Source organism: Peromyscus leucopus, chromosome 4, assembly GCF_004664715.2.
Source record: "Peromyscus leucopus breed LL Stock chromosome 4, UCI_PerLeu_2.1, whole genome shotgun sequence".
Lineage (NCBI taxonomy): Eukaryota > Metazoa > Chordata > Mammalia > Rodentia > Cricetidae > Peromyscus > Peromyscus leucopus.
Window position 1 is genome coordinate 77,856,316 of NC_051066.1, and position 144,179 is coordinate 78,000,494.

Consider the following 144,179-nt stretch of genomic DNA (forward strand, 5'->3'; position numbering starts at 1 on the left):
ACACACACACACACTATTGTAACTCTGGGCAGAATTGCTCCAACAGAAGTCTCCCAGTCCTTAGTAAAGGAGTGTTTGTTGAAGATCAGCTGGCAACATGTGGGATCCTGGGGAGGGGGAGTCAGAGCAACCTAAGTAGCCTGGAACACTGCAAAGAGTGAGCCTTGCACTTACACCTTGTGCTTATGTGAAAATCTGTGAAGAAACTTGCAAAACAATTGGAAGAAAGTGGAGATATATTTCTATCTATGAAACTCTGATATTTGCATTAAAGTGCATACTTTCAACCACAAAGATTTTATTATTATTATTATTATTATTATTATTATTATTATTAACACAGGATATAACTGTGTAGCCCTGGCTGGTCTGGAACTCACTATGTAGACCAGGTTGGTCTCAAACTTACAGAGATCTACCTACCTCTGCCTCCCAAGTGCTGAGATTAAAGGTGTACACACAATGCCCAGCTTAGTTTTTAAATGTACTTCTTTTTCTGTAACATGCCTTTGCTGAGCAAAACTAAAAAACAAAACAAAACAAAACAAAACACCTAAAATAAAATAAAAAATAAAAACCTTCTGGCCACTGCCCATTAACCTATCTCTTAAATAAAAATAGATGGTGCTTTTTTGATTGACCCTAAACTTTTACTTATTTTATTTTTATGTACGTTGGGTTTTTGCCTGCATGTATGTCGATGTGGGGGAATTGGATCTCCTGGAACTGAAGTTACAGAAAGGTGTGAGCTGCCATGTGAGTGCTGGGAATTGAACTCAGGTCCTCTGAAAAGTAGTCAGTGCTCTTAACCATTGGGCCATCTCTCCAAGCCCAACCCTAAACTTTAAAAAGTTAAAAAAAAAATTATGAGTGTTTTGCCTGTATGCATGCATGTATGTGTGTGTATTATTATTTTATGTTACACATGTGTACCTTAAATGCTAGAGGAGGAAATCAGGTCCCCTGGAACTGGAATTATAGATGGTTGGAGCCATCACGTGGGTGCAGGGAACCAAACCTGCACCTCTATAAGATAAGAAAGTGCTCTTACCCACTGAGCTCTCTCCAGCCCACTTAACAATTATTAAGTCATACCTACTCTCTTCCTTTCAATGGGGAGAATGTTAAAGAAACACATCATTCATGAATATATTGCCACAGGAGAAGCTACTGGGAAATTCAGTGTACTGTTTCTACTTTATCAAGAGAGAAGCATTGCCCTATTCATAAAAAATCTTGTTCACATGCTAGTCTAAACCCCAGAATTTTCTAACAGTTCTATGTTTTAGAAAGAAGACTCTGTTGTGAGGCTCTAGGGTCAGGCTATGGGCTCAAATCTTGTCATTGTAAGCTGTGCCTTGAACAAGTTCATTCCCTCTTGTGACATGCTGGTTATAATAGGTAATACTATGTTCCTTGCTGTGGTGGGGACTTATGAGTCAATTATATATATATATAAAATATATATATATATAATATATATAATTGTATATATAATACTATATATATAGTACTGCCATATATATTTATATTTATATTTATATTTATATTTATATTTCTCACAGCAATGCTGTGAGTTCAGCAAGTCAGCAACCAGTCCTAAACTAGTGTATTTTAAAGCTAGCCCAGAACACAGTGAAAAAAATATCTGCTTCTACTTAAGGAAAACTAAGCGACTAGGGAGCTAGGAAATTATATTGAACCAACTGCTTAGAAGACAAAGTCTTGTGATTCCCCCACATGGCACTTAAAATTAATATTTATCAGTTTTTCTACATTTAAGACTCTTACTAAACTATCCTACTCAACATTTTTTAAAGTTGTGATGATTCACTTGGGAAATGAGAAAAGCTGTATCCAAAAGCTGTGTTACTCCTCACCCCCAATACTGGGTTTCTGTTTTGCACAGCTCATAGGCTCATGCATCTGCAGCCTACAGTAATGATGACTTAGGCTATCTCTCCAAAAATGGCCTAAACTGCAATGTTTAAAAGGACTACAGTTTGCTCTCAGAAACAGGCACATCCATGCAATTTAAGATCTGTTCTCATTTTTCTGAAGTTGTAGCAAACCATAAGTACTTGTAATGCATCATGATATTTAGATTAGTATTCAATAAGACAAAAATTATCTTATTAATAATGATCTGGTGTCATGATGAAACATCCATGTACAGCATACTGAACTTAGGGATGAAGTACAGTTATTTTGCAAGATGTAACTACGTAACTTGAGCCAAGTGTATAGACTTGGGTTCCACATTGCAAAAGCTCATTCTGACCCAACCCCAACACAACATTTAGCACTAAAGATAGGGAAGGCCAAAATTAAAAGTTGAGAGTCTGTGGCTTAGTGGGCAAAGTCGATTAGCACCAAGCGTAAAGACCCAAGTTTCACCCCTGGAACCTATGTGGTGGAAAGAGGGCTGACTCCCCAAAGCTGTCTTTTCCACCTCCATACAAGTGCCATGGCTTGCATGTACCCCATCCCCCAATGAATAAATAAATGTAAAAACAAACAAACAAAACCAACCCAAACCCTCCAAACCTTAATTTTTGTTTGCTTAGACAAATTTGCTCTGAGATGAAGAACCTGAAAACAAATGTAAGCTGGGGTGTTACTAATAACCCCAGCACCCGGAGGAGGAGGCCCTGGGCTACTTAGTGAGTCAGTCTCAGAAAGAACAAAAGTTTATCACACTGACCCTTGAGAGCAAAACAACAGGAATAGAGATTCTTAAAAATATAATTGCCTACACAAGATACTCCAGACAATTTAGAGGCTGGAGAAGAGGCAGGAGTGTGGAGAAAGTAAAAACACATTTCAATTAAACAAAGAACGAGTGTTTATTCCTAAATGAAGCTACCTTTCTTTACACCCCTGATCTAGCCAGAATATTTTCATTGTAACTGGCAAGGCATAACACATTTTTCCTCTGGAATTTAAGCTATTGAACAGGTACTAAGACAAGGTCTTGGAAAACAAACTGGTATACTTGATTACTAAAATTAGAGAAACAAGAAAAAAAGGAGGCGGTGAGGGTTATTGTAACCAGTAATTTAAAAATCTGCCTCAACTGTCACTTCCTCTATAAAATCTTCTCAGTTGCACACATGCTCTGATTATAGAACTTGCTAAATTATCTCCAGGAGCATAAAGGCCATTTACTGTTTAAGCTGACTGCAGGTAAGGGCTGGTAGCCAGGCACACCGATATTCACAGGTGCTGAATGAAGAGTGTCTTCCAACATTTACATTTTACTTATAATTTGACAAATACTGTATTGAAATAAATGACATTGATTTGTTTTACCCCCAATAGTAGGTTGCCTTATTCTCTTCCTGTTGCTATAATAAAATACTCTGACCAAAACAATTTAAGTGTTATTTGGCCCAGGTTATAGTTCATTATGGCAGGAATGTCATATCAGAGGAAGCTTTGAAGAGCTGGTCAGATGATGTCTTAGTCAGTGTCCTATTGCTGTGAAAAGACACTGTCTTAGTTAGGGTGTCTATTGCTGTGAAGAGACACCATGACCACAGCAACTCTTATAAAGAAGACATTTAATTGGGGTGACTTGCTTACAGTTTCAGAGGTTCAGTCCATTATCATGATGGGGAGTATGGCAGTGTGCAGGCAGATGTGGTGCTGGAGCTGAGAGTGCTACATCTTCACCAGAAGCAACAGAAAGTCAACTGAGACACTAAGTGGTATCCTGAGCATAGGAAACCTCAAAGCCCACCCCCACGGTGACACACTTCCTCCAACCAGGTCATACCCATTCCAACAAAGCCATATCTCCTAATAGTGCTACGCCCTATGAGATTATGGAGCCACTTCCATTCAAGCTACCACAGATACTGCGATCAAGGCAGTTCTTATGAAAGAAAGTACTGAGCTGGGGGCTTGCTTACAGTTTAGTCCATTGTCATTAATGGCGGGGGCAGGTGGTATGGAGGTAGGCACTGGATCAGTAGCTGAGATTGTGAGATTTTGAAACCTTAAAGCCTACCCCCAGTTGCTGTGGGATGATCTGTATGTCCTGTGGGAGCCCTTCTTGGGTTCTTTGTGGCGTTACCCAGCAGGTCCGTATAGAGGATGATTAGGACCATGGGCCTGAGTGCAGGTGTTTGAGATGGTCTGCACTTGGCTGTGCTGGGGGATGGTCTGTATGTCAAGTTGTTCTGATTGATCAATAAATAAAACCTGATCGGCTGTGGCTAGGCAGGAAGGATAGGCGGGACTAACAGAGAGGAGAAATAAAAGGACAGGAAGGCAGAAGGACTGGCTGCAGCCGCCGCCATGACCAGCAGCATGTGAAGACGCCGATAAGCCACCAGCCACGTGGCGAGGTATAGATTTGTAGAAATGCGTTACTTTAAGATATAAGAATAGTTAACAAGAAGCCTGCCACGGCCATACAGTTTGTAAGCAATATAAGTCTCTGTGTTTACTTGGTTGGGTCTGAGCGGCTGTGGGACTGGCGGGTGACAGAGATTTGTCCTGACTGTGGGCAAGGCAGAAAAACTCAAGCTACACCCAGTGACACATTTCTTCCAACAAGGTCACATCTCCTAATCCTCCTAAACCTAGCAAAGAGTTCCATGCCCTGGTGACTAAGTATTCAAATATGGGGGTTATTCTTGTTCAAATCACCACAGGTGACATCCACAGTTAAGAGCACAGAACTAACGCATGCTAATGGCCAGCTTGCTCTTTGGCATTCTGTTTAGCATCCAACTCATAAAGGTTGTAGCCCACATTTAGAATAATCTTCCCACCTCAATGAACCAACCACAAAAATCCCTCATAGGCATGCCCACAGGCCAACCAAATCTGGACAACCCCTCATTGAGACTCCCTTCCCAGGTGATTCTAGATAGTCTATTTGACAAAATGAACCATCACATCTATAATGCGATAGATTTATAACCATCTTGCCATTATATCCCACTCCAAATTAATGACATTTCACTTTTCTCTCTTGTGCCAGTTACTATATCAATGTCACTCAGCCTCAAATGTACTCTTAAATTCTGCCTGCTTTATAATTCTGAAGTGTATTTTCTGGCATTTTTTTCTTACAATAAACATAAAGCTAAATTTTTTCAGTGGAAGACACCCTTCTGCTGAGGGATGACTGCAGAATCCAGCTGCTGTATGGCTCCTTAATAGAGAAAAGAATCCTGGCTCTGCAGGGCTGAAAATGGCAGCCCTAACTTGGCCTGGTGATCACCGACTGATGTTCTGCCAATACATATGCCATGCGCTCCAGGCTTCCTGCCCTCACTTGTGTCCTGGAGGCTTGCTCACTTACTTGGTGCCTATCCACATAGCTGGTCTGGGTAAGCTAATGAACTGTCACCAGCTATTAACCTTTGACTGACTGGAGGTCCATGGACAGTTTTCATATACAAGACAGGAGCAACTGGGATGGAAACCAAGGGAACTATTTTGGATTCTGAACATGGACCAGATTAAAAACTAAGGTGCTCTTTATTGAATTTATTTGAAAATTCTTTTTCTTTTTGGATAAACAGGATGGTACTATAGAGCCCAGGTTGGCCTTCAAGTCCTGATACTCTTGCTGCCCCTGCCCAAGGGCTGTGTGCCATCACACCTGGCTGAGTTCTTGTTTTACTCTCATCTTGTTGCTCAGGTTGGTCTCTAATGCCTGCATCCCCATCCTCAGCACCTGGGACTACACGCAAATGCTATTGCACTTGGCTCATCTATATCATATTTTTATCCCTAGAGGCATTAAGCCCTTAAAAAATTTGGGGCAGGGGCAGGATAACATTTTTTTTTTAAATTTATTCTCTCTTACATTATATACTAACCACTTCCCCTCTCCACTCCTCCTACCCCCTCCCCCGATCCACTCCTCCTCCATTTCCCTTCAAGAAAAAGTAGGCCTCCCATGGATATCAACCGAACATAGCATAACAAGATGCAATAAGATTAGGCACAAACTCTCATATCAAGGCTATACGAAGCAACCCAATAGGAGGAAAAGGGTCCCAAGAGCAGGCAAAAGAGTCAGAGACACCCCTACTCCCACTATTAGGAGTTCCACAAGAACACCAACCTATACAACCATAACGTATGTGCAGAGGACCTAGCTCAGACCATACAGACTTCCTGATTGTCACTGTGAACCCCTATGAGCTCTGTTTAGTTGATTCAGTGGGTTGTGTTCTCCTGGTGTCCTTGACCCCTCTGGCTCCTATAATCCTTCTTCTCCTTCTTCTGCATGGTTCTCTGAGCTCTGCCTCATGTTTGGGTGTAGGTATCTGAATCTGCTCCCATCAGTTGCTGGATACCTCTCTGATGACAATTGGACTAGGAATAATTTCATCGGCTTTCTCTCTCTCTCTCTCTCTCTCTCTCTCTCTCTCTCTCTCTCTCTCTCTCTCTCTCTCTCTCTCTGTTAGTTGTGTTTGGTTCTATCCTAGGTCTCTGGGCTATCCAGGCAATATCAGGCATGGGCTCCCTCTCATGGTGTGGGCCTCAAGTTGGACCAGTCATTGGTTGGTCACTCCCACAAGTTCTGTACCACCATTACCTCAATACACCTTGCAAACAGGCAGTTGTAGGTCAAAGGTTTTGTGACTAGGTTGATGTCCCTGTCCCACCACCGGAAGCCTTGCCTGCTTACAGAAGATGGTCAGTTCAGGCTCTGTATCTCTATTACTAGAAGTCTTTACTAGGGTCACCGTTGAGATTCCAGGGGATTTCCACTGCACTAGATTTTCACATTCCCTCTCAATTTGTCACCTCTCCTAGTACACCCTCCCTCCATCCCTTCCCACCGACTGATCCATCCTGTTCCCATCCCCACCTGGCCCCAGTCCACTCTCCAAATGGATTCTATTTCCCCATGCCAAGGAGATCCCTGCACCCCCACTAGAGCCCTCCTTGTTACTTAGCCTCTCTGGGTCTGTGGATTGTAGCGTGATTATCCTTTCCTTAACAGCTAGCATCCACTTATGAGTACATAGCATGTGTGTCTTTCTGGGTCCGAGTTACCTCACTTTCTAGTTTTTTGTTTGTTTTTAACAGCTGAGTAATACTTCATTGTGTAAATGTACCACATTTTCTCTATCCATTCCTTGGTCGGGGGACATCTAGGTTGTTTCCAGTTTCTGGCTACTATCTATAAAATGCTATGAACATAGTGGAGCAAGTGTGGTAGGATGGGGGCATCCTTTGGGTATATGCCCAAGAGTTGAAGCCCTTCAAATTTTAAGCTTTGGTTTTTCTAAGGGTTTCATTGGGAGATATATTTAAGTCGTGCTACTTAATGCGGTACTTCATAGGAGTATTTTTAATGAAAACAAAACAAATCCCTCAGTACTTCTTGTGCAATCTTACCAAGACACAGAAAGAACTAGAGAAAATATGAGCTAAGAGTGGTGATATAGGAAGACATGAAGTGACCGCTGAAGAGCTTCAGTAGAACCAGCTCAGCCAGGGCCAGAACTCAGGAGGCTGGGTAACACTTTAAGCTTTGTACCACACAGACACGGGCTCCATCTCAGGCCGAGCTCGTCTGAGATCAGTTCATGTAATCTCAAGTCTGTGTGCGTACGCTCAGACTATGAAGGAGGCCCGCTACAGAGCAGGATACACCTCCCACACAGAGCTGAAGAGATGACATCAGATCAGCAGCTGCCACACGAATGAGCTTTCCTGCCCCCCATAGATAAGAATTATTAAGGCGCAGAACAGCTTACTGCCAAAAGTCTAGTGATTTCAAGCCAGGCTGAACCTAGGCTTAAAATACTCTTGATGCAAGCATGCAAACTTGAATCCGTTCTTTGAAACGGATGGTCCCACAGAGCTGAAGCTATGGCGTTGGGAAGGGTGACGACCAAGCTGTATCCTATAGCTTCCTGGAAAAGAGCATTCTCTCTCAAGTGGACTGATGAGCCATGGAGACAAAGTGTAAGTATGAACCAGATGTTTATGGTGCACACCTTTAATCCCGAGGCCAGCCTGGTCTACAAAGCGAGTTCTAGGACAGCCAGAGCTATATCGTGAGACCTTGCAAAAAGGTAAAGTGTAACATACAAATTAGAATTTAACACCAAAAAAAAAAAAAAAAAAGAATTTAACACCTTATATTTATACACTTTATGCTTTATAAAGGCCATAACTAACACATCATTTGGCCACAACAGCCAAGACCTACTTGTCTATGACAGGAGCAAAGGAGGATATCATAAACAAATAAAAATTTAAAATATATTTACATGTGAAAAAATCTTGACTGATTGTGTAATAGTTTCTCTTAACAGAAGCCTACATTTCCCCTAAATTTATGTCCTCTATGGTATAGTTTAAATCAATGAGCTTTGACAACACTCACTTTCTTAGGAAGAAAAAGGTGGCTTGAACTCCTCTGAAAACCAGAGAAATGACTTTTAAAAAATGTGAAAATAAGCTATATGATCAAAGAAATAAACTAACACAAGAAGCTGGCTAACTTCCCAGGTTCATTGCACATGTCCTTTGCACATTTCAATAAGGGTGCCTAAGAGATGGTCCAGGATTAGGAGCACTGGCCATGCTGAGCCCCAGGAACCGTGTCTTAGAAGGGAATTCCACTCTGCTTGTGGCACCGTGATGGTACACCTACCTTGTGTTCATAATACACAGAGACCTGACACGGTGGACACGCTTTCTTTTCCCTCTTCTCTAAAAACCTGGAGGTAAAGCTGATCCAGATTCAGTCATGCTTCAGTTAGCACAAACCTTGCAGCTGTTTCCTGCAGACCAGCATCCTCTGTTGTAACCTACTTGGCAGCATGGCCAGACTCATCTCAGAGTCATTCTGCATCGTTCCTCCCTTCTGCAGAAATGTAGTGTTTCCCATTCATAGCACCGGTTAAAGTGGTATTATTTTTTTTAATCTGCATCACAGGTCATTCGCTTCTTCACTTTGCAAAGGGAGCCCAAGCCCATCATGATGCAACTTGTCATGAGAACAGAATTTGAAAGCTAAGATTGAAAGTCAGCTGATTTCTCCCCTACTCAAATGACAATATATTAACTCATAGCACCACCTACCTTTCAGAGGAAGAGGAGAAAACAAGGCTTATTTTCCAGATAAGCTCATATGGTTTGCTTAAACAATTAATAGTAAAGTTAGATTTATAGAGCAAAAATAAATTAACAAATACAAACATACAAAAACAAAACAAAAGGGAAAAAGGAAAAATTGAAGTTCTACTCGTTATTATGTAAACACTTGTAACAGTGTTCATACATTACCTGGAAACACTTCATTCAAGTCTGGCCAGGAGCATCCAGGTGATTTTAATGCAACACAAAATATCGGGCAAACTGTATTATCCTTACCTACTAAGTAGAAAGTACAGTTCGGGGGAAACAGCCCGTTTTGATTAGAGGAGGTAAATATTCATTGATATTTTCTTAACTAAACATCAGCTAAAATGGATGTTGTTTTTCCCTCAGAATTTTTTCCATGGTTAGGGTGTTTCCCTTGTTTAGGAAAAAAAAAAGTGACAAGGTACACACCTTCATTTTTTTGCCCCTCAGTATATCTGCCTGCTATCAACAGGAGTGTGGTATGGGAGGGGATTGCTGATGCACACACAGTTCAGACCATGTACACATTCCCTCATATCAAGGTCATCCTTTGATCTCATGCTGTGATAGACAGGATTCTTTCCATAAATGACAATTTCCTTACAGGAGCCCAATCGTTTCAGAGATATTAGAGAAATTATTTTTGATCAAAAGGGGCAAGCATCTGAGCCGATTATTGCCTAATTATTAAAGAGGTCAAACCATGGGAGGCAACTAGGTTGTGTTGCCCATGAACTAAAATGGCTTCTGTTGAAACAGTGCCTCTGTGCAAGCTAGGCGGGGGCCAATGTCCTTAGCATCTACAGGAAATGGAGGTGCTACTGAGAATGATATCCGTCCACAAAAGACAGAGTGCAAGTAAAGGGTTATCTATGGCTGGCTCATGCTCTAGTCCTCGGGTGTAAAAATTAGAGAGGGGGGCTAAGGAGAGGGCTCAGAGAGTAAAGCACTTGCCATGCAAACCTAACGACCTGGGTTTGGCTCCTCAGAACCCATGTGGAAGCCGGACACAATAACCCTCCCTGTTCTCACAGGGGGACGGGAGACCGAGACAAGAAGACTGCCAGGAGCCAGCATGTCACTGTACACAGCAGTGAACAAGAGATGATGCAGCAAACAAGGTGGAAAGCAAGAACCCACACCCCAGGTTGTTCTCCGCCTTCTACACACACACCAGGGAGCACATGTCCACACCCACACGGTATTTAAAGACTTTCAGCCAAACGGACCTTGAAAGTAATGCAACTCATAAAGGTTATTTTGAAAACGGTATTTGGTAATAATTTTAAGTTAATTTGGGAAAAGTTTTGAAGAGTACATTTTAAAATGGCTTCTTAAAACTGAATAGCTGAATTAAGTATTTTCTTAGCAAGTGATATACTGAGGCACTAATTATTTTTGAAGGTTCTTTTGTTAGGGCTATAGTTCATCATGTCACACTTAAAACAACTTGTACTGTAGTCTTTCTTCTGGTGGATTTATGTCAACTGACACTAAGGAGAGCCTTTCTGTGACTGGTGAATTAAATTACCATTCATTACCATCCAATTTAAATATTGTTATCTTGCCAGAGTTGCCAACAGAGAGAAGCTGTTCTAACATTAATGATAATGAGGGACAATTTGGTTCAACAGGCAGAATAAAAGAAGGCTATTTCCCCTCTGTTCTGCTTCCTAGGTCTTCTAGCCTCTTCTGAGATAGGGTCTCACTCTGTAGTTCAGGCTAGCCTTGAACTTATGGGAATCCTCCAGCTTTGGTCTCTCAAGATTATAGGTGTGAACCACCACGCTGAGCTTATCAGCTACTTTTCTATTTTGCATGTCATATTAAAGTAAACTATAATTTTTTTATTTCCTCACATTTGACTGTACAATACAAAGTTGATTACAATGCTTTAACAAACAACATTTTGTATTTAAAACAATACAAACTTACAATGTGCAGTAAGAGAGAACACAATTTATTTCCATTTATTCCAAGTCAGCAGGAAGAGCTTACTGCTAAAGTTTAGATTAACTGCAGCTTTTCAAGGAAAAAATTCTCCCAGTACTGTCTGTGAGATGGAGTCCCACTGTAGCCCAGCTAGCCCGGATTCAGCTATCCTCCTTCTTCAGTCTCCCAAATGCTCGAGGTGACAATGCAAACCCAGTCTCTCCCCTAACTTCTATGAGGTATGGTCTCTGAACAAACAACTCTCTTGTTCTTCTTCCTCTTTCTTCATTTTTATTTTATTCTTTAAAAGTTCACAGTGTCATAGAAGTGAAAAAGAAGACTGGAAATATATATAGCTAAGGCCTTATATACACAAAAATTTAATAATGTTGTCACAACCCCTAATAAAATGTAATCCTTATTTACTAATCCAGAATAAACTAACTGTACATATTAAATTGTTCCAGTATATCAAGAGCACTGCTTATAAAAAAAAAAAAGAGGTCCCAATATGCCTGGACATCTCTTTGAAGGTCATTTATAACTTCAACACGATTAAGGTAGAGTTCTATCTATTTTTTAAATTATACAATATCATACATTTACAATTATCCCCAAATTTCAATGAACCAAACATGGATGTGATTTACATCAGTTTAATACCTTCCTGTACAGCACCAGAAGTTAAAAATGGATCTGACTAAGTAAATGTTCTTTATTAGTCACAACTTATCATCACACATTTCTACAATAAATGTACAGGGAAAAGGAACACAGCTCAGGCCAAGGCTTTCGCCTTATATAAATAAGCAATAAGCATTTCATCTACTCCATACTCACAATCAATTGCATATCTGGTTAACAACTACTCAGTAAACGTCTGGTCTTTGAAGGCTACGCAAGTCGCATGGGATTCTCTAGGTTTGCTTTGAAACTTTCAAGAAACCTGGTAGCCAGTTCGTCATCAACCACTCGGCTGTCACTTGACATTGTGACAGTTATAAGCTGGTGCTGCCGCAGCTGGGGGTTCCCCTCTTCATCCTCTGCGAGCTTCAGCACTGGTCGGAATCTCCCAACTGCCAAAATACAGGCCTGGGGAGGGTTGATCACAGCGGCGAACTCATCGATGCCGAACATCCCCAAGTTGGAAATACTGGAGAGGGAGAGAAAAACCGCTGAAGGTAATATGGTCCCAAACACATATTTGTCCTTTATTAAATACCTGTAGTTTGCTACTCAGCCTTATACCATGCTACTTAAGGACAAAGAGTATGTCCACCAGCAGACACACAAATATCATAATTATTCTCAAACAGTCAGTACTCAACTGGAGGTCCTAATCAGAGACATACTGCAAGGAAAAGAAATGTGAAGTGTGACTAGTGACAGAAGGAATACAGCTGTTAGGATTTACAGCTGCACTGATGGTCCACACAGAAGAGCTAAAACTCAACACAGAAACAAGATTAGTAAGTGAATTTATGTTGCCAGGCAAAAGGCCAATATCATTCATTATATTATATGTAAGTTATTAATATTTAACTATGAAATTTGAAAATAGTATCATTTAGCATAATGCCACAATAATAAAGCATATTGGGTAGTAGATTTAATGAAGATCTATGACCTCTACAGAGAAAAGAATAAAACAAATGAAAGAAATCAAAGCATGCAGAAATACCCAATACTGATTGAATTGCCAAATTTAATGCAGAACCCCAGTCAAAATCTCAGCTAGGCATATGCTGCGTATCTGTCTGAAAAAAATGACAGAGGGACCCTAAAATCTGTTGGGCTATGAGGAGCCAGAAAAGATAATCATGAGTGTAAACAAAACTGGAAGGTTTCCTTTCCAAGCATATGACAGTAGTGTTTTAATGCTAACTGAGCAAAAGCCAGGCAAACAATGAGAACATGACATGGAAGCTGAACAGAACACTCAAGTCACCCTCCCAGTGCTACGGGGAGAAAGCTTTCAGTATGCAATCTTGAGTTGATCTCATGTGTTTACGGGAAAGAAAGATCCTTGACTCCTACTTTACCCCACGTGGAACTCTAATTCCTGACGGACTGTGATCTAGCTTCCTGTGAAAAGAGAATGGCAATGCCTCCCAACGACAACCTGAAGGAGCTTCAGTGGAAAGACCAAAGTTCCTGACAGGAGACAAATGGCACCAACCATGATGCAAAACATGGGCAAATTTAAAACATCACCAGAGAGCCAGGGGCAAGGAAGAAGGATCTGAAGCCACTTGACCTGTACATGCATCCTACGGAGACTGTGCATCTGCACGTGCTAAGTCCTACAAATTGGTTTTAAAAAGCAGATGTAAGACTTTAATGACTTCATCTGATGAATTACCAGGCAACCAATAACTGATGAATAAGAAAGTGTTCATTACTATTCATTGGCATGTTACTGACCCCAAAAGCACCACTAAAAACCCCCAAGAAATGGCAACATTTAAAGCCTAACATTAAAACGCTGTCAAGAACACAGAGCACTAGGACTCCATGCAATGATAAGAGAAGCCATTTTGAATAGCCATTTTGGAAAACTCTTTGACAGAATCTGTCAAAGCTTTTAATCCAGGAATTCTACTTTCAGGACCACACAACAAAACTATGCACCCTAAGACAACGGGAAGCATGTGCATGGTCTGGAAAGAACTTTCACACCTATGGGAACGAGAGCGACATGGCTGCACTGACCACCACACACTACAGCAGTGAACGAACGACTGCTTCTTCAAACAGCAGTCACGGTGGAACGCTCATCAACACAACAGCAAAGGGCTAGACGGAAAGATTACCATGCTCCTACGGAGTGCTATTTACGTGCTTTGTAGTTACATAACGATAAAGCAGCAAAATGAAGCCATGACCATTTTCACAATGACATTACCTTTCAAAGAGGGATGACAGCCATTATAGCACTTTTAGAATTTGTCAGACTGCACCCCCCACTTCACACCCCCACCCCCCCCCCCCCCCGGCAAAAAAAAAGAAAGAGATGACATTAGGAAGTATAAAAAGCAGCTTTTGAAGATGTGTTCTGTATCTTTTTTGGGGGTAGTATCATAGTTCTTCATATTACAAAATATACAGGCCACATTCAGTATATTTTATGTTAGTGACACTTAAAGGTAGAGCTGGTAATGAAAAACTATCATAGGTACATTATTTAGATGATAATAATAATAATAAATCACGAGAAAGGAAATGGCTGAGGTTTATAACTACCTTGCTTATAAAGTAACTAAAAAACAAAAGTTGAAGAACTTGAGCATCATTTTATGATGCTAACAGCTAATAAAAAGAATGTTTATTTCACAACTGACAGGTCCCTCTAGCTGTGCCTAACTATTCTGAGCAATACTTTCACATGCCTGCTATTTAAATTAAAGTATGATGTTGAGCCTATATTTTTAAAACGTCTTAACGAACACACAAAAATGGCTGACATGGACTGAATAAGTCTTATTCTATTTGCTTGATGCTACTGATAATTCAGTTTGAATCTTACCTAAAAGAGCCTCCTTGGTACTCCTCAGGCAACAATTTTCCATCTCTTGCTTTCTTCGACAGAACCTGAGAAAAGAAGAGAGCACAACAACAAAGTCACGCTCTAGGTGATCGTGTCCCTGGAAATATTTGTACAGGGTCTACTCTCAGGTTCATGGCAAGTGGTAGATGTTCACACAGACAATAGGAGAAGTCAAACCTCAACAATGCTCCTTGAAAAGCTTTCAAGCTCTCAAGTACCAACACTGGGCAATGGTCCCACGTCTTCTATACACAACACTTTATATGCTGCCTATAAAGCTTTTTTCTTGTACCACAAAAATATGAAAGTTGGCATTCTTGTCAATCTCCTAAGTTTTGGAGAAATTCTAATAATGTACATGTCTTGTCAATTAAAAGGATAAACCTGCCTTTGCCTTTTAATGAAGAAATAAGCATAGTACAGGACCTAGGGTTTGCTACTATATAATATATATACTATATATAAATACATATATAGTAATATTAACTACATTATAATATATATGTAATATAGTAACTCTCTATAAAATACATACAAATGATGTAGTAATGGTATTCTGCATATCTGAATTTGGTTGGAACTTGCCTTTAACCCCACACTGACATCTTAGGGGTGACTTGGGGTCAAGAAGTGAGTAAGTAGCACCGGTTTACTTAGCCAGAGGACCACAGATGGATTTATAGGGATACACAGGCCCTTGAAAGATTATCAGCAAGTTTTATTAAAAATACAAATTCATTGAACAACTAACTAGTGGATTCCAGCACTCTCCTAGAATTGGATCTATGGTGATGAACAAGGTAGTTAACATCAGAGAGCAGAGAACAGAGAACGGTCAACAAATAAACACATTACTTTGAAATAGTGAGGCAACGGGGTCATGGAACACAGGACAGGGAAATGTACAAGCCATGGATGCTACAGAAGGCCTGGGAGGTAGCACTGGACTGATACAAACAGTGAGAAGGAGCCAGCCAAGCGAGGGTCCAGGAGAAGCTGTACATTGCCAGCATGAGTCCTGGGCTAATCTGCCCAAGATCCAGGGACCCCTCAAAAAGATGGCTCCTGCCTGCCCAGGCAAAGAGCCACGGAGCTCTGACTGCACATTCCTGCATAGCCTTTACTGCTTCTTTGGTGGATGACTGGTAACTCAAGCCTCTCTGTTCTGAACTTTCTGTCTCAGCATCTCTATCCTGAGCTACATGATTGGTCTAACAGCCAGAACACTGTAGCTGCACAGCTACATTCCTTTTCTTTTCTAGCCGTCAAGTTACTGCCGTGTGTGTGTGTGTGTGTGTGTGTGTGTGTGTGTGTGTGTGTGTGTGTTAACTGCTGATTCTTCAGGGATTTCCATCTGTTTATCTCTTTAATATGGAATATGTTTTCTTTGTTTGTTAAGAAAATATTATTGATTTAGAGGAACAATGGCCTCTAACTGTTCAATGGCCAAACAACTTGGTGGAAAATGTAAAGCTTGCCTGTTGGTAGAACTCTACTCTAGAGTCCAGCTGACAGACAGGGTTGAGTGACAGATCCACCACTTAACTGCACAGGGGCTTACACAAATTATTTAAGAGTTTTCCTTATCAGTTTATCAACCTCATGAAATTATTATTTTGTGCCTGATAGGATGTCTTTAAAGAGAACTGGAGAGAATATGTAAGAAAAGCTTACAACAAAAGCTGACACACAGGACTAGCATTGTGGTACACAACTTCAGTCCTAACACTTGGGAAGAAGGCAGAGGTAGGTGGATCTCAGTGAGTTCAAGGCCAGCCTGGCCTATAAAACGAGTTCCAAGACAGACAGACCTAAGTAGAGAAAACTCTTTCAAAAAGGGGGGGGGGGAGAAGCTGACACACAGAATGCCAGCTGCTGTTATTACAGTCATTCTTGTCACTGTTAATTATACAAACACCTTTAGAATTCTGTAACAAGATTGCAAAGCATTCACTTAAGAGATAGTCATATTAGTCTACATAGACACAAAATGATTTTACTTCTAGAATTAAAATCATTCTAAGTTTTTTCTGTTCAAACACAAACGCATTATATTTTTGAACAAGACACAATATAAAATCTTCACATATAAAGAGCAACAAAATAGCAGCTGTAAAGTGACATTCTTCCAAAACTGGAACTTGGCTTGCCTGCCTTCCCTGGAGGGTAAGGAGTCAAAATTCCACATGAAAGCACAGGCGAGTAAGTGCATTTATTACCAGAAGAGCTGCAGCTGAGTCATCATGACTAATGAGATTAAGCACAACACCTAGTTTAGTGCCTGGCTCCCATCAGATCAAGAGAGGCATGCTGACCTGGGCTGGAGCAGCTGTGCCTTCTTCAGCCAGTGCTCGGCAAACCTGAAAGGTGCTGGGACTACTTCCTCATCTCTTAAGCTAAGGTTCTTTCAAATGCAAGGACCAGAGAATGCTAGCATAGCTATTTTAATAATGTGGTATTATAGTAGTAAAAATTGCCAAATTGCTCAGAACCAATGAAACCTGTAATAGTTAAAGTGTAATGCACATAAAGATGGGGGAATTCCAGCTCTACAGATCAGTGACTTTCACCTAGCATTTTAAAAATGTTATTTCAACGCTTACTCTCATTTCACCTTCACAACACTGAAGCACATGTTTCTCAATAGTGCTAAAAATCCTTGATAAAAAAGTTCATGAACAGGATTGCCCAGAGCCTGAGCTTCCCTTTGTGGCACTTCCAGTTACCCTGTGGTCAACTCACAGGCTGAAAATATTTAATGGAAAATTCTAGATATGAATAGTAATTTTGATATTACATGCTGTTCTGAGTAGCATGCTGAGAGAATGGAGCTAAACAACGCATGCACGGCCTCTCTGGTCCAGCGTCCTCATGCGTGTATATATACTGCCCGCCCAGATGACACTTGAGTAGCTCTCTCCACCAGGTCAAGTCTCCTGGCATCACCAGAGTGATCACTACAGTGTTCATGTTCACCTAATTCATATTGTACTTAAAAATGTTTCCAACGGGCAAGAGTAATGATGCTGGCAATTTTATTACATGATACCGTTATAACTGTTCTACTTTAGTGTTATTATTAACCCCATACTGTGCCCTATTCATAAATTAAGTTTGCACAGGACTGCATGTACAGGGAAAAGTACATGTGGACTGGTTTGGGGCATCTATGAGGGGGCCTTGGAATGTATCCCTTGTGGACAATAAGAAACAACTTATGTTATATCCCAGAAAATCAGTCTATTAACTTTGACTTTTGAACTGACCTAACTAGTACAACCTTTCAATTAAGAAATATAGTTATATTTTAATTCATATAGATATATGTTGCAAATCTTTTCAAAGAAGAATGAAGAACTAAAAATGTTAGACCCACTAAAATTCATCTTTATGTATAATTCTAAAACTCTAAGTAAGATAATTTTTTATAGCTTTATGTTTGAAAACAGACCAACTTGCAATGTTTACTTTGGGCAAATAGAATCGTGAGCTCCCCAAGGAAGTCTTATCCTCTGCCTTTTATCTATTACATAACCTATTCTACCAATCAGTATAAAATACATCCTTGCTATAGGAAAAATGAAAACAATCAATCAAACGAGTATCAAAGTTTCAATGTGAACACTTCAAGACCCATGATACTTCTGCTAAGAAACACCCTTGGAAATTACCGTGGCTGTCAGAGTTGACCTGAACGCTCTCTACTTTGGAATGTGATATGCTTTAGTGACAAAAAGTCCTTTATATTGAACTTTAAAAATTGCTTTTCAAGAGATTCAAGAAAAACTAAAGTATCTTTGCTTTGGTTTCAGTGGTCTTATTTACAACTTTAAAATCGACCTGAAATAACACTGTTGTGCTGGCTAGTCTATGTTAACTTGACACACAAAGTACAATAATCTGAAAGGAGGAAACCTTAACTGAGAAAATGTCTCCATAAAACCTGGCTCTAAGGCATTTTCTTAATTAGTGATTGATGGGAGGGCCCATTGTGGGCAGTGCCATCCCTGGGTTGGTGGTCCCGGGTTCTGTAAGAAAGCAGCCTGAGCAAGCCAGTAATTAGCACTCCCGCATGGCTTCTACATCAGCTCCTGCTTCCAGGATCCTTACTTCCTTCAGGGATGAACGGCGCGGTGGAAATGCAAGTCGAATAAACGCTTTCCTCCCCAACTTGCTTTTTGCTCATAGTGTTTTGTCACAGCAGTAGAAATCCCAACTAAGACAATCTTTAAGATTTAATTTTGGACTTTGAAAAGTTAAGGTTTTGTCCAGAACATGAATGAAGCTGACCTCTAATTCAGCTATATATCACTTTTCGAATTTTTAAATGTTAAATATCCTAAAATAGGTAACACCTTGACAAAAACTGAAAACCTAAATGTGTAAGAGAAACACTTGAGATCACCACTCCTCCCCACAAAAGCCACAGTACAATCTGATCACGTCAAGAATCCTGGAAGGAGGCTGAGACATGGCTCCACGGTTAGCAGTGTGCACTGCTCTTGCAGCAGACTAGGATTCATTGCCAAACACCCACAGTCACAACTGCCTACAACTCCAGCCCCAAGGGCATCTGGACACCTGGCCTGAGGACACCTGTACTCACACATGGACATATCCTCCCCTGACATAGAGACACATTTAACAAAAGGCTCTCAGCAGGTGCGAAGACGGAAGTACAGTCAACAGTCTGAGAGCACAGTTTTCTGGACACACACCTTTACAGAGTCCGCGATCTCCTGTACACCCTTAGCAGCTGCATCCTTTATGATTGGTGTAATTAAACCTTTATCGGTTGCCACAGCCACGGAAATGTCAACAGAGGGCAGCTGCTTTGGGCCTTCTCCATCCCAGCTGACATTAACCCCAGGCATTTGCTGCAAGTAGAAAGAACACATGCTATGAAGGAAGCAGTTTGGGATTAAAGTGGTCAGAGAAATATGACTTACATTATTGCACATGTGACTACAGCTGGACAGAAGAAAAGACATAAAACTCTGGTTTGGAAAAAACGGCTTGGATCACCATTGATTACTGTTCATGTTTGGGAAGAGCAAACACTTTTTGGCAGTATGACTGAGACAATTCTGATGATATACATGCTTTAAACTACATGACCAATATGACCTTGAGGGAGACAATGCAGCAGAAAACAGTAGTAATATTCAACTACTTTCCTTTGTCATGAAAACTTGTCTTTTTAGCACAAGTCTGTAATACATATTAAAAGTAGTGAGTCCTCTATTTAAAAGCAATTTCCTGAGCATCACAAACAGGAGATAGACATTACAGATGCACAGGTACAGATTTAACATAAAGAGAACTACTCTGAAAGATGAAAAGAATATATAAAATGACTAAATGCCTGGCAGGTGTGTATTGATATTACCAAGTATCACAGGATGAAAACGGTGCTGAATACAGAAATCAAAAGGCAGCTTCTCTTCTCAGGAATTCTCTGCTTTCTGCAGAGTATAAGGCCCATGAGTCCAGGGTGTCATCTACCAAGAGAAGAGCAGTCTGCCTCCACTCTGCCTGTCTCACTGAGATCGTGCCACTCTGCTAGGATGACTTTCTCACTCTATGTAGATGCTCATTTTCTTCCTTTAGTCTGTATGTCAATCATGCTGAGACCTTCTCTGTATTGTCCATTCACAACAATGCCACAATGTTAAAATAGTGAAAAACAACATCCTAATCCCTCAACAGATCAAACTACAAAAAACGAGGGGCCAGAGAGACGGCTTGGGTTGAGAGCTTATACTGCTCTTGTAGAAGATCAGAGATTCTAAATTGGATTCAAAACAATATTCATAATCTTAACCTTTTTTTTACAAATTATTAAAATGAATTCCACACTCAAGTTTTCTAACACAGACCTAAGAAAGGGAAGGCACACATAATAAAACAAAGTAAATGGGAACACAAGTCTGCAACAATACAAGCAAGGGCATTTAAGAACATCTCAGACAACATCAACACTGAAGAATCAGAGCAGTCAGAGGCTCCAGACTAACATGGTTGGGAAACTGCACAAGGTGGGCAACTTTCTGGGAAAAAACATGCTTCAAAAATGAAGAGAAGGCTGAAAATCAGGCAAGTAATAACTATGAAGGTAATTGAGAAAGCACCAAGGTCTCATTAAAACCAACTAGATTTTGGTGATTTTTACTGAATTCCATAAAACTAAAAATAAAAGCCCTCTAATGACCTGAAATGAGTATAGGTAAGGATAAGAAAAGGGCCAGAATTCACTTCATCAAGTCCTGACAGGGCTGGAGTGACAAGACAGTCCAGAGGCAGAGCACCTGCATGCATGGGCAAGGCCCTGGGTAATCAGACTTAAACCAGAGCAGAACTCTGTAAAGTAACAACTGCAGAAACAAACCATGAAGGCTTGTGTTTACGCTGTCACTCATGGTCACTGCTCAGACTTACTCTGCACTTCGTACAACAGGGGACAAATTAACATTTACTGAATAAATTGTCTTTATTCTGCCATAATTACTTTGGGAGTCCTTTTGATTCGCAGTGTCTTTACCTGTAAAGCAAACAAAATTAAACAACAGGATTTTTTAGCAATAAAATTACACACACTCTAAGCCAAGAGACATTTAGAAGCCACAGTTAGTTTGCTGTGGCCACTTACTTTAAGAGTAACAGCTGCTGCTCTGATGATAAAGTCATTCACTGAGACTTTAATGTCATCTGAAAGAAAAATTAGCATATTCAAACCGGTATTTGTAACACTGACTCTTATGATTTCAAACTTGTAGATTACGGACATGTCTGGCACACAGTGATGAAAATACACCAGATCTGTATTTGCTTTGAGAAACAGGTTTCCTTGCTTTAGCAAAATGTGGATTACACAAAGTCTTACACACAGTTTAAGTCACAGATACAAAAGCTCACTTCTAGGGGTGGAGGTACAGCTTACCAGAAAACTGTGCTTACTAGGCTCAGGACCTTGCATTCTATTTTCAATATTCTTCCCCATCAAAATGTTCACCTCTAAGCCTTGATTACCATTTTGTGAAGTTATTCAGAAATCATGCACGAGAACTTGAAGAACACGTTGCAACTACAATCAAGTAAAAGGCCCAACTAGCACGCCACTTAAGGGCAAACAATCTCTGTACTTGTGCAGAGGTTTTTCTCATTTTCAAATGTCTTTATTCTATGCACATTTTATAATATATTGATAATATTAGAAGATCAGTATATGTAAGCACATTAAATAGATGATTGTATTTATAAAGGGCGTTTAACATTTCCTTTTTAAACAAAGTGTATGACAAAAAGAATTTAAGACAAGCTCCTTTAAGCATTAAAACAGGGGCTTAAATGGAAGCTGCTTTTTAACTCAATGCCATAGGATACAGCAACTGCCAAAGATGAAGTGATGCTGGCACTGGTCCTAGCGCAAATGCTGAGGATCTCTGTGAATTTATGGTAAATCCATGTGGCCAAATTTCCTTGCAGTATACATAATAATTTAAGGACAAAGCTGGGTCCCCTCCTTCCCATGTCACTGATAATAAGCAAATGTTTGACTTTTCCCTTTGCTACTGCCAATGGGTATGATGGCACCTGAGAGGTAAAGCACACCCCTTTCTTTCAAGAATTTGTAGAAAGACTTCATGGTCAAGATGTAGTGAATATATGGCAAGAAACATGTATTCTGCTACTGTGCCATCATGGAATTCTATGTGAACAACAGCTCACTACAAAAGTATTTGGGAGATTTGAAATAGAGCTTAGACAAACTGCACCAGCCCTTACACCGTAAAACCATGCAGTAAGCATCCGCCGCACAGCAGTCTTCTAGTCACATATCCAGAAATATATAGACATTCTGTTTGGTTTGTTAAAAATCTCCTCTAGGAGTAGAAATCTAAGTGTATTGCCAGTATTTGGAGACATAAGGATAACCACAGGCTAAAGATTTGGTTTATAAAAATTCAAAAATATGGCAGTCATATTAGGAACTCATTCTGTTGACCTCACCTAGCCCCGTCAGCTGCTCACAGGCATACAGTGACAATCCAGATTCCTACAGCCAGAAGCTCCAGCCAATGACACCACCTAAGCCCACAGCCCTCACCTAGAATTCGGTCCTCATTGTACTGCAGCACATTATCACTTTCTTCACCTTCAGCACCTGCACGTACTGGTTTCCCTGGCTGCTCAGATTCTCCTGGTTTTCTCCTCTTGACTACTCATTTCCTCTTAGTCCCTCATCTCAATGTTCTTATGTCCCAGATAGGAACTTCTAGTTCCATGGTTCTGATGTCCTCATATGATGATACCCCCCCATTCCATTTCTAACTTTCATGTTCAGAAACATGACTTATGGACTGTATATCTAGCTTCACATAAGATGCTTCTATCTCCAAAGCTATAGGCTTCTCAGATCCATTGTGTGCAAAGGTCAACTATTTTCAGTTTCAGTTTCTTACTATGGGAAATTTCAAGTACTGCTGATAGTTACTAAACACACGGTTAAGAAACTGAACTTGGTAATGTTCACCTATAACCTAGTGTTGGAGAGCTAGGGATAGGATGATCATGAATCTCCATCGGCTGCAAAAAGAACTTACCTAAAAGTACCAAATAAACAAAGCAACAAAAACCCCAAACAAACCCTAATTTAAATTACCAATTAAAATTCCAGATGTACACAGTTTCACTCTTAAATTCTATCAACATTAAAAAGAGAATCCCATTCTACCAAACACTTCCATAAAGTAAAGGAGGAAGAAATATTTTCCAACTTTTCTACATGAGCTGAAGACAAACCTTGGGAACACAAACAAGCCCAAGGAAAGAAAAGCGGAAGGGCAGTATTTCTTATGGGCATGTGTGTAATTATATAACAAATATTAATATAATTATACATAGACAGACTATCTTGGACTTGTCCCAGCCTCCTGAGTGCTACTAACACCCAGCCGATGTAAAGACTCTTAACAAAACGTTAATAAGATCAAACAGTACATGAAGAAGCTTTGGGTGGGGGATATTGGGTTGATTCAACAACTGAAGTTCAACCAATGTAGTTCGGCATCTTAACCAAAAGGGAAAAGTTCTCTCAAAAGATGACCAAAAACTTTTTGACAAAAGTTCGGCATCCACTCATGCTTAAAATTCTCAGAATACAGAGAATGGGAATTTCCTCAACCTGAAAACGATCTATAAAAACTTACTGTAAATGTTGAAGACTGAATGCTTCTCCCCACCCCAAACACAGGAACATATAAAGAATAAATGCCTATATGACTGACCTTTGTCATGATACCAAAAACCTTAGCCAGTGGAATAAGGAAAAAAAAAGCAAATGGTCTGGGAAGGTTGAAATAAAATCTTCATGCTAACAATCCACACCTCTCTGAAACTTTATTTTGAAATGTGCTTAGAGATAGTTCAATTTAATATCAGAAAACACGTTTTGAAAATACAATTAAAAATTTCATAAAGAAGGGTAGCACCTATGTGAAGTCTAAAACTTACCACCTATGGCACTCTTAAATCGGCATTCTTAGATCAGTTAAGTGTTTTATTAAGATCTTTGTTTGTTCAGCTAGTATTATCAAAAGGTATTCAAAATTAAGACAAGCATTTAGCCTGAGCAAGCAAGTCATTCAACTGTTCTTACAAAAAGTAACTCAAGGGAGACAAAAATATTAAGCTTATTTTTACTTACGAAAACAACCACTGGCCAGTAAGTGGCACCGTATTAGTACTGGCAGGGCTCTGAGTGTGGCAGAGTGTAGGATGTGTGTGAACTGAACAACAGGATGGAAACATCACCAAGGAGATTGTGGAATGGAAGCATGGAAGAACAGAAATCCTTATTGTGCAGAGTAATAATCTGTGACTAATTCAATATTATGCACCCAATCTATTTCATGCAGGAGAAAACATTGCTCCCCCTCATCTCTGTGCTAAAATAAGCCAGTGAAATTGGGTTATGGAATGATTAAAAGATACACAAGGTGCATTTTATAAGGACTTGATTATCATCAGATTACCCTGCATTCTGCGTTAAGTCAACTCAACTTTACTAACCTTTGACCAGATCTCGTCTAACTTTTAAAACTGCGCCAAGGTCACAGTCAGCAGTAGCATAGGCATGAGGCACAGTACTTTTTGATTCAGTTAACCTCTTGGCAATAACTCTTCGAATATTGCTGGCAGGAATTTCAGTGAATGTGCCCTGCAATTAAAAAAAAAAAAGGCAATTTGTCCACCAAAACATAAGTAGAATGAAAGAAAAAAAATAAAACAACTACCTATCTGAAATCCTAGAAACCTAATAATTTATGATACAAAAGATGATACAAAATTTATGATACAAAATTTCCTTAATTTAAGGAAAGTACTATTAAATTTCTTTATATAAAGGGGGAATATAAGAAATCTAAGTATTTGGCTTGAGTTTATAAAACTAAAATAGCAACAAAACATAGCAAAATTTAAATTTCAGTTATGAATAAGACATCTTGTATTACCATGTTTAAGATAGCTAGAAATAAACCAATCCATCATCACCATGTATATATGTACCATGTGTATACACACAAATGAACAAATATGTTGAGTATGGGAGGAACACAATCACTATATACATATATACAATGCGTATATGTGCACATATGCACAGGTATGTTGAGTATGAGAGAATACAGAAAGAAGTATCTACCTATCCATCCAGACAGTCTGTAGACAATTTTTGTTACAAATACTGACTATAGGCAAGTCTTATAAAAATGGCATAATGCAGAAAAAGGCAACACACTATATAATGGATAATCAGTCATAGAACATGCATTTTTGTGATTTAAAAAATAATGAGTATCTTATTTCCTAGGAATTCAAAATATAAAATATAAATGAGATAATAAATCTTCCTGTAATTTCAATATAAATTTTCTTGTAAAGGCATGGGCGTCCAGTTATGTGTAATCCCTTCCTCATCTTTATTCTATTCTAAAATGGAATTATAGCCACCAAAAGATAATAAAAAACAATAATTTATTTTTCCTTTTACAAATGATATTTTAAGGACACTTTCTGCTAGCAACGTGTTCTGATCACATAGAACACATGGTCTCTATATTCTGTGAGCATCTTAAAGACTTACCTTCCTACCTTGAATAACCTACTATAGCCACTTTAAGGAAGATCTGACACCACCAAATTTTTGTACAGACAGTACAATGTTAATATGCATAAAAAATGTTGCCCATGAAACTCAGTCCTCTGTTCTTGCCAAGTATGATAATGAACAATCTTCTTTGTCAGTGGGAGCAGTGTGCATTTACGTCCCTGATTTTAAAGGGACAGAGAAGAAAAATGGGATAAACAGAAGAAAAACAATCTTGACACTTCTTGTCTCTGAGGAGGAATGTGGACTCTGTTGTACGGTAATTCTAAATAGTTCTTCATTCCCTCAACAAAAAACAAATATGCCCATAAACAGGAGCTGCAAATTAGTCTTATATCCAAGGAAAAATGCCATGGTTATAGCACACATGTACTGTACTGAGGGGTTACAATTCATGGTAAAATGGAACGGAATCACAGTTCTACTTGGGAGACAGTGCCATACAAACAATTCTGTTTGTGCCACGAAATCTACAAGAAAACCATTTGGGGTACTCTCTATGTTTACAACTTTAAGCTACTGTTTAAATGGATTGATAAAAAGTACTTATAAGCACACAGTACCCGTTTTTATTTTCTTTCTAATGTATCTAAACAATAGAATCTTTCTGAGAAGACCTCACCGCTGCATTAGGTTGCCCAGGGATGGATACTGGTGGGATCATTGGCCGAGGGTAAGATGGCCCCGCTGTGGCCTGAGGAGGCACAGATGCTGAGAGAGTGGACGGAGGAGCTGCGGCTGGTCTGGACTCGGTAATCTTGCCCATCTGTTTCAGCTCAACTAATTTGAGTGCATCTCTGGAAATGAGAGGAAATTGGATAACCATGAAACAAGAAGGAATATAGGCAGTCTGAGAAAACAGTGCTGAGGTGTGAAAGGAAGATAAACACTAAAAACAAATACTACAAAATCTAAGCAAGTCTTTCCCTAAACCAGGAGTTCTCAATCTGCAGGTTGCGACTCCTTTGAGGCTGCATATCAGATATTTACATTACGATTCATAACAGTAGCAAAATTACAGTTATGAAATAGCAACAAAATTATTTTATGGTTGGGGGGAGGTCACCACAACATGAGGACTGTATTAAAGGGTCAAAGTGTTAGGAAGGCTGAGAACCACTGGCCTAGATGGTCTTCTGATTCTTAGTAGGTATCCAATGGGTAGTCATACATTTCCAAAACCCAATTAATAATTTGAATTTATAATAATTAGAACTCATTGGACATATCTGAGATAATTATTTCCCCCAAAAACCCTCTTGCTTAACTTAGCATCTTATGGTAGCATAATACGTAGAATTCTGTGACAGGTCTATCTATTTGATCCTAGAGTGTACATAATCCCTCAGTATTGCGTAAAGGTAGTAATCTGTATTAAAAAGTAAACTTGTCTTTTATTGGAAAATAAGTGTCACTAGTTAGATGAGCAATGCAATAATTAAGACATATTTTACTTTATGTTCATGAGATAACTGTCACATGGCATCAGAAAGTGCCAAGTTCATAATGCCAATGGCTTTCATTAGAATACTTCCGAAATTATTATCACTTAGAATAAAAAAAATAAGCTACTTACAGACCTGTCTTTTGGACTACTTTGTAAAACAAAGGCACATTTGTTTACAAAGGGATAAAATTAAGACTATAATATATGTGAAGTCCTGAGTTCAGTTTGCTAGGTTATAGTTAGCAGTCAACTTGACACAGCCTAGTCATCTGAGAAGAAAGTCTTAATTAAAGGACTGCCCAGGTTGGACTGGCCCGTGGGCATGTCTGGGGGGGGGGCGACTGTCTTGATTGTTAATTGATAGAGGAGGGCCCAGCCGACTGTGGGGGCCCCAGTCCCTGTGCAGGCGTTTCTGTGCAGGTGTTCCTGGAATTTTTTAGATGAGAGCTCCAACTGACAAAGCAATTGAACTGCTACATCATGCTGGATTCCTAACCCTGAAAGAGTGGGGGAGGAGGAGAAAGGCGAGTCCTCCAAGTGTCACATGTGTCGCTTATGTTATGCCACTCACATCAGCCAGGTGGGCGAGGTACTACTCCTCATTTAGACACACGTGGACTCAAAACAGTTAAACTCAGTATCTAACTCAGTCTGTCTCAAACACCCACTCATTCCAGGTGCTAGGAGAAAATGTCGTTAGACAAGACTCTTCCCACCAAGCTTCTTTCTCCAGAGGAGTTATCCATCAGTCCCATGAACAAACCACAGCAATGGTAGGTAACGCAGCCTTAAGAAGGAATAAAGCAGAGTAATGAGTCAAGCAGTGAGTGAGAAGACGGGTTATTTTGAAACAGACAGCTGGGGGAGGCCTGGGCAGATCGGACCTTAGCAGGATGGTGTAGGTGGGCAGGTTAAAGGGCTGGGAGAAGGGTGTCTATGTGACTTCCAAGATGAGCTTTGGAAGAGACAGAGGACCAGAATAGAAATGTAGTGAGCAAGGCAAAGAGGTAGGCAGCTGAGTACAGCCAGGCTTGGGAGCACTTGGGTAGGCCCAGGTTCAGAGCGAGCTGAAAGCCTGTGTGTGTCGTCTACCTCTCTAAAGGCAGTGGACATGCTATGCAAATGAAATCAAGTGAAAGCAGAGCTGTCTCCTAAGAACAGACTAGCAAGGTATTAATCCACAATGAGTAGACTGCTGGGATTGAACAAGGAATTGGGATATGCCTAATCTAAAACTACTAGTAGGACCTTCGGACAAGGCCCTAACTCACCAGACACAGTCACAGAGGAAGAGCTGGTGACAGTACTGCTTCTTACAACCCGGTGACAGAGTGGCAGAGGGAGTGAAGGGACAAGTGTCCCCAGGAGTGATTTGTGGACCTTTAAGGCTTTTAGCCAGTTTCCTTCTACTTGGAAATCAATTTTTACCCATAATATTTATAACCCAATCTCAAATTGTGTCAAGGTCAATGACAGCTGACACAATTCATGGAGACTGATGTCATGAGGCCAAAGGCCAGCTGGATGAAAATGTAAGCACTGATATAAAATAGGTCCCACTGACCCAGAACGATGATTCCATGAAAGGAATTTCCTTTTCTAGAGCGCTTATAAGTTACAGTCCAACGTTATAGTCTGTATTATCCCCAAATAGCAGACACATTTTCTTACCCAGATTGTTAGCTTTGTCAGTTGTCAGATGAAAACAAACCCAAGGAGCTGGTAAAAATCTAACAGACTAGTACCCCACTCATCAATCTAAAAACGAGAGTGGCATGTTAACTTGACACAGCCCTATTTCCCGTGGGCATGACTGATTTATCAAGGAAGACATGTTTTGGTTTTACTCTGAAGTAATTAAGATTACTGGGTAAAACAGTACTTGGTGAGGAATAAAAGTGAAGAGGAGCCATTAATCATAAAAAAAAAAAAATAAGTAGAAAATAATTCTGACCAGAGATTTGTAATAAACTTTTATTATTGATTTTACAATTATATAGCTCATGAAGTGTAAATGTTAATTGTTGTTTAGTAACAGCCAACAATTTAGTTCCTATAATGCAGAGATGATTTTAATGATTTCTGCTCATTAAAACAATTAATCAGATTCAATTGGAAGCATTCACTGGGCATTAAGAATGCTAAAACTGAGCCGGGCGGTGGTGGCGCATGCCTTTAATCCCAGCACTCGGGAGGCAGAGCCAGGCGGATCTCTGTGAGTTCGAGGCCAGCCTGGACTACCAAGTGAGTCCCAGGAAAGGCGCAAAGCTACACAGAGAAACCGTCTTGAAAAATCAAAAACAAAAACAAAAACAAAAAAAAACAAAAAACAACAAAACAAAACAAAACAAGAATGCTAAAACAGGAGAAAACAGATGAATTACTTGGGAAATTAGCTCAAGTAGCTTTCCCACCCCTCAGAAGGTAGTTAACTCTGGTGCGTCATCAACTAATTTTAAAGACTGTTACTTAAAACCAGACAACAGCCAACATGCCAAGTTCTGATGCTGTGGTTGACATGAACAAAAACATTAAGTTCAATTCTGATCTAATAGACACACCAAAGATATTAAGGCAAAGACTAACACTGCTCCCAAGCCTGACTGTAGCCAGGCACTTGTCTCCAAAGAGTCCTTACAGGCAGGCTGGCTGATGACTCCGTGCTTCTGCACAACACATACCTGGAGAACTACTTCTGTTTTCACATGGAATTAAAAGCCAGCTCTGAGCCTGTGCTCTTCTCCAGATACAATGGCTCAGAGGTGCCCCTCACTGGCCAGAACCGCTGCCATACCACTTGCCCTGCATTCTCAGCTGAGGAGGAGCAGACAGGAGATGGCACTCATCATTTCCAGAGCGTGTTGTTAGACATACTGGGGGAAGCTCAGGCCAAAGCCTGGAGCTTTACAACTGTTTCAGAAGAGGGCATTTCTTCTGAAATGAGACACTGGGGCAATGTCTCTCTCTAAACTCCACCTTAATGTCAAATAGCACACAGAAGCAAAGACCCTCCATAGTGCGTGCCCTCAGGATCACTTTTTTTCATGAAATCTGTCAAGGTTCATCCTTAGAAGACTGAAGCTGAATTCCTTCTAGTAGAGAAGGCATAAAGGCTGGGGAAAGAACTGGGAAGTAGTAGGAGAAAGAAGGCAAAAGCATTGTAAGCACAGCTCTTAACACTGTTCCCTTAGAGCATCAAGAAGCTAACTGTACTAACAGAGTTTACACCAGTTCTTGAAATCCTTGTGTATGCATTAAGCATAGTGGCACTCATACCTGGTGGGCAGGAGAAAGGCTGTTCTTGTTCAAAGGCAGCCCGGTCTATGTAGTGAAACCCTGACTCAAGAAAATAAGAGCAGAAAGTCCCAGGTCTTTGTGCCACTGCTGCCCTACCATGAAGCTGCTTTCCCAAAGGGCACCTAGTCACCAAGTTTAGGAACCTTTCCTCAGACCTACATTCCTTGACTTGCGCACCATTTTCCAATATCCCATATTTAGTCTTCTAAAAGATGCTGCTGCTGCTGATCTGGATGACAAGCACCACTTTATGATCTACTCAAACTATCTCCTTCATCTTCATCACAGGCTCTTGATCCCTGGAAAGCTTATCAGTGCTGACAATAAGCTTAGACATCAGGTACTCTGCTAAGGCAAACCCTTCTTCAAAGCCCTTATTCAATCTTCTGGAGCCAGGATTTCCACTACCCAGACCAGGATCCCAGACGCACATTCTAGATGGCTCCTGCATGACTTCCAACCACGTTAAGGGCAGTATTCATTATCTCCTCGTGTATTACTTGATGAGCCTTACCTCAACTGAACCCATTGCCTCAGAGGCCCTATCTGTTGCAATTTATACTGCACGAACTTGCCATGCTAAGCCTTCTCAGGTATAGCTATAATTATTTTGCATTTTTTCAAATCTTCAGTGGTTAATGAATTAAACAGACCCTTTATCCTATCCCTCAGATAACAGAGCAGGAAAACGTCTTATTATGAAAATTATTGTTTTTTCCATTTTTGCAGAGTTCTACTAAGGTACAGACTGGTAGGCGACTAACAAAATTAAGATATATACACTAGTGAAAAACAGACCAGCTGCCCGGGCCACGACCACCACTTTATTTCTATTTGTTCTACCTAAATTTATAAAAATTCTAGCCAACATCATCATTTCCAATCAATACTTGCTAAGCCTAGAATAAACACACTTCTAAAAACATGAACTCAGTCTCAAATCTTCAGGGACTGCCACTAACAAAGGTACACACATTGCGATGGTGATTTTCCATGTGGCTGTAGGTCCATTTGACTAGCCTTTGTTGCACCTTTACTAGGCGAAGTCCCAGTAGAGAAAGGCTCATCTGTATTAACAGACTCTTAATAGACAGTTGTAAACAAAGATGCACCAATTTCTTGAATAGGAAGTCGTCCACATCAAGAGGTCAGTTCTTACTAGGCTAATTCAACACATTTCATAAATGACCATGTTCTCCTCCACCTGCAGAGCCCTAAGAGCTGCTTTACATTCAGAGAGAGGATATACCAATAAAGCTACTTTGTTGAAAAAAAAATGAACAAGGGGAATCTGATATGTCTATTAGATTTTAAAGTATACTATAAAACATTGATAATTAAAATGGTATTAACTCGCAGACAGATCAATGAAAGAGAAAAGGAAATCACCAAAGAGAAATAACTACAGATGGAGACAGCTCTGGAAAAAGTAAACCGTCTGAGGGGCTAAGAATTAAACTATTTTAAAAGTCTATTTCCATATCCAGGGAATGGAAATGTGATTGGTTATTTGTGTCAGTTGCAGGATGTTTCTCTGCTCTGAGCTCTCGTTTTCTGATTATCACCAGTTCTAAGGATTGGCTTAGTTACTAAATTAGACCTATTTCTTAATAATGGTGCAATTATTCAGAAAACAATCTTTGCATAGACTATAATTTACACTAACAAAAGGAATCAAAACCACGAAAGAACAGTGTACCTTGTTTTAAATTTCAACACAGAATAAGCTCTTTAAAAATCTTTTCAGAAAAGGCAAGTGAAGGGACTGAGGACGCACAAGCACACACATACTCTTTAGTGAAGATCCCTCGAGGCCCTGTGGCTGTGCCCTGGCTGGCATCCAATGAATGTTTTTCCAGAATGTTGCGGGCAGCTGGACTTAAGCGGAATCTAGGAATAAAAACATGAAGATGAATGAAACTAATTAACACTTATATTGAGATTCAAATGTCAACAGTTTTGCTGATAATTAGGCAAGTGAAATCTTAACCCTGAAGCTCAAAGATGGTTAGTCACAGTCACATAAATTATATCAATCTATTTTATTGTCAAGACACTTTTAGAAAGCAGAAAGGAGTTACCAATTCTAAATAATCTTTAAATAAGGGTAAATGTGCACTAGGAGAAAGAGCATCCAATTTGACTGATTACTGTCATGTGGCTCTGCATCACAGACACCAACAGGGAACCAACCCATGGTGCTCCTTCCTACACTTAGCACAGCACAACTATAGGCTAACTGTCTACTCCAAGCACTTTCAGTGTATAATGGAGCAGCTTTGAGAGCAAGTACACTGCTGTGCAGCCACCAATCGCTGGATTCTCTCCTCTTCCCAAATGCCAACTCTGCACCCACTCAACAGTAACTCTCCATCCTCTGGCCCCGGCAACCACTGTTCTACTGTCCCCCCCAATGGAGTCTTTAGGAATGGAAATGGAAAAATAGAGTATTTGTGCTTTTGTGACTCGTTTGTTTAACGACTTCAAGGCTCATCTGTGCACTAGTTAGTATGTATCAGATTATCATTCCTTCCCAGGCTAAATGTTGGTCCATATACATAGCATTTTGGAAGTATGAGTTGTTTCTACTACTGTGAGGAATACATGAACACAGATTCAAGAACACTGAATCTCTGCTTTTGATTCTTCTGTGTACAGATCCCAGAGTATTAGACATTGCTGGATGACAGAGAAATCCTACTTGTGATTTTTCTGAGGACTTGCCATGCCGTTTTTTCATGGCAACCTTGTGATTTTACATCCTCACTCGCATGTGTTCAAGGGCTCTTGTTTCTCCACATGCACTTGCTATACTCTGGGGCTTCTGAAAGCAGACATCTCGAGGGGTGTGCAGTGGTGCCACATAATGGTAGAGTCCATTTTCATGTGTCTACCAGCCACCTCACCAGTGGAAGAAGTAGCTCTAAGCCCTTCTCCCACTTCTAATTAGACTGTTCTGCTATTACTGAATTGTACCTTTGATGCATGTCTTCAAGTTCTTAGTATAGACATGAACACTCCAGCAGAAAACTCCACTGATTTTTACAGACAAGGAACTGAGGTACACACGGTCCTATAGCTGATAAGTGTAGACTCTCCTTTAAGCAAAGTAGCTACTGTAAATGTCTATGTACTCAGACAAAGGAAGTAAAACAAGTTGGGTCAGATGGTTTAAAAGGAGCAAATAGAGGGGTTGGAGATTTAGTTCAGTGGTAGAGTACTTGCCTAGCAAGCGCAAGGCCCTGGGTTCGGTCCTCAGCTCCAGAAAAAAAAAAAAAAAAAAAAAAAAAAAGAAAGGAGCAAATAGAGGGGGGCAACTGTGATGCTCCCTAGGATTGTGGAGAAATAGACCCAGTGAAAGGGTCTCATGCTACCAAGTCTTTATTAGTTTTTTTCAAGACACTGAAATTTAAGATTTTTTTCTGTAAGACAAAAACTGACTGACTGCAAAGCAATTTTGAAAAGCCACTGTGTGGTCAGTATTGTGTACTTCCATGGGTCAGGTGGTTTCGACAGGTCGTGGCAGATTCTTGGCTAGTGTCTACTCATGGCTAGTCTTAGCAAGACAGAGCACACACACAGTGTTATCTCTGCAATGGAGAGAAGACCAGGAAGCACAACACAGGTGACATGGCTCTGACTGTCACAAGTCAGAGAGCTGAAAAGACAGGGAGGCCAGGCATGGAAATCAAATACTCTGCGGTAAAAGGAACTAAAAAATCATTACTGACTACCCAGATCCGATCATTATACACAGTACTCTCTGATCAAATTGTCACAGTTCTCACGGTGTGCTCTGTAAACAGTAATATGGAGCTGGTGCACGAGCACCCGAGTTTAGACCCCCAGTACCCACATCGGAGCCGGGCGGAGAGGCGCTTATCTGTAACTCTGGCACTGGTGAGGCGGGACAACGTTCACCAGCACCTGCACTATCACAGAATGGTTGGGAAAAATTGATCCCTGTCAGAATCTCAAATACGCAACTGTTTGAGTTAAAATGACAATCCCATCTTGTATCAATTGTACTCTGGAGACTAGAATTCACATTTTAGTAATTAGAATTCTGTGAATGGGAACACAAAAATGAAGCTTGGTCTCATGAGTGTCATTCTGCAATTTTAGAAGTTAATTCAGGTTTGATTAGGATACAGACAATTTTATTCTATACTAGGCAAGCAAGGCTGTTAGAGGGCCCAAACAGAACAGGTATTCACTAATGTTTATTGAATGAAGAAGGATGTAAAACAATCAGTTACATTTCATTGTCCTAAGAGAAAAACTGGAAGGCCAGCAAATCCCAATGAAAATGCTTTGAACAGGATACTGACTTCAAACCCCCAAACAATCGTAACTTCTTTACATGATAATAATCATGTTTTATTGAACATACATGTTCAAATAAACACACTCACCGTGCTGTCCCTACTGTGTGTTCCTTCCTGGCAGGGCTCGAAATCTGTGGCTGTGGAGAGGGCTGAGGAGGCACTGCCAGCCTTGAAACTGGAGGTGGAGCACCGGTGTCTTTGGGAATTTCCACAAGTTTCCAATCTTCTCCTTCTTCAACCATCAAGCCAATGAGTGAACCCAGCTTTATATTTTTAGCTCCTTCTTCAACCTGTATTTTTTTTTTTTAAATAATGGTCGGAAATGAAAGACCCAGGATCACACAAAGTCACTAATTCTACACTTGCAAGAAAGACCTGAACAAGATGGGATTCCTCTTCCAACTGCCACCTTCTGCCCCCTGCACCCCGCCCACTCCTCCTCCTCTTCCAAGTACTAATGCTGTCTTTAGAAATGAGCAAAACCCAGAATAGCTCCCTCTTCTGGAGGCCTTCAAAACCAGAGCTTCTCCTCATTTGATGTCTATTCACCCCATCCTCGAGGCTGTGGTTACAGATGTCAATTATCTCCAGTAGTTTCTACAACGCTTTCGGAATTTTAAGAGCTCATAAGGGGTTAACTTAAACAAATCAGTCCTATCTACTAGGATATAATTTTAAGTAAAATTTTCTCAGTAAATTTAGTCTGTGGGGAGAAAATATCCCATTATGCAGATAAAGACAGTTAACAATTGTGGTTAATTTAAGGATAGTTTCTATCTTTCCCTATTACTTATGTCTTTCCTGGAATATCGACTTAAAAACCCAGGAAATATCTCATGAGCTTTTCATAAGTGCATCAGTGATATAGTAGTATCCTAACTAATGAGCTAATATTCAGACAGTATCTGTCAACTAAAAATCTAAATAAGATAAAGATTTTTTTAAAGACAAAAATACTTTAAACATGTCAACAAAAAATTATTTATTAAAAGATGACAATATTGAATCGTTTTGGTAGTGGGAGACAATGCTATTCCTTTAAGATTTCCTCTTCTTCCCTCTCAACTACTAATGTTCATTACAGATTGGTTTCATGAATAGTGTGACAGGCTGCAAGATGTTCACTGATGTAACAATTACCATCAAAAGCATGACTCGTGCAATGTGTGACATTTCAAAGTAACACTAATTTTGATGTTTATTAGTAAGTACACTATCCTTAAATTTAAAATAAGTATAAATTCTGTGAGTTAGGAAGCTTTCCAAGCTTAGTAATTACCAGTGGAGAAATAGGAACAAAGGTTTAACTAAGACTTTCATATATGTATAAGATTGGAGCAAAAAAAACCCCAAATAAATAAAGAGGTATTTATAAGCTTTGGAAAATACTAAAAAAAAATTTTAAACTTAGTTGCTTAGCTGTTTGTCATACAGCAAAACATGTTATTTCCGTTGACTATTAATTTCCTTTAGCACTTTTTATTTTTATAGATTTATTTACACTAGTTTATGTGTTAGAGTGTTTTGCCTACATGTATGTCTTCCTGGTGCCCATGGAAGTTAGTTTCAGATTTAGGATGTTCAAGTCACCTTTCAGAAATCTACTTAGATTTTCAAAGTGAAAGCTTCCCCCAAAACTGTTCTGCATTTGAATCTTGGCTTTTTGTTTTGGGGGGCTTCTTTGGGAGGGGGTTTGGGTTTTTTGTTTGTTTGTTCTGTTTCACTTACTGCAAAGCACCCACATTAATTACTCCACACGCACCCTGCGACAATGACAGTAACACTTTCACCCTCAGTGAGAAACCAACTACATCAAAATACCAAGTAAAACTTAGAGTACTCACACTTTTTCCTCACTTAAAAAATGACACAATGAAGCATATAATGGAAAAGGACAGATCCTATACCACCCTACAGCCTGACCAATACAACAGAAGTTCAAGAGTGGTCATAATAGTTCCACTTAATGTCATTAAAATCTTGAAATGAATTTAAGACATTGCCTATTCCCTTCACACATGCTAGTTTGGTGCAGACATTTGCTTCTGTTGTATTTAGCAAACAGTCAGAGCTTGTTCGGACACAGTAACAGAAGCATAAACATCGTCTGCAAAACTGCACTTAGAAACCTATCAGGCCTTCGCTACCTTCCCCTCTCCTAGCTTGTTGTTCCAGCAAAACACCCAAGTCTGAGGACAATAGGCATCCAAGACGTCCCTACTGTCTTACTCAGTCAAAACCCTTGACTGCTCTTATGCCAATGTGCTTTACTATTAAATGCAGTATTCTCACTCTCGGTTCTACTCACAGCCGGTAAAAAGACCCTGAATCTCGAGTCTGTTACGGTCAGCTGTCTTCCCTCCCACGTGTATAGATAGCTTCCTGGGTTTCAACACTGGCTTTGCTACAATAGCTAGTACTAACTGGCTCTGTGAGCACAGTAATGATTACTTCACCACGCCTGTTTCATGATCTGTCAAGTGAAGACAGCAGCAGTCGCCATGGCACAGATTTGTTTGTTAGGAGGGATAAAGAAGTTAAGAGAGAAGGGATCTAGAACAGTGCCCGCCATTTCACATAAACAGTAAAAGTATAATTATAATTTCTGTGTTTACCTTCAAGTTATTAATTTTTAAAACAAATATACTCAACAAGGATCAATATTAAACTACAAAGTACATTTGGTAAGGATTGGAAATCATGCCTAATAAGTCAGCACATATTCAGGACTGTAATAAGAGACAAACTACCTCCTGATAATATATTTAAATAGAAGATGAATTATACCCCTCAGCCTAGGCTAGCTCCTACAGGATTTTTTTTTTTTTTAAACCAGAGATGCTCCTGTAAGCTGACACTAAGTATGGTAAATATGCTAAACCCAGCTCAGGTAGGCTTACTAGCAGAATCAAAGGGCAGGATGCTGAGATGAAGACAAAGTGTCTACAACAGGACTCCCAGCTGAAAGGGTGGCTGAGAGTCCACTTCATCAAAGACACTAGTAAAGGCAGGTGTGGTGACACACGTGTAACCCAGCATTCCAGATGTGGGAGCAGGAGGATCTGGAGATCAAGAGATATTCAGCTACACAGGGAATCAGAGGGCAACCTGAGCTACTTAGATCCACTGTCACTTATGAAACACAAATACAACAAAAGCTAATGATAAATGCTATCTTTTTAATTTTGGCATTAGAAAATAACCAGCACACTAAGTAATTATTTAAATATTTTTATTCTTTTAAAAATTGAACTGATTACTGAAGTTCAAACTGCAGCTAGTGCAGAGGAGTTGAGTCTCAACTGATACATTGATTCAGGCCTCTACACAGTTTTAAATAGCTCTTACTCTTCAGTATCACCTTCTTAATTTTCATGCACACTGAACTCAGACTTAAAAGGAAACAATATAAGAAGTATGAAAGGGTAAGCACATCAATGACAGTTACAATGTAGAAAATAATAGCTACAATGTAGAAGAGACACTAAGTCCAAGTAATAGTTGCCTGCCTTCCCAGGGCCAGACAAGGTTCTATTGATGTGTCCAATGCACCTGACAAACCAGGAAGTAAATTAGTATTCCAATAAACAGATCAGGAACCTGAGGCCAAGGTAACAACTTGCTCAGGATGCCACAGCTAGGATTTAAATGAACTGCCCATAGACAGCATGACTTAGATCAGCACCATGCCCGTTAGTTAAATCACAACCTTCTGCTCAATGCTGTCACCTTTCATCTCAAGTTGGTGCAGTATCTATACAGTGGACATAACTGACTTACTTTTTAACTCATGAAGGACACCCTCAAAATGCATCACTTACCGATTTCAATATGAAAAAGATTAGAACTGAGAGCAGCCTCCATTTGGTAGATTAATTTTCTCTGAGCTTTGAGAGGGCACTTTCAAAATTATAAATACCATGGTCTACAGAGATTAACTCAAGGTTACACAGGTTCAAATTCTAAGCATAAGCCTTCAAATTCTAATATGTATCTATGGAGGCAATTGTGGGCAATTTAATGAAAGCAAGGGGTAAAATAACAAAGCTGAACTGAAAAATTCAGTCTTAGAAAATGGCAATGCCGTGGCTTGAGAGAAACAGCTGGCACCGTAGTATAAAATTGTGCTGAGAGTAACTGTTCAGTTCTTTTTAATATCCAGATATTCAAGTCTTCTCTTAAGTGCTTTACTATTCATAGAACTTTGTGTTAAGACACGGTTTCATAGAGCCCACCTAGCATGGCGTCTAACAAGCTATGTAGGCAACTGTGACTTGAATGTCTGATCCTCCTGTCTCCACCACCGCAAGTGGTGGTGATGTTGCTCCCTCCAGCCCACAAGGTATTTAATGTACACACACACACACACACACACACACACACACACACACACACACACATCTCAAATAAAGATCCACTGCTCTGGAAAATTATCAGTGAATCAGTGAGATGGCTGAGTGGAGACACAACTAAGCTTGTGCTCTAAGTTCGATCCCCAGAACCCACATGGCAGATGGAGAGACCTGACTTTCACAAGTTGTCATCAAAGCAAGTGCTCATGCGTGTACACATACAAGTATACACACAGAACACATTTTTTTATTTCAAAAAGTTAGAAAATTTAATTATTTATTGGATTATATACATATATGTAATATTTGCCATAGGAAACTAAACATTGTGAAAGCAGGATCAGAGAACTTCTAATAAACCCTCTTAATATGTCATTCTAAGCCCAATCTGGAATACTAAATGAAGACTAAGCTAACGTACTGATTCTACCTGTTTAATAATTAAAATTTTCTGCACAACTTTCTTTGATTCAAAGGAAATTTAAAAGTCCTTGTACTAAATGAAATAAATTGGAACTAGACCACAAAATTATTCACACCAACAGTAATTATTCTTAATTAATTATTAGGGGCATTTAAGCATCTTCTAATTAAAATATAATAAATATTTTTACATTTCAATGGAATTTGGATACAAAAACTATAACACTGCTTACAAAGATAAAATTGTGTGACAGAAGGACACAATCCCAGTGACCAAGGACTTATATTACCAAGAGTGAACAAGTTACACTTGATAATCGTCCCCAAACTGTGCATCCCACTACGCTACTCTGTAGTGGTAACAGTTGCAGGATGTATTTAATAGCAAGCACCCTTATCTTTAATAAGCTCAACTATTTAACCACCTGACTCTGAAAATAAAAACCTGTTGCGCATCCTCCTAGCAATTCATTTTATTACGTTTCCTATCATGAGGATTATTGCACAATGAAAAGCAAAGACAGAGCTCTTGCTTGGCCAGAGGATAGAAGGGAAATAGGACTAGAAATACCACCTTACTGGCTTCTGCTCCCGTTTGCCTGGTAAAACTGCATGCTGGCCGCAGTATATGCTTCCTCTTTCCATTATTCAGAAAGCACTAGGATAATACTAAAGTCACAGAGGCCTAAAATCTACATTCACTCTTTCCTCCAGTGGAAAAACAGCAGTCACTGAAACAGCCATCAACTGTATCCATGTCTCACCTCTTTTCAGGGCATTAGGACCGGAAGAATGGACACCACTGACCCACTGGAATGACTAGCAATTTGAAATGCATTACTGAGCAGTTAGTGGAAAATGCTATTATTGTGGAAGACTTACACAGCCCAACAATCCAGAGATGCTGCCAAGAACAGGCTGCCAAAGGCACATACAAGAAAATGTAGTTGCATTTGAGGCATATGGTAAATCAAGCAATCTTTTTCTTTTGCAAAATACCATAAAATTACTAAGCCAACTACTTTTGGTATGGATTTTTCCAGTTATAAAGACAGAAAAAAATTTACCCTTCAGTTCACATTTCCTTCAAGTATATTAACTGTTGTTCATTGGTGTGTTTTAACTGGGCTGCTGATAACATACATGGCAAGAGATGGATGTTGAAAAATTCTACAGTGTTAAGAATAAAACATCAAAGGCTAGAAAAACTCAACACCATCAAGATCATTTTATAGTAGGAAACACAAATGACAGAAAGAAGGTCTATACCAAACTAGAGAATAAAATCCTAAAGTACTGTGTATGTGGACAGACCAGACAAAAAGCGGGTTAGACCTAAGCTTCACTGAGAGACAAGCCAGGGTCTCAGATCCAAATACCCATCCACAAAGGACAGCCAACAGGGGGCAGCTTGCTCGTGGAATTCAAGTGGCAGAAGGCAAAATCAACCGATATGACACAGGACTAACAGTTCCCAAGAGCCAAGCAAACAGGGGCAGCACTACTAGATTCTGTAGTGAACACTGAGCATTTTCCTACTCAGTCTTCCTCACTACTACATGGCTCAGATCGTCTCCACATTCTAAAAGAAAGACACCAACAAAATGAACTTGCTGCTCATTATACATCACGTAGAACTGGCAGCACCTTTCAGTTACCATCAACTGGGCAGTGACTGTGGCCCGCAGTCTCAGCTGCTACAGCAACACCACACTGTCTGTCTGCTCTAGGGACAGTGTGCTGACGGGCTCTACAGTGAGCACATGGCACAGCCCGACAGCCACGCTCTACCCACACACAGCTTTGAGCCAATCACATTACTTGCTTTTGTATAATGGTCTAAAATTCTAGCCTAAAAGTTTCGTATACATGACAAAATAAAAAACAAAAACAAACAAAAAATGAAAACAAAAAAAAACACACAAAACTAGGGGGAAAAAGTAATTACTACGAAGTTTTGGCACTAAAACATGCAAATGTGAATTCAAGATATATCACACAGTAGATAAGAGGACAAACAGGAGGGACTTTTAAGAGAGGGGTTACATAAAGAAAGATCACGTCTTACCACTATTTTGGCTAGGATGCCATCGTCGCTTGCATCTAATGTGACCACAGCCTTGTCCGTCTCAATTTCACATAAGGAGTCTCCGGCACTCACAGCTTCACCTAAAAAACAAGACTAGGTTTGTTCTGCTGTTCGACTTTTTGAAAAAATTTTTAAATTACATTTTATTTATCATTTATTATTTGGTGTGTGTGTGTGTGTGTGTGTGTGTGTGTGTGTGTGTGTGTGTGTGTAAGCATGCAAGCCATGGCTCCTGTGTGGAAGTCAGAAGACAACTTGTGGGAGTTGGTACTCTCTTTCAATCATGGACCAAACTCCGGTCATCAGGCTCGGAGGCAAGTGCCTTAACCTGCTGAGTCATCTCACCAGCCCTATTTTGTTCTTTTAAATATGAAAATTAATATGAATGTGTGTACAACATGAATTGATAACAAAGTATTCTGTATTATAGGAACACAAGTAGTTCTCAGTGTGTGTTTGTACATGCATGTGGATGTCTTATGTCTTCTAAAAGCTCTATAATATCTGCTATAATAAAAATGACTAAAGATAAACCAAATATTAAAAATAAATTCATACTTATAGAGATAATAAGAGAAGCATTTTTTCTCTGGGGTAAATAAAGATTCCATGTCTCACTATTTTTATTTTTGTTTTTTGAAATGAAGTCTCATGTAATCCATCCTAAGCTTGAGTAGACAAGGATAGCCTTATATTCCTGATCCTTCTGCCTCTCAGGTGCCCTTCTTTTTTTAAAGCACAATTTGACTATTCCATTAAGAGAAGTGTTATCATTTATAACAGCTTTTGGTTAACACGGTAGGGCATAATTCAGAAACCCTGACAGTACTACCCAGCACGAGTAATAAAGCATAAAAAGCATAAACAGAAAATAAAATACATCAGTGAAGCCAACTAAGACCATTTCTATGCAACAGAAACGAATGAAATTCAAAAGTTGGCCAGGAGCCACCACTGTGGACTGGCAGGTCTCTGGGCTGAGAAGCAGGGCAAGAGATGCTGTGGGGTGACAGGATGACCAGTCAAGGCTTGCTGACAGACTATGGCTTCTTCAGGAGCTGAAGGTTAGGAAATGGGAGGGCTGAAACATCTCTCAACACCATGAGCTGTGGAAAGCTACCCCTGAAGACAAAACATGAACAATCAGGGCGGGGAACAGACAGGAGAGAAGACATGGGAACAACAACAACAAAACTGTCCACTCAAAGCAAATCACAAAACAAGCTTCTGAAACACATTAAGAAATCTAATGTTATGAAAACAAAATACACAATAAATAATTGGAACAGAAACTGAATTTTAGAAAAGCTACTGTAGCAAATATTTCCAAATAAATATTTTGAGATAAAATAGCCATTGCAAACACAAGGAATTTTTTAAAAATTACAGAAATGAAACAAAACGGTGTCAAGAAAAAAACCAATTAAAAACTGTGGGAAGAAGTGGAGCCACTGAACTAAGGCACTGATGAGACCCAGCAAAAGCATGGTAATGAAGGAGGTGCCGAACGCACTGCGAACGGCAGACAGAACTAAAGGAGGAGGAAGCAGGGGGTGACAGCCTGAGGACGTGTTCTCTCACGAGTTTCGGGGACAGTGGCTAGAGGGACAGCTGAGAAGCAGCTGTGACGAGACCACTGCGAGACGTATGTTCCCAACACTAGATGGGTGTCAGCATGCGGAATCGGAACAGCTGCACTGACTAGAACGGGCACATAAAGGGGTCTTGTGGCTTGGATGGAGGCTCCACACAAGGGAATATGTATGCATAAAAATTAAATGGGCTTCAATATTATACATGCTTTACTTGATGAAAAATTCAGCAGGGAACAAGATTATTAGATTGTATAAACATGAATCCACATTTGATAACCAGAGAGACTGTACACTATGAACAATAGAAAAAACATTTTAAAAAGCTATCAGAGGAAAAAACAGATTACCTCAATGGAATGACAGACTGAGAGCACACTTCATCAGCTGCAAGAGTCAGGACAACGAAGTAACATTCACGTTGAAGAAAAAAATTGTCTGGAATCTCAGACGCAGTCAAACCATAAATTAAGAATGAACTGTCAAGTATTTTTAGGTACAAAAAGTGTAGGAAAATTTACTAATAGCAATTACTTTAAAGAGCTCTTATAAAATGTAGTTCAAGAAAAGCAGACACAAACAGGGCAGATGGACATGAACAGGACAGATGGACATGAGCAGGACAGATGGACACAAGAAACAAGCTACCACCGGAGGCGCTAATACTCATTTCCTAGTTAAAATGTAGTGCTTGAGGATTTTAAACCGTGAAAACAAACTCCAAAAGATAACAGGATAGGTAAGGGGAAGGTTTAGTGAGTACTAACTGTGCTCACAACTTTGGTACAGTTAGAAGAAAACTAAACTGAATTAACTCTAGATTCAATTGGCAAAATTTAGGGATTTAAAAATACAAATAAAATCTATAGCGTTCAAAACTCAGGAAAAACAGAAAACAACAAAAATGTCTAGTAGAAAGTAGACATAAAAGAAATAAAGAGAACAAAAACAGAAATGTCTACAAAATTACAGAAATTAGCCCAGTATATGAGTAATCACAATAAAACCATCTGTTATACGCAGATTATCAAAATGAACACAAAACTAAAATTTTTGCAAATGTGGCTTATAAGACACATACCAAAATCAAAGCTGAATGAAAATACAGGGACAGAAAAATATGAGATATATAAACATACCTACTCACACATAGTCCCCAGCTGTATGCAGCAGAGATATAACTGGCCAACACAGAGGAGAATAGAAAAGAAAAACCTAAAGCATTAATAAACATGCCATGAAAATTCAATGTACGGAGACTTAACTGTAAACGAGAATGAACAGCCGTTTTTACCTCAGTTACAGATGCTCAGGACAACCAATAGTAAGTATTTTAATAAAGTAAACTTAGCTGTTAGATGGTATTCACTGAACACCTAAAAGGTCCCTACCTCATCTAGCTCCAATGGGAAGCTTCTGGTCAACAAATATTTACTGAAAAACGTGTTTGTCCACTGAGGATGCTGCAGTGAGAAATGAGCAGGTTGGTTTGTTTGTTTGAACTTCTAACCTCAAGAAGCTCCCTGTACACCTAGTGAAAAGTCAACTGGAGAAGGCGGCAGGGCAGGAAGTCAGAATGCTCTGGGACTAGTGGGGAGTGGCATCTAACTCAGTTTCTGGAAGGGAAGAGAAGCTTCCTAGAGCAAGAGGCCAGCTCCTCAGCCTGAAGGAGCCTGAACGAGTAACCAGGGGAAAGGGGCAGCCAGCCAGGAAAAGGTGCACACCCAGAGCCCCGTGGAGAGCACGGCACCCCTGGCACCCCAGGCACCCAGCAAACAGAACAAGGGGGCATGTGGAGACCAGACTGGAGGCAGACAGGAGCAGCCCAAAGAGACCTGTGCATGGCGGCAGGGAGAGCGGCTGTCCCCCCCCTCGCCCCACCCCCCACCCCCGTGTGCATCTCTCTTTTTTAATCACAGATGCTTTAAAAGTCAGAGGTGCTCTACTTCCCGAGGGTGCCCACCCCAGTGTTCCTGTTGGAGCAATGGGAGAAGTGCCTGGAGCAGGCAACTTTTCAAATGCTTCCTGGATGCACAGACAGTAAACTCTGGCCATAAAGAAAAATAAGACAATGTTGTACTAGTTCACTCTCATTTAAACTCCAACAACTTTTAAAGAACCATGTACAAATTTACTTCGGCATGTCAGTTTCTCAGTCATCAGCTGACTCACTTCTGCTGTTTCTGAATTTCTTTGCTAACTTGAAAAGAATCACAAACTGCCTCAGAAAATGCTTCACTACTGCTGACACTTTCTCCCAGTTACTAGTCACACGCTTCTTCATAATAGAATTTATTTTGTGTTTTCTACCCCATCTCATTCCCCAAGTCTCAAGCCAGTGCTCCCCCACTTAACTTTAGATCAAAATCGTTTAAGGAAAACACTGCAGTCACTTCCGAAATCATTGGTTCCTCACAAGGAAGCTACTAAACTGTCTTTACATTTACTTGGTTATGACATTGGATTTGCAGCCAGTTTGTAACATCTGAAAAGGACATTGCTTCCTTTCTTTCTTTTTACAGCCACATCTCTCTCTATTAACATAACAGACTGCCAGCAATACGCAATCTGAGCATGCTGAGAGAGCTGAGGGAGCATGTGATCCACAGAGCAGGACATAGAAAACCCAGTCAGTTGTTGAACCACAGAGGAGTTTAAAACAGAATTATTACTTGAGGAAGCACTGCCTGTAATGATCACGAGCCTGAAACTCTAGCAACAGTCACTGTGTGTGCATGCAGGACACTTGAGACTGAGTAATGAGTCCCAGAGATCCAAACCCAGGGCTCCAGTACTGATCAGCATCGCGCTGCCTGCCATAGTAGTTAGTAACGAGGAGCCTCTGCCATCCCAGACACAAATCATCTCCACCAAGTTACTTATCTCTTCACCTTTCAAGAAGATTTTGAATGTGTGGTTATTGGGGGGGGGGAATCACAGCCCTGAAGTTTAATGTTAACACTTCACATACACCTTTAAGTTACATTTTGCAACATTTCCTATTAAAAATAAAGTTGTAGATATATTTCTAGCTAATAAGCCATTAATAATCAAGCAGCAGCCTCCGTCCTTATTCCATAGTCTGTCATTTAAACATATCATTCAGCAAACATTCATGTATAGGGCACACACACAAGAATGAAGGCACTAAGAAAGCACCGGCTACAACCAAGGGTTCAGTTCCACCCGGCGGTTTATGTTCTATTGGTCACTCTTGGCTGAGGCTCACAGGCGGGTTCTCAGCACCACGTGGCTGGCTGCAGAAGATGGCAGCTCCTCTGCTTCCTGTACATCTCCTTCCGGTCCATGTCCGTGTTGGAGGTGGAGCGGGCCCGGAACGAGAGTGCGGGCCCCAGGAGGGGCCAGAGCAGAGGCCCGCCCGGGAGCCGCTCCCCGGCACCGAAGCCAGCAGCATCATCCTGGTCCTTTGTCCGGATGGGCAGCTGACAGACCTGAGGATGAGGTCCACAGAGACGTCCCTCTCTCTTAAATATGTCCTAAACACAGTTAACGGTGATGTTTATTTATTAACAAGCACAATCCCCTGCCTCCTACAAAACAATTTTGCTCTGTCAAAAATGAAGACTAGACACCCGTTTCAAATCTGTGTGCAGAGGACAGCAGGCCGTTCTCCGTACAACCAGTAAGTCAATCTGTACGTGCTTCTTCTGTAAGAAGATCAAGGAGAATGTGCTCTTTAGTGCTACAGCGACTCATGGCGACCACCAGGCTGATAAAAGAAGCCAATTAAAAGCCCATTTTCTCCTATGTTCTAAAAGAAATGTTGAGAAAAGGCAAACGTTTAAAAACAGGACAATCAGGTTGGCAAGAACTGGGGCTAGGTGTCTTTGGAGTGAGTGATGCTCTACAACTGAACTGTGGTGACAGTCACATCATCCGTACCTTTATGGAATTGTGTGCCAAAAATCGATGACTGTTATGGTAATGTAAACTATTTCCTCGATAAAACTGTCAAAATAGTGCTGAACTGAACACGGGTTATTGTGGAATCCCCTTTTCAAATTTTCTACTTTAGCATCACAAAAATAAGCCAAAGCCTCTGCTACAGTACAACCCACTCTGATGACTCCAGCTTCCTTCAGACACGGCATCCTTCAGAACCACTGCTTCTGAGTTTTACCCAGGAACATGACACTAGTTACAGATCATCTCCGACTTACACAACAGTGGCGTAACACAGTCACAGGAGGTAAGGAAGGGTATGAGAGTGAATTTGGAAGAATCATATTCCCCACTCATTGCCTCTGCCTGTGCCATCCAGGCAGGGCCCTGGATCTTTGCACCATTATCTGAATTTGGTTTTGTTCCACAGAGATTCACGTCAGAGCAGAAAACAGACTTTTACACTAAGTGGGAAACAAGAATCTTTAAAATACACTTGATTTTTCAACCGAGGAAAAATAAACTATGCTCACTTTACACAAAAAAACACTGAAACATACCCCACATAGAAAACTTTCAATAAAGCTCAGCTCATCTTTCAATAGACTGGAAGCGTAGATACAGACTAACATTTTCAAAGCACCTTCTCTAATTATATGGTATTTTTATTCCATTCTTAGACTGAAATTAAATGTTATAATACAAAATACAAAACTAATCTGACTCACTCATTCAAAAGATAGAACTAACTTATATGTTCTTATTTTACTTTTCTGTAACTTAGAAAATGGAATGAAGATGAGTTCTGCTGGAATTCTGAAGCCAAGATTTCATTCCGGTAACTCACTCCCAGAGTGGACAACACAGTGGACAGACGTGACTCTTAGGGCAGGATTCATCTTGCTGTACCCTCTAGCTTCTAACACACATGTACTCATTCATAGCAGCACTGTCAGACATGACTGGAATTACCAAGTCTCAGACTTTTAGAAACCCTTAAAGCTTATGAAGATCACGTTGTGTTTACAGGGTATCAGATCATTATCTAGTCTTTCCTTGCAATTTCAACCTTCTTACATGTTTTAAATTTTAAAATAATTGTTTAAATCATAGTGACTATCATCAATAAAGATCTCACTATCAAACAAAACAGTGAATAAAAACCATCTGTCAGAATATAAATTTGTTTTCAACACAAAATGAATTAACTAAGCTATTATAGATGTATTGCACTCAGCACATTGGGTCATAGTGGCAACAATTCTAAAGGATTCCTGAATCACCAAGAAACAAGGATTAAGAATGATCTCAATTACTTCCAATATATTACTAAACACCCCCCTCCCCCAAACTGGCTTAACACAGAATTTCTAGAGCGGACAGCAGGGAAATATGCTTCAGAAGATTAAAATACATCACTGCCTGTCATCCATGGATGGAGTGCACTGTTGGAAAAGCGGAGCAGATGGCCAAACTGCACTCATCCTGACTCCTGATCACAATGCCCAGCTCCACTGGGAGCTCCTCATCAGACTGCCAGTGAGCTGCAACACTCATATCTACGGGCCTGTGAATTCTCATGTGTGAAGGAACTTCATCTTTCTGAATCGTTATTTAGGGTTGCCAACACCGGCAGTAATGAATACAGAAACAGACAAAGCTCTAAGTCACGAGGGGAAGAAAGCTAAAATAGCCTCCCATGGATCACACTACTTATAAACGTGGAACTTTCTCAGCCACTGATAATTATTTTAAAAGACAGCGGCAGCCATGCAGGGCCAGTCCTCAAAGAGCTTCAGTGAATGAAGCACTGGCTTGGCTTACATGACTCGCGAACATCTGCCAGATGTTCCTTTGACTAGTTTCAGCTTCCATCCTCTCCTTTAGCCCCGCTGGATGTGTCTCCTTTTAGCCTTCTCTTCCTAATCTCTACTGCTTTACAGCCTTGTGTGGCATGGAACTCTTGTTCTTCAGTTTACAAGTCCTCTGTTCAGTTAGGACTTATCACACACTCACCCAACCTTCAACGTTATTTTCTAATTTACGGGCAACAGTTTTCATGACTAGAACTTCCATTTGGTCTTTCTCTGCCTGATGTTTTTGCATAGTGTCTCTATTGTCATTTTACATTCCTTCTCTTAGATGCTTAATAAATTCAAATTCACATATTTGAGCTTAGTAACTCCAACTGGTGGCAGATCGTGGAGCTGTGGACTTGCTGTGCTGGCTATGCTTACTGATTTCACTCCTAGATGATTACTTCTGAGCACATCAGTAAGTTTGGGATTGAGTTCTCAGCAAACGGGACTTGACCTTGAAATCCTGCGCGGATTACAAGCTGTGTCCTACCAGGATGGCTTTGGCCAGATAATTTAAAGGTATTAAAAGTTAAGGACCCTTTGCTTGGGCCAGTGAGTTCTCACAAAGTCCCGAGTACTGTAATTTTGAACCCCAAGACCTCACATGGTTAGCCCATGAGAGAAAACTTTCAAGGGAATGGGCATTCTTATTCCACACAGACTGCTAACCCAACAATAACCACGTTGTCATACTGCACTAAACTCTGCCCATATGCTAATGACTCACACTTCTGTCACCAGCCCACACCTTGTGCTCAAACTTCACTTCCTATAACATGCTGAGCATCCTGCCTTCAACGTCTGACAAGGATCTCAACATCAACCACATCCAAGCCTGAACTTAAGCCCGGTTTTCCTTCTTCCTACCTCTCGATCAGCTCAAATCTCTGTCCCCTTCTTAGTAGTTCCAGGGCCACAGCTCAGGTCCAAGAGGGCTCATCGTTCCACATTCTGTTTCCTGCTCTGGGTAGACTCTTGGGAACTTCTCACTTTTTCTTAAGTCCATTTATTCTAAAGGGACTAGCTCATCTGTAAAGCCTTCCAGTTACATTCCAGGCTTTGGGCTCTACCCAAGTGCTCACAAATTAACTGCTTACAGCAGCTGCCCAAACTACTCAGAACCAGGAAAGAAAACATACTAACACACAAACATATTCCCCACAACGGAAAAGAGCTAAAAAATGCTACCAGTCAAATGTAGTATCCAAGACCTGTCCGCCACAATATACTATATCCCTACTGACATTCCAGCCTGATCTATATGACCAAACTTCTGCTATGAGGCCCATTCTGTCATGCATCTTCTTGCCTTTCCCTAGTAGCCAGGTTTTTTCAAAGAAAGGCAGTCCTGTCCTAAACCACCAAGCTCATTTGGCAAGCTCATTTCTGGCGTGAACCGCCTATCAACCATTGCTGCTTCAAAAGTTCCAGCATTTCAACTTTGTGAAACACAATTCTCCAGCACCCTTTCACTTTCATTTTTAATGAGTCTCATATGTGTTATGGGAGTTCTCTTATGCTTTTTCCTTGGGAAACTTTGCATAGACTTTGAAGGATGAAAATGTATAAAATGGCAGCTTCTTTAAACAAAATAACTCTTTGTAAAAAGTCCTCGCCACCATGGAAACCATATAGCATGATATCCCTGCCTACTCTATTAGCCAACATCAAGCTGCTAGAAAATTTAGATAAGATGCTTGATAAATAAGGTGTATTTGATAATCAAGATTTATAAATTCCTAAGGTCTACTCTGGTTCATAAGTAATATTTGTCTGGCTTCATCTTTGTTCACTTTAAGCTTTAGCTATATAGATAAACTAAGCCACCACCACCCCCCCCCATGCAATATTCTAAAATGGAGTGTCTGGTTCCCAGAGAAAGTCTTTTTCCCAAGGTCAGGCATGTAGACAAAAGTCTCCTTCCCCCAGGGGCTTGAAGTGGGTTCTTGCTTGCTAAAAAGGGAGTCATCCTTATCTCTGGCAAGAGGAATTTGTGGCCCTTCCATTACCATAAAACTGGTGCCTATTAGCTTGTCAAGGTCAATGCAGCTTCCTCAATCCCAGACCTCAAGCCACACCCAGCTGACATGCCCTTTTCCTCCCTCTTAATCCTTTGTGCAAGGATAGAACATAAAAGGTGTAGCCTTTTTTTTCAGGGAACAGGCAGCCATCCCGATTCTCTCTCAGAGCCTGTCAGTCTCCTCCTTGCCCTCTCGGCCTCCACACCTCTTCTCTGGGACCTGAATTCTGCTGAACTCGGGCATACCTCTCAACTAAACACCTGCCCGCTCTCTTCCCAGTCTCCACACTTGTCATCAGTGGCAGAGATGACATTCCAAATGCTAGAGCTCCGGGAGTCAGAACATAACTGCCGGAGATGGAATCCATGTCCATGCCCTCAACGATGCTGAATATGCTATTCAATGAACACTAGATTGGACCGTTTCACAGCAGTGTTTGCTTTAAAGACATCTGCATCACATGGGAACACCCTCAAAGTCCTTGCCAGAGCTAGCCACTTGCTCTTCCCTCCTCTGTCCTTGCTTGACCAGCCCTCAAGACAAACAGTAGGGCGAGTGCACGGGTTGCCTACCATTTCTCTGTATATCTAGTGATTTGGGATACAGACTAAAGATCTGTCTTCTTTCCTTCAAATGTTGGAGCATGAATACAGAGGAGGGGAGGAGAGATAGACAGCGTGTACTAAGACACTGGCAGTGGCCCATATCTGGAGGGGTTACTCTTCCTACCGATGACCAAAAGATGGAAAAAGGAAAAGCAGAGTCCAGAAAGCAGAGGGTCTTTCCCAGCTTCCTTCACACCCACCAATGGTCTTTCTTCCTTGTCTAAGAGCCACAGCACACTCACCTCATTGGCCTGGAAATCCAGTCTTTTTTCCTAAGCACCATGCTAGACACTTGAGATCTAGAAAAATGGCTACTACACACAGTAGATGAGCACAACTTTAAAGACAGTTTTGTATGAAGTATTCTTAATAACTTAGTAACATCAACAATCAAACTCATCTGCTGCTTTAAAGAGCTAAAGAGTGGCTTCTCACTTTAGCATATATTCCCAAGGTACTAAGTACACTTCTAAAATATATACGTTATTACAAATTTTCAAACACACACAAAAGCAGCAAGGAAAGTTCACGAAGTCACATCATCAAGAGGCTGGTTTTACCCGTCCCTGTCCCTAACCTCAGAGCTCCCACCAGTGTCATTTCAAAGCTAATCAGACATAGCATCATTTTATACACAATTGTTTCAAGTCCTAGCTCCTGGAGATAACTACAGCACTGTTAAATTTCCAGAGACCAGTTCCTTCATAGCAATGAAAACCCAGCCAGCTTTCAAATGTGTCTTTTGGTTGCTTGGATCATAATGAAATAAGGTCTGCACATAGCCTTAGCCTCTTATGTCTTTCATGGTGTAGGTCAGCCTCTCTACATGCCACACTTGAAATGTATATGTGTACCTTCTCAGGTCTTTGATGGGATTGAAGACTTAATAGTTACATCTTCTATCTCAGCTAGAACATATTAAGTGTTAGATTCAGGTTCTTCAGGATAGGACACCTTTTGGAATGATCTTTGTAACGTGCCATTTACCTATGCTCCAGACTTCTCTGGATCTTAGTATGTGTCTCTTGTTGGATATTGTTCCTGTTGGTTGTAGTTCTATCTTGTCTAGGTCATTATCCCTTATTCCTCCTGGACAATATTTGATCATCATTCCTATTGTATATAGTTTTGTATTAGGTTAGAACCTTCTATTTAGACAAAAGGGGGAGATGTAGTGGGTAGCTGTTCCAGCTTTGACCTGGAAGTACTACCCCCAGTGAGGCTTCAGGTAACTGTCACACCTACGAGGCAGGGCCAAGAGAGGAGCCCTTAAGACACAAGATCTGGATGCGCCGCTCTCTTGGTTCCTGGACCCTGGAGGCTGGAGGTAGACCGAGCAGATTCTCCAGAGAACACCGCTGGACTGCACTACGTCTTGCCTAGACCCTGTAACCTATCCCTTCACTTGTATGTTACTCCACAAAATAAACTCCCTTTTAACTACCTAGAGTTGCCTTAATACTTCCACCAACATATGTGTTTAAGAAACTGGCCTATAGCATTCCCTAGTCTGTGACTTGTTGATCACTCCTCATGGTGTCACGAAACAAGTTCCACTTCTCATTGGCATCCTGAACATAGCAGGTTTAGATTAAGCACACTCAGTTCACTTTGATGGCAGGACTTCTTCATGCCAGGTGGGGTATATTAACACCAGAAAACACAGACTACCTGGCTGCCTTTCTTGTCCTGATGCTAGCAACCACCAACAATCACTAGCTACATCTGTTATTTCACAACAGACTCTAAAAGTGACACACTGACATTACGATGACTTTTTTAACAGCTAAGGTACGACAACAATGAGACATTTCTCCTTATCAATTATGTGTTACCTTCAGCTACAGTTTGGAGGAAAGATGGGAAGGAATAGTTGAGTCTTTCCATTTATTATTAGTTTGTTTTTTGTTTTGTTTTGTTTTTTTTCCTGGAGATGAGGACGGAACCCAGGGCCTTGTGCTTGCTAGGCAAGTGCTCTACCACTGAGCTAAATCCCCAACCCCTATTATTAGTTTTAAAATGAGTTAACTTCCTAGAATCCTCTGAAGTTTTTAAATTACTATTTGGTTTTAGTATTACTGAGAACTTAGGGTTCAAATATACTTAGTGTACACTCACAGTTCATCTTCTTTATTGATCTTTAAACTACCCCACCTTTGGCTCCTGAAGTCTATAAAATGCCCTCTTTGACTGACAGGGTATTCTGGGTTCACAGGCATACTTCCTGCTCTTGCAGTGGCACGCACAACAGAGCTTCACTCACTTCAGTGGGCCTGGGACTTGAGAAACTAAAGCGTAGTACTCAGGACTTCTAGGTTGGTCCTTGTTTCTACACATTTCCAGGAAAGGCCTTGAAAATGACTGTCCCTGGGTCTTTCTTTAACCTCTGCTACTGTTCATCTGTTTTGTCTGTGACCCACACCAAAGTCCAGGTTCCCAGATTCACGACCCCTTTGATTTATTCTGTAAAACACATATATAAGCCTGACATTCACACCACCAATCTAACCATCACACTGTGACTACTCATCCTCAGGACTGCTTTTGGAGTTCCTATAGCTAGTTTAGTAGGTATTTACTGACATTTAAACTAGCCCTACCTGTAACCAGATATACGAATAGGTTCACCTGTTTCAATTTGACTGAACATTAGGGCTCTTCCACATTTTAATTTGGTTTAAGATCATGTAAAATACATATATTTCCAAGTCACAGGGGAAAAGAAAGCTCTATTCGGAGACATCTGGCTTTCGGCCTGTCTCCCCCACCTCCCTGTCCTCTCCACCACAACCACTTGTTATTTTCACGCCTTTCTCTTACCCTTTCCTGGGTGCTGAACCAGGGCCTGCCTCTCACCGGCTGGGCAGTGCTCACCACCGACCCTACCCACAGTCCTCGGCTGCGGGAGCTTGGGCACCGCCCTCCCTCTTTTTGATGATTCACACGACCCTCATCTCTACCCTGCTACCACCACTCACCATCACTCCACAACATTAAAAGGAGGTGTCGTTCACTTCTTTATACAGATACAGACATTGTAGAAGTTAACCAACAGCTCTCATCCTGACCACCACTTGGGCTGCCTCCATCCTGTTATTGTCCATGGAGCTGTAATACAGCCTCACATGTGGTATGTTTTGTCTAATTTACCAGTGTAACACCTAGATAAGTCCCTGGAGTCAGAGTGGCTGGGTCAAAGAGGAACTTAAACGTAATCTTTCTAGACATTGTAGATTCTTGGCATTTAGACTATTTTTGCACTCTGAGTATCTGAGAACACCCACTTCCACCATCCCATCCACAGATCAAATGTCAAAGTTCCACATTTCTGTTTCTAACAGTGAAACATGATATTTCAGTAGCACTTATTTGCTTACTTTACCAGTACACAGATTAAACATCTTTTGATCCACATTTAAGAGCAATTTGGAATCTTTTCTGTAACCCACCTATTCATTTATTGAATTTTTAGGAGTATTCATACTTCATGATACAAGCTGCAAATATTCTTTTTTTCAATTTGTCACTAGATTCTTTTTATTTGGCTTACCATGTTTTCTGTTATACAAACACATTATTATCATTATTATTATTGTTTTGTTTTATGTGTATGAATGTTTTGTCTGAACATATGCAGGTGTACCACTTGTGTTCCTGGTGACCATGGAGGCCAGAAGAAAGTACTGGATTCCCTGGAACTGGAGTTACAGACAGTTGTGAGCTGCCATGTGGGTGCTGGGGCTCAAACCTGAGTTCTTCCCCTGGAAGAAGAGCCAGTGCTCTTCACTGCTAAACATTTTCTCAAGCCCTACCAAAAAAACATTTTTTTTCCAGCAAATTTGACCCTTGCTCCCATTCTTGCCTATGGATCCTGAGAGGCCGGGAATTCACAACACTACCAGCTGTAGAGGAATCTATCAAGCTTTTTCCTAGTACTTGCAACAAATGCCTATATTTTCACATGGTATCTGACTTATAGGTAATTTAGTCTTGACACAACACAAATGAATCTAATATTGTGTGCTTTTCAAACTCAAAACATCTCTGAGTATTTACTGCCCCACTTTCTACTCAGCTCCACCCGTCTGTTTTGAAGCACCTATCACAGTTTCAGTTACAGAGCCTTAGGGCCCAGGGATTAGCGAACCATACTCCTCCACTGTTGCCCCTGTCTAAGAGTTTTTCTTATATTCGTATTTATTTGTTCTTTCTAATGAAACCACCTTCCAACTTCCTCGTTACAGGAAAACATGCAGACACATAAAAGTATAATAAGCTTATAAATTAAGCAGAATGATAACGATTTTGAAACCAAAAGCCATGAAAAGGACTACACGTTGAAAGGGAAAGCCTTGAAACATTCACCATTATGCGAAAGTGAAAAGACACGGTTTAACCCAGAAAACTCTGATACACCAATATGGGAAGGTTTTATTTACATAAATTTACACCAACCAGCAAAGAAACACATCTTCCTCCTTTATATCATGAATTACATCAAAACATGGCGCAATGGGAACAACAGATCAAATAAGCAAGCTGGGAAGACATTAGGAACATGTTGCTCACCTTCTTTTTTCAGCCATTTTACAATGTTTCCTTGTTCCATTGTAGGAGACAGCGATGGCATTAGGATCTTAATAGGATCCGCTGAAATTGAAAACAGAAAAGATTAACCAAAGTGTACACACACACACACACACACACACACACACACACACACACACACAAATGTACCTCCCAGTCTATTGAAAAGTAACTATGGAAAAAACAAAACCTTAGGTTTGTTTAATAAATACTTAAATATTTAGAATATGTTCAGCTCCTTTTTCATGACCAAAAGACATGAAACAAAATCAAGACAGAGTTCTAAGGTCCTACAAAATAATAATCGAGACCAGACATTAAGAACCTGGTTGTTTTAATTTCTTCTACTCCTATGCTATTCAATCGGCAACTGTTGTTGCCAGCAGGAATGAGCAGGAACATTGGCCTTGTCAAGAGTGATTGGGCAGGAAAGCCTAAGCAGACCTCAGATCCCAATAGGTGATATAAAAATGCACCCTTGACCCATGAGATCCCTCATGGAAACACAGCTAAAGAACTACTTTCTCCTTAGGCATCTAAAGGAGACACTACATCACCCAGTACCCTTCCCAAGAGTCTTCATTGTTTAGACCTCATTGGAAAAGCATGTGACTTTTACAGCACAACTTATATGAAAGTTATTCCAGTAGAATACCAGAGCAACACATGCAATCCCAGAAGTCTCCCACAGAATGTCTTCTGTCCTGATGAACTCTCAAGGACTGCAGCACAGCCCACACATTCCAAATGTGAAGACGATAGAGAATGGTTTCCTCTTCTCTGTTGATGTTAGAGGGTTAAAAGCAAGAGGATTAAACATCAATGTTTAAGGGGATCAGAAATTTCCTTTTGGAAACCAAATTGATTTTACTGTAGTTTCAAACGGAGAATGTCTATGGCTTTATGGTAAAGGCATTTTCAATCCTTTCAAGGCACGCCGCAGTCAGAGGAAAACTGTCTACTTCCACTCCTCTCTGAAAGATCGGGGAAAGCACAAGAAGCCATGTCCTCATTTCTTTGAAGGATTTTCTGGTTATAGGAAACATGTGTTTTCCTCTTGGGTCTTCCATGGGCTGGGTGGTAATGAATCTTCTTTCAAGAGCAGATCCACAGGTACATTTCTTTCTGTTCCAGTCACTGGAGCTCTGTGGGCTTGAGGAAGCAATTCACACACAACCTCTCACCCACAACCAAAAAAGGCTGTACTGAGAAGTCCAACCACAGATGGCCTCAGATACTAAGCCATTCCCTATTCCTACCAAACCATCAGTGTTCAGACTCTACCTATCCATCTGATCTCCGTTCACCTGACTTTTAGCTGGTATCAGTGCTAAAGAGCTAGAAAAGTGAAGGAGCACTCCTAACAGCACAACGATGAGTCTACACTGCACTCCCTGTCAACATTCCCACTGCCAGTTTCTTTTTTTTTTCTTCCTCCTCCTCCCCCCCTCCCTCCCTCCCTCCCTCCCTCCCTCCCTCCCTCCCTCCCTCCCTCCTTTCACCTTCAAGACAGGGTTTCTCCACGTAAGAAATAGCCCTGGCTGTCTTGGAACTCAACTCTGTAGATCGGGCTGGCCTCAAACTCAGAAGAGATCTGTCTCTGCCTCCTGAGTGCTGGGATTAAAGGCGTGCACCACCACCACCACCACACCACCACCACCACCACCACCACCACCCGGGGAACAATTCCCCTTTTCAATGAGAGGACTGCAGCTCATAGTAAGAGTTTAGTCTTTCTGCCTAACTCAAGGCTGACCCCTACTATGCTATGGCACTTTGTGTCACTGTGTCCCTTAATGCCCCTTAAATGCAACTCATCATTTAACCACTGGTAGTGGTTATCTAGTCACCAAGGTACCACCAAGTGGTAGTCTAGTCACCAAGAAATCAACCACAGCAAACCAGACCTATCAACTCCGCATGAGCACTCTTCCTAAGTCTAACAAAAACCCTAATACACCTTTACCTTGGCATGAAGAACCGCGGCATTAAGGAAGCACTTTTAGAACTGATAAGGAGTGTTTCAAATGTAGCAGAGACCAGCTAATCTCAAGTGTATTAGGACAGATATAAATATTGGCTGGAGAGCGAGCTGAGTGGTTAAAAGAACTTGTTGTTCTCCCAGAGGACTTGGGTTTGAGTCCCAGAACCCACATGACAGCTTATAACCATCTGTAACTCTATCTTGTTCCAGGATTTGATGACCTCTTCTGGCCTCGTGGCTCCAGGCATACATGTGGGTATATGGACATACATGCAGTTAGAATGCCCATATGCACAAAATAAAGTAAAATAATAATATTAATAATAATAAATATGAGGGAGGGAAACAGATTCAATGGGTCTCCTAACTCTAAATTTATTATTAAAGCATTGCTATTTGAAAAGAACCTGGACATATACCACTCAACTCCTATCTACTCCGGCTTTCATTCACTATCACCAGTAATTTCATTTAATCCCCAACTGAACCCTAGTTGAGATAGAAATTATAGCTACAAAATAGCTCTAAATGTCTTTTTCGTAGTAAAGCAAGCCTTTGTACCCTAAAAGCAGCACATTAGGATTCTAGATAGGCAGAAGTAATGCAAAGGCCTATGTACCACCTCAATATCTTAAGAGACCACCAAAGTCTGAAATCAACTGGAAATAGGAGTCTACTTAGAGAAAACACACACACACACACACACACACACACACACACACACACACACACACGACGTGTGTGCTAACCTACTGAAGTATTAGTAATGCCAAGTCTAATTCCAAATTGTAATGATTGTATATTCGTAGTTATGAAAATTTCAACAAGTGTTCAAAACTTAATCCATGAAACACATTTTGAAGTATAATCACAGATTATGCTGGATGTTGATTACCTTTTCCACAGCTTGCTAAACAAATGAAGACATCTGCCTAAAGAATGTTTATCAAGCTCAACTCTCAACATTCATTTTTTAAACTCAGGGACAAACGTGCTTGGAAAATAGGAAGGCAAAAGCACCCTTACTTCTAAAGGGCACCATGGTAAGAAGCAAGCATCTCTACAAAGCATAGCTTCAAAACAAAGTTCCAATACATTGCTCTTATTCAAAAGGTCAAGCCTGGCATAGGGGAACAGGATGTCATGGTCATACATATATTAATCTGCCCAACAGAGTTCCACTTCAGAGAGGTGAAAAAAGGACAGTGCTCCCACAATCGGATCCCAATTTATGACAAATATTAAATCAGTTCTCTCCAAACAGACTCTCCAGCATTTTCACACTTGGTTCAGATGCCATGATATGATCAACTCATATTATTATCTCCTATGGTAATCTCTCACCCAAGAGACCTTCACATTCCCATTATTCCTGACATTAAAGACTATATTCTGAAATGTCTGCATTAATTAAGCATTATTTTCCAAAGTACAACATCAAGAACTGTAAAATGTTCTTTTAAAAGTAAAAAGAAAACAACCCTAACCATTCTTCACATAGTCCCCTTTAGGGGGACCTGGAAGTGCTTCTCTGAATAATGATAATAAAATGTAAAACTCCTGCAGCAGATCACTATCCTCCTCTGGGAAGTGACCAGTAGCAAACAGAGGTATCTGGATGTTGCCATCATTCAGTGCTGTCTCCTGACTGATGGTGCTGGCTCACTACAGACGTGCCAAACACTCCGATTTGAACCAGTCTGTCTGCAGACTTTGCTGCTAGAAAGGCCATTTTAAACCATTCACATGAATCTATTAACAAGAATGCATGTTTCATCCTAACAGATTCTCTTTGGATTGGCACATTATATACATCTTTCACAAACGTTTTTTGTTTTTTTTTTTTGTTTTTTTCTTTTTCTGATGGGGAAAGTAAGTACATAATAATAAACCAGGCTTTGGTATCAGGCCTCCACGTAACCACTATCTATCTCCCTTTGTGCCTGCTGTCAGCACTATAAAAATAGTGCATGCTTCTTCAGCTCCCTGGAGTGGGATTAACCTGCACCTATGCTACTCCATTTTCAAATACTCATTAGACAGGATGTACGGCCTCCTTCTTCATTCCAGGAACCAGTACATTTCACTGCTCCTGTCTACGGACTGTTTCCTACTAATATCAACGTGTCTAACTCTCAGTGAGAAGAGAGGAAATACGAAGATAGAGGAAGTCAGGTTTGTGCTCAACTGGTTATACCCGTTTGTTTAAAATAATACCTAAACATACGTAATATTTTGCTAGATTTTAACCTTTTGTAGCAGCTCAACGCTTGTTCCTTTTTATAAACCAGTTAGACTATTATTTCTAACTGGTTGGCAAGTGAGCCAATATACAAAGCTATAAAACACTAAAAACATTAAGATGACTACATTGTTGTATGTTTGCTGCAAGCCCAGGAAAACGTAATGGAATTCAGCTCCTATCACAAAAGCTACTACGTGGAAAAGTCAAGGACTTCTCTCTCCAAAGGTCAAGTCATGGCTTAAGAAGTCTTGGTGATATTTTAGCATATGTGTGTGTGTGTGTGTGTGTGTGTGTGTGTGTGTGTGTGTGTATGTGTTTTAGCTGGTTTCTAAAATGATTTTCTTGTGTGCTTTCAAGAACTCCTAACAGTGTATTTATCTAAAATGCCTATCAAGCTTCAACAAAACAACACCTGTCTCCTAGGTCAGATGGATAGCTTTATTTCTTGTGCAATTTAAGGTGAGACCCTCCTTTTTTATACAACCTTACTAACAGACCCCTAACTTCTTACCTAACCACTTCTCAGAATGTAGACTGAGCACATAGATCCCCTTTTTGATATACAAACCGGTCATTAGCACTCAGTTGACCTCTCCCATTTGGAGTTGCAAAAGAAAGCCTGGCGGTCACTGCCTGAGGAAAATTCTTACCTGCCTTTATGACCCCGTAGAATTCAAGCCTGGTGACCTTGCTTGGCCAGAGGATCAATCACTATTGCTTGGGTTTATAACTGGATTCCTGAGAGACTTGGGGAGAACTGAGAGAGTCGGAGAACTGAGAGGGAGGAGGAGGATTTTGACTAGAGAACTTGAGGATGAGACAGAGAAAAGAGAACAGAAGAACTAGATGGGTAAGAACTGGAGAGGAACAAACTGAGATGGGAAGAACTAGATTGAAGGGCTAAAAGAGAGTACTAAAGGAACAAGATGGAAGGTGAGGAAGAGCCAGATGGGGAAGAACAAGATGAGAAAGGAGGAGATGGGAGAGGAGCTAAGATGGGAAGGAACTAGATGGATGAGAACCTAGATGGGGCAGAACTAAGATGAGAGAATTAAGATAGAGTTTAGAGGGAATAGCAGATAAATATAGAGAGAATTAAACAGAAAGGAACTAGGTTTGAGTACAGAACTGAAGGTATGTACATAGGATTTTATCCCAGAGGAATAAAGTAGATGGACAAAAAGCTTGGTGTATCTACATTTATTCCTGCCCTGAATGCCTGAAGGAGCTATAGCTGTAATAGAATTTTGTCTTAGGGGAATAAAGTTAACAGACGTTAAGAGCATAGTGTACAAAGAATTTTCCCCTCAGATATCCCATGCCGGATGTGGCGAAATCCCCACAACCCCTGGGTATTCTATATTTGTTTCTAGTGTTTTATTTTGAAACACTAACTTTTAAGAGTAAATGTCTCACAAACTATTAAACTATTTTACTGTCTGTCTCATAAGAACCACACAATAAATGACAATCATTCGGAATGCTGTTGCTTGATGTACAATATGAGCTGTACAAACAATTTATCACCAAATTGAAGCAATTTCTTTATTTCTTCCAATCTGTTCTGCCAATTTTCCTTCAGCAAAATTCAGACTTTAATTTTAAATGTGGCATAATAATCTGATTCTAATTTATTTTTCCTAATGTATATTTTTATCCTGTCAACAAAATTGGAATTTCAGCAAAATCAATTATATTGAAGACTTAAATTTATGATATATACAGGAATTCTAAAAGGTCACTGGATTAAGAGAGAAACTAATATAACAAACTTGTAAAATACAAATTGCTTTGTGGTATTTTTGAAGCAGATCTATGATGCTCCATTACAATAATGAAGTAATTAAGGACATTGGGCAGTTTACATATGGTCCAGCCAAGTGGCACACTCCAGCCCATTTATTGGACTGTTACCTAAGCACACAAAAAACATGAAATGAATAGACAAAGAGCTCACTGATAAAAGGCAGCTTGAAAACTGCTGTACAAATAAGGCGATCCTGCCATCTGCAGGCGGAATGAAGTACAGCAGCACGAAGGACGTGATTTAAACCAGCACCCGGGGAACAGAACAGGAAGACTGCAGCAGTGAATTAAGGCAATTCCGGTGTCACTTTAAAATAAATGACTGCTTGCCAGCTTTCTTTGTGCCTCACTATTCTGCTGTGGTGCTGGTAGAACAGACTGAGACATCTACAGCCTGTGACAGAAACAAATATACAACAGTATGTAGGAAGACAGCTGCTGCAGGGCTTGCCTGGCATGCTAACAAACATTCCAAAGACCACAACAGTAATTCATGCTGTCCAGTTGCTATCTATTCTGCACAGAAGCGAGGACTGAAACGAGGTACTCTACACGACAACAGCTACTCAGTTCTAGTCAGTAGTGTTATTACAGGTACTTTTCATTGTTCTTTTAAAATGAGTTTTGGAATATATTTATAGAATTTCACTGCCTCCCCCAAAATTTACCCAACACTGAGGGAAAATGTCCTTGTTTTTGTCATATTGCAAACAGAAACCAATAAGAAAATGGAGAACAATGGAATACAACTTTAGAAGTAGAAAAGTAAATAGTTGCCTAAAAATCAACTAAAAGGACCCCACAAAGCTGCATCTTAAGTCAGGGAGCAGTCTGTGACCAGAGAGGAGTTGGGTGCCCACGTGTCTCGGCCCAGAGCTAGGTAACTGCCCCATCTCCACTCAACAGCACACCAGAGAATCCTTTCTCTAAGAAGGGGCCTTTGGAATTTAGGTAAACCTACCTGGCTTAGGATACACAGAAATGAAAAATTACAGTTAACCAAAACATTACCTGATGTACTTTCATGGAGTCAAAAATTTTTGCAGGACAGCAATTCCTGTAGGAAATGCAAAACCACAGTAACAAGCTGTTAATATATGGGATGGACCATGTCCTCTGGGACACACAGTATGTGTTTAGTACAAGCAGTGTCTATGAAATAAACTGAGAATACAAAATAACTGTACTGAGTAAAGAAAAGAGAGGACTCTCCTGAGCAGAAATCATCTACAGACAATGTCTAAAATGCTAAGAGGAGAATGCCAGAAGAGAGTTTAGAGTCAAACCTGTGGCTCTGAGGGAAGAGGACACTGGAGAAGGGGGAGCCATGGGGCAGAGATCTGCTCTAGGGTTACAAGCCTCTATCGGTATAACATAGTGTGTATTACTGTACTAAGTGAAATGTTTTCTTATTTAACAAGTATATACATATTAATAAATATTTAACTTTTAAAGGCAACAAGAAATAGAGAGTAGGACTAAACTAGCTGGGTCAAATTGCAGCTCATTCACCTGTAAGTTGACTATTCTGTACCCCAGTCTCCCCTTTTGTAAATCACAAAACAGATTTCTATAAAGAAATGAGGTTATACATGTAAAGTCTTTACAATGGGCCCTGGAGAGGACTAAGTCTCAACTATGTATTATTGACAGGCAGCATATTTTTGACAGGCACTTAGAAGATGGATCCCAAAGGTATCCAGAGAGTTGGCTAAGTGTACTGAAATATCCTACAGTACTCCACAATATCACGATTCCTTCCTGGAGTAATGAGAGATGGAGTCACGGGTGCCTTTTTCACCGTCCCCATCATCCAGCTCTATTCTGTCAGCAGAGGGACATTATCTTCTGTATCTGCTCTATTCCATCTCTATGCTAACTGTATCCCTCACTAAAATCACTGACAAATTTACCTTCAATGCTATCATACTACTGGCTCCCAGAGCTAAAAGCCAAATGGTAATGACAGCTACATGACAAACCATAAATGAACAGGGAAACATTACAACAGACACAAAAACTTGTTCATAGGATTACAAGGCACTACTTTAAAAACCTGTACTCCAACAAGCTGGAAAACCTAAAAGATATGGATAAATTTCTAGATTCAGCTAAACCACCAAAATTATACCAAGAAGTCAACAACCTAACAGACCCATAGCAAATGGGGAGATTGACCTAGTAATAAAAAGCTTTCTGGTAAAAACAACAACAACCAGAGCCAAATGGATTCACAGCGGAATTCTACCAGACAGTCAAAGAAGATCTACAGCCAGGCCTTCCTAAACTATTCAAAAACTGAGCAACAGAAAGAGCACACTCAAACCACTATGAAGGCAGTGTCATTCTAATATCAAAATCAGGTAAAGACACAGCAACAAAAAGGAACTATAGGCTAATATCCCTGATGAACAGAGACTCAAAAATGCTTGATAATATACTTGGAAACAGAATACAGACATACATAAAAAGACCATCCACCATGGTAAGATTGGCTTTATTCCTAAAATACAGGGATGACAATATATGTAAGTCAATGAATGTAATAAACCACACAAATGGACTTAAAGACAAAAATCACATGATCACTTCAATAGAAAACAGAAAAAGCCTTTGACAAAATGCTTTCATAATAAAATTCTTAGAGAATTTAGGACTAGAGAGGATATACCTCAACATAATAAAAACTATGTATGAGAAAGCCACAGCCAACATCATTCTAAACAGAAAAAAGTTTGAAGCAATTCTACTTAAGTCAGGAATGAAACAGGGATATCATTCTCTCCATTCCTTTTCAATATTAGGCTTGAAGTACTGGCTGGAGCAATAAGGTAAGAGAAAGAAATTAAAGGGATAGAAATAGGGAAAGAAGAAGTCAAACTATCCCTATCTGCAGATGACATTATACATTAGAGATCTCAAAACTTCTACCATAAAACTTCTAGAAATCATAAATTCAGCATTGTAGCAGAACACAGAGTCAGTTTGCATACATCAAAAGCTTTTCTATACACCACTAACAAACACAAAGAGAAAAAGATCATGGACACATTCCCATTTAAAGCACCTCAAAGAAAATAAAATAGGAATAAGCCTAACCAAGGAAATGATGGACCTCTATAATGAAAACTTAATCCTCTAAAGAAAGAGAGCAATAAAAAAACACTAGAAAATGGAAAGACATCTCATGCTCATGGATTGTCAGAATTAATATTGTGAAGATGACCATTTTACCAAAAGCTATTTATAGATTCAATACAATCCCCATAAAAAATCTCCATCTCATCCTTCACAGAAAAAGAAAACTCCCCTAAAATTCATATGGAACCACAGAAGACCCCAATAGACAAAACAATCCTGAACAAAAAGAACAATGCTGGAGGGATTACCATTCCAATCTTAATATATGCTACAGAGCCATAGTAATAAAACCAATAAAATATTATAGAGCCATAGTAATAAAAACAACATTCCAGCAAACAAAGAGAGATGTAGAGCAATGTTGAAGGCCCACATGAATACATGTAACTCCAGCCACTTAATATGTGACAAAGAGGCCAAAAACAGAAGCTGGGGAAAGAAAGCATCTCCAACAATGGTGCTGGGAAAACAGGTTGATGTCCATACATAGAAGAATGAAATTAGACCCTATCTATCACCTGGAACAAAATCCAACTCCAAACAGACCCAAGATCTAACTATGAAACCTGAAACACTGAAACTGCTAGAAGAAAACATAGGCAGTCTGCTGTGGAATAATCCTCTTGTACACTGTAAAGATTTGCCACTTGACTTGGTTTATAAAATGCTGATTGGCCAGCAGCCAGACAGGAAGTATAGGTGGGGAGACCAAACTAAGAATGCTGGGAAGGAGAAGGGTGGTGTCAGCCATATGCAGAGAGATCAGGAGATGAAAGTGCCATGCTAATAAAGGTACCACCACATGGCAGAGCATAAGTAAGGAATGTGGGTTAACTTAAAATGTAAGAGCTAGTTTAGTAATAAGCCTGAGCTATCGACCGATTATTTATAATTAATATAAGCCTCTGTGTGGTAATTTAGGAAGTGGATGCTGGGTATTTGGGAACAGGTGTTGGAACAGAAAGGCTCCGACTCCATTTACATCAGTACCCTACATTATATAGGTGTAGGAATGGACTTCCTGAATAGAATTCCATTTTCTCAAGAATTAAGGTCAAGAACTGACAAATGGAATTTCATAAAACCAAAAAGCTTCTGCACAGCGGAAGAAGCAATCATCAGGTGAAGAGGAAGCTCACAGAATGGGAAAGAATTTTTGCCAGCTCTACATCTGACAAAGGATTAACATCCAGAATATATAAAGAACTAAAAAACAAAACAAAACAATAAAAAAATGGCCCATTTTAAAGATGGGCCTGGGACTGAACAGAGAATTCTCAAAATAAAATAAAAGGCTAAGAAATAACGAAAAATGTTCATCGTCCCTGTTCACTTGGAACCTTCAGCTCACCGCTGCCCAATCTGGAAAGCCCCATTCCTCCCTCCCCTCCCCTTCCCTCTCCCTCCCTTCCTCTTCTTTCTCTCTCCAAACCCCACCCACTCAGAGTCTCCAAAGGAAAGGTGCCAAAAAGCCTAATGTGCTCAGCTTTTGACCATACTTTGGCACAAATACAGCTTGTGGCAGACACATCATCAACCCTTCCTACAACCCATAAAATCTCCCTGCTTTCGTTTGGGGGCAGACTCCTCTGGCCCTGATTTCTGGGACCAAAGAACCCGCCCAGGAGTTGCTCTCAATAAACCTGTTATACTTTTTCAATTCTGCTTGATTTGGCTTACTGTGTCAGCAGAGAAACATATTAAATCTACCACATGACCCAGCTTTATCACTCCTTGGCATATGCCCAAAGGGCTCAACACCCTCTTCCACAGATACTTGCTCAGCTGTGTTATTGCTGCTCTTTTCACCACAGCTAGGTATCTTAGTTACTTTTCGATGGCCAGGAGACACACCATCATTGAGGCAACTTAATAAAAAAAAAGCATTTAGGTGAAGGCTTGCTTACAGTTCAGAGGGTAAGAACAAGACCATCATGGTGGGACAGAAGCATGCTATTAACTGATCTACAAAACAAAAACAAACAACCACCTTATAAAACACGCAGATAAAAATATTTATCTAGCTTAAATGAACTTTTCTCATCTGGGCTGACAATGCTCCCTCCAAGAGTCAAAGACCACCACCTAACAAAAACTCAACACCCGGATGAGAAGCCCTCTTTTGAGTTGTTGGTCAGAGTTCTTAGGAGACTGACAAAACATTACAGACCATTACTACTGCCATTGGATCCACCCCCACCCCCGAAGGTGGAAAGTAAGTCCTTATTGCTGAAGAAACCATGCACTTAGGAAAGTGGTGGAACTGGCCTGAAAGCCTCCTCCCTGAGGATTAGCTTCCATAATACCAAAAGGTGCCAGGCAAGTTTCCGAAGGACGGAAGCCACCAAGTCCTATCAGCTATGGCATCTATGAACCATAGCAATAGCCAGCATGGCGCAACAATCCTAAGGGTGCAGCAGTGGCATGCAGACCTTGGCAGCCAGCAGCTTAGACCACTCAACAAGAGGGAAAATATGCCTGATACTGGAAACCTAGCCAGTTACTCAGGGCTAGTGAAGTCACGGATCTTGGAGGAGAACCTACAACCACCATTTTACTAAATGTGAAGGGGCCAGAGTCGGCCCACTCAAGCATGTGACACTAGCAGGCCTTGCCCTTCTCTCTGTTCCCTCTGCCTTGCTAAAAATCATTAGATTACATTCCTAAAGCTAGCCCCAAGATTCATTCCCTTATTTGGCCAATCCTTACTCCTGAGGCTGACTATCAAGGTCCAGCTAGCAAAGTATAGAAATTCAGCAATCCTTTGGCTCATCTAACAAACATGCTCAATTAAAATTAAACCCCTCAGCTGGGTGGTGGTGGTGTACGCCTTTAATCTCAGCACTCAGGAGGCAGAGCCAGGCGGATCTCTGTGAGTTCAAGGCCAGCATGGGCTACAGAGTGAGTTCCAGGACAGGCACCAAAACTACACAGAGAAACACTGTCTCAAAAACAAAACAAAACAACAATAAAACAACAACAAAAAAGAAACACCTCATTCTGACTCAGGGTTTCTTTCCCCTTATATCCTTTTATCCAGGGCCAGTCCTTTGTCCTCTGGGGCAAATACCCCTGCCCCCTTTCTCTTTTTCCCTTCCCATTCTCCCTCCTCTTCTATCTCCTGTCTTTGTCCCTTATCCCTGTCCTCTATCCCTCTTGTGCAAATAAATCTCCTTTGTGCTGATAACATGGTCTTGAGGGTCCTAGCCAATACTTTTCCTTTCAAAATGTATTTGTTCTCATCCCTCATCAAGGAACTTACTTCTCTTTGCAACAGACTAAAACCATTACAGAAAGCCACAACTGTAGTAGGTAGCTGTTCCAGCTTTGACCTGGAAGTACTACCCCTAGTGAGGCTCTGGTAACTGCCGTGCCTACCTATGACCTGCCCCTGGGTAGGGCCAAGACGGGAGCCCTTAAGACCTAAGATTCGGATGTGCCGGGGCTCTTGGTTCCTGGTGATCCTGGATGCTGGATGGTAGACTGAGTAGAGTTCTCTAGAGAACACTGCTAGACTGCACCTCATCTCTCCTGGATCCTGTAACCAAACCCTTTACTGGCTGTAAGTTACCCCAAAATAAACCTTCTTTTTAACTACATGGAGTTACTTTAATAAATTCCCACAATACACAACCAATCAAAATGCAGAGATTTGGAACCCACTCCCAGTGCATACAACTACAAAACAACTCTAAAATGCTCAGAGAACATTTTAGAAGAGGCATTAGAAAGATTCTAAGAGCCAGAGGCTTGGAGTGTTTTGCTGTGAGACTGTATCTCCTAGTAATGTCAGAAGCTATGCTCAGTCTCAGCAACATGACTGCCTAAACAGGAACTGAATAAGGACAACAGCATGCCAAAGTGGATAGGGGAAAGACCATGTGGCCTCAACCATATACAAAGAACTACAGACAACCAAGGAATGCTGAGGCAGGGGAATCGTCTTCCCTGGAAAGAACACATCAATTACTTATCCAATACCAAATGGTCAGCCTTGAAAACACACATACAAGTTATATTAAACAGACTAAGCAGGTTATATTTAGTAATTAATACATACACACACACACACATATATGCAGATAACAGCAATTAATGAAAAAAGAAAATGACTTTGAAACAGACAAGGAGGGGTACATGGGAAGATTTGAAGGGAGAAAAAGGAAGGAAAAAAATGACATAATTATATCAAAAGTAAAAGAAATAATAATAATGATAATAAAGAGTCAGGTGCTGCTATGGAATATTATGTTAACTGTGTAAAGGTGCATTACATTTGTTTCTGCTGCCTTTGTTTAACACGTAAGAGTGTGTTACATTGGTTTGTGCTGCATTTGTTTAACTATGTAAAAATGTGTTGTTGTTTCACTTTGCCTGCCTAAGGCACCTGATTGGTCTAATAAAGAGCTGATCGGCCAATAGCTAAGCAGAGAAAGGATAACCAGAGGTGGTGGGCAGAAAGCATAAGTAGAAAGAAAAATCTAAGAAGAGGAGAAAAGGGAAAGGATTGGAGAGGGAGGACGAGGAGAGGAGAGCAGAGGAGAGAAGGTAGAAAGAGGGGGATACCTAGGGCCAGCCAGACAGCTGCCAGCCGGTAGACACAGAGTTGGTCATACAGAAAGAAAGGTAAAAGCCCCAGACAAATGTATGAAGAGAAAATGGTTAAGTTATAAGAGCTAGCAAGAAATAAGAGCTAAGATAAGGCCAAGCACTCACAATTAATAAAAAATCTCCATGTCTTTATTTGGAAGCTGGTTGGGGCCCCTCCCCCAAAAAAGAGCTTGGTACAAGGTGCTGTGGCAGGCACACTTGTGAACTCAGCATTAGAGCTATGGAAAAATGAGGTAGATCCCTGAAAGGCCATTCCAGCTGGTCTAGCCTATTCAAAGTTCCAGGCCAACGAGATCCTGTCTCAAACATAAAAGAAGGATCCTGAGGAATGACTCTGAGGTTATCCTCTGCACTCCACATGTACTCACACATACACAAAATTATAAATTTATCATTTATTAAAGATAGAAGCAAAATTTTATAGAAGATAGATGTGTTTGCTTACTTTTACATGAAGACTAAATCGTGGCTGAACATTTAATAGGCATCTTCAGTTCAAGGAGAGCCTGGGCTGCAGAGTAAAATCCTGTCTATGCTACTGTTGTACAGACACAATCCACAGAAGCTATACTTCTCCAGGCATAGACATTATATTTGGACTATCCCTCTCTTTAACATAGGAACTTTTACACATATATCATACAGTGATTTCTAGTTTAAATACTAAAAGAATGGGAGAAATGAAATGTAATAGCTGAGGTGAAGTGATGTAGGGGCTGTCTTTTATTTGTCTTTGTCCACACTAAGCTGAGTAGATTACATAAACTGGCTTCCTTGCACTTGGCCTCCAGTTGAATTCAGTCAATGGGCAGTACAGTCAGGAAACTGAAGGAAGAGAAGGATGAAGTCAGTGCAGTTCTTCTGCAGTTCCCTGCTTCCTGTGGGGTCACCAGAGGCTGACTGTGTGCTTTACTATAGGACACAGCACCTCAGAGGTATTCCTATCTGGCTCCCTCTAGGTAGTGGAGACAAGCACCTTGTTCTAAAGAGAATTTTGAATTCACAAAAATGTCACTTACTAAATCCTCCAGTTACCTTTTAGGAAGCACTATTTTCCATCTGGACTCTCAATCATATGGAAAGACTTGGGAGACAGGCATTTAAATAATGAAGAAAGACTTGAGGGAAGAGTCTGAACAAATGAAAACACAAGGTATTTATGTTTAGGGACAAGTGGTCTCATGATCCTAAATGCATGAGGGACCTTAACCCACATCTAGATCTGAGTCAAGACTTCCAATTACTGGCTTTACTGTGGTCACTTATATACATGGATCACCTAGCCATTTATTTATAAATGAAATTTCTATATTAATATACATCTCTCTTGTTCTCAGATTTATTTAGCATGTTTGCAAAGCCACACAAACACTTTCAATAGAAAATAGACAAGATGTCCCTGCAAACAGGCTAGGTGGTTATCTATAGGTACATTGTGGGGAAGATTCAGGTCCCTTTGAAAGACAAAATTTTGCAAATGTGCATTTTTTTTCTGAAAAATGGGGGGGGGTAGCCTTGTTTCAGTTTTCAAAAAGATATGTGCCCCTCTCAAAACCAGTGCTAGTAAACCCCCAAAGACTGCCTTGAATGCTGGCTTGCCAGAGCCAGTTCTCCCAGAAATGTCTGTAATGGAAGAAAGTTCTTATGCAGTCATAGAAATATAATGAGCAGGCACCAGACACTGTAAATCTACTGCCTACTCCAGGTCATACAGAGCTCACTGCCTTTAGACAATCTGCTGATGTCTGCAGCACCACCCCACAGTACAGGGAACTAAAAACCCAGGGCTGTGTGGTATTCATCCTGGCCCCTGGGTTTTTAGAGAGAATCTCACTATGTACTCCAGGCTAGCCCCAAACTCCCTGTCCTCCACTCCCCTGCCTCCATCACCAGCTTATTGACTGTTTCACATACTTTCAGGAAGTAGCCAATGCATATTTTAAAGAAGCCTGCTAGAAAGGGTTATACCATTTCATACAGTAGAATCTATGTCCTCACACTGAATACCAAAGGCTCCAGAAGAGCTCTGTGCTGGGCTGCTTGGCATTAAACCAGAAAGTAAATTGTACGAGGATCCCAGTTTATTTTGCAAGATTGCAACATGGAAAAAGGAAATCATCATTCCACTTACTTTAGCAAAAGAAATGGACATATGCGTCAGAGTAAAGGAGTCTACACATTTTGCTATCAAAAGCAAGTAAGGCTTAAGAGAACACTGGGAAGGCAAATTAGAAACATACATAGCAAGAAATAAACATTTTCAAACTATGCTGCATAATTCTGCTACTGCTCATATAGTCCAGAATTGCATTTATCTAAAATGTTAAATTTTGTTAAATGATAGTTAGTTACATCAGGACTGTTGCTAAACAACTATTTCACAGTGTAGTTATTAAAGTATGTCTCACTCCCAAAACAAAGAAAATGCACAAGTGTTCACTTAGGATAGAGACAGTGAATAAAGTGAACATGCTGCCAGAGCTACTCTGCTGTCTATGACTCAGCAGTCCCTTGATATGTAGCTTGGTGTCGGGCAGATGGTTTGAAACTGTGAGCACCAGAGGAGTTAATTCACGCTAACTACCAGGAAGACTGCACAGTGTACAGGACGCTCTCAAAAAATGATATATTACTTCTCAACCCACTTCCTAAACTTTTGCTATCCAAGGCTCACTTAAAAAATATATTTTGTATTAATTTTGAGAATTGTATACATGCATACAATGTATTTTGAACATATTCACCCCTATTCCTCCCTCTTAACTTCTTAATCCATCCTTCACTGTCTACCCCCTCCCAATATCAAGTATACAGTTTTTTTTTTAAAACCCATGGAGTACAATTTGTACTGCCCATATACACATGGGAGTGAGGCCATTCACTCAATTGAGGTCAACCTACCAAGGACTAAATCCTAAAAGCACTCTCCTCACCTAGCAGTCATCAACTGTCAATAGCTCCTAAGTGAACTCCCCCCGCCCCACCCTAACGTTGGAATGTTGACTGGCTTGACCTTGTATGGATATTATGCAGGGAACCTCAGCTGCTAAGGTTTCAGGAATGCAGTAGTCCCCTCATGCCCAGAAGACACTGTTTTGGGCTAGAGATGGCTCAGAGGTTAAAAGCACTGGCTGCTCTTCCAGAGGTCAATTCTCAGTACCCACATGGTGGCTCACAACCATCTGTAATGAGATCTGGTGCCCTCTTCTGGCCTGCAGTCATACATGCTGTATACATAATAAATAAATCTTTAAAAAAAAAAAAAAATACTGTTTTATCCCAATCCTTCCTGATACCTAGCTCTTACAATCTTTTGCCCACACCAGGGCTCATTTTTATGTTTTTAGTGGAAAGGAAAGAGCTCAAAGTTGGTGACTGATTCATGAACTAGTTTATCCAATACAATACAAGGGGATTTGGTATAGCATGCTAGCTTGGGGTTGGTATAGTGCTAGCTTGGTGTTGGTAGAGTGCTAGCTTGGGGTTGGTATATTATGCTAGCTTAGGGTTAGTATAGTATGCTAGCTTGGGTTTGGTATAGCATGCTAGCTTGGGTTTGATATAGCATTCTAGCTTGGGTTTGGTATAGCATGCTAGCTTGGGGTTGGTATAGTATGCTAGCTTGGGGTTGGTATAGCATGCTAACTTGGGGTTGGTATATTATGCTAGCTTGGGTTTGGTATAGCATGCTAGCTTGGGTTTGGTATAGCATTCTAGCTTGGGGTTGGTATAGTATGCTAGCTTGGGGTTGGTATAGTATGCTAGCTTGGGGTTGGGTCTGACTTCCTCTTTTTAAGAAGACATTGATGCCATCCATCATGGGGCACTACTCTTCTGGCGGCACCTAATTCTAACCCTCCCCAAGAGACTTTACCCCAAAATATCATTATCAAGTAGATCTGGGTGTTTAGTTTTCAACACATCACTGCAGTGTACTGCAGTGTACATGAAAAAGAACAGGCAGAGGTGATTGCAAAACACAAACAACATTTCACCTCGATGCTCGGGGTAATGCGAAATACCTTAGTAAAATCCAAGTCTTTGGCTGAAGATATGGCTCAACAGGTAAGGGGACTTCCAGCCAAATATGAGGACCTGAGTTCAGTTCCTAGAGCCCACATGACAGAAGGAGAGGACGAGTCCCCCAAGTTGTCCTCTGACCTCCACACATGTGCTGTGGCACTCTATCCCTACCCAAATAAATGAATAAATATAATCTAAAAACCCAATCCTATCTATTCTAAACAGAGAGACTCCAAATGTATGTCCTTCTGTAACCACTACATGTGCCTTCTGGGGGTTTCTGCTGTGCCTTCCACTGGAAGGACTGCCACTTCTTCCTCATAAACTTCCTTCTTAGGGCTCACTGCATAGACTACTTCATTGCCCTGTCTTCACTGTTTCTCTCTCCCAAGTAGCCTATAAATACTTACAAATAAGGATATCAAACAAATTCAGGATTGCATGTCCAGAACTTAATATGACTGAATGGGCCACGTGGCAGAATTCCGAGAATGCGTTCACCTCAGTAGATCACACTTTGTAAGCAGGCTGCCACGTGCCCACTACCTGATAGACATTTGTTCCATTATGCAATCAGGCAAGTGACAAGTAAGACTGCCTTCTCAAAAAGCATGCCAGTTGAAAGAATGAAAGAAAGGATCTGTTAAACATAAATACACAGAACATTGTTTAGTTCACATATAATACAGCTGCATGGCTTCATCTTTCTGAGCTTTTATAGTTTTACCCAAATAAATAGCAATAATGCCAAAGCTTTAGATCAGTAGGAGAAGTTAATAAAAAAAATTCTAAGAAGTACTGACTAAACACACAGCATGTGCCACAGTTCACAAAAGCAGCCAACAAATACCTCTTAGGGAAAACAAGAGTACTTCTAAATTTACAGATTTTAAAATCCTATATAGGTGTGTTAAAGAGAAATGGGTTCGATAAATGTACCTAATTCATAGAGTCTTTGATTATCCAAAAAAGCAGTTCAGTTTTATTAAAGTACAATTTTTACTCATGGAGAAATTGAGAGATATACTCACTGTCCTTCCATTGTTTAACATACAGTATATAAAATGGCAGGCTTTTCTTACATGTGTGAGTATGGGCTGGGGCTTATGATGGGGACAGAAAGGACATTTTTAGGCATTAGACATCATCATTCTTAGCACCAACTCATAGAGAAACTCCTTACATATAAAGATGAAAAAACATTCCCTTAAGTTCATGTTTCCTAAAACAGTTCATGTGAATTCAAGTAGCTTAACAAAAGCCTATAGGTAAGAACTGGTAGATAAATTTGGGCTCCACATGTAGCATAATATCCCTACCAGAGGTCTCTGTCATAATGTCCAAAACCTACAAATACATTCTGATTTTGAGATAGGGAGAACATCCATTATCCACGTGGGCACAACATAGCAACAAGACTTCTTGTCCCCCTGATGGAAGGAAGGCAGGAGGAAGTGGTAAGAGAGATACAAATGTGATCAATACTAGACTAGCCATAACTGAGCTGGAGGGGAGACAGGAGCTAGGAGCCCATGAATCTAAGAAGCCCTTCGAAGCTAAAAAAAAGACAAGGAAACAAATTGTCACCTAGAACCTCCAAAGAAAGCAGGCCCAGCTAGACACCTTGACTTTAGCCTGATGACATCCATTTTATTCTTCTGACTCCATTGTATGATAGTTCTTGGAGTCTTACAGTTCTATAAGACGATGAATTTGTGCTTTAAGTTGATAGTGGCAGCAATGATAAGAAACTACTCATTCAGTATCTTCCTTACAGGTGATATTTAGAGACGAGTTGCTCAAGGTGTATGTCTGGAGGTTGTGGGTGACGAACAGGCAAAATGTCAAGATTTATCAAATGGAAGCTGCCTATGTGAATTTCTAAAGGCAGAAGCAATCGACTGTAAGGAAATCTTGGAAACTTACCTTTTATGTAAGAGGCTATATTTTATGAATATATATTTTATGAATCTCATGCTACACGTTTTACTTGAAACACACTGGTCATGTCTGTGATTCCGTATTTATAAAGTCTTGCATGTTGCAAAGGAGCCATTAGGCGGAGTAAGATTTAAGGTTTCCCAATAAGGACAGGCCTTTTGAATGAATAAGGATGGGTAATAGTGTATGGGCAGCTTTATTACGTTAAAGATGAATAAAAAACTTAAAAGAATTTGACATGTGACTGAAAAGGGTCTAAAACAGGGGGATTTAAAACAGATCCCCTCTCGGTAACATAAAAATAATCCAAATTCCCAAGCAAGGTCACAGAGAAGCCATATAGCCCTGGTGGCTGGGACCGAGTCGAGCTCTCCCAAGTCTGAGGCTGGTCCTTTAACGCAAGCCATAGGCTAAGTCAGAAGACCCGTTCCTGGAGGAGGCTGAAGGGAAAGGGGAGACTCGGCACCCAGACTCACAAAAGCAGGTCCCCAGACAAGAACGCCCCTGATCCAGGCCCATTGCTCAGCTAAAGAGAGAGTTGAGCGAGCGCCAGCCACTCACCCTGCAGCAGCTGAGTGCCATGAAACCACCTCCAGCTCGCTCCACGGCCGACAGACCACGCAGCAGCACCCTGAGCCAGGCCCAGGCTTCGACGGCTGCCGAAGCCCAGGAGGTAACGTAGCAGCGGTAGGTCACAGCGCAGCCTCCAGGAGGCCGCCATCTTCCCGGCCTTCTCCGGGACGGCTCGCAGCGCGGATAGATCGACGGCCCCAAGGCCCGCCCAGGCCCCGCCTTGCATGGGCTAGCCCCGCCCACAACGCGCGCTCCGCACCTTAGGACTCGAGGAACAGCCTTCCTAGCACCGCCTCCAACCTTCATGGACACGCCCACTGGCAGGTCTGCGCCGGCGCAGGTTCTCCCAATAGGCGAGGCGCTCTCAGGTCCCGCCTCTCGCTCTTGCTCCTCCCCCAGGCTGCCCGCTAAGCCGCTTAGTTGCGTTTGTACATTACGCTTAGGCCTGGAAAGAACGTGCGGCGGATAACCGAGCGGACTGTCAGAACCATGTCTGGCTGTCACGCTCAAGGAGACTGTTGCTCGCGGCCATGCGGCGTGCAGGTAAGGACAGTGGTCTACGGCACGCGGGGTGGCGCTTCAGGCGCTCCGGATGCCTGATCCCCAGCCCAGTCCGCGCCAGTCCGAGGTCCCTCCTTACCCCTAGTAAGGCTGCTCAACCTGAACGGGGGCCTGTCTTGCTTGACATTATGAAGAAGGAGATCATGGAAATGATTCTTCTTTAGGAAAAATGAGCCCGCAGGGTGCATGGGTTTTTCTTTCAGTTAAACATGCCACAGTCTTATGGCCTGCCTTCTACGTGCTATGAAAATGGTGAACAACAGAACTAGAAGAATAAACAGTTTCGATACTATGTGATAAGCCACGAAATTACCTCCTTTTATTAGCCTTTCTTCGACCAAAGGTCTCAATTAAAAATAAAACACAGGAAATTTTTAGTGCAGAGCATTTGTCAGCCATTATTGTTCTTGAATAAGTGGCTTTTCGCAAATTCATAAAGAAAACCTTAAAGTTAGGCAAGATTGAGAGGGAGATCTTCATAAACGACACAGGTCATTGGTGGCCATCCCTAGGCAGGTGTATGTGAAAAGTAAAAGCAATATATCAGAATCATTGCTAAGATGTCTTGATAGCAGAAGTGTTTATGTCCCCAATTAGTAAATCTTGGTGAAGGTCATCATAGACATACAGATTTTTTTTTCATCCTAAATATTTTGCCAGATTGGCAAATTAAGCTGTGATCCAAGAGCTGTGATTGAATTTACCAAAACAGAAAGTAGCCACACACAAAAAAGAAGATGGAAGTATTTTTTATAAACAGAAAAAGAGAAAGGTAGTTTCAGATGGTGATTCATGAAAAATGTTATGAATACCTAGCATTTTAGATTGACCCAGATTTTGAGGAAACCCAACAGACAACTCTAAGGCCACCTTGACTGGACATCCTATCACATGTCTCTAGCATTTTCTTTCTGTGTGGAGGTATGGGCTCATCATTAAATTCTGCTCTTTTGAGGGAAACTAGAAAGTCACATTTTGTATGAAATCTCTTGATTTAAAAATATTGCTTGGTTTCTAAGTATTGTACAGATCAAATAAACAACTTGCTGTAAGTCTGGTTTGGTCCATGTCCTAGTCAGGGATGCTATCGCTGTGGTGAAACATCATGACCAAAGCAACTTGGGGAGGAAAGTGTTTATTTGGCTTACACTTCACATCACTGTTCATCATTGGAGGAAGGCAGGACAGGAACTCTAACAGGGCAGGAACCTGGAGGCAGGAGCTGATTGATGCAGAGGCCATGGAGGGGTGCTGCTTATTGGCTTGCTCCTCATGGCTTGCTCAGCCTGCTTTCTTATAGAACCCAGGACCATTAGTTAAAGGATGGCCCCACCCACAATGGGCTGAGCCCTCCCCCATCAGTTGCTAAGAAAATGCCCTACATTGATGTTAGGTTCCCTCCTCTCAGATGACTATAGCTTCTATCAAGTTGACCTCAAACTAGCCAGCACAGACACCTAACTACTTTTTCTCTTGGTTAATTTATATGTCTTTTGTTTGTTTGTTTGTTTGTTTGTTTTTCGAGACAGGGTTTCTCTGTGTAGTTTTGGTGCCTGTCCTGGATCTCGCTCTGTAGACCAGGCTAGCCTTGAACTCACAGAGATCAGCCTGGCTCTGCCTTCTGAGTACTGGGATCAAAGACGTGTGCCACCACCGCCCGGCCTATATATCTTTTAAGACTTATCTACATGTTACCTGCTTGGAGGTCTTCACCAGCAGGGCATAAAACAAGCCAGCATAGTCCACAAGATATAAGTTTGAATCCTTTGATATAACAATATAAGGCTTTTCTTAATGGAAGAAATGTGATCTTAGTTTGTCCAATGTTTATTGAGAAAAACACTGTAGTAGGTATAACTTACCAAGAACATATTTCTTACTCCTTAGAAAGCCAAACCTGAGGAGAAAACCCAGGAAGGCATCACTTTTATTTTTTTATTTTGCCTTATCTATCATGATCTCCTATAAATAGTGACTGTAAGGTTCAATTTGGTTGGGTCTGACCCAGATTGCTCTTTTGTGTCAGAGATAATCAGGAAAGTTATTAACAACACGCAGCACAGTTAGAACAGAGGTCAGTCCCAAGAGACACCGCAGAATTCCCCCTTTCAGGGTTCTGAAAAAGAGAGAAAGCCCATGTAGTTAATGAGTAGTAGATGTTTGCAGTCGGTTTGCCTCTGATTTCCTGGACTGAGGAGAGGGAAAACATTTGGCCCTTCCTGACTTCAGAGTTCTTGTCATTTCACTATAGCTGTAAGGATGAGACACTGTGGGGGCCTGCTAGCAACTAGGAGGTGGGGGTGGAGGCAGCTGCATGTGGCCGTGACTTAGTCTAACATCTAGCAGTGACCCTGGTTGATCTGTACTAGCACTGCAACCAAAGGCCACCTGAATCCCTGCCTCCTGTTGTCCTTGATCTCAGCATGCCGCCAACTTCACTCAGTCTACCCCCTGGCCATGTCTGCCCTGACCAATCCCTATCTGTTCATCACACACGCTTTTCTTTCTCATCCCTCTCTGAGTATCCTTTACACTATATGGCAACTAGTGCCTTTCCTAGAATGTCTCTTCCCTAAGCTGCTGAGAACTCATAAGCGGGAAGGCTAGGTCAGCTCTCTGATACGGTGAGTCTACACACATGATAGTGTCCTGCCCTGGGTGCTGTCCCTCCGGGGAGCTGCCTTTTGTGCTGTTTTAGGTGGCTAGTCCAGAACCTTACAGTCTCTCTTCATCATCTTCAACAGGCTCCAGGCCTGTTGCTCCTGAAATTGCAATGACAGGAAAAGTTGTTAGATGTAAACTCTTCAACGTTAATTTCTTTTTTCCATCTCCAGTATAATTTCAAAGCAAAGGAGTGGGGATCTCTAGCCGTATGGCCCGGATTCAAATCTTGCCTCTGCCGTTAGTATCTTGTAGTCTTAGACAAGCTCATCTTTTAGTATAGTCGGGTTGGAATTATTCCATACAGTTTTAACAGTCACAGAATAAGCACCCAATAAATGCTGGCAATTCCTCTTGTTGATAGTACCATATATTTACCTACATCTTTATTCTTCCCCTGGTTGAAGGCAATTACCTTCCTGTTCTCCTAATCTCTCCCCTGCACAAGAGAACCTATCTATTAGGCCATAGCTCTCCTATTCCTTCAGTCTCTTCTTGTCCTCTAACTCTGCCTCTTAGCATATGCTATCATTTGGATGCGGACTGTCCCCAGAGGCCTATGTGGTAAAGGCTTATCCCCTAGGTCTGCACCATTTGAAGGTAGAAGTACCTGTACACGGTGTACAAGGTGGGACTAGCGAGAGATCTTTGTGTCATTGGCCATGTGACCCCAAAGGGCATGGTACACCCTATGTACCTTCTCTCTCGTTTTCCTCCTGGCCATTAGGTGAGCCATCTGTGCCACCATGTTCCTGTTACCATGAATACCCTGCACCCCAGCAAAGGCCTAAGTAGCAGACCCAGCTGATCATGGACTGGAACCTAGAAAACGGAGCCAAAATAAACCTTTTCTCATGTGAATTATCACCGGTATTTTGTTACAGTGTCTGAAAAATGATTACTACTACATATAATAGGAAACTGTCTGTATTGACTTTTTCAGTCTGTTTCCTTACCTAGGTCTCCCCACCATAGCAACACTACTGAAAGAGTCTTTAGAACTTTATGCCTGCAAATGTCACTTACTTCTAAATGATGTAAATGAAACCCACTTTGGTCTGGCTTCCAAATCCAATTCTTCAAAGTATTTGTTACTTCGGGGGCCAGTGAGATGGCTCAGCGGTGAAAAGTACTTGCTGCCAAACCTGACAACCTGAGTCATGTCCCCAGGACACACGTGGTAAGACAGAACCAATTCCTGTAAGTTGTCCTCTGACCGCCCAGGTGCAACACACACACACACACACACACACAACTGAATAACAATTTTGAAAAATGTTCCTTAGGGTAATTAAGGCTGACTAAATTTACAGACACCCTTGGGCCTCATGCAACCCTCAGCTAGAACCTGCCGTGCTTCCAAGGAGCTGAATGTAGTTAGGGAATGTGCCACAGCTGTGCTCATTAGTCTCCCGTCCTCCTGGTTCTGTCACCCTCCAAAGGGTCCTCACACTGCCAACAGCACTTCTGTTTTCCCAGCAGTCTCTAGTGCCCCCTCCCCACAGTGACTATTTTTATCTTTATGTGCATCTCTTGTTGCTCCTGATGCTTGAGGTCGGGATCAGATATTTCCAGGTTTTTCACTTCTTATTCAAGCAACTGAAATAAAAGTCCACACTGATTTGCAAAAGTCCCCAGGAAATGTTGAAGCAAAGCAATAGAAAAGATCAGAACACACTACAGTGGAGTGATGTTCCTGTGCATGAAGATACTCAAGGACCCAATCATCAGGCTTCCTTTTCCAGAGTTGGGGGGAGATTGGTGACTAAGGGGCATATGAGGGTGGCTCAAATGATTGATAAGTTGGATGACATTTTTCTACTGTGCGTGTCCTTTAGCTTCCTCACTCTTAAGTTTTTCAATCTTCCAAATCCATTTCCGGTGTCACCCCTGCAATTTCACCTCTGAAGTATTTCGTGGCCTTCTTCCTGGTCTAGTCTTGGCTTTCGTGCTCACTACCCTTCAATGTCTTTTCTCCACTACCATAGTCAGGTGTCTGAAGGCAGGGTATGAGGGCTGGGGAGTGGCTCAGTGAGCTCAGTAGCCACTGAAGCTTGCCAGCCTAATTTGGATCCTCAGCGTCCATGTACAAGTTGCATGGGTGGCCACATTCCTGTAAGCCCTGGAAGGGAAGATGAAAGCATTATTCCCAGGACCTGCTGGCCAGTTAGGCTAGCTGAAACAGTGGCCTCTAGGTTCAGAAAGAGAGACCCTGTCTCAAAATAGTTGGGGAGGATGACTCAGTGGTTAACAGCATTAGCTGTTCTTCCGGAGGACCTGGATTCCATTCCCAACACCCATATGGCTTATAACCATCTGTAAGTCTGGTTCCAGTGGACCCAGTGCCCTCTTCTGGTCTCTGTGGGCCCCAGGCATGCAAGTAGTGCAAGACATATATGCAGGCAAACACCATATACACATAAGTAAATTTTCAACGTTTCAAAGAGGCAGATATTCCCTGCCTCCCCACTTCATCCACAGAACTAATTTGTAGCCAGTTTCCTCTCCTGAGTTCTCCCCATCTGCCTGCACAGCACATACCCATCACCCTTCATGAGCTCAAGCACCCTTCCTCACGCCTTTCCTCCCCGTCTCTAGCTTCTACTCCCATCATGCCCCACCCGTTTTGTATTATACATTACCATCCCATGACTGTCAAGTTCTTTACTAGATTAAGCTCCTCAGAGTGGATCTTATCTTACTTATATTTCTGTCTTCCGGGCCTATCATGTATTTAGCACTCAGGGTTTGTTGAGTGAAGGAGTGAAGTATATAATAAACGCCAGGAAACAAGTGCGGAGAGCGAAGGCCGTCACACAGAATTGGAGGGAGAGCAGCTGCATTTTGCTTGAGTAAAAGCTAACCAGCAGGGTTTGAGAGAATTGCAACAAATGGAGATCCAGCATGAGCAGGAATAGTATGAAGAAAACTGTATTCTTGCCTGGGAAGAAACATAGCTTAGTTACCTGTTGCTATGCAGCAAACCACCACAAACTTTAGCAGTTGAAAAGAGCACTGATTGTGTCCCGTAGATGCTCGAGGTTAGGATTCTAGGAGCAGCCGAGCTGAGTTCTGGATCAGGGTCTCGTGAGGCAGCATTCAGGCTGCTGCCCAAGCAATAGACACATCAAGGATGGACCGCACAAGGAGGATCTGCTCTCCCAAGTGACTTCTGTAGGCTGTGGTGGCCTTCTGCATGGGCTGGCTCTGCAAAGAACCAGTGATCCCAGAGAGAGAGAGTCCCAAGATCCAGCACTGAAACCTCACATCTTATGGCCTCATTGAGAAGTGGCACAGTAACCACTTTTGCTGTGGTCTGTGTTAGCACATCAGCCAGCCCTGGCGCCATGGGGGCAGACCATCAGTGTGACTGTCAGGGTGCAGTGATCCCCAAGAGTTATCTTGTAACTGATTCTAACAGGAGTTTGACTAGAACTGAGGGACTTATATAAAACAATAAGTGAAAAAAAAATACTTGAAAAGTAAATTAGGACATAAAGGGATGTAACAGATCAAGGAAATGGTATTTGAGCATTTGTTGATTTGAGGGACCAAGCTCAAGGATCAAAATACTGTGTTAGCTTAGTACTCATGGTAGAATGGAGGATGAACTGGAGGAGAAGAAAATGCAGGCAAGGAGGTCAAACAGGAAAAGCATAACTTCTACTCCAAATGTTAGTCCTGCAGAGATTTTTTTTATTGGGACTACAAAGTGAGAACAATGAAAATATGAATTTCCCCCAATTAATTTCATTCAAGTTAAAAGATTAGCCTTTACTCTGACAGAATTCAGAGTTTAAAATCCACTCTTTTCTGAAGACCGTGATAGTGGAGAGTTAAATATAATTAGTGTCATTACTTGGCAACCACATGTCATTCCTTAAAATTAATAAAACTGCCCGTGGGCCTGCGAGCTGAGTCAGTGGTACACAGCAATTGCTGCCTGAGCCTCTTGACCTGAGATAGAAGGAGAGAAGGGACTCCGGGAAGTGATGCTTTGACCTCCACGCGTGCGCCCCACCCCCAGCTAACAAACAAAGAAAGAAAACTGGTGTTGAAATTCGGAAGTCTAGGAATCACTGGTCCATATAAGGAAACCGGCACCCAGCAAGCATCCCTGGATCACATCTGGGCCCTTGCTTATGCTAAAAAGCATGCTTTACCATCGAATGGCACCCCTCCCCTGACAGTTTATTTTATGTTGTGTCAGAGTCTCCCAGGAAACCCTGGGTCCAGACACTTGCTGGTGTTTTAAGGTGAAAGAAAAGCAAGGAAGGGAAATAAGTGGAGTCCCTGTTAGGCGTACCTAGGTATTTCTGTGACAGTCAAGGCAAAATGTCTTCAAAGAGGAATGAAAGCGTTTTATACTTCAGTGCCTGTGATATCTTCTGAATGTCACCAAGTCTGTGTCTGTTGCACTGGAGCTGCGTTTCTGCAAATAGTTCATTGTGGGGAGTCCTTAGCTTCGTGTCATAGAGTTACTATGCTCACTGAAAGCCAGCTCTGACGACAGCTGACAGGTGCTGTTGGCATCCAGGGAGCAGAGGACGCCAGCTAAGCCTTCCCTTGCCGGTTCCGAAGACAGCGCTTCCATGTTCACACTCTTGGGCTTGCACAGGTTGAGTGACCTGGTTGAGCGGCACCTTCAGCAAAGGTGTCTTCACCAGGCTTCCACTACTTGTGACGGCGGCACCTTCAGCAAAGGTGTCCTCACCAGGGTTCCGCTACGTCCCTGTAATTATGTCTTGCCATCTGAATGGCTGAGGGGGATGCAGGAACTCTGCTGCCCTGTCATCATCGGCGTCGGCGTTGGCCGGCGTCGGGAAGCTAGCTAATTGCTCCAGTACTTCAGTGCTGGGGAAAGACAAGAGGGAAGGGACTCTGTAATAATAGACCGTTTTCTGTAATGTTTGCAATTTGTTGCGCAAATTTGGTCTTAATGATTGGAACACTGCAGGAGTCTTCCCATTAGCTGTATTTAATATGTAATTAAAATATCATTTATGTTCCCCCCAAAAAAGAGGAAATAGCAAATTATATGGGGCATAGACATTTTTGGCTAGTTTCGTTGAGAAAAGTTAAGAAATCCATTTTATTATTAACCTTAAGCAATTAATTTGTGTTCAAGAACTTTAACTCTTTAAAATGGAAGGAAGGAAGTATTGTGCCACACAGTTTTGTAGGGAGTGTTCTTACTGTAGAGACTTTAAAATTTTGTTTTTAAAAGAGTGTATATGTGCGCAGCTCTGTGTGGTATGTGCACATGAGCGCAGGTGCCCAAGGACTCCAGCAGAGGGTTTGGGGTCCTCTGGAACTGGAGTAACAAGTGACAGTGAGCAGCCTGACCTGGGTGCTAGGAGCTGAACTCCAGCTCTCTGCAAGAGGGTATCGGCCTTAACCTCTGACCCTCACTCCAGCCCGTTTTTGTTATTTTAAAGTGTGTGTGTGTGTGTGTGTGTGTGTGTGTGTGTGTGTGTGTGTGTGTATAGATAGGTCTGCATGCAGGTGCCTAAGCAGGCCAGAGGCTTCAGTACCCGCTGGAGCTGGAGTTAGAGGTGGTAGTGAACCACTTGATGTGAGTGCTGGGAACTGAATCTGGTCCTCCGCAAGAACAATACATGATGCTCTTACCTGCTGAGTCATCCCTTCAGCTTTGTGTTATGTGTTTTATCTTCATTTTATCTCATTTTATTCCTCAACGTGTTCTCATTGAATGGCTGAGTAAAAGAGAGGCTCAGTGTCTTAGTTAAGGTTTCTATTGCTATGATAAAACCTGAAAAAAGCACCATGGGGAGGAAGGGGTTAATTTCAGCTTACAGCATGTAGTCCATCATCCAGAGAAGTCAGGGCAGGAATACAAGGCAAGAACCTGGCGGGAGCTGAGACTGTGGAGGAGTGCTGCTTCCTGGTTTGCCCCTAGTGGTTTATACAACCCAGGACCACCCACCCGGGGCAGCACCATCCACAGTGAGCTGAGCCACATCAATTGTCAGTTGGGACATTCTCTCAATTGAGGTTCCCTCTTCTGAGATGATTCTAGCCTGTGTCAAGTTAACATAAAAACTAGCCAGCACATTCAGCATCATGTAAACAATGAATTAAACATAATGTAGTTTATCAGCCCTGCTAACTGTTAAGCCTGTGTTCATCTGAGCTTTACAAAATGTCTAGCTTTCTCCCATGCTCTCAGTTTTATATTTTGAAGGCCCCTTCATCAACAATCATTTGTAATACTTACCTAAAACTATCTCTGTGTGTGTGTGTGTGTGTGTGTGTGTGTGTGTGTGTGTGTGTGTGTGTGTGTATGGAGAAAGAGAGACAGAGAGAGATGAAAGAAGAGAGAAGAGAGGGAGAGAGAATGAGAATCAGAAGCAAATTTGGGAAAGCACAATTTCAGCTATTTAGGATCTAGTCTGTTGAAAGAATGATTTTTCTCTGGCCTCAAGAATGATTAACCCCTTTACCCAGGGCCAAGTCAGCCGTCCAGTTATTCACTGTGCTTTCTCCATAGTGAGGGTTTTTTGTTTGCCTTTTCCTTGAGAATGCAGCCCACTGAGTCTTGAGTTTCTATGGGGATTTTCTGTGTGGTGCAAATCTGGAGTATATCTCGGATTTCTAATGCCTGTCCAGATATCAGAATTGAAGCTCCGGGTCCCCAGAATTTTTTCAGGTGCCTCGAAAAGAATCCTGGCTTTGAGGTTCCCTGCTCCCAAGATGTCCCGCTCTCATTTCTTTCACAATCCCTGTGAAATCCTGCTTTCTACTTCAGCAATTTGTTTTGAAATATTTGTAAAAATGACTTAATCTGCAGTTCTTTATTTTCAAGGTAATGCTATATATCATACTGACAAAATGAAGTTCATTATACTTCTCTTTGTTTTTGTTTCCATTAATGTAAACTATTAAAAAAACAGGAGGAAATAAATGACATTGTTTTTCTAAAGAGGTAATTGTTGGAGTTACACATATAAATGTGTCTTGATGTCTCCCTCAGCCTTTATTCATATGCTCCTTTAAACAAAGTGCCGTCATGGGAAAGAATCACGATTGCTTTTGCTTGATTTTAGTTTTCATAGTGGGTGTTTATTATAATTGTAATAAGAGAAGATATTAAAATCATTTTGGAAAACAGAGCATTTGTAAGATAAAAATAAAACTGAGCCAGCACAGACTGTTGGATAGATAACAAGGGCAGTGTCTCACGTATGGTGTTCTAGTGTGCTGTTCTCTGTGAATAACTTTCCCGTGTAGCCTGAAGCATGTTCCTTTTAACTAGGTTCCACTGTCTTTCTCTTGACACGGGTGTCATAGGCCCCGACATTTCCCTGCCTTATTATTACAGCTTGTTCCATAGCATTAGACTATAGACCCCTACACTGACCAATCCCAGGTTGCCAAATAATTAAGTAAATCCATTTTCTAAATATTACGGGCAGAATGTGTTTGTTTCCTTAACTACCTCTTTTCTTAGGTCGATTTCCTTGAATGTCCTTAAGTGGCTTCTTGTTAGAAATGCCTGCTGGAATACACAATTTAAAGAGTCTATTTAAAACGTCATTCTCTTCTGTTTAAGGACAAGGAACACCCCAGATTCCTGATCCCAGAACTTTGCAAACAGTTTTACCATCTGGGCTGGGTCACTGGCACCGGAGGAGGAATTAGCTTGAAGCATGGGTAAGTGTCCAGTTGAGTTCAGTTCTGGAGTTCTCCATTTCAGCAAGCCATGGGTGGTATGGCCAAATCTAGCTGATAGTCAGTTTACCACAGATGGCGCGTCCAAACTCAGCTGATAGTCAGTTTAATGTGATACTGAAGCTGTTTACTTTCTAAATGATCTATGGATGTTTGCATAACCCAACGGAACCAAGGAGCAGAAGCAATAGCATAATAAACACTGAAGGCTTTTGGATCACAGTTGCTAATTGGAATAATTTGATGCTCTCTCTTTGGAATATTGAAGGTAGGTAACAGTCCAGCAAGTATGTTTATGTTTCTGGACTTCTATACTGTTCTCTAGACAGTCAAAGATTTATTTCCAAAGTTCAGAGACATATTTTGAAGTCACTTAACTATAGATTATTAATCATTAAAAATTTAAAAATCCATGTTTACTGAGTTCAGAAACAAGCCGTGTACTATTCTAGGCAGAAATATCATGATTAATGGGCATAGCACCTGCTGATATTTCCTCCTTTGAGGCACTGGATTTAAAATAGAAAGAAGGAATCGTTTTCCAGTGCTCATTGGATTCAGGGATGTCTTGTCTTCGAGCAGATGAGGAATAGACACACACAGCGTGGGTAATAACTCTCAAGGTGAAGCCTCATTCTCCCGAGGCTTCCTGAAGTAGGACTAATGTGTTCCTCCTGAAATGCCATATGAATATTGCTGTCTGGAGACTGAGTGTTAAACTAAGTGACAGAACTTTATTTCTGTATTCCAATTTACCTTTTTTCCTTAGCAAAATTGGGCTATTAAGACATATGTTGAATATGTATGTACATGATATGTGTGTGTACATATGCATATGTATGTATGTGTGTGTGTGTGTGTGTGTATCCCAAGGAGTCTGCAGTTCATAATAGTAAATGGATTGTAAAATAAAATCAGAACATTTTAAACAAAAGGAATTTTATTACATCCCACACGATGATGATTTTGTAGTTTCATCTGCTTCAAATTACAGTGTAATTCATGAAATATTGATTCAATAGTGGGAAGTAGCAAAAGGTGCCTTAGTGAACAGCTTGTCCAGTGGTGACTAGAAGGTCCTCTCAGAGTCCAGATGCAGCGTGTTCCCTGCTGGGCCCACACGCCCCTCTGCAGACCCTCACCATCAGTCACCCCAGCTGCTAATGAGTCAGTTCAGCGTTGTGCAGACCTTCACACACACAGTGGTTTGGCCTAAATTTTCAAGTTGTCTTCTTCACAATGTACCTGAAACTATTAATAAGTTGTTCCTGTTTCACTTTTCTATTTAAAAGTTGAGTGCCTGTATTTTACTGGTATATGATTTATAATAAATCATGTTCTAAATGTATTTGGTTAACTACTGTTTATTTTCATGTGCAGAGAATGGTTTTTGTACATAATAGAACTCCTACCAAACTAGGCTAAAATAGTCATTTCTCTCTCTCTCTCTCTCTCTCTCTCTCTCTCTCTCTCTCTCTCTCTCTCTCTCTCTCTCTCTCTCTCTCCCTGTGTGTGTGTGTGTGTGTGTGTGTGTGTGTGTGTGTGTAAAATGAGTAGAATGAAAACTTGAAAGAAAATTTTTTAAAGCAAGAAATTGTAAAGGACTTCTCTTTCTAGAAAAACTTTACTATTCTACACACTGATTGTGTGTGGCCAACATAAACCATTTATTGGCACATCTCTTAATAGGTAATGGCTTTTATAGCACTGCAATCAATTTATAGGAAGTTGCATCATGTGCAATTTTTCCTTATTTTTAATGGGCAGGGAGCTCCCCCTAGAGGCCACAAATGAGAAGGAGTAAAGTTTTAAGGCATTGTTTGGCTTTCAGTTTGTGCTTACAGACTAAAATGGGTATTTTTTAGTAAAATACTGAATGTTATCCCTAATATTTAAATGACTTTATGAGTCCCCATTACTCATCTTCATGTTTCTGATAATAGTTTTGTCTTCTGTGTCTGACTTTTGGTGCAAATAAATTTGAAAAGACTTATAAATATAGTAGATAATGTTCTAGAATCATACAGACAATAAAATCCTGGGGAATATAGAAATACTGACAGATTTCAAGATTTGGCTGACACCACCCCAGCTTACATGACTGGTGTGGTACCAGGATGTGTGTGTGTGTGTGTGTGTGTGTGTGTGTGTGTATACATATATATATGTATATATATATATGTATATATATGTATATATATACATACATACACACACATGTATTTGACAGCAAGGACATGCATAGGGATTGAAAGTGAGGACACACATAGGAGTCATCAAAGTAATTCCACGACACTCAGCAGCCATGGCCTTTAGGCTTGGTCTGTGATGTTTAGACTCACCATTTCCTATTTTCATCGATATGTGCCAGCCTAAGCTTGATGCATGCTGTTAGAATCACATTTGATAAGCACATATTGTAGATGAGCTATTGAGACATAGTATCTCAGTGATCTCTAATGACCAGAGGGTGAGTAACAATAGACACACCTGAACACAGATGTGGTAGGGACTCTTGTTTGTCTGTCCTTTTGTTTGTCTGTCCTTTTGTTTGTCATAGAGTGAAAGAGCACGGAGTATAGAGAAATAAACTCCAGGATTCATTCTCTGGAACTCCCAAGTTCTTTCTATTTGCGGCTTATAGAATCAAGCACACATTTTCCTTCCGTCTTTTATGTGTTATCTCCTAAGACAAAAGCTGTCAGTTTTGTATTTTTCCCTTATTTCTCTTTCTGTGTTGGTATTGCTGTCAAAAACTTACTTAGCTTACCTTTGAATGGCTCGAAGTTGAAGGAAGTCTAAATTCCCATTTCCAGAGACAACGGTCCAAGCAGACAGCACAGCTAGACCCTCTTCTCTGATCCCCAGGCTGGCGAGGATCTGGGACTTCTGGCTCGGAGGGAGGCCTGCCACACTGTTGTCATACAACAGAGACTGAGCACTGCTGACTCCGACACCTAGTACGCAGCCACTCCCGTTCTGAGCTGTCAGGCATTCATCTAGACCTTAGCTTACCGAGAAACTCCCGCTTCCCTGACCCGCCCGTCAGTTCCACGTCCGCACATTTTGCAGTGACCATTTTGACAGCTGCATATAGGCCATCCTCGTTTTCACTTTGAAGCTTTGATATTTGTCCTTTGTGCATTTCTGCCTGTGTGGTAAAAGCTAGAGTCTCGGGTGCTTGTGTTCCCTTGGTTTCCGGTTTTGTGGCCGCTCATTAATATGCTCTGGAACTGAAACTGATAAGTGAGGAGAAGTACCTTTCTGTGAGTGGAGAGAATGGGAAGATTTGGAAATTATGTTGCAAGTCACATTTGACAGCACCATTGAAGACCTTGTGGGAAATGGTACAGGGTGTAGATCTCAGCCTAACACTCATAACAAAAAGTATCTCTCTCTCTCTCTCTCTCTCTCTCTCTCTCTCTCTCTCTCTCCCTCCTCCCTCTCCCTCCTCCCCCTCCCCCTCCCCCCCCCCCCCCCCCCCCCCCTCCCCTCCTCCTCTCCTCTCTCCTCCTCTCTCTCTCTCCTCTCTCTCTGTTTTATTTTGTTTCAGATATTTGCTCACTGCATATCCCTCACTGATCTTGAACCCATGATTTTCTCTGCTCAGCCTCCTAAGTGCTGTGATTATAGGCATATGCAACCACACTCAATACCCTACTTTCATCTCTAACTTTTTGTGATCATTTAATTGCCAAATAATTTTCAAGATTTGCATGCCTATCATAGAGGAAATTCTGAGTGTTAATGCTGTAATTTAGCAAACTGTCCACCAGAGGGCTCTGGGCTTCATGACTTCATGCAATAAATTTGAACCTCATTCTTTACGATGCAAAAATGTTCTCAGTCAGGCATATATTTTTCCTGATTTTAGAGTTAACTATATTTTACATAGGATACTGAAGTTCTGTTCATTCATGCCAAAAGTGCTAAATAATTAACATACTCAAATTTACCTTTCCTCTAGATAGTGGTCTGGCTACCACAAATTTTTTTGCCTGGTGAAAAGAAATACATATATGTGAAAGCAGGAAAGACAAAAGCAACTACCACGAGTTCTCTTAGGCCACTGGTGTTTCAAAGTCGCTTAGAACTCATTCTGTGTACCCTGGCTCCTTCACTCGACCAAGCAACCGTTTGAGGCTTGATGTAAAGAGGACATTAGTGCTTAGACTGCACGGATACACTTTATTTGTTCAAAACCGGAAGTTTAGCCAAACAAAAACCAATTTCTATATTTTGTGTTGCCAGTGATGAAATCTACATTGCTCCCTCAGGCGTACAAAAGGAGCGCATTCAGGTACGCTAAGGATCCTTCCTAAGCCTCTGTCCCTTCCTTAACCGCCGTCCCATGAAGTGGGATTGCTTCTAAAAGGTGAGGTTAGTTTTGAAGGGTGGTTCTGTTGTGATCATTTCAATAGCTAATCAACAAACATTCACTAAGTAACTATTAAATATTTGTTGAGTGGTTGTGAAATGTTTTTTAAGGTGGCAAGTATCTTCCACATATCCAGCATGTTTTTTAAACTCTCATCGGGGCTGGAGAGACGGCTCACCGGTTAAGAGCACACGCTGCTTTTGCAGAGGACCTGGGCTTGGTTCTCCGTTCTCACCCACACAGTGACTCACCGCTGCCTGTAACTCCAGTTGCAGGGGAGTACAGCTCCCCTTCTGACCTCTGAGGGTACCAGGTATGCACATGGTGTACATACATGCATGCAGGCAAACATAAAAGTAAACAGATCTTCAAAATCTCGTTCAGGAAGCTGCAGCGGGCAGCAGTGAGTAGCACAGCCTCATCCCTCCTTTGTCAGACCAGTGAGCTGGGCCTACTGATAGGTTCAGGCCACACAACTGAGTCACATTTTCATTTGTAAAGCTATTCCAATTTAAAGTGAGGAAATTCATTTATTGTTTCTCAAAAATTTGAGAAGTGGCATTTTATATCAATGCTAGAATAATACCCCAAATCTAACCAAATATATAAAACTTTGATCAATTCCAAGAAAAAAGAACAGTTGCTCTCTCAGTGAAAGTTTATATTGTAGTCTGGGGTAAGCCCTGGCATGTGCAAGTTGCAATCAGAACTATGCAGGCATTACTAAGAAAAAGCTAGGTCAACACACTCCTGAAACTTGAAGAATAACATCATTACTGAGTTTCTTAAGGGGTAAGAAAGTTCTAACATCCATCTGGGTCTGTTGATTTCTTTCTGTGGTTTCCTGGAAAAGTAGTTGCGAAATAGCAGGCCGAAGTCTGTGAACTGACAGCAACATCATTACATACATAATTGTTTCTACGTCCAATCTTAGCCTTCAGATTCTAAAAGAAAGTGATTTTTTTAAAACTCTCAAGGAAGTTTTTGATAGTATAAACTTTATTTTTTTATTTTATTAGTTTGTGTGTATCAGTGTTTTGCCTACATGTATATATCTGTACCATGTGCATGCAGTTCCCATGGAAGCCAGAAGAGGGCATCAGGTCCCCTAGGACTGGCGTTAGATGTTTGGAGCTGCCATGTGGGTGCTGGGTACCAAACCCAGGTCCTCTGGAAGAACTGTCCGTGCTCTTAACCACTGAGCCATCACTTCTAGTCACATTATAAAACTAATTTTTTTTCCTGGTACTCAAATTTTGGGGAATCAAACATGAATGTTTAATTTGAATGTTAAATATGTTTGCACATGCATATACTGTCTAAGTATGCCAAGTAGAGACATTTTAATTGTCATTTTAAGACTTTTCTTTTTCTCTCTCTTTAAATAGCCAGAAGATATGTTTGTTTGTGACATCAATGAACAGGACATAAGTGGGCCTCCAGCATCTAAAAAGCTAAAAAAAAGCCAGTGTACTCCTCTTTTCATGAATGCTTACACCATGAGAGGTATGCAGAAAGTTGTTGGTCTAAAGAACATTTGCAGAGTTGGCCTCACTAAATAATAGTCATTATGACTTTAGTTAACAGCTCGCAAGTATCTAAGACGTACAAGCATGTCTCTCATCAGCCTCTGAAGAAGGTCCATTGTTATTCCACTTGCCTGTTAGTTTCTGTCAACTTGACACAAGCTAGAGTCACCTGGAAAGAGGAGCTTCAGCTGAGGAATTGCCTCCATCAGACTGGCCTGTAGGCAGGTCTCTAGGGACATTTCTTGATTTAGTGACTGATGAGGGAGGGCGCAGCTCCCTGTGGATAGTGCCACTGCTGGGTAGGTGGTCCTAGGTTGTATAAGGAAGCAGGCTAAACAAGCCATGAGAGCCAGGCAGTCGACAGCACTCCTTCTTGGCCTCTGCTTCAGTTCCTGTCTCCACGTCCCTGCTGAGTTTCTGCCCTGACTTCCCGTAGTGGTGGACTGTGATCCAGGATGTGTACGCCACAGACACTTTCCTTTCCCAGGTTGGCTTTGGTCAGCATTCTGTCACAGCAACAGAAACTGACTAGGACACTTCTTAGCCACCACCATTTTTCCCTACGGCAGAAATGTTCCATAATGGAACATATGCATACATAATGTGTGTAGGTATAGATGTTGGTTTTCTCTTAAAGACCTAAATTCTCTTCACTGAGCAGCTGCCTCTTCATCCTGCAGGAGCAGGCGCAGTGATTCATACCCACTCTAAGGCTGCTGTCATGGCCACCCTTCTGTTTCCAGGACGGGAGTTTAAAATTACACATCAAGAGATGATCAAAGGAATAAGGAAATGTACCTCAGGAGGGTATTACAGGTATGATTTTATTATTAAATTATTTGGCTTACATTTTTTTCCTTCTCTTTGATAAGTCAGGCCATGATCTTTTTATAATGAGGTACAGTGGGATCTGTGTTCAGTAATACCCTACTTAACAATGTACTTTCAGATGCATTCTCAGTAACACAGCTTCCTCGTCCCTTCCCCAGCCAGGGTGAATTATTAGCAACATGAATAATGGAATGTTTGCTCCATTAAAATGAACAGAAGTCTAGGCTAAAATTTCTATCAAGATGGGCAAGGGTAGCCCCTGTTTTCAGCACTGAGAAAGCAAGATCTCACCTCCATTTTTGTCTTCAGGAAGCTTGAACTGGACTACCATTAAATTTTATATTGATTTAATGTATTTCTAGAATATGCTCCTGATTATAAAAACTTCCTATTCATTTTAATTAGATAAATGACTGTATTTCAGAATTTGTGATGTGGGTGACATAAAAGTGTAGAACAATGACCTTCTTTCTAAATTTAAGTAAGTCCACCAGCCTGCGAAAATGTAGCCATTATTCGTAAATCTAGACTTGAATGGCTTGAAGAAATAGGTTCCCACTGTCCAGGTACAAGCTGAGCCTTGCTTTTAGTTGGTAGCATTCTTCTGAACCTTCACCCTTCCTGGTTTCCAGTGAGGCCTGGTCTCCCCTCCCCCCCTTCACAGGAAAGTGTTCCCTGTTACTAAAGACACCACAGCAGTGTCTTACTGTGACTACAGGGAACAGGTTGGGTGTGTTTAAACCAGTGTGCTGAAAGTTCATCTCATTTGATTTCCTATTTATCGTGTGCCTAGCGCCTTCCTCGGCACCATGAAAATTATGGACAAAAGGTAAAAATTAAAGCATTCAAGTATGTGCTGAGAACTTGAGAGGCCCTGGGTTCAGTCTTCAGCAGCAGAGCTAAGCAAAACAAAGTCAACATTGAACTCCCCTCCTTACCAGTGAGGTGAGCTGTTACTGTAGCTGCGGTCCATTTTGGAAGCAACATGCCTCTGCTCGAGTGCAGAGGATACTGAGAGTCAATCAGAGGACTTCCATGGCTCTGTTTTGTATTTAACTTGTGAGGATCAGTATCGTGTTGGTGAAATGACGGATTCTTTGAATTTGTTTTCTGGTCTCACTGTGCTTTGAAGTTACTTTGCACCTGGAATTATTTCTGACTGTGTGGTGAATGCTATAGGAAAATATAAGTCTGTCGCTCTTTTGGCTAGTTTTGGGAAAGATGTGAGCCCAGCAATTCACTTCTTCTACATACGGTATTGTATAGTTACTTCTGTCTGAACTACAGTGGAATCACAAGCAAGTCTATACTACTACAATAATGGTTGCCCAAATTGTAGTAGCTGCTTAGTCTCTGCCTGCCTGAAAGTGGTCTTTCAGATAACACTTTGAGCATTTTTGCTAAGTTTACTCACTGCTTTGGTGAAAAGGCAGTGTAGGGAAAACCATGTACAATGGAACACTTGTCTGAGCTGTCACTGGTGACAAGTGAACTCTAGAACGGACCTAGTGTTTTACTTGTGGTGAAGTTGCTTGCATGAACATTATTACATTCTGACTTTAACTCATGAATTTACTGAGAAAAAAAGTGGAAACAGAAGTTCTAATGCAGCAGGTTTGAGATTATTCTGAAAGGATTATCATAACCTTGGTAATTGTTGCTGGATGGTTCTTTCTATCCTGGTGCCACAAACCACACCTGCATTGATTGGTTTGCCTGTCAAGACATTTTGGTATTCTGCAGAGATGAAACACAGTGATTTTTATGTTGGGGAATATTCCTACTATGTAATATATAGTTCAGTGTTTCATCTCTTCTGCCCTTCTGTGTGTGAGGTGTATCATTTCCTATCTCATGTTTAAAATGTTCTGATTATCTTTGCTTCAAGGAAATGCTTGTATGATCTTGATTTCTTTGTTAGGTTCTGCTCTACTGTACAGATTTCTACCTTTTAAACTCAGGGATGCCTGCCAAATTCCAAAGGTATCTCTTGTTATAGATGTTTATACAAGATACACAGAATAACTTGCAGCATCTTGTTTTGAAGTTGAAGACATGGAGTGCTGTTTAGATATAAAGTGTGTCCGACTGGTTACTAACAGGAACAATTGCAATAGAATATTGATGTTTTAGTGGGAGAACATGTCTCATTCTGTCTTACAGATATGATGACGTGTTAGTGGTCCCCATTATCGAGAACACTCCTGAAGAGAAAGACCTCAAGGAACGAATGGCTCTCGCGATGGATGAGTACCCAGACTCCTGTGCAGTGCTCGTCAGGCGTCATGGGGTGTACGTGTGGGGAGAGACGTGGGAGAGAGCAAAAACCATGTAAGACTGAAATCCGAGAATATTTGGTACAAATCACACTCAGAAATGTGAAAATGAACTTAACACGCTTTAGGATTAAAATGAAATACAAGTTTTTCATGTGTTTGTTGGTCAACTGGTTTCAGCTTCAATAATCTGTCATTGTTATTGATAGAGACCCGATTTTTGCTCTGTTGAATCATCAGGAAATATTGACTAGGTCGGCTCTGATTTAGAAAGGCACTGTAAAGTTTGCTACAGAGGAAAAGAGTCACAGATCTTAAATAATTTAATTTTTATTTTAAAAAATATAGCACATACCAGGCGGTGGTGGCACACGCCTTTAATCCCAGCACTCAGGAGGCAGAGGCAGAGGTAGGCAGATCTCTGAGAGTTCGAGGCCCCTGGTCTACAGAGTGAGTTCCAGGACAGGCACCAAAACGACACAGAGAAACCCTGTCTCAAAAAAAAAAACAAAAAAAAAAAATAAAAAAATAAAAAAAAAAAATAAAAACCACACATAATAAAAAATATAACTTCATGTGAGTAGTATCTTTCCTGAGAAGTAAATGATGTAGTTGTGCAATTCAGTGTGACTCCTTTGCATGTTTGAAAATTGTTGGGGTCAAAGTAGGAAACTTTTGGTGTGAACTCAGTAGCAAATGTAGCAACAAAGCAAAGCTCATGCTGGGAGATGTGGTGGTGGGAACTGCCGGAAGCTCTCTCCTGACCCACTCAGTCCTTCCGCCTCCTCCTCCTCCTCCGCAGGTGTGAGTGCTATGACTACCTGTTTGACATTGCTGTCTCCATGAAGAAGATGGGAATGGACCCAACGCAGCTCCCAGTTGGAGAAAATGGAATTGTGTGAGCCAAATGGATGCCTAAATATCTTCAAGGCTTAAATATGGCTTAAATAAAACTTGACTGCTTTTAAATGAGTTGAAAATGCTCTCGATGCCACTCATTTGTCACTGAAATCTCCCAATGGTCACACTAATCACCTCCACGTTAAATATTTGCTTATATTCTTACAGCTTTAGGTGGCAGAGAGGCGGAATAAAAACTTTTTACTTGGTATTTGCTTATTTTAAAGCATGTAACAGCAAAATATTTGCCTTTCAGTTCATTCCTTTTGTATACACTCTTCAAGAAACTTTTTCATCTTTAAAATACTGGTAAGAGTAGAATTCACTGGGTATTTTCCACTTAATTGTGGAATGAGTACTTTCTTATTTTAATTAGATACATAAAATTTATATGAACTATTAAGACTAGTGTATCCTTCACACGTGTTATAAAAATAATTGTATCGATTTCCCTTATAATCAAACTGTAGTACTTGCCTATACAGGCTCAGTACCTATAATCTAAAAGGCCAGAGTCCAGAAGTTTGAGTGCAGACATGGTGTCACAGATGGACTCCACACCTCACTCCATGTGGCCGGTCGTGGTGAAGGAACAGACACATTGAAAGCATTGTATGAAATTCCCTCCGATCTAAGTTGTATGCGAAACAAATGAAGTCTGTGTTTACCCTTGGTTTCCATCCCCAAGATATCTCATTGTATGTATATGCAAATATCCCCAAATCTAAAGACTGCTAGTCCCAAGCATAAAATGAGAGACAGTCAACCTATAACATGATATAGAGCACTTACTGTACATTGCTATCAGTTATGATTCAAATTAAATGATGCTCAATTCAGGGTTTCCAGTGGACGAGTACTCTACTGCGGAGGTACACCCAGCCCTACTTCTAATGAGAGAAAAGATGGTCACCACCATCATCCTACCTCTCAGGTCATCATCTTCCACCTTCTTCAGCTTATTTACCCCAGATCATGTCCTTTATCCACTCATTCACCTTACCCAGACATCCAGACTCTGTCTCTACCATTCTTCTTTACATCCTTGCTTCAAAAAGAAGGAAAGAGTTCATGGGTCAGTACTTTTACTACTTCACGGGAAGCATCCTAACCCCTTGACCTTAGAGTCACCTGGGAACGACCTCAGTCTTGGTTAAGCCATTTACATGGTACCTGCACCTGAGCAGCAAGGCCTGGTGGGGACAAATGAACAACCATGCTGAGTGATGTCATCTCAGACTTAGGACCACATATCTCAGGTGGTACTGGAGTACAGGCCGCTTGCAAGTCCCTAGCATTGTTCCAGCCTCATCGCTGGTCCCCTCGCTCACTCTTCCTTCCATTTGCCAGATCTCCAACATTGCCAACTCTCACCTCACTCCAGGAGAGAGCAAATAGATACACCCATGAGAGCAATACCTGATTATCCCACTGCACAGGCCAGTCAGCCTCGGTCATTGTAGCCATCTTTACCACTTCCTTCAACTGGGTGATCTAAGTCTCATCTTCCCACTGTGCTTTGGACCCGTCATGGTCATCCCTTGACCTTCCCGTGGCCTTTGCTTTTGCCAGGAATTCTTAAAACACATGCACCACATGCAGGTATATGCTTGCGACCTTGCCTTGGGCCTTCATCCAGGGCTAGCCCCTATCTACTGTTCAGCCTGATTTCTGTTCTCCCACGCAGACCAGTCAGCCCCTACCACTCTTGACATAGGCCTCACCAAGAGCCGGATCTCCCTGTGTGCTCCCCCTCTGAATGCTGTTTCTCCTTCCATGCTGTAAACGAAACCAGTCTCGTCCTGAAGATGCTTGCCCTTGAAGCTGAAGTGATGCTTTCTGCTGCCTCATCGTTGGGCCTGCGGGTAGGATGAATGAATTCCTTGAACATCAAATCTCTGTTTCTTTTCCTTGCTCCAGCAAACGCTCACTAATAGTTCCAGTCATCCTCTGTGTGTGCATCTTAGCAAGGCCGCAGGAACACTGCTGTGTTACTGTCAAGTGGGCTTTGGGTGCTGCTGGGGAATTTTATTCTCCTCAGCCATTCCCCACACATTCCAGACAGCTGTTTCTTCTCAGAGTTCAAACATGTCTCTGCATACTCACTCTGTGCTAATGACCTTGACTGCTAGTTTACTGAAAAGAGAAGATGCCATCAAGAGAGAACATCCATAGGCTTTTCGCCCCTGCTTGTTCCACATGGTGCAGGTAAGCTAGCCCTGCTGCCCACGGAGACCAGATCTCCCACTGGTGTGTGTTCAAGCTCATCACTGAGCAATTTCCCATCACCTGTATCGTCCATTTTGCTCTCTACTAATTCTTTACCTTCAGTACATGGGATGACTGTTAGGGCTTACGAATATCTCATACCCCCTGTGCTTGGGATTCTGCCCAGTTTCTTTTCTTTTTTGCTTTAGAATTTCTGGTGCTCTCACAGGCCATTCCCTCATCTCTCCCAGGCTTGAGTTTGGCTGGGCTTTTGTCTATACCACTGGACTGGAGGTGCCATTACAACCTTCCATAGTGGTTACATAGTAAACTCTGTGATAGGTTTCCCATCAGCATTGGCCTTCCCAGCCTTCCGGGTTGCTAGGCTCCACACAGGGCTGGCCCCTCCCTCTTCAGCTCTGCAGTCTCAGCTGCCCACTGCATCATCCCTTGGACAACTTTTCTCATAACTCACTGACCTCATCTGTTTTCACGGATTCAAACATCAGTTGCACCCAGCAGATCACACATTTGCATCTTTAGCCATCTGTTTTTTCTATCTCCAAACTCTTCCCTCGCTTCTGACGTTGCCCCAGGAATGTCTCTATACCTCCTGATGTATTCAGAATGAGCCCCCATTCCCTGAGTTTCCCCCAGTTCCTTCCAGTTACTCAGGCTGACACTGATGGTGGACTAACCCATCTCAGACAATGTCGAGTTGATCAGCATATCTCACCAGCTCCACACTCAAGAAGTATTTGAGTCCAACCTTTCACTGCTTCTCCATTGCTGCCAGGCTCAGCTCCCACTGGTTTCTTTTACCCAGTGTACCAGAGATGTGCCTTAACAGATCTACCTGCTTCTGCCTCTCATCCCAGAAGTCTAACAGTAATCAACACTAGCGCCTATCATCCCGCTATCATGGAGGTCAGTCAGCTAGGGTCTCCTGCTCCAAACCCTGTCTTTGGACAACAGTTCCACACATTTTGCCCACTCCCCTCCAAGACCATTTGGTGATCCTTTTCACACACTGCTCCAATCACTGGAAACCTTTGCACTTTCAGGGCACTTACATATTTTCTTCTTTATGTGCTTATGTACTTCTTTATGTATTTCTCTTCCACACGTGTACTTGACCCCCTCTGCTCATTCATGTCTTTAAATGTCCCCTGGCCACCATATTTGGAACTGTATCTTATCTCTCCTCACATAGAACTCTACTTCCTGCTTTTTGTTTGCTTTTATTTTGTTGTTTATTTTTTCAATATTGTCTCCTCTGTAGTCCATGCTGGTCTAGAATGCACTAGCCCAGGCCAGCCTCAAACTCACAATCCTCCTTCCTCAACCTCCCCAGTGCTGGGAAGACAAGTATGGGCTGCCTCCTGGTTATACTTCCTTGCTTTGATTTCCTATGAAGTGCTTATAACCAGTTAATATGCTTTGGTTTTTTCCTTCCTTTAGAATTTGAATCCCCTAGAGGTAGGGATCTTCACTTTTGTTCCACAGGGTTTCCCCTACTCGCTGAAGCAATATTTAGTAAATAGTTGATAATAAATATTTATGGAATGGAACCATCATTCTACCAAAACTTGAGGTCAGAGTTCTGTATTTTACTCCTTAGCAGAATTACTAGTGGTGGCTTCTTCTTAGGGATGTTTCTCTAGCTTTCCACAATGCCAGATGCCTATGATGCCCTACCTACCTCTTGAGTCAATCCTCTAGGCTCCTGAGGTGTGTACCCCTGCCCCCCTGCCCACCATTAGAATTCTGTTCTTAATCATATCTCCCTTCTGTTCTTTTCTCCTAGACAACCTCCTTCAGGCATAGCTTTAAAGAGTGCCTAGGTGTTGAACATGTGCTATTTTATCACTAGCCTCAACCCTCCTGTACACTCCAGTTATCCTCTCTCCCCGACTCAGCATCATCCTTTGGCTAGCTAATACTAGCATCTTAACTCTACCTACCATGACCCCATAGTACCATTGACTTTTCTTCTCTATACTCCATTACCTCACTTCATCTCTAGACATTTTTTTCTAGAAACTTGGGGCAAAATTCTTTTTGAGGTACAATCTATTTTATTCACTATAAGCAAGAAAGATGCCTGCAATATCATAATTACTCACTAAATATTTTCTAAATTCTTTTTGTTTTGTTTTCTGAGACAGTTATTTCCCTCTCCTGGAACTCCCTCTGTAGACCAGGCTGGCCTCAAACTCAAACCTACCTCTGTCTCCTGAGTACTGGGATTAAAGGCATGTACCACCACTGCCTGGCTATTTTCTGAATTCCTGATGGAGATTTCTCCACTGGGGAAACATAGCTTGGATCACTTCTGCCTAATTTCACTTGTCTTATTTTTAAAGTGGGACTAAGGATGAGATAACATGAATGAAAGCCATAATGCTTGATCCATAGTAGGTGTTCAATTAATTATCTTCCTTTCTGTAAGTCCCAATGAATACAGAATAGGTTTTTTTTTTTTTAGACTAGTTTCTGAAGAGTTTGGGATCATCATCTTTCAAGACAGGTATTCCTCTGTTCTTACATGAAATTGAAGCTTAGGAAATAAATATACAGAATTTAAACAAAGGGATGTATGTAAACATCTTAGCATAATACCTATCAGATATGTGGTGTGCACTTCAAATATTAGCTTCCTTCCAGGGACCCCTAGCCTAGCTCTCCTCAAGGTCATTGACATTCAGATAAACCTTGAAAACTATACTGCAGCAGCACATTGCCAGGAAATCTGGCTTGGGGACTGGAACACTGGTGGATGTTCATCGTTTTAGCCTTTCTCTTTGAAATAATAGGGCCCATTTCTGATGAGTGAAATTACAGCCCAAGAGGACTGGTTCCCAGTGCTCGGCATGGCAGTGTTCTGTGATTTGAGGAGATGACAGGCGTTCTTCCCCGTGACAGTCCTCATGTCCTTGAGCTCTGATTCTCCCACTACTTCTTCAAATAAGATGGCAAAGGTTGGTGACCAGTGGAAGACAAAGCTGACGAGAGCCTCTACAGAAAACCAGGTTGTCTTAAATGAAGTGTAGTGCCTACATTCACCTTCCGATGGAATCCGACACAAACATTTTAGTCAAAAGATTGTCCTGTGTTTCTCAAATTATTTTAGAGCCCTTTAATCCTGTTGAACTGTTTTGAGTCTTAAGAAACAACTTGCCTAATGTTCAATATAGTCAAATAGTTCGCGTTCAAGAGAGAAAACTGCCAGGGTCTCAGCAGCAGCTCCTGCCACTGTGGGCTGATAGCGTATCTGTATCACTTCAAGAAGTGAGTGAAGTTTTCTCATCAAAGTTCTTTCAAATGAAACAATAAGAAAAAGAAATTTGACTTCCTCTTTGTTATGGTTGAGGAGTCCCCCCAAAGGAACTCCTGTCTTAAGGGCTTGGCCCCAGATGCAGGCAGTGTCCAGACATGGAGCTTCAGGGAAGTGGTTGGATCATTGGCCCAGCCTCCATTAATGGATGAATAAATTGCTGGACTCCAGATTAGATGAACTATCGGCAGGTGGTGGGACCGCAAGGTAAGTCTTGGTAGGAGGCCTGCGTGGCGTGTGTCTTTGAAGGGTGTCTGGGCCTGGTCCTTCCTGTTTGTTCCTTTCTGCTTCCTGGCGAGCAAGTGGCGAGCCGCTTTGCTCTGCTGCTCGCTGCTGTCTGTGATGTTCATTCTCATCTCAGGCCCACGGTGCTGAGAACAACCAACCACAGGAGGGAACTGCGGAGAACCGGAGCCAAAAGAAACTTCTCCTCCTTTTAAGTTGATCTCTTTCAGGTATGTTCTGTTTGTTGGACACAGGGTCTCACTACATGGCCATGGCCGGCCTGGAACTCACTGTGTAGACCAGGCTGGCCTGGAACTCACCTCTGCCTCCTTGGTGCTGGGATTAAAGTTGTGCACCACTATGCCCAGCTCTCTTGGGTATTTGTCAGAGCAACAGAAGTCGGACTTGGCACCATTTTACTATTTGTGATCTGTAAGGGGCTAGTTGTCAGGTTTTGGTGATGGCCACTAAGATAAGTAGTCCTTTGTGATTGTAAGTTGTAAACTCAAATATGCTCTAAAATCTTATTCAGCTTCTAAACTTAGGTACTAGCGACTTATGACTCAACAGAATGTTTTAAAGGTTTTCACAAAGAAGCATGTTGGTACTATGAACCTAACAGTTCCCAAAACTAACTACTTCAAAAACTGTTTACTAAAGGTGCATTGGGTTTTCATTTATTATTCAATTGTGTGACTGATTTTAACCTGCTTAATATAAATGTAGTGGCTTCTTACCTCTATTTTTCATATATACTTCTTCTGAATACCTACTTCATATTTATTCATATTTGTCCTACTTATTTTTACAATAAAGGTTCCTATCATTTCAAATGAAATTCTCTTCCTCTCTCTTCTCCAACTCTTCTCTTCTTTTTTTTTTCTTTTTCAGTTGTGTGTCTGAATGTGTAGATGTTTTTGCAGGTGTGCATGAGTGAGCAGGCGTATATGAGCATGGTGACCAGAGTCAGCCTTCGATGTTGTGTATTAGGAACCATCCATCTTGATCTTTTGAGACAAGGTGTCTCATTGGCCCAGAGCTCACTGCTTTGGCCAGCCAGATCTGCCCTTCTCTTTCTCACCAGTGCTGGGATTAGAGTGTGTACCACCACCACAATGGCTTTACCTGGGTTCTGGGAATCAAGTTGAAGCCCTCATGTTTGTGTGACAAGCACTTTACTGACTGAACCATCTCCTTCTCAAGCAACCTGCCTCTCTCTCTCTCTCTCTCTCTCTCTCTCTCTCTCTCTCTCTCTCTCTCTCTCTCTCTCCCTCCCTCCCTCCCCCTCTCTTTCTCTTTCTTAAGTGTGATCTTGCTGTGTACCCCAAGCTAGTCTCAAAAGCCATGTTTCTCCCACTTTAGCTTCACAAGTACTGTGGTTATAGGCAAGAGCTATTTACAGATGGTCATTTATGCTCCCTTGAAGACGTTAGTCAAGCCATCACCACCATTTGCCTGTTTAATGTGTTTTTAAATTATTCACCAGTTTTCCCATTGGTTTCACAAATACTCATGGTTTCAGGATTAATTCCATGCACTGCTTTCAATATGCATGCCGCAAAGGAGATACAGCCCTGGTACGCAGTCCCTTTCCACAAATGTTAAGTGATTCAGTACTGTTCTACTTAGTACTCACTAGCTAACTTGTCCCCTACTCATCCTTCGGGCATAAACTTTCCTGTTCATACGTACTTCTCCTCATGCTTGGAATGTAAAACTGACTGTAGATGTATATGATTTTTTGCTCATTTATGCTTGAGTTATTCTCTAAAAATACTCTAAACCAAGAAAGTGCAATATGTAAGTCAAAGCTAATGTCAAATGAAAGGGTCCAGATCAAAGCCTTGATGACCATCTGTAAGCTCATTTGTCTGATGTAACTGACCTAAAAATACCCCCAAGAGCGCACAACAGTAAGATCATGGTAGGAGACATCCTCAGCACCTAATGTTCCTGCCCAGGACTGGGTGCAAATGACATTGCTGTGAACTTGGTAAACCTACATCACCTTCCTCAAGAATCAAATTTGAAAGCACATGCCAATAAATATTGAATAGATGACTCTTGGCCCTCCATCAATATGAAAGAAGGAAGAATCAAATAAAATGTCAACTTCACCTGCTCCCAATTTTACCGTGAGAGAATTGAGCTTAGGAAAAAAAATGCATGTCATGTTAACTTTTATGTAGACAAAATGAAATATTGTCACTATAGATGATGGCATAATTGGCCATTGTGGCTAATGGAATAGACTGGAAAAGTCTTTAATCCTTGGTTGGGACAGAATTAGGGGGAGATTATAAATAAATCAATAAACTATTACAAGTCAAGGAAAGAAATTTGGAGGAATAGGGTTATAAAACCTTATTGACTCAATAAAGCTTATCTGATATCTTTGTTAGATATCTTTAATTTTTATGAGTCTTCCCATTAGCCGCCATGAATCATTTAATACAATAATAACTATAATAACAATTGCATAAAATCGCATAGTTTATCAAGCACTTTTACTTCTCAGGCCATCTTTTTAAAAATCACATGATCCAGAGTCTGAACCAACAACCAGGCAGCCTGCATGGAACCAACCTAGGCCCTCTGCATATATGTGACAGTTGTGTAGGTTGGTCTGCATGTGGGACTCCTGGCATGGGAACAGGAGCTAGCTGTCCCTAGTGCTTTGGCTGGCTCTTGGGAACCACCTATTCCTCATGCTGGATTGCCTTGCCCATCCTGAATACTGGAGGAGGTGCTTGGTCTTAAGGCAGCTTGCATATTGTTGATGCCCATGGGAGGCCTGGATTGGGGATGAGGAGGAAGGAGTGGGAAGAGAAGAGGGTGGGGAGGCTGTGGTCAGGTTGTAAAGTCAATAAATTAATTTTTAAAAGTCCAGCTTAAAAAAAAAAGAATCATCTGGTTTAGGTGGCATCATTATCCTCCGACGAACACAAACTTCTGTGACTTAGGGCTGGGTCCTATCTGTTTTCATACTTTGAGTCCATCCATTGTTGACTATTTAAAAATATTTTGTTTTTGCATAAACACTCATGTTACAAAGGATTGGGAGGGTTAATTTGCTTGAAACTTGTAAACCATGGGCCTGGGAATTTGTTTTAAGCTTCTCAATTCCCTGGCATTTGCTCAGCCTGAGTAAACAAATTTCAACAAATGCACAGGCATTTTATTAGTGATTTTTTTAAAAATTATTCAAGATAGCATACACGTAGAGACATATTCAGGTTGACTTGCCTCTTCTCATTACTTGTATAAAGGTCAGGCATACTCTCTCTGACATTTCAGTAAAAGTGCATACATATTTTAATGATATTCGTAAAGATGACTAATATGACAATATTAGAACTCTAGGATGCTATCAAATAAGCAACTATTTCCCTATCTCCCCCTACAGATTTTGTCTGTTTACTTTTTGATACAAGATCTTACTAAGGTGACCAGGCTGGCCTCAAACTCACAGAGATCCTCCTGCCTCTGCCTCCAGGGTGCTTGGATTAAAGGTGTGTGCCACCACACCTGGCTTTCCCTCCACAGTTCTTCTACATATGCATATACATGTACCTCCTACACACACACACACACACACACACACACACACACACACACACACACACACACACACCAAAACCTTGATTTCCAAACCTTGGCTCTTTTTTCTATGCTTCTCTTTGTGTGTTGGTTCAATTATCTTTGGCCACAGTCAAATTTTCTATCTCTGGAAGGGAAGAGGGAGCTTTGGTGGCTGAGTCAGAAATCTAATATTTGGAACAATCTCCATGGCCAGAGAAAAGGATGTTACAATCTGCAGGCCTGGGTCACATGCTTATACCTGAAGCCAGAGGCTGGGTACAGAGTAGAAGAAAGCTGGCTGGTCACTAACAATGGGTTACCATAGCACACATCAGCTCCCACGTACTGAAGAAGTGCTGAGCATTACAGAAGATTGCCTGGGACGAGTGGGCAAAGACCCTTAGAAAATGCCAGGAGAAGAAAGAGAAGTGATTCTTCTCAAGGTCACCGTAAAAGTATGAAAAAAATATTACATTACTGAGAAACAAGGTAAGAAATAAAAGTCCATACAGAACAATGAAAGAATTTAAAAAGAGGTATGTATCTAGAAAGTGTAAAAAAAAGAAAAAAGTAATATGGCAATGAATACAATTTCCCTTATTAGATATAAATGAGAGGAGGAAATTGGGAACAAGGAAAAGAAGTAGGGACTTGAGTTTCCAGGTGTGATGGCATTAAGAAGGTTATGAGTGGTGAGAGATGTAGTATAGGTCTGTTTTAAGGTAAATCATCTTATTTCACATCAGAACTATTGGCAGTGATTTGCTCCTTAACTAAGAAGAATGCTTGAAGAGAGTGGCATTGAGTCTTTAAAGGTCAACAGCGGCCCCTAAAGCACCTATTTCAAATCACACACTTTGTGTGACGAGCCAGAGTCACTACTTATGCTAAGTGGCATTCTCATCAGACTACCTGAAGCAAAGCAATATGCTTCCGAATGCTAGCTACAATCAGCAAGACAGGCCATTCCTGGGACAGAAGGGCAATCAGCAGCGCAAAGCAGGAGTTCAATTCCGACTTCTGGGGAAAAGGAGGCAAAGCAGAACAATCAAATAGGCCATGGAATTTAGGAAGAGGGAAGGAGTTCTTTGGAATATTTCTAGGAGACATATTGACTGCTGGTGTATGACATTGATTAATGCTTATTGAAATGAGCTAATTGATTCTATTGTGTGATAAGATCACTAGTGAATGCTGTTATAGAATTAACAGCAGTAATTGCTAGAAAGGAGGGGATTTAAAGGACATTATTTTTAGAGTGCGTGTGTGTGAGTATGTGTGGGAACCAGAGATCCGTCCCCTGTGCTGATTCAAGTGCCTTATTTTGAGACAGGGCCTGGAACTAACTAAATATGCTATGCTGACTGGCCAACATACTCCAGGGATCTGCCGATCTCCACCTCCAGCCCTGGGATTCTAAGCACACTACAAAATGTGGGTTCTGGGGGTCGAACTCAGGTCCTCTTGTGCAGCAAACACTTCACTGACTGAGTCGTGTCCTCCGCTATGGAGTTGTAACTACTTCGTGTCGGTACTTGGATTTAGAGACCCCTTGGATTTGCCTCTCCATCTCTTAAGGCAACAGTGGTGTTCAAGTTCGCTTCTTTTTCAAACTTGTTTTGAAATGGCTTCTTTCATAAGAGGACTTCACTTTTCATGGTTACCAACTACTGTAACAATATTAGTTGATGCCTAATTAACCATTATGAAACATTAACTAATTGGGTGCTTGGTTACATGGCAAACCAAATGCCATGCAATTGTATGAAATAAAAGCCTTCCTCACCTTCCTATCATAGAGAATGCACTTTTGTATGCGTTCTGTTACAGAACTGTGACCAGAAGAATGATATTTGTAAGATGGTGTGACCTGGGCCTTAAGTTGCTCGTAGAGAATTTTGTTTGGCACATTGCTTTGAAGAAATCGAACAGGATTTCTTGCAATTCACAAGAAAGAATTAGAAATATGTGAGAGACTTTTGAGAAAAAAATCTGTATTAATTCATTCTTTATAGCAAAGAAGAAAAGCTGATTCCACGGCTTCAGAGTCCTCTGTTAACTACCTGGGGTACGTAGAAGACCCCTGCCCCAGAACGAAGACTCTAAGATGGCTACAGACGTGGCTGCGGTTTAAAATCTGATGAAAGTAGAGACTTTCAGAAGCAAAAGCTCTCCTATGCCTACATCCTCAAGGAGGAAGCGCCTCCTCTAGGAGTTATAAGGAAGGCAATGATTGACAGTTTGGATGACTGACAGAGAGAGCTGGCCTTGCTCGTTATCTGTACTAGTGTTCCAGCCACATGGGTCTATAATGTTTTCGTGTCTTCCCTAACCTTGTCTATTCCATTTGCTTTGTAATTTTCAGATGATTTTTTATTTTACATGAGTATTTCAGGAATATATGTGACATTAGAGTATTTATATCACGTTAATATGTACATGTATTAATCCCCAATAGGATTGGGAGCCATGTAAAAATCATGTACATGACAACGTGAGGACACAGAAACACGGATATTAAAGTTGAGGGGCAGAACTAAGAAAGACACAAATCAGTGCTGGAAAGCTGTCATGGTAAATACACCGATCTGGACCTTATATGAAATGAGGTGGCAAATCTCATTAATAATTGGCTTATTAGTATTCCTATTCAATTCATGCATTTTAGACTGAGAAATAAGGCAACAAATTCAGCAGAATGAAGTAATGTTACCTATCTCGTTAACAGAGCTGCAGGGAGTTCTGGGTAGGGTGGCTAGAGGCAGCCTCTAGGTGTCCTGGTGAAGAAGCGTCCAGGCATGAGGAGTGTTAGGACAGCAGCCAGCACAGAAACCCAGAAGGGCAACAAGCTAAAAGGAAGAAAGTCAATCACAACATAGCTCTAGCCCCAGGCTTCCCTGTTCAAGGCGCAAAGTTGACAGGTCATCCAAAAATACACTAGAAGGCCCTGGTGGAGACCAATGTCCAATCCACAGGACAAACCCACCACCCCCACAAATATCAAATTCAGCTATGGGTCTTGATGAACAGTGAATTCTCCGATGAGTAGGTCAACAGTGAGGAGGATTTCCCTTATGCAGAGGGAAAAAACTCAGCTACATTGCAGGCCTGAGAACAGGGAACCAGCGTAAGTCAGAAAGTCTGGATTCAGCCTCACACAACCTAGAGTGAGAGACAGCCTTGGGAGTCAGTTCTGGAGAATGGGAGGACTGGACACTAACAAGACAAAGAATGCAGGCAACAGGGGGCTTGGCCCAGTGTAAATTATGCGGGGAAAGGTAGACCCACGCTCGGAGCCTGGGAGTAGATGTCCTCCCTAAGCATGAAGTAAGCAGGGGGCCTACTCATCCTTTGGAGCCCTGTCTGCGTGGAGTTCATTGCTGTGGAGTCTGGAAACACTGATCGTCCAGCGGACTACTTGAAGCCCACATGTCTCCAGCGGGGTGATTAATGCTTGGTTGCTATGAACTGGGAAGACTTCAGAGAGTGGGAGAATCTGCGCAGCTCACACGAGAAGCAAAGTGTGCCTAGTAGAGCCCGCTGGCTTGCGAAAGGGGAAGCCATTGAGGTGACGATGTCTCTGCAGACCTCAAAAAGCTTTCCCGCTCAGGCTCAGCAGCCCCGGCACATCACACACAAAAAGATAGACGCCCGAGTTCAGTTCATACTCTGGTCACCAGCCCATCCCAGCAGTCTTCAAGTTTCAAGAGCTAGAGAAACACACACACACACACACACACACACACACACACACACACACACACGCACACACACATGCACACACACAGATATACACACACGTAGCTCTTCCATTTCCCCTATACAGTAGTACAGTAGTAGCATTTTTCTTTACCTTTCATATGTTCATTTAATACTGTTTATGCATTTCTTCCTCATTAGCCAATCTCCCTCTGCCTTCTGGGTGTCCCCTCTTTTTACCTTTGTCCCTGTTCATGCTTCCAGTGATATTTTGATTTTATTTTACTCTTTTTTTTGAAAAGGCTTTATTTTTAGAAATTTTCCACACATTCATCTAATTTGAGGTGTTTGTTGTTTTGGGGGTAGTTATTTTTGTGGGTGGTTGGCCTTTAGTCTTTTAAGTTACTCTACCAAAGATGGGTCTCCTTGTGTCAGCTTCAAGTGTGTGTTGTTGACTTTGTTCTTTCTCACTCCCCTCCTCCTCTCCTGCCCTCCACCAGCCCCCTCCTGCTGGTTCTCTCCCCCTACCTCAAATGATCATCCCTTCTGCTTTATGTCACATGAATTCTATCACCCTCCACCCCCATTAGATCTTTGCCCCGCCTCTCCTTAAGTCTAGATTGCTTATGTGAGGGAAATACGTGGTGTCTGTCTGAGTCTGCAATATTTCACTTAATGATTTCTAGGTTCACCCGTTTTTCTGCAAGTGTTATGGTTTCATATTTCTGAACTGAACTTATTTCACATATGGGGACCCTGATATCATCCACATATTGAGTGTCTTAAGAGTCAATTGGCCTCCAGTAGGACCCAGAGCAAGAAAGAGTTCTGTAATAGCTCCCTGACATTAGAGATGAATGACTGGAGGCCCTGTAATATTTGAGAGTTTATAATGGGAAACGATGTGATGTGTAGCTTACAACTAATCCCAGTGGCAGTCACCATGCAGATCTCTGGGCGTCTGATCAAGGCCATATTATCTACAGGGGAGAATTACTTGTCTTTTAAAAACTCTAGAGTACTCTTGGACCCTGGTAGAAAGAACCTGCCTAAGAGACACCAAGGGAGCTTTGGTGGTCAGATGTTTGGTCAAGCATCAGTCTAGATGCTACTCTAAAAGTATAAATCTGATTAATATGTAAATCAGAAGACTCTGAGTAAAGTAAATTCCCCTCCATGACACAGGACAATAGGATTTTAAAAAAAGACTGACATCCCTTGAGGAGGCAAGACCTCTGCTTCCACACTGCTTTTGGACCACAACTTGAATCATCAGCTTTTCCAATCTCCAGCCTGACCTGATGCCTAATGCTTGCAAACTGAGGGTGTGCCAGACTCTGCAGTGGTATGGACCAATTCACTGAAACACTCTCTCTCCCACTCCCTCCCTTTATCTCCATCTCTCTTCCTTTCCCTCCCTCCCTCCGTGTGTGTGTGTGTGTGTGTGTGTGTGTGTGTGTGTGTGTGTGTAGAGATGCTTCTTAACTTGTGATGAGATTGTTCATGATAAATCCATCAAAAACAAATATTTCAGTTTGAAAATGCTGAACATCATATATTAGCCTAGCCTAAATGAAATGTGTTGCAAACACGTTCATTGCCCTATAGCTAGGCAAAATCAACTAACAGAATGCTTTTAATAAAGTACTTGACTATCTTATGTTGCTTATCAAATGCAGTATACCATAGAAGTTAGTATTGGTTGTTTATCCTCATGGTTGTGCAGGTTTCTATGGTTTAGTGCCGCTGCCTTACATCACAAGAAAGCATCAGACAACTTACCAATAGTCTGGAAAAACATCAAAGTTTGAAGTATATTTGCTACTAAATACATATCTGCTTTCATACCAGCATAAAGTTAAACAGTCATTATGCAGAGTCATCATAAGTACCACCTTTATACATTAAGATACTTATCTATTTATTGTCTTCTCTTTCTCTGGTGTATCCTAATCTACCAAGTGCCCACACATCTGAAATACTCATTGCTAAGAGCTGAGTTTTATTAGACCCACCAAATGGTGGTTCATTTAGATACCCACCCAGAATCAGTCATGAGCTAGTCCAGAGGTCACGAGCAAGCTGAAAAAGCAGATAGTCTGGGGTTCCACATCATTGGTCACCATTTCACCAACACCCTTCTCTTAGCTCCTTGCGGCCACTTGGGGGGATTCTTACAACTGGCTGATGGAAGAAGAGCAAACCTGGGCTTTTTTTTTATGGGAGGAGCAATTTGGTGTAGGTCTGCAAGCCCAAAGTGGGCTGAAGCTGTGCTAGGTTCTCTCTTGAGAACACTGAGACCAAGCCAGCATGCTATAGAAGCATGGAGAACAGACACATCCATAGACACAGAGTGCTGAAGCTCTTGGAACTGTTGTAACACAGGGCACATACTACAGAACAGGAATGAAGCAATTAGGTGGACAGGATGAGTCAGCCAGAAGATGCCATCCAGTCTCTAAACCTCTGTCTGATAATCCTTCCTTTAATTAATTATTTCAAGCCACACAAATCCTCAATGGACCGCACCCCTAGGAACTGAGGACAGCCTCCAATTTTGACATTCACAGCCAGGTTTTATGGGCATATACAGAATTTGCAGGAGCAGCAAGAGGAGGCAACCAAGAGACAGATCTGGAAGCCCTGATAGGACCGAGACTGCATGGCTACAGTCTCATTATTCTCCCGTGTCTAAACTTGACCTGGAATTACATTTCCCCTGCTCAGTCAATACAAGGACACATTTGCCCAAATGAATGTGGTGATATTGTCACCTCAAATGAGCAACCAGATGTTTCAGATGTGCCTACTATCCTCCTTTGATGTCTACTTAGCAAGAATGTCATACAGCTTGCTTCTTGGGGACCTCCCTCCACATCAAATTATTTCAGATCTTTATCATTGGACGAATCAAGCTGCTATTCCCCAGTAAGGAAGGCCATACCCCAACTTGCTACTCCAGTACACAAGAGGGCCCAACTAATGTTGCAGCCCAGAAAACTACTGAAAACTTCAATATTCTACTAAATTCTTAGTACCACATCACAACAATGGTGGGTACTATCTAACAGCTTCCAGAAGTAGGGGTCTGGACTTTGGGGCAAGAGTGAGAATTGTCAGCATACCAGCGAGTTACTTGAGAGTTTATGCACTTGTTCACTCAGTAATATTCACTGAACATCTGTCAGGCACTCTCCGAGATACTACGGTTTTGGCAGAAAGAGAGAAATTGGGTGTCTGTTGTTGTAAAATTTGGAAAGAGATGACTGAGGCCACGAGTGAGGATTATTTCTCCAACGATACAGAACAGTGGTTCTCAGCCTTCCCAACACTGTGGCCCATAGTACAGCTCCTCATGTTGTCGTGACCCCCCCAACCATAAAATTATTTTCATTGCTATTCATAACTATAATTTCACTACTGTCATGAATCATAATGTAAATATCTGTGTTTTCTGATGGTCTTAGGAGACCCTTGTGAAAGAGTCATTCAACCCCCCCAAAGGGGGTTGCAACCCACAGCTTGATAACCACTGATCTAGAGAAACCCTAAGTTGGTGTGTATAGTGGGGAGCCTACAAGAAAAGGAATCAGTTACAGAAATGGAGAAAGAGGTCATATGGGAAACCAGAAGAGTAATGTGTTTAGTTTAAGATACAGGAATCTCTGGGGCTGGAGAGATGGCTCAGCAGTTAAGAGCACTTTCTGCTCTTGCAGAAGACCAGAGTTCCATCTCCAACATCCACATCTGGTGACTCACAACCATCTGTAGCTCCAAAGGATCTGACTCCCTCTTTTACCTTCCATTGGCACCTGCACATATTAGGTATACACATACACAGATTCACATGAGAGTACATAAATTAAAAAAAAAATGGAAACAGATCTTTAATATATAAGAATTGTAAAATGGATAAAAGGTTGAATGTCATAGCCTGCTAAATAATCAAGAATATGAAGTATGTGGGGGGAACCCAATAATTGCTAAGAGACACTTGCTTAAATTCTGAAAACTTTAAAATCCAACATGCTCTGTCTTATAGAATCTTCCATCCAATGCCTGTACAACCTACCCCTACAGTCTTCCACTCTGCACCCTCTGATAAGAAGTGGGGGAGGGGTAGTGGAAGGGGGCTCTCCTGATAAGAATTTAGGGCCTCAATTTTTGTTGTTACTGTTGTTCAGATGCTATATCCTCTTAGCTGAGCAATGCGGTGAGCCACACAGATGGACATTTAAACAGAGCCGACACCTCAGGTCTCGAGACTTTGAACTTGACCTTGAGAAGCACTCTCTTTCAGTCCCTGTAGCAGAAGAACAGTGCTTTGCCTGGAGTTAAAAGGCTACAAACTCACTTCTTTCTGCCTTTCCTTGGACGGCGGCAATGAGAAAAGCAGCAGGAGCCATTTGGGAAACAGTGGGCACAATTATAGAAAGTAGCAGCCAACTCGGACCCAGCAGCGGAGAGGACCTGATGGCAGAGGACTAACGAGATATACCACCTTAAAGAACATGCCTAAGCCATTCCGTGAAGAAGTGCGTCGTGAAGATGGAGCCAAAGCTTTCTGGCTGTGCCACCACTGACTCAAGCTGGTTTTCTCGTGTGCCGTAAGCAGAACATCCCAATCTCCATGCAATGTCAGTGGGACAGACTCTTCTTTGTAGCACACCCCACCTGCAGATAATGATCTTTGCTAGGCAGCAGAGAGCAGTTAAAGTGTCAGGTCACCCTGTCCTGGTCCCAGGTGTAGAAAAAGCACTCTGTGCATTAGCTTATGCAAATACAGAAGTCACTAGAAGTCACAGTCTCTACAAAGACTTAGAGTATGATGTCAGAATCTGCTCTGAGATGTAGGGAGGGAGGCCTCTGGGCTAATCTTTGTAAAGTTAGCCTTGGGTTAACTTTAGGGTCAACTCATTTCCTCTGATTTAGAAACTGGTCAGTGACAATAGATACAGTCTAATTTGGCTCAAAAATCTTGATATCCTCAATCTGTCCCAGCATGCCCTCTACTGTGCCCAGCTGGTCCCAGGTCTTACCTAACCTGTACCAACCAACACCTTAAAGCCCCATGAACTGAGGATCTCATACAAGTCTGTCTCCAACTCCTGCACCTGTTGCCTAAGAAAAAGGCCCCATCAGGAAGTATCCACATGACCACATCTACCACAGGGCTCTCCCTTGCTGTGTGTGCTGGCCAGAGAGGTTAGAGGTGTTAGAGTGTTTGTCCTGGCAGGCAGATAGCTTAGTGTTTGCATGCTTATAATGCTATGTTGCTGACGGATTTTAAAGCCTGGACCCTCTCCCTGCTAAAGCTTGATACACGTATTTTAAGTTAGTCTACATACTAGCTTGGCAACCATACAAAGACATTTCAAGGACTCTTGGCACTCTTGCAAACATTACTACCTGGTATAGGCTTTTGGTTGGCTCCCCTAGAAGCAGTAAAATAGGTTTCTTCTACATATCTCTACTTGAATTTAAATAAACAGAAAATATTCCTACACTGCCTTCACCGAATAAGGAACACAGGAATCCATAGTTATTGCATTTTGTTCTGAGTCTGCTGTTCATTCATTGGTGTACCATGCTTGTTGAACATGCCTACTATATGGTAGACACTACTAAGAGCTCGAGGTGTATTATGAGGAAAAAGGTTCACAGTGCTTAAACACCCATGATACACAAGCTTGTTCTCTGACCACACACACACACACACACACACACACACACACACCAGGTAAAATCCCAAGAAATTGATGATATTCAGATTTTGTTTAGAAGAAAGCAGCAGGTTGTATCTGGCTCAGGTTGTCTATATAGCTTTATGATAAAGAAACTGAAGTCCTGGTACCTAAGAACAGATGACCTCAATCTGTAAAATAAAGAATAGGAAGTTGTTGTTGTTGTTGTTGTTGTTATTATTATTATTATTATTATTATTAACTGTTTGCTTGCTTACTTGAATGGATACCTTAGTCAAGTTACTTAACTTCACTCATATTTCATTTTCCATTCTGTAAAGTGGGCATGAGATAGCATCTTGTATTAAGTACAATAATACTCATAAAGGGTTGAAAATTATGCTCAATTGTACAGCACTTGCCTAGTGTGGCTAAGACCTTAAGCTGATCCCCAGTATTCAACAACAATGGCAATAATAAATAAACTGCATATGGAAGTATGAAGAATAGTACATGTCTATTGTTTAAAACGCGATGAATGTTCATTGTTAGGATTGCCGATTCTAGCAATCTGACTGTTATATTCTAGAGCACACATAGCTCTTCAGAGATGCAAGCATTCAGTAGGAAACAAAAGCATCAGAAACACAACTGACATAGCTACCAACTAAAACAAATGCAGATTATTAATATTTGTATCCTCCCCCTTTCTTACAAATAGTGTAGTTTTACCAACTACTTAGTGCCAAGGAGCTGACTCCAAAGGATTAGAAAGGAAAGCCTTTCTGAGGTCCAGCTTGGCTGGTGACACACGTCAGCTTCACTGTGCTGAGTGACATGAGCATGTGCAGGGAGCCAAAGCACTGCGCCTCCCAGCAGAAGGGCAAGCATCAACACAAGGAGCTTAGGCCTGCAGAGGGATTGCCTGTGAGCGAGATCATGATTCAGGGGTTGGACAGCCAACAGTGCTGACCAAGGGACACTGTTTGCCTGATGGTACAGAATCATATTACTCTACATACAAGTGTCCCACACCTGAGAGAGATGAAATTACACAGCTTAATCCCAGAACCAGCTCAGCAAGAAGTCGCTTCAACATTTCAGACAGGAGTTGTCTTCTGGCAGAGAAAACACCACACGGCAGCAGCCGGGCAGTTTGCACTGAGGAGAAGGGCCTGGTCTTGTCGGTTGACAGGGTCTCTGACCCTTGGTTTCCTTTATCAGCTGTGACTGATAGCACAGTGCGTTCTATGGGGCTCTTGGTTGTTCTGGACTCACCCCTACAGTCCTTCGGTGAGCTCGCATATGCATCTTAAACCAGAGCAGACTGATATCACATACTTGCCAAAAATTCATCCCTTTCAGCAAGCCCAACTTCACACTGAAAAAGGTCAACAACAACAAAAAAACTTCTGTGCTAGAATGTGTCAAGGAACACACACACACACACAGGGCTGTCACCCAAACCGAGGCCAGGGAGAAGTTTCACAGCCTCCATTTTAAGTGCTAAGACAGCCAGTGTTTGAAGAGTGCGTAAACAAAAGTCTTCCCAGGAGCTCTGCTGAGCACCTTGCCTGAGACACACTGTGTCTGTCACCTGCCTGTGCCATAGGAAGGCCGGAGACTCAGAAAGTCGCCAGGCAGTACACAAAAGCAGCCGTTCCCCAAAGTCAACGTCTGCCTGTAAGTCTTGCAGACTGTGTTCAAGCTCTTTGCCCTTCTCCCTCCCGTGGGACGCTAACTTTTCTGACAGTTTTATGGACAGTTCAAACCATGAGACACAGATTGATGGACCTGCCTACCGAAGGAAGAACAGTGAAATAAGGGTTAGCCACCATTTTAATAGAGATTTCAATCCAGATCATGTAGCACAAAAGAAAAAAAGAACCAAAGATAGATAATATAAACCAGAAAAAAAAACCTAAAATTAAAAAAAAAAAGCTCAAATTACACAATAAGTCAATGCCCTTTATCCCTCTCTGTTCAGTGACAAGGTTTCTGACCCTAGAGGTCATTGGCTGTTTGTTTTTGTTTAATGAGCCTTCCGGAAGCATTTAATGATTAATTAATTAATTGACCTATTTATTTATTTATTCTGCAGTGCCTTCTACAAACTAGGCAAGCGCACTACCTCTGAACTACTATCCTAGCCTTTGTTTTCCCTTTTACTGAAAACAGATTCTTGTCTCACATAATATATCCTGATTAAAGTTTCCCCGCCCTCTGCTCCCCCCCCCCCCCCCGTTTCTCTCCACCTCCCCTCCCATCCGGCTCACTCCCTTTCTGTCCCTCTCTGTCCCTGGTGCAGACCCATGCAGGACCTGAGCATGCCGCCACGGGCTCTGTGAATTCCTATGAGCTTTGGTCATGTTGCTTTAGAGGATTTTGTTTTTTTTACTGTCCTCCATCCCCTCTGGCTCTTACACTCTTTCTACCTCCTCTTCTGTGGAGGGTCCTCGCCTATTTAATACATTCTTTAGCTGGTGGTTCTCAAGCTTCCTAATGCTACTTCATAAGCATAATTTTGCTACTGTTATTAATCATAGTGCAAATATCTGATATGCAGGATATCTGATAGGTGACCCCCAAAAGGATCGTGACCCACAGGTTAAGAATTGCTTCAGCCCATATATATAGCTTCCTTAAATGCACACACACACACACACACACACACACACACACACACAGTGACAAACCCAGCCCATTGTTCTCTTTTTTAATCATTTTTTTTGACAGTTGACTAGTCTGAAGTATATAAGGTAGACTTGTTTTTATAAGACAGCAAAGAATTTCAGGTTACAGATACACTGCAGAGGACCTGCACCAGTTCCCCAGTGGGGACATTGAGGGGACTAGAGAGATGGTTCAGTGGTTCAGAGTGTGAACTCCTCTTGCAGAGGATGCATGTTCACTTCCTGGCACCCATATCATGCAGTTCACAATTGCCAGTCACTCTAGTTTCAGGTGGATCGCACCACTCAGGACTCTGTGAGTACCTGCAGCCATGTACAGCTATCCCCACACAGACACATCTGCATAATTAAGATAGAATAAATACTAAAAACAATGCTTTAAAAAACAGGTACTTTTAGATTCCCCCTCAATCTTTCACTAAAATGCTGTGATATGAATATCTTTGTAAACACAAAGACACCTCCATATTTGAATATACCTGGGGTGGGATTGCTATATTAGAAACATGCATGATTTTGATAGTGAATGCTTTCCTAGGAGCTGTGCTAATTACTTTCAGTATAGCAAGGTTGGAGAGGGGCTAGGTCCCCAAACACTGTCCAGGCCAGCGTGATCCGAATTCTTTGAACTTTGCCAAACCTAGGGTGACAATGGTCTCTTACTTTAATGTTTTCATCTGTATTTCTCCCATATGGATGCGTAACATTTCCTGGAAATTAAGTCTCATTTTTTAATTTTTGTTTCATTATTTATTTATTCACATAGTTGCCTTTATCAAGATAGTCCTTCATAATTCTCACATAGAAATTGAGAGAGAGAGAGAGAGACAGAGAGAGAGAGAGAGAAAGAGAGAGAGAATCAACAGTCAGTATGCCAAAGTCAAAACTGATCAAAAGCCAAAGAAAGACCTCATCATGATCCACAGTGTTCTATCTTCCTTGGTTCTCTTTCAAATCCTGACTCTGTCCATCCTCTCTAAGCAAACCAAATTCCCATCATGTAAGTGACTGCATCTGCTAGGAAAAATTACAGAATTTTTCTGTTTGGCCTACACAGACTATATGACACAGGCCATTCTTTCTGCCTGGAATACCTTTTCAGTCTTGAACCCGCAACACACGTCTGTTGAGCAAGTTTGTACGTCATACAAAGCAATCGATCCAGTCCCTCTTTGTCCCTCTGCTGGTCATCCTCCTCCTGGCCTCCATCAGCTGGGCAGCATTCCCTACCAATCTCAATGGCTCCAGACAGACTCTACAAGTCAGGTGAGGGCTCTGAAACCAGCTCAACTGAACTCAAATCTCGCTTCTGTTATTTATTTGCCTTGTGACTGACCATGGACTTCAGGATCCTCAGCTATAAAATGGGTTAGCAGGAATGCCCAGGAGGGCCGCTTTTAGAATTAAATGAGCTAATATTTGTAAAGGCATTAAACAGTGCCTGTGCTAAAATAGCACCAGACACACAGAATGTTCCTGTAAACTTAATCTAAACATGTTGAGCCAGCCCAGTGCCAGGCTCAGCGACAGAGTCGCCTCAGGAGGCAGTTGGACCTGTTCAGCGCTCACTCCACTTCGCTGTGTTTTTAGCCCTTGGATGTTTCAGAAGAGTGGTCCAAGTTCCAGCATCTGGCACATGACAGTTTTGTTCAAGGAATAAATAAAGACTTCCCTTCTTAAGGCCCTCATTTTAGCTGAAATATAACACAAATAAGTAAAACAGAGTTAAGAAGGGTCTCCAAAACAAAAACCAGTAAGAATGTGTGTTGTCTATAACATAAGCAAACACGAAGTCTATGTCTTATTGCTAAAGAAATACAGAGGAAGAGAAGTAGAGCAGAATTAAAGAAGAGTTCTTGGGAGACTTCCCAATACAGATGTCAGGTAGAGAAAGCATGTAGATGGCAGAAATCACTCAGAGAGTATTCCAGAAAGGGCAAATAACTCCCACCAGGGGACCCTTGGAGATCCCTGAATCTTGGGTAGCTTCACCCACAATCTTACTAAACATACTGGAATGTACCCACATCCAACATAACTCTGGGGCAAAATATTTTCTAATTTGGCCTTTGAAATGAATCTTATGTTAGTAACTCCTTTGATTCATAATTGGTTACAATTTTTATATAATTATATTTCTAAATAATGAAATTATTTTAATTATTTTATAATTGGCTAATGATTTCTTTCAGCAATCACTGGGTACTCATGAGAAGCATTTTAAGTTAAAAAAAAACCTCATCCACAAATTGTTTTTACTATAATGAGATGTTTGTGAATATTAAATTTAATAACTAATGGAGTTGATGTCTCTACATACTTTTAAGTTCATATATCACAATGTTCAATGAAAACTAAGCACTTTTTTTGTTTCCTTTCCCCCTGGGGCTTGAAACACTGTTGGGCCTTTACCTAGGCACTATTCCTGTAGAGCCATGATCACAGGTAAGGCAGGCCTGCTTGCTCAAAAGCCTGGAGGCAAGTGCAATCAAGTTTTATGCTGAATATGGCAAACTCATTGTTTTTGCTGAAGCCAAGAATCTGTGTGGGGGATTAGTTGGATACATACTTCTTAAGGGAACCAGCTGTCTTTATAAGTAAAGGCCTGTTACAAGAACAAACAGACCTATTTAGGCTGGAGAGTGTGGGGGACACATTACCCGTTCTCATCACTTGCCAAGAACACCATGCCCTCATTTCGTCTCAACTCCAGACACCGAGGCTGGTATCTAAAATCCCATTTTCTAGTTGGATACAGTGGTGAATTACCTGTCATCCCAGCAATGGAAGGGCTGAGAAAGAAGATTCTGAATCCAAGGCCTGCCTGGCCTACACAGCAAGACTCAGTTTCAAACAACAACAACTAAATATGTATTAAATATAATGAACTTATATGGTCATAAAGCTAGTTCTTACATCTTCTACAAGTCAATCATCCTAGCATTTTGAAGTCACTTAGAGGCTCGCTGAGTGAGACATTGCTTGTCATTATTCTTCGTCTTCACACTGAGGCTGAAGAAAGGTTTTTCCCAGGTTCTGGGAGAAGAATGTCTGCGTGGAATATCTGACCTGGATGTAGTCATCAGTTTTGGCAGGAACATATATACATACGTGTGTATGCATATAGAGTTGGCCTTATGATGGGGAAATCAAGTAGATGTTTTACCCACCTCTAGGGGAAGATATTGAGCGTCCATTTGCATGGTGTGCACTGGAATTCTGTAAACCTGGGAACCTGAAGCCATGCTTATACTCGTCTCCTTTCCAGAGAAATGAGGAAAAGAGCCCAGGTGAGAAGAAGACATTGCTATGCTCTACCGAGTCACAGGTAAGCCACATGCTGTCTAAAGCCTGCAGCTGAGTTCATGCCCAATTCTTGCTACACCTAAGATTTGCATAACCCAGTGCTAGGGAGTTTTGGGGGGAAAACCAGAATTCCAGCCCTGAAGCCAAGCCAAGCTTCCAATGACTAGAGACTGGGAAAGCTGCCTTTTCCCAATGCAGTCTAGTTTCTGTTTCCCAATGGCATGTAAAGGACAGACGTGTTCTGTTCTGCTCCACAGTCCTGGAGCCTACTCTTAGCGATTAAGTCATTGCGTGTGGGGACTGTAGAGGGCCCAACAGGGGTTTAGCTGACAGTAAATGCCATGTGATTTGTATAATGAAACACAGCCCCTTCTTTAATTACTTACCTCACCTATTGTGAGCATTTTCAGGTCAGTGGTTTTACTTAGGGGCACATCTACAAGATTGGTATTGCTGGGAAACACTTTCGAAGCCCTCAGAATGAAGACCTCTTGACCACACCTAGACAGCAACTCACTAAAAACAATGAATGGCATTTCACAATCAGAGTGGGCGTTCTTCACCTAACCAATATATAAATAAAGGAGTGGCTGGGTGAGACCAGAGGGACCTCAAGAAAGCTTCCCCTATGTCTTGGGACACTAGGTGCTTGGCTTGGATCAACAGAAAGATAAGGGACTTTTCTCTTTCTGGTGGTCATCCAAGTCCAGAGAGATGGGACATCAGAATGTGGAACTTTACAACTAATTCTGAATCTTCCTGTGGAGTAATTATTCCAGCCCTCCTTCCACCTCACACTGCCCCTAAACAAAAACAAAACATACACACACACACACACACACACACACACACACACACACACACACACACACACAGCCCAGGAATTGAGAAAAGATTAAAGATAAATGCTGCACTTGGGTCTTAGGTCTTGCCTTCTAGCTCACCTTTCGGGTGTGAGCTCAGTAAATCAGCTTGACCTCAGAGAGCAGAGAGACAGAGCCAATAAGATAAAGGAAAACAGGGGCTTGGCAGGGGGAGAAAAAGAATGATTATAAACAATTCAAATGTCAGCAGCTAGCACCAGGCTTGCTTTAAAATAGGAGTTCCACCCTGGCAAATTCTGCCTACCTGCAAGGCTTTCTGCAAGTGCCCAGATGATGTCCCATAGGGCTTTCAGTCCTGTTTGTTTGTTTGGTTTTCTTTTTTGGGGGGGGGGGTGTTGCTTGTTTGGTTTTGTCTTGTTTTTTTTTTTTTTTTTTTGTGTGTGTGTGTGTGTTTTTTTTTTTTGTTTTTTTTGTTTGTTTGTTCATTCTCTCTCTTGCGGTCCCATGCCTGAGATTCCCTCTGCCTTCTCTGACAATTCCAGAATCTGGGCCAAAGCTGCGTCTCCTTTTACTGGCAGATTTGCTAACTCAAAAGGAACCTAATTAGTGCTGTCTCCCTAATTGGGCATCATGTCCTTGAGCAAGTGACTTAACCTCATTGTGGCCTGGTCTCCTCAATTGCCAAATGGAGATAATAATAGGACTTTGCTCACAGGGCGTTTAGAATTCCCTGAGATCACCCACTTATTTCTCCCTTGTATAAAATACTTTACCAAGGACCTGTATGTTGTGTACACTGGTCTAGATGGTAGGGATACAGCTTAGAAAAAAAAAAAAAGATACAAAGCTCCGATTACACAGAACTTGAATTCCAGTGGGTAAGACAGACAAAAGCCAGCAAAAGACTAGAGTAATGCTGGGTGGTGACAAATGCTAAAATATGTAAAACCTAGTTAGGTTACAGAGGATACAGGAGCTTATTTGCAATAGGACAATCATAAAAGTTATCTTTGAGCAGGAGTCATATCAGCAAAGATCTGACTGCCTAGTAAATGGGGCATCTTTGTATTTTCCAGGTTCTCAACTTCAAGGTGTTAATGGGTGCTTGTAACTATGGGAGGTGCTTTCTTTCATTCTTCAAATGTATCTCTAAGCAATAGTCTGTTTTATTTTTAAATTTTTAACTTACATTTATTTATCCATTTATCCATTTGTTTGTTTATTTATTTATTTATTTATTGTAGGCATGGGGGGGTGGGCATGGGCAATTGCCATGGCATGAATGTGGAGGTCAGAGGATAACTTTGGGGAGTCAATTCTTTGCTTCTTTCCTTCCACCATGTGGGTCCTGGGGACCAAACTCCATTGGTCAGGGTAGGAGGCAACTTCTTCTGCTGGCTAAGGCATCTTTCCAGCTACCACTAAGCAACATTTGAAAGCATCATCTAAGGTCACAAACATAACTGGTTTTCTCTTAATTATTGAATCTCATTAACACAATTCTTCATGCTACCTTACTACTCAAAGGAAGGCCCAAAGATGGGTCTTTTGATTGTTGGTCTATTAAGCCCACAAATAAACGGTTAGTACCTCAGAGGGGTGAAGTCCCTGACTTTTCTGGAATAATCTGGAAAGAAGTAATGAGGAGGGACAGGGAGAGGATTTAGTAGATGCTACCTCACATCACTTGGCAGAGCAATTCTCCTGCTGGTGGGTAGGCAAACATAGATAGATAATCACAGAATTATCTCAACTTACTCATGAACCATTGAACTCACACAGAAGCAGTTTACTGTAAGAATAATTTTTCTAAAGCATGTCTTTTACACATTGGTCGATATTCAAAATCTTGGGAAAACATTGTGAACTTAATTTCTCTGGTAGAGATTTGCAGCCTTAGCAACCAGTTGGATTAAAAGGCCTGAGAAACTGTGCAACCCAGAAATCTAAGAAGGCTTAATCACTCCAAACTTTCTTGATTACAGAACCCCTCTCTTCTTTGATACTTATTACCCTGAACTTTTCAATGTGCTACAAGAAAGGAAGGCCAAAACACTCAACAAAGTCGCATCACGGCACCTAAGAACTCTAGAATCTTCATAACAGCACAGACAGCGGGCTCTCAGTAACCAGGGAGCCAATGACTGGCTGTAGCACCTGTCGGTTCTGTAGTTAGCTTCCACTCAAACATTTATGCAAAGTGTTCCTGTGTCAAGTATCACAGAGACACTGACATTATACAAAGATTCCAGAACTTCTTTCCTAGGAACTTATTTTTTAGGTCTTCAAATATTAGAAACAGAAATTGTTCTTCCAAAGAACGTTTAAGCTACAGATTCTGAACCACATCAAGAGATGCCCATTGTGAGGTTTGCTCAAAGTAAATCTCTAAAAGCACACCCAAGTACGGCAGATTTGAACAACACTTTAACAAGTCAGAAGAGCATGTGGGAGACCCCTGCCATATCATCCCACTTTTATCCTCTGCACGCCAGTGCCTTCTCTTGACTGAGAGGGAGAGGTGGGGTTATTGACTGCCTGCTGGGAATTGTACGTAACACGCAGCCTCTCTTGTGGCTGCCAAGGTGCACACCCTTGGAAGTGTGTCATGCGTGTAAATCTTATCTGTCATGTCTGTTATCTGATGGGAGAAGGTTAAGAAGTGCTGAACCAACACAAACCCCATGTTTTACAATTGAGAACACGGAGGCCCAGAGAAGAAACAGAGCATGCCTGGATCTCCCAGGTGGAAGAAACTCAGAGCTAAGATCCAGGTGTCCTATTCCCCCGGCTCAGAACAACTTGCCTCTTCTGAGGCAGCCGTCTCAGGTCAGCACCTAGAATCAGAGCATATGAAGAAAATGACAACTTAGATTTAATGGAGTGAATATTAGATTCCTCTCCATCTAGGATTCTTCTATGTCAGTTCATAAAAAGACTAATGCTCCAGCATGGGCCATTATACTTCTTAAACCCAGTGTCTACCAAACATTGTCTTTCTTTTTCTTTTTAATTTTGTTTTAGTTGAAGTTTTTAGAAATATTTTTTATTATTTGACAATCTCGTATATGTATACAATGCATCTTGAACATATCCACCCCTCTCCCCTTCCCTCTCTTCCCCTGACACTCCTCCCTCAACACATCTCCTTCCACCTTCCTGTCCTCTCCTTGTTTTTACATAACCCACTGAGGCCAATCAGTGCTGCCCACTGGAATGCTAGCAGATTTTGTGGTTTGATGTTGGATGTGTAACAATAGTTGTAGTGGGTTTGTGAGTGGAATGATCGTGTCAGGTCCGAAAAGGTCCAGATCATTTCATAGCACTCCTCTCCGTCTTCCAGATCTTACATTCTTTGCACTTTCTCTTCTTAAATGAACCCTTGTCCTTGACAAAGGAGTTGATACAGATGTCCTATTTAGGGGACAGCACCCCGCAGTCCATTATGTTTCTTAGTTGCCTAAGATACAAGTACAGAGACTTCTTAAAACAATTCCATATGTCCCAGTTGACTGCACTCCTAAGAAGTTCACAGTGCAGCAGGTTTTATCTCCTACTCTTTGAAGCATGTGTACCTTGCCAAAGCATCCTCACTGTCACAGAGTGGATCAGTGCAATGGTCTACCACCATCACTATGTAGGTTAGATCTTTAAGGCTTTACACAAAAAGGAGGAAACAAATGCATCCCTGAGACAACACTATGAATGTGTACATTGTTCATCACATCCACATGTCAGAAAATTCCAGCTTCTTCTGAGGTTCTTTTGTTTTGTTTTAGTTTTTGTTTGTTTGTTGTTTGGTTGGTTTTGTGATGGGGGGGCTTTGATTGTTTGTTTTATGGTACTGAGGACAAACCCATGCTAGGCAAGTATGTTGGTTATTTAGATAAATTCGCTATATATGAGGATGTATTTATTTTCTCTAGTGAAAAATCAGTGATAGCTGGGGGTACTACTTGGCTAAATTTACAGCAGTGTACTGATCCTCCTAAACATTTAGCTTTCCATGAGCCACTCTTATAAATTCTATGAGAGTGTTTTGAGTGTGACCTTCCCTACATGTACATCTACAAGGCAAGCAGCCATTGCCTGTGGACAGTCTTTTGTTATTCTGTGTGGAACAATGGGTGCAAGAGGAATTCCTCAACCCTTCCAATCATGATTGCATGCAACTGTGGATTCCCTACAGTTCTAAGACATTCTCAGAACTCCACTTCCTACCTGGTGGTACTCGCACAGATTGGGATAATCTTTGATTTGGACCCAATAGTACTTGGAAGGATGGAGATGCCTCTTCCCTCAGGATATAGTTATCTCTGTAAAAACCTATGGCTTCCATTGGTGAAGAACTGGGTGAACCATGTCAAGATACTTGCCATGATGCTTCAGCACTTTGTTAAATGGGATAAGCCAACCCCTTTTGTATGCAGTGGATTCTGAACCTAAGGAATGGCTCAGATCTGGAAACAGCAAGAGTTCCTAATTTTCTGTTGTGATGGTTAGTCTCTGCTTTCTGTTCATCCATTCTCAGCCTTATTATCTTATAATCTTATAATATTATCTTATTATCTTATAATGGGGGCAAATGTTCTCTGTGTATGTATATGCATGTATGCTCATGCATATGTGATGTATAGGTGTGAACATTGTGTGTGTGCGTCTGTGTGTGTGTGTGTGTGTGTGTGTGTGTGTGTGTGATGTGAAGACCAGAAGTTCATGTTAAATGTCATCTTAGTTAGGGTTTCTACTGTTGCAATAAAACACCGTAACCAAAATCAAGTTGGAGAGGAAAGGGATTTTTCAGCTTATACTTCCACACTGCTGTTCATCACCAAAGGATGTCAGGACAGGAACTCAAGCAGGGCAGGGATCTGGAAGCAGGAGTGCTGCTTATTGATTTGCTTCACATGGCTTGCTCAGCCTGCTTTCTTTTCTCTCTTTTTTTTCCTTCCTTCCTTCCTTCCTTCCTTCCTTCCTTCCTTCCTTCCTTCCTTCCTTCCTTCCTTCCTTCCTTCCTTCCTTCCTTTCTCTTCTTTCTTCCTTTCCTTCTCCTTCTCCTTTCTTCTTTTCTTTTTTTGACAGGGTTCTCTGTGTAACAGTCCTGGCTATTTTGGAATTCACTTTGCAGACTAGGCTGGCCATACTAATCACAGAGATCGGTATGCTTCTATCTCCTGAGTGCTGGAATTAAAAGTGTGTGCCATAACTGCCAGCTTCAACCTGCTTTCTTATAGAACCTGGGACCACCAGCTCAGGGATGGCACCACTCACATGAGCTGGGCCCTCCCCCATTGATCACTAACTAAGAAAATGCCTACAGCTGGATCTCATGGAGGCATTTCCTCAGTTGAGGCTCCTTTCTCTCTGATGCCTCTAGCTTGTGTCAAGTTACATAAAACCATTCAGTACAAGTGTCTTCCTCAATTGTTCTCCACTTTATTATTTACTTTAATTTATTTTTTGAGACGGGGTCACAATGCATCAGGTGTTCACCAATTTGACTGTACTAGCCAGTCAACAAACCCCTCAGAGATCCTGTCTTCTACTTCCTAATACTGGGATTATAGACATATTCTACCATACCCAGCTTTTTACATGGGTGCTAGGAACCAAAACTTAGGGCCTCGTGCTTGTATGCTAAGCATTTTTAAAATAGCTTTAAATAATAGCTAAATCAATAGCTTTATTAGCCACACTCTTTCTTGTCCTTAGAAACAACATGTCTCCTTAGGCATTTTCATTGATTTGTTAGGTCAGATTTCTCTGGGTAATAACATAGCTGACAGTATTCACGTATAAATGGTTTCTGATGGTGGAGCCTTATTACCTGCCCTCTACTGTCCAGCACCCCATTAGTCTCACTCATACTGGGAACCGGTTTCCGGAACCCCATCTTCTATTGTCAGCCTCAGCCCAAAGACAACAGCCTCTGTGAAGCTTCTCAGTGGTTCCAGTACCCACCCTTAGCCCTTCCCAGAACATTCCTTGTTGCCTTGGTAAATGGAGGAACAGTCATCTGATGGGTTTTCCAGTCTTATGCAACTGACTCTTTCTAGCACACTCATTTTTCTGACATGTAATCCCTTCCTCTGCAACAGCTCTACAACTCCCAAGCAGATTGATGTCTCTATTACATCTAATGCAACTGATCGCTCTCCCAGTAGTGGACTAGTTTCACAGAGGCCCTTGACTAACTCAATTTTGACAGCTGTTCCCTGCCCCCCCCCTTTGGCCAGTGCGCATGTCCCACTCGCTGTGTTCCTGCTGGAATGCACTAACATGCTGACCAGTTCTTGCACCTCTTTTGGCCTATAGTCCTCCCCTCTCTTTACAGGCCTGGTACTTCCCGAGTAAGCTGATATTTGGTCCTAATTATAGGGCTAGTGTCTGGGAGGGAATATGGTTGGCTGAGCCAAGAACAGCAAGCATTATATCAAGATTTCTGTGTATTATTTTTTAAGAAATGAAGGGAGGATTATCCTTCAGCAAATAGGGAATCATTTATGTAGATGAAGGGGGCTCAGGAAAGTCTGAAATCTGGGATTCAAGGTTCTCCAGTGCATCCCAAGTCTCAGGGTTTGCTTTTATCTTATTAGGGCCCTGGCTTTAGCATGGGCTATTTGCTTAAACTGAGGGTTGTCTGCTTTTGGAGTTCTGCATTGTTAACAACGGGGCTCTGTGCTCTGTGTCTCTCTGCTGCTTGGTTGCAGGAAATGCAAGCTCTAAGAGATATCGAAGAGGTTCTCTGCCCTAAATTGCTAATTACTTTGAACCTTGCATTTTCTTCCTTGTATGAATCGATGGCACCAGACAGCAGTCTCCCATACTATCCTCTTACAGTGACTGTTTGTTCCATCTCTCAAATGTCAGAGACACAGCCTTAGCCAATGCATCACCTACCTGCAGGTTGGCCCATCCCAGGTGAAACTCACACTGCTGCAGCATGACAAATACAGTGAACACATCAACCAATGCTAGAGGTGCCCTGATTCTCATCCAGCAGGGAGTGAACTGTAGCTAGAGTTTTCCTGCCTTGCCCACAGTCAGGACAAATCTTTGTCACCCGCCAGTCCCACAGCCACTCAGACCCAACCAAGTAAACACAGAGACTTATATTGCTTACAAACTGTATGGCCATGGCAGGCTTCTTGCTAACTGTTCTTATAGCTTAAATTAATCCATTTCCATAAATCTATACCTTGCCACGTGGCTCGTGGCTTACCAGCATCTTCACATGCTGCTTGTCCTGGCGGCTGGCAGTGACTCCTTCTGCCTTCCTGTTCTTTCTTTTCTCCTCTCTGTTAGTCCCGCCTATACTTCCTGTCTAGCCATGGGCCAATCAGCGTTTTATTTACTAACCAATCAGAGCAACACATTTGCCATACAGAACATCCTACAGCACTGAACTACCTCCAAGATCCTGTATTTACAGTTCATCTATGGCCACTACCAACACCATCTTAGATGGTGCTTCCCAGAAGCAGAAGCTGAGCCGTGGATCTTTTGAGAGCAGTCTCCTTTAACTTTACCATCAGGAGAAGGAAAGAGAAGCAGAACAGAACAAGGGTGGGAGGACCTAAGTAAGGCTAAGTCTTGGTTGAAGACCAGCACAAGTCTGGTGCCACGGAAAACTCTACTGCACAAATTGTACTCAATGACTAGGCATCTTTTGGGGGAAAGATGTCAATCTCGTGAATCTCCATGTCAGCCATTGGCTACTGACTGTCTTTAGGATGTGTGGGGGCGCTGGCCTATAAGTGAAGCCACTTTTGTTTATCAGAGAGAGCCTCTGACAGTTACGGGTGACCTTATATTATAGCATTTAGGCATAGGTGTCAGCCAGGTGAACTGGAATTGAGGCAAGGCATTGATGGAATACTATGAATAACTTCTGTAAGAAATGCTCTGAGCAGGCAGTATCAGTAGATAACCAAAGCAACATTTAGATGCAACTTGGCAAATAAGGTCAATGAGAAATACTGTCTTTTATTCTCAAAACCAAAAATCGTATTTAAAATTGATAAAAAAAATATTCTGTACAAAATAAAAATTCAAAAAAAAAAAAAAAAAAAAAAAAAAAAAATATATATATATTCTGTACAAATAATTTCCTATTTTCCCATATGGCTTATAAACTACTTTGTAGGATGTAGAGAGAAGTAAATATTTTATAGATTTGCAATCTAATATATCAACTAAGTGGGGAGGGAAAACAGCAGGATACAAAGTGTAAGTTGGTTTTCCGTTACTGTGACAAATATTTGAGATAATCAACTTATAAGACAATAATAGGTCACTTTTGGCTCACAGTTTTGACAGTCCATCGCCACTTGGCTTATAGCAGAGCAGCACTTTATGGCAGAAAGCAAATAAAACATAGGAAAGACCCCTCATCTCAGGCCAAGATATGAGAGAGAAGAGCTAACAGTTTCATTTGAGAGCATATGCCCCCCAAAAGCAAGCCTCCTACAATACTCCACCTCTGAAAGGTCTCATCATCCTCCAGTATCACCAAGGTGAGGACTAAGCCTTTAACACAACAGTCCTTGGGGTACAGTCCAGAGACAAACTGTAGCAGAAAGCATACGTGTAATACATGTCGATGCGTTAAGATTTGACACAGTCATGAAAAAAAATGCTGCACTTTAAACCAATGGGTCTCAAAAAATTTGTTATGAGGACCACTTTATATTCTGAAAATCACTGAGAATCAGCAAGTACTTTTTTCTTTGTGAGCTACAGCTATTAATATTTACTATACTCAAAATTAAAATCAGAAAATGTAGAAGATTAGGTTACACAAGCACAAAGTCTGTTGGAGTTATGATGCTATCCTGATACATAGCTTCTGGAAGACTTCTTTGTATAGTCATGATGGAATAAGAGTCAACAGACAATGGATTTGTGTTATGAAACGATTTCTGGTCCTGTGGACCTCCTGAAAGGCCTCAAGAACCACACACGTTGAGGATACTATAGTAAATCACTAATTACTATTGTAAATAATTCTATATATTTCTCTTGGTTGTCTTTTATGTTTCCAACCTTTCTACAATATGCATCTTTGGTTTCATGATTACAAAACTGAGGGATAATTTAGAAGGAGTGTTTATTATTTTATAGTCAGACCACATGTTATTCAGTTGGAGCATGTTCCTTGAACTATTTTTTGAGATTTGGAAAAATTCAAGAAAGATGTGTTTTACACTGCTGAGCTTGTTTTAGAAGCTTTACACAAACCAAACCACACATGAAAGAAAACCACTAGGAACTGTCTGGAAAGAAGGCAAGTTCTAGACAGGGAGGGATGCTGGTGGGGTAGCCTGTCCCTGGAGTGTTTATCCAGCTACACTTCAGGCTTTAAGTAGTGTAGTCATTGATCTGAGGACACCTCCATCCACATCATTTCCTGTTGTAAAGTGATCACACAAACACAACCCATGGTCACCTTGCTTGTGTTTGTGTCTGTGCTCTCTTACCTGACATGCCACATCAATTCACCACTTGTCAAATGAAGGAGAGTGAGCAGAGCCTACACGCTAACCACAGTGAATGTCTAATGGATCATGCTGAGTGTATGAGATCTTTAAATTTGTAGTTTTGTGTTGAACTTAGCACCTCTGTTCTGTTGGAACCAAGTCTAATATAGCCGAGGTTGACCTTGAACTCTTTGTGTAGCCAAGGAAACCTTGAACATCTGTGGTTGTCTCTATTCCCTCTTTAGTGCCAAACTAGATATGGATTATATTACCCAGACTCCATAATATCCCATGTTGTGTATCTTTATTACAAATAAAATGACTCTTGTCTCTGAGTCTTCCTAGCTAATCTGATGTTCCTGGAGGGGCTGGATTTTATTATTGTCGTTGTTGTTGTTATTGTTATTATTATAGCACCCATGTCATTGTGTCTCCAAATCCTCACTACCCATGTACCCATACCACTGACTACTCAATGCCCTTAGCAAGAGGCAGCTCTTATGGGTAAAAGGACACACTCTGAGAATTAGTTGCAGGTTCTGGTCCTGCTTTACCGCATTTTAAATGTGTAGCCTTGGGGACTCACTTAGCCTCTCTGAGCATTAATTTCCTCGTGTGTAACATGCAGCTAAACTCCTCCAGTCTCACAGGGCTATTGTGGGGATTTAATGACTCCGTTGAAGTCCCTGGTGCAGTTGCAATCCACAGTGATTGTCTAGTATCTGCTGCTGCCTTTTCCCATTGGTAATCAACTGCAGTAGCAGGTTTCAAAAGGGCTCACTAGGCTGGGGAAGCAGCCTAAAGGAAGTTTGCCTTTAAGAAGAATACAGTCTCCGTTCCTCTAGAGTTAAATGGGTGACTTGAGCCACCCTAGTGCCCAGTGCTTAACTCTCAGCACGAGTCCTTCATGGTCCCTGAAGGGGGAAGGGAGGGAACCTTCACTAAGACAAGCTGAGACTCACACACCCTTTCTGGAGCAGTCACATACCAAGCCAGGGTAAAGAGAGAAATTTTGGGTTAAAATAAAAAAAAGCCCTCAAAGTACAGAAGCCCCCTTCAAAAATAAGAGTGACGGTAGGAAGCATTTTTTACTGAGAGAAGTCTGCAGTCTGTCTGTCTGTCTGATAGGCATCATAGGCATCTGAACATGCTGGTGATCCAACTCACCTAGGCTCCATCCCTGAGACACAGCCCTTCAAAGGTCTCTCACCCTCCAGCCAGGTCAGACAATCTGAACATTAAAATCTAAAGTCAGGCCAAGCTAAACCGGTGTAAGGAGAGGGGAAGGATTGTCAAGGAAGAGGATGTAGAAGGACTTAGGAGCCCAGTGTCCACAGGGGTTGTAAAGTTCGTTCTGCTGGAGAGGTGTCCATTCTCAATCAGGACCTATTCCAGACTCCATACGGTGAGCTCTGGAGATCAAGCTGCCATCTGCTGATCAGAACAAGAACAGTCCCGGTCATGCTTCTGGAATGATGTCCAGGCAGTTAATGGTGATACCGTTTGGGTAGTGGACAATACCTTCCTGCCCTCCCTAAGTCAACAGCAAAGTCAGGACATTTGGTAGACTGCTACATGGTCTCCAGTATCCCCCATCTCCTTCATCAGCAATAGAACCCCTCCAAATTTTAGCTCCATATTTGGTTGCCCTGGATGCAGACTACATTTCCCAACTTTTCTTTCAGTTAAACTTAGTCACAATACTAAATCCTGGTATATAAGATGGAAATGGAAATAGATGTGTAAATTTCATAAAATGTTAAAGGTAGAATCATTGCCTCTTCTACCCAGTAAGTTGCAGTTTAGATATTCTGCCTGGGACTATCGACGTTATACTGATCCATGAGGTGTTGTAGGTAACAGAGCATAAATCTAGGAGAATTCTGGAGCTTTGAAGACTGTGGCATTGCCATAAGAGCTGGCAACACTTAACAAGCTGCTCTGGAGCAGGTTCAAAAGCCCAAGGTTTCCAGTTCCCTGGGAAAAAAAAAATCACGGAGCCTAATGGTGTTGAGTAACGTCTTTTAAATGTTTGCTGTCTCAGGCCTGTCTGAGGTATTTTACATGCATTAGTTCATTTAATCCTCACAGCAATCCCATGCACCGAGTGCTGTGCTACCCTTGTCCCGTAGATGAGGAAACATACATGAGGCAAACCAGCCAGCTTGCTCAAGTTCACATGAACAGACAATAGTGTATATCTGATCCTGATCACCGGGCTCCAAGCCCACCCCTAGCCACAAATGACTGAATGCAGTGGTGTAAGAAGAGCACAGCAGATTAGTTTGGGTGGTTCCTGCTCTTATCTCTTCTTATCCAGAATTAGATTTTTCTTTTACTAACTGCAAGATGGACTCTGTTACTTTCTGTAGCAGCCTAGAGGACCACTTGCATGTGTGTGGGCGCAGGGTGGGTTGGGGGGAAGATGTTCCATTTTAAACCATGGAATCCATGATGGAATTGGAAGTCTGGAGTGAGCAAATACAAAGGGATCTTCTTTTTAAAAAACTGGGTATTATATTCTAAGCTGATCACTAGACTTAGCTGTATCAACATAACATTTAGGGCATACAATCTCTGAGGTGTGTGTGTGTGTGTGTGTGTGTGTGTGTGTGTGTGTGTTGCATTCAACATGTACTGCTGGAGGAGTGAATTCTAGTGGTGGGGAGGGTGGAGGCTCTGCCTAGATGCCCTGTCCTCACATCTGCACTTCTGTTTGGAAACTTCTCAGTGCAGGTCACAGCATCCTAGCAGATTTCCCCAGAGCCAATGTGAGTATTAAAGCTGGACTCCTTGACCACAGTTCAAGACCAATCTACAGGGCTATCCAACCTGAGGATGTACACCTTGGCCAGCTTCCTCATCTACCCCCAGTCTGCCCCCTAACCACCATGCTGGCATAGCATTTGAGATCTGACCCCAATAAACCTGCCTATGGCATTACATACCAGAATCAGCTTACGGAGTCCGTATTACCTCATATATGCCCAAGTAAAAATTCAAACCAAGGCCTGGGGCTGTGACTCAGCTGGTCAAGTGTTTTACCAAGTGAGCATGCAGAACTGAGTTTGAGTCCCAGAACCCACAGTCCCATTCCTTGCCCTTGAGAACATCATCACACCTATAATAACATATTTTATCATTGTTTTTCCAAAAGGCTAAAGATTGATGAAGTCTAGTTCTGTGTTCACCTTGTGCATGGCTGTGTGTGACATCTAATAGTCCACAGCACATAGTAGAGGCGTGTGTGTGTGTGTGTGTGTGTGTGTGTGTGTGTGTGTGTGTGTAGAAGAGTTCATCACACATGCAGATATTTGGGAATAGACAGTACTTGATGTTTTGAACCTTGCACTTCAGAGCAGATATTACTCAAGCAATAACACAGAGATAGAATGACAAACTAAGGTAAGCACCTTGAAGGAAAGAAAGGCTGTGCTGAGAACGTGGCTTTACGTATAGTGGACTTGGCTGATGGAGGTGGGGCTGGCAGGAAAGCACATCAGAGCCCACCTCCCCGAAAGAAATGATGCTTGAGCTTGGGTAGATGGGTCTGGTCACCTGGAACAAGTTTTAGGGCAAAGAGTAATATCCTGTACACTGCAGACTCTTGTGACTCAGTCTTGACCTTCTACCCACTAGAGGTCAGTAGTTCCACCACCTGAGCTCTAGTTGTGACCAATCGAAATGGGTGCAAACATCGCCAAATGTCCCCTGTGGGGCAAAATCCAGCTGAGACTCAGTTGAGCTGGGGAAGAGGCACAGTGACTGTGTCGAGAAGTGTGGGGAGGAGAAGTGGAAGGAGGATGTATTAGCAGAAGCCCTGGGTAGGAGAGTTGTGTTCCTGGAGCTTCCAGATTCCCTGGGCAAAGGTAGCCAGCCATGACTTGCAGAGGCAGAAAGGACCAAAACGGGAAGGCTAAGAAAAAAGGAAGTAAATGGTCTGCTTCCTAGAAAAGAAAACAGAACCTACAGGATGGGGGTGCGGACCCACGAGGCTAATGACAGGATCTCCTAGCTAGACTCACTGGAATCCAGAAAATGAAAGCGCTTCCATAAGTCCAGAACCCTGAAACAATGTCAATGGACTTGGGTGGTTACATGGAGCCCATTCATCCAGCCTGGTTCCCAGGACTGATGAGGGGTGACATATGAACCTCTGTGGGCTTCATTCCATAAATCAGCAGACACTCCCCAGTATTTGCATTGTTAATGGCAGTACCTAGCCCTCCGGTGTTGCTGCAGAGACTTGTCCTGAAGCTGCCTCCCCTCCTGGAACTGCCCAAGCCAGTTGGCAAAGGGGAGCAGGTTGCTGGGTGATTAGGTCTGCAGCTCATTTTAAAATCAGCCAAAAGCAAAGGTCTGGCAGCAGAGATGTAGGCTTGGTAAGCTGATGAGCACCTCCAAACAGGTGAGGGGGTCACAGAGCCTTGGAGGTAAAGCTGATGTGTGTGGGGGGACCCCAGGGCCTCCAGCTTCCAGTCACCTCCTTCCCTGCTAGGAAGTTCCCAGCTATCTCTAACTGGGTCATTGCATAAAAACAGAGGTCACCAAAGCAAACCCCTGTGGCACTCAGCTTCCTTCCTGCCCCATGCATGTTGGCATAGTTCTGCTTTAGTGGTGGAAGTGGGAGGCTGATATTAGAACATCTAGTGAGCATCTTCAATGTAGATACCCCAGCTCATGCTCCTAAAAGCCCCACAGACTCTCCAGGGCATGTGCTGGTTTGGAATCCCTGGGTTTTCCTTTTGCCTGAGACTCTATTACTATTTGGTAAGACATTGACCCTAATAGTCTTAATTTAAGATTTTTACATGTTTTCTTCATGAACTTCTTTTTGCATTAATTTTTATCCATTTTAAGTATTGTGTTTAGGCTGGGGATATAGCTGAGTGGTGGAGTGCTTGCCTAGCATGTGCAATGACTTGGGTTGGATCTCCAGCAGGGTACATGCTATGTAAATATATAATCATTCAGACAGCTAGCTAGTTTTTTAGTGTCCCCTAAATGTTATTTTGTTATGAAATATGACTTAAAAAGAATACATGGAACATACAAATTGCCATCTTAACCATCTTTAAGTGTAGCATTCAGGCATTAGGTACATTTACATTGTTATCACAACTCATCTTCAAAACTCTCCCCAAAAAGAAACCTGATGCTCATTAAACTCTAACTTCCCATTCCCTACTCTGATTTTTAACAAACCACCTTCACAGTCTTCTGTCTCTATGACTGTGACCACCCTCAGTACCTCACATAAGTAGACTATTGTGATTTTTCTTTTTTTCGAGACAGGGTTTCTCTTGTGTAGCTTTGCGCCTTTCCTGGAACTCACTTGGTAGCCCAGGCTGGCCTCAAACTCACAGAGATCCGCCTGCCTCTGCCTCCCGAGTGCTGGGATTAAAGGCATGTGCCACCACCGCCCGACCTTATTGTGATATTTTTATAGCTGGCTTGTTTCAGTTAACATAATGTCCTTAAGGATTATCCACATTGTAGTGTGGGTCAGAATTTACTTCCTTTTTAATAATGAATAATATTTGTGCATGTTTGTGTGTATGCATTTGTGCACGTGTGTGTACTTTCTGTGTAACCATTGTTTCTGTGTATGTGTTTGTGTGCCCCCCCTCCCCCGCCATGTTATTTATTTATCCACTCAGGGATTCTTGCTTCCATCCTTTAGCAATAGTGAATAACGCTGCCATGGGCAGGAGCATAAAAGCTTCTGTTTGAAAGCCTGCTTTCAGTTCTTTTTTGTTCTATACCCAGAAGAGGAATTGCTAGGTTTTTAATTTCTTTAGGAACTGTCGAATTGCCTTTCCATCATAAGTGCACCATTTTCCATTCTCACCAATGGTGAGAAGGATTACAAGTTCCCCATCGTTACCAACACTTGTTTCTTTCTTTTTCCCTTGCCTTTTATCTATCTTTCATAGTAGCATCCTAATAAGTGTGAGGTAGTACTGTCCCTTCAACTCTGCAGCTGAGGAGGATCTCACTGGATGCCCTGGAGTCCCGAGCTGGCTCACTGGTACAAATCATCACCTGCTGAGCTCTGATCCTGTTTTTCCATCCCTTGCTTGAGGTGATACAAGAGAAACAACTGTGATTTGGAGCAGGACACTAAGTGACCTGTGCTTTAGTTTCCTGATCCAAAGAAAGAGGGTAACATCTCTCCTTACCTAAGCGTTGTGATGAAGAGTAAACAGATTAACTCATAGGAAATCCTTAGACATCATAAGCCCCATATCTGCATAAGTGATAGCTATGGTTACTGTTCACTTTATCTGCAGATGTAACTTTTGTCTTGAAATATGCATATTCTATTGGAAAGATGTAGATGTATCAAAAGTTGCAAAGATCAAACAGTATGTTCCCTTATGCCTTTCACCTATCTTCCTCTAGTATACTGTCTTTCGTAAGCATGCATGTTTGTCAACACAAAGGAAGTAACATTGGCACATTATTACTAACTAAGCTGCCATCTTTTTTTTTTTTTGTGCCACTTTTTAAAATTCTGTGACCCAAATCAGGATACCACGTTGCATCCAGGCTGAGCTGTTTCCATCTGTTTTGCTTTCTATTTGTTATTTGCCCGAATAATGTAGAAGTTGGAATTTGAATGTCTTTAGGCAAAACATGGCTCTTCCTCTGCTAGACCTTTCCAGCAGGCTCTGTCATGAGGAGGCTGTTTCAGACTCCTGTATTTAACTGCTTGGAGATATGTGGATTTGTGACCCCCAAGTCCAGCAACATGCTGTCCTGTCCCTTCTCAGAGGCTCTAACTGGATGAGCAGTTCTTCTGGGTCTCCCAAAACCACCCTATTGAAATGTATATGCTCTCGGAGATTCGGTCCACATGAGCTAAAAAAGTTGATGTGGAGAGGGCCTACAGGACTGATTGGGGAAGAAGTGTCTGGAAGGAAACACCTGCAGGGGGAGTGGTCTTCCACAGGAAGTCTGCTAGCCATTGCTGCTCCACTCACCTGTCCTTTGTCTTGGGGTAGGCCCTGCTTGGGTTGGGTCTTGACTCTTTCTGCTCAACTCTGGGTCTCCACACCCAAAGGAGCTGCTGGCATCATGGGACTCGAGTTTAGAGAAGCCTACCACATATCTAGTCTCTGGTCTTTCCCTTCATTCCTGGGCCTCCCCCTCCCTTTGCAGGATATAATTTAGGACCTTAGTGACCAACGGGGGTGAGGGTGGGGGTGGGGAATGTCTAGGAAACACCCAGCTACCTCAAACAGTTCATTAGGGACCCTGTATCTGCCTCAAGCAAAGTGCTGAGCAGAGATTTGAAAGTGACAACCCAATATCTAAATGACAACAGCTACAGGATTGTTTTTTTTTTTTTTTTTCATTTGACTTTGAAATAGACCGCAGACTATTAGCAGCCAACCAGCTCACTGCCTTCACACCTTCACACATCTGGATGTGCACACTCGGAGCTTTGCATTAGATATCTTTCATTTGTGGATATTTAGAGACATTCATTCTTGACCAATAGCATGGATAGCCAGAAAATAATGACGAGAGGTTTGATATCTCTCTCTCTCTCTCTCTCTCTCTCTCTCTCTCTCTCTCTCTCTCTCACACACACACACACACACACACACACACACACACACAAACCACAAGAGTATTTTCCTACTTTAAATTCTTGTTCTTACTTGTAGGTAGAGCTTACCAAACACCGCCAATTTCAGCCATACAATTACCCCTGCACCTCTCCTAGTGCTGCCTACCATGCAGTTGGGCAATAGAATGGATCAGAAAGGCCACATTGTGAGGAGCAGCTTTGCAGTCGCTGACTGGCTGTGTGAACTCGGGCAAGTTACTCAACCTCTTTGTGCCTCACCTTCACCTGTCAAATGGGGATAATTGTAGCACCTGCCTCCCAAGGTTGTCGTGAGGCGAAATGAAAGACAGGTGAGGCAACACCTGCGAAATGCCTAGTGCAGCGCCTTGCAGGTACGACGTTCTCCCGACTTTTAGCTTTTGTTATTTAGAAGGTTCTGGAAAAGGCGACATTAGTTTGGAGGCAAGGTAAGAGGTCTGAGAAGAATGTGAAAAGGAAGCTCCTGTGCATGGGCTGGCATCTCATCGGCCGGAGCAGCTTTCACACTGAGTGACTCGCTATTCCGGGCTCCACTTGCCCGATGAGAAGGGTTAAGTTCAGAGGGTCCATCAGATGTGGCACTGGTCACGTGGAGAGAGAGGTCATCTAGTTGACCTTGGAAGAGAAGCAAGGTACAGTTAGGAATGTGAACTCCGGTGTCAGACTGTCCGAGGGGGATCTGTCGGTGTGCCCCTGAAGCTAGCTGTGTATGGAGGGGCGCATGCCCTGTGCCTCACTTACATCATGTGTAACTGTACCTGGCTGGTAGCACTCTGTTATGGTAGCTCCAGAAAACAAACACAAGTGGAGATATTGGTTATACCTCGCTGGGTTATTGCGGGGGGGGGGGGTGTCCTGCAGCAGTATTTTTAGAAGTCTTTAAGAAAACAGCAGGAAAATACCTCCCTGAAAACAAAGACCCTCTGAGTCTGCATCTCTTGCTCTTTGTGAAAACGTAAGCCTCCCTTTGCTTTTGTTTTACAGGCAAGAAGGCTAACACGTGGACTGGAAGGGACGGGGGGTTGACTTGGTTTGTGTGTTTTAGTTTATGATATTACATTAAGAGGAAGGGGTTTTTTTTGTTGTTGTTTTTTAATCACTTGGCGTAGACATTCAGAGAGACAACAGCAGTGTCAAGCGGACTAGAAAGAAGCTAGACAGAGCATCCACAGGAATCTGAAGGGTGAGAAGGTTAGCAAAACAGTGACCTCATGGCTGGCAGATAACTGGAAAGTACCATGTGGTCACATACCTCAGAGGCCCCCGCCCGCAGTCCTTGCCCAGGCAATCTGCCTCCACACCAGCTGCGCCACTGTGTGGATTGAGTTTCTCTTAGCTTCAGCTCAGTCGCGCCAGGGGAGGGTACCATCTAGCCCCTTGACAGGATTAATTCTGCGGTTCCCTTCTTTCTAACTGGCTCTTTGCCTGCTCTCCAAACTGCCACCCATTCCTGGGCAAACCAATGAAGTTAGCTATCTGGAGGGGCCTGGCTACAAATAATGCTGTCCTGAAGGAAGGCTCTGGTCCTGAAATCAGCATGTGCCCATTCCATGCTCCAGACTGTTCCTGCTGCTCCAGCTGCTGGTCAAGCTGTTATATCTGGCTTGAGCAGGTACAGTCAGTGTCCTGCAGAATGGTAACAAGTCAGAGGGGGGCAGGATAAGACAGGTAAGAAAGCTTAGAGACAGGAGAAGCTGCCATGGGAGGGGGCAGGAAAGAGGCTCCAAGGTTTGTTATCTTTGGCCCCTCGAACATTTCTCCGCCTTGGTGAAGCAACATCCCCAAGTGGCTGACCTACCCATACCCCCCGCATGAAGTGTGTGGAACAAGTTCACCTCCTCACTCCTCTCCCCTGAGGATGAGGTCACCTCCTGAGTTCTTTCCTGTGTTTCTGAGCGTAGCTGGCAAGCTGTTTGATCTCCTGTCTCCTTCTGTAGGTGACCTCTGAGTGGCCTCAGATGGAAGCTGACAGGACACGGATTCATGGGCCAAATGCACAGCGTCTGTGAGCAGAGCACACTTCAGCTAAGCTCAGCAAGTTCCAAACTGGATTCTCCCAGCTGGTCCTCGCTTTCCTGCTTCATCCTCCCCTCCCCCACCCCCCCAACGGTGGTTCACGAAAGCTGGTCAGTGGATCCATGTGGTGGAAAGCACCATTTCCTCTGAAACTGACATCCACTCTGGGCTTCTAAAACACAGTCCCTTCCCCTCATAGACACTTAGGATTCGTGATCAGACAGGGAAGGGCAGTGGACCAGAAAGAGAAAGGGTAGGCCTCTCTGGAACGAAAGTTTCAGAGACCTGCTTCACTTGGTGTGTGGATGGATACATGCAGGTGCACTGTGTATGCAGAGCATATACACATGTGTGCACCTGCATGTAGAGGTCAGAGGGCAACCCCTGTTATAATTCCTGAGGCACCATACACCTTTTCTTGGAGATTGAGTCTCTTTCTAGCCTGGAATTCACCAAATAGCTTAGGCTAGTTGACTGTTGGGATCTACCTGGTGTGGCCTTCTTAGAGCTGAGGTTACAGGTATGAATTACCATGCCCCATGGTGTTTATTTTTGTCTGTTTTATGATTTTGTTTATGTGTAGCAGTGATTTGCCTGCATTTATGTCTGGGCACTATTTGCACACTTGGTACCTGTGGAGGCCAGAACAGGGCACTGGATCCCTTAGAACTAAAATTACGCACAGTTTGAGCCACCATGTGGGGCCTGAGAATTGAACCTTGGTCCTCTGCAAGAGAAACAGATGCTCTTATCATCGCCAAGTGACTTCTCCCACAGTGTTTTTTGTTTGGTTGATTTGGTTTTTCTTTTAATAGGTTCTAGTGATCAAACTCACATCTTCATTTTGCACAGCTAAGTACTTTATTGAGCTATTTCTGCCTCCCCAAGTCCTCCTGCTTTTTTTTTAATCACTAAAAAACTCAGTTGTGTTACATGAAGAAAAGACACTGCTCCTAGTCAAGTTCCATACCTGCATAAATACATAGAGATGAGTCCACACTGTGATTAAAATGTTATAGTACATTTTCAACCTTCCAAACTTTTCCCTGTGCCCTTTATGGGTTGAAGTGTATCTGTCCCCGACCCCCATTCATATATTAAAGTTCTAGGTCTCAGAACCACAGAAGATGACTTTATTTGGTGATGGGTTCTATACAGATGTAATAAAATTAAACAAGGTCATTAAAGTTTGCCCTACTCCAGTCCTACAGGTGACCTTATAAAAAGAGGCAAACAGTATAAATGTCTGTAATCTGAGCCCTTGGAAAGCAGAAGCAGGAAGATTACAAGTTTGGGTCTACCATGGGCTATACAACACTACCCTGTCATGGAGAGAATAATTAAAGTTTGTAAAGTGAAGGAAGAAGTTAGTGCAAATGTGAACTTGGTGATCAATAAGCTAACGAGAGAGCCCTAAAAAGATCCTTCTCTTATAGTCCACAATTCAAGGCATTGAGCATGGACTTGCAGCTTCCAGATCTGTGGTATAATGAATCCCTGTTGCCTCACAGCATCATTTGAGGTACTCTGTTACAACAGCCCAGGAAACTGGCATCTAATATCTTTATCACCAGTAACCTCCTTTGACTCAAGCCTGGGAATTATTCTGTGTGTTTTACTCTATAGTTTCGCATCATTCAGAATGAAATCACAGACATATTGTACGTAGCCTGAATCTAGCTTCCTTCATACAGCATAACCCTTTTGAGATTCGCCCACACATTTTTTTCAATGATTTTCATTGCTAAGAAGTATTCCATTGTATGGATATAGAGTTTGTTTATCCATTCACCAGTTGAAGGACATTTGGATCATGTCCAGGTTTTGGTTATTGTAACTAATGCCTCTGTAAATGCTCATGTATGCAATTTTTGGGTGTGAGTGCGTGTTTTGATTTCTGTTGGGCAAATACCTAGGGGTGGGATCCCCAGATCATATGATAAGTGTATGTGGAAATTTGTAAGAAACTATCAAGCCATTTGCAAAGCTACCATTGCATTCTTGTGTTTCCACCAGCAATGGGCGAATGCTTCCCTGGTATACATATATATCTTTGTGGCACTCAATGGTGGGTTTGTTTGTTTGGGCTT

The 144,179-nt window shown here is 41.7% G+C and overlaps 2 protein-coding genes across 4 annotated transcripts; one reads left to right on the forward strand and one right to left on the reverse strand.

The window, feature by feature from the left end:
* Positions 1-10,940: 10,940 nt before the first annotated feature.
* On the reverse strand, positions 10,941-76,781 carry Pdhx (pyruvate dehydrogenase complex component X). Its single transcript, XM_028877919.2, has 11 exons — positions 76,579-76,781; positions 56,249-56,329; positions 41,679-41,779; positions 34,923-35,125; positions 32,299-32,397; positions 26,386-26,560; positions 24,665-24,812; positions 21,243-21,301; positions 19,312-19,470; positions 14,573-14,637; positions 10,941-12,199 (listed from the first exon to the last, which is right to left on the reverse strand). The coding sequence occupies exons 1-11, from the start codon at positions 76,736-76,738 to the stop codon at positions 11,941-11,943; spliced, it is 1,509 nt and encodes a 502-aa protein (XP_028733752.1). The 5' UTR covers positions 76,739-76,781; the 3' UTR covers positions 10,941-11,940.
* A 182-nt stretch (positions 76,782-76,963) lies between these two features.
* LOC114699007 (APAF1 interacting protein) lies at positions 76,964-97,498 on the forward strand. Of its 3 annotated transcripts, XM_028877916.2 has the most exons (7): positions 76,964-77,133; positions 87,386-87,486; positions 91,756-91,804; positions 93,271-93,388; positions 94,092-94,227; positions 96,406-96,573; positions 97,321-97,498. In XM_028877916.2, exons 1-7 carry the CDS (start codon positions 77,080-77,082, stop codon positions 97,418-97,420), a joined length of 726 nt encoding a protein of 241 aa, XP_028733749.1. In that variant the 5' UTR covers positions 76,964-77,079; the 3' UTR covers positions 97,421-97,498. The 3 variants fall into 3 exon arrangements, with proteins under 3 accessions (XP_028733749.1, XP_028733750.1, XP_028733751.1); XM_028877917.1 differs by lacking the exon at positions 91,756-91,804 and having other exon boundaries at positions 97,321-97,487; XM_028877918.1 differs by lacking the exons at positions 76,964-77,133; positions 87,386-87,486 and having other exon boundaries at positions 91,792-91,879; positions 97,321-97,489.
* Positions 97,499-144,179: the final 46,681 nt, after the last annotated feature.

Bases quoted from the DNA above. Each gene is read 5' to 3' on its own strand.
- Pdhx (XM_028877919.2), bottom strand. From the start codon at position 76,738: ATGGCGGCCTCCTGGAGGCTGCGCTGTGACCTACCGCTGCTACGTTAC. The intron at 32,398-34,922 runs GTGAGTGTGTTT...TTTTATTCCTAG, and splicing joins CACACAGTAGGGACAGCACG to ATTCCGCTTAAGTCCAGCTG. The intron at 19,471-21,242 runs GTAAGTGGCCAC...TTCTACTTGCAG, and splicing joins CAGCAGCTGTTACTCTTAAA to CAAATGCCTGGGGTTAATGT.
- LOC114699007 (XM_028877916.2), top strand. From the start codon at position 77,080: ATGTCTGGCTGTCACGCTCAAGGAGACTGTTGCTCGCGGCCATGCGGC. The intron at 87,487-91,755 runs GTAAGTGTCCAG...TTGTGTTGCCAG, and splicing joins GGAATTAGCTTGAAGCATGG to TGATGAAATCTACATTGCTC. The intron at 94,228-96,405 runs GTATGATTTTAT...TCTGTCTTACAG, and splicing joins ACCTCAGGAGGGTATTACAG to ATATGATGACGTGTTAGTGG.